The sequence below is a fragment of the Ipomoea nil genome, unplaced genomic scaffold (assembly GCF_001879475.1).
Source record: "Ipomoea nil cultivar Tokyo-kokei standard unplaced genomic scaffold, Asagao_1.1 scaffold2921, whole genome shotgun sequence".
In the NCBI taxonomy this organism is placed as follows: Eukaryota; Viridiplantae; Streptophyta; class Magnoliopsida; order Solanales; family Convolvulaceae; genus Ipomoea; species Ipomoea nil.
The window spans coordinates 543,644-687,822 of NW_017619349.1; the positions used below are offsets into that span (position 1 = coordinate 543,644).

At 33.5% G+C, this 144,179-nt stretch overlaps 11 protein-coding genes across 18 annotated transcripts in view; 5 read left to right on the forward strand and 6 right to left on the reverse strand.

Annotated features, from left to right (window-relative positions):
* Positions 1-4,879: 4,879 nt before the first annotated feature.
* Positions 4,880-6,015, reverse strand: LOC109160787 (metalloendoproteinase 2-MMP-like). Its single transcript, XM_019309030.1, has one exon. It carries the CDS (start codon positions 6,002-6,004, stop codon positions 4,892-4,894), a length of 1,113 nt encoding a protein of 370 aa, XP_019164575.1. The 5' UTR covers positions 6,005-6,015; the 3' UTR covers positions 4,880-4,891.
* A 19,714-nt stretch (positions 6,016-25,729) lies between these two features.
* On the forward strand, positions 25,730-27,774 carry LOC109160785 (two-component response regulator ARR4). Of its 2 annotated transcripts, none has more exons than XM_019309028.1 (5): positions 25,730-25,936; positions 26,039-26,115; positions 26,227-26,304; positions 26,441-26,508; positions 27,386-27,774. In XM_019309028.1, exons 1-5 carry the CDS (start codon positions 25,777-25,779, stop codon positions 27,672-27,674), a joined length of 672 nt encoding a protein of 223 aa, XP_019164573.1. In that variant the 5' UTR covers positions 25,730-25,776; the 3' UTR covers positions 27,675-27,774. The 2 variants fall into 2 exon arrangements, with proteins under 2 accessions (XP_019164573.1, XP_019164574.1); XM_019309029.1 differs by having other exon boundaries at positions 27,389-27,771.
* A 13,770-nt stretch (positions 27,775-41,544) lies between these two features.
* On the forward strand, positions 41,545-44,607 carry LOC109161123 (formin-like protein 4). The gene is made up of 3 exons (XM_019309474.1): positions 41,545-42,850; positions 42,881-43,073; positions 43,172-44,607. Exons 1-3 carry the CDS (start codon positions 41,884-41,886, stop codon positions 44,481-44,483), a joined length of 2,472 nt encoding a protein of 823 aa, XP_019165019.1. The 5' UTR covers positions 41,545-41,883; the 3' UTR covers positions 44,484-44,607.
* LOC109161125 lies at positions 44,524-46,994 on the reverse strand. Its single transcript, XM_019309477.1, has 5 exons — positions 46,810-46,994; positions 45,690-45,850; positions 45,419-45,505; positions 45,112-45,270; positions 44,524-44,913 (listed from the first exon to the last, which is right to left on the reverse strand). Exons 1-5 carry the CDS (start codon positions 46,907-46,909, stop codon positions 44,818-44,820), a joined length of 603 nt encoding a protein of 200 aa, XP_019165022.1. The 5' UTR covers positions 46,910-46,994; the 3' UTR covers positions 44,524-44,817.
* Positions 46,995-48,159: 1,165 nt separating this feature from the next.
* On the forward strand, positions 48,160-49,604 carry LOC109161124 (germin-like protein subfamily 1 member 1). Of its 2 annotated transcripts, XM_019309476.1 has the most exons (3): positions 48,160-48,596; positions 49,160-49,511; positions 49,542-49,604. In XM_019309476.1, the coding sequence occupies exons 1-2, from the start codon at positions 48,250-48,252 to the stop codon at positions 49,476-49,478; spliced, it is 666 nt and encodes a 221-aa protein (XP_019165021.1). In that variant the 5' UTR covers positions 48,160-48,249; the 3' UTR covers positions 49,479-49,511; positions 49,542-49,604. The 2 variants fall into 2 exon arrangements, with proteins under 2 accessions (XP_019165021.1, XP_019165020.1); XM_019309475.1 differs by having other exon boundaries at positions 49,160-49,604.
* A 5,844-nt stretch (positions 49,605-55,448) lies between these two features.
* Positions 55,449-56,882, reverse strand: LOC109161162 (probable galacturonosyltransferase-like 9). Its single transcript, XM_019309515.1, has one exon. The coding sequence runs from the start codon at positions 56,872-56,874 to the stop codon at positions 55,636-55,638; it is 1,239 nt and encodes a 412-aa protein (XP_019165060.1). The 5' UTR covers positions 56,875-56,882; the 3' UTR covers positions 55,449-55,635.
* Positions 56,883-63,551: 6,669 nt separating this feature from the next.
* On the reverse strand, positions 63,552-90,051 carry LOC109161040 (pyruvate dehydrogenase E1 component subunit alpha, mitochondrial). Its single transcript, XM_019309347.1, has 9 exons — positions 90,033-90,051; positions 67,471-68,231; positions 67,046-67,125; positions 66,004-66,081; positions 65,225-65,320; positions 65,063-65,134; positions 64,814-64,867; positions 64,644-64,709; positions 63,552-63,866 (listed from the first exon to the last, which is right to left on the reverse strand). Exons 2-9 carry the CDS (start codon positions 68,150-68,152, stop codon positions 63,822-63,824), a joined length of 1,173 nt encoding a protein of 390 aa, XP_019164892.1. The 5' UTR covers positions 68,153-68,231; positions 90,033-90,051; the 3' UTR covers positions 63,552-63,821.
* LOC109161039 (paired amphipathic helix protein Sin3-like 3) lies at positions 79,236-90,086 on the reverse strand. 2 transcript variants are annotated; one of them, XM_019309346.1, is made up of 23 exons: positions 89,846-90,086; positions 89,459-89,584; positions 88,687-88,842; positions 88,380-88,572; positions 88,199-88,297; positions 87,721-87,873; positions 87,478-87,643; positions 87,060-87,196; positions 86,602-86,677; positions 86,464-86,493; positions 86,030-86,274; positions 85,775-85,929; positions 85,152-85,279; positions 84,816-85,070; positions 82,797-83,414; positions 82,597-82,655; positions 81,922-82,518; positions 81,731-81,831; positions 81,495-81,633; positions 81,257-81,409; positions 80,998-81,161; positions 79,553-79,664; positions 79,236-79,448 (listed from the first exon to the last, which is right to left on the reverse strand). In XM_019309346.1, exons 2-23 carry the CDS (start codon positions 89,527-89,529, stop codon positions 79,299-79,301), a joined length of 3,957 nt encoding a protein of 1,318 aa, XP_019164891.1. In that variant the 5' UTR covers positions 89,530-89,584; positions 89,846-90,086; the 3' UTR covers positions 79,236-79,298. The 2 variants fall into 2 exon arrangements, with proteins under 2 accessions (XP_019164891.1, XP_019164890.1); XM_019309345.1 differs by having other exon boundaries at positions 82,752-83,414.
* A 40,979-nt stretch (positions 90,087-131,065) lies between these two features.
* Positions 131,066-134,701, forward strand: LOC109161026 (microtubule-associated protein SPIRAL2-like). Its single transcript, XM_019309323.1, has 4 exons — positions 131,066-132,072; positions 132,697-132,805; positions 133,257-133,837; positions 133,935-134,701. Exons 1-4 carry the CDS (start codon positions 131,281-131,283, stop codon positions 134,385-134,387), a joined length of 1,935 nt encoding a protein of 644 aa, XP_019164868.1. The 5' UTR covers positions 131,066-131,280; the 3' UTR covers positions 134,388-134,701.
* Positions 134,702-137,707: 3,006 nt separating this feature from the next.
* Positions 137,708-140,139, forward strand: LOC109161028. The gene is made up of 3 exons (XM_019309330.1): positions 137,708-138,036; positions 138,706-138,966; positions 139,871-140,139. The coding sequence occupies exons 1-3, from the start codon at positions 137,836-137,838 to the stop codon at positions 139,985-139,987; spliced, it is 579 nt and encodes a 192-aa protein (XP_019164875.1). The 5' UTR covers positions 137,708-137,835; the 3' UTR covers positions 139,988-140,139.
* Positions 140,140-140,753: 614 nt separating this feature from the next.
* The window catches only part of LOC109161027 (serine/threonine-protein phosphatase PP2A-2 catalytic subunit-like), a 4,874-nt gene continuing 1,448 nt past the window's right edge, over positions 140,754-144,179 (reverse strand). For all 5 annotated transcript variants that reach the window (XM_019309324.1, XM_019309325.1, XM_019309328.1 and 2 more), the window contains exons 3-7: positions 143,614-143,728; positions 141,952-142,060; positions 141,785-141,862; positions 141,168-141,359; positions 140,754-141,070 (exon numbers count right to left, since the gene is read on the reverse strand). In XM_019309324.1, coding sequence (XP_019164869.1) covers positions 140,897-141,070; positions 141,168-141,359; positions 141,785-141,862; positions 141,952-142,060; positions 143,614-143,728 — 668 coding nt within the window. In that variant the 3' untranslated portion in view covers positions 140,754-140,896. The remainder of the gene's footprint in view (positions 141,071-141,167; positions 141,360-141,784; positions 141,863-141,951; positions 142,061-143,613; positions 143,729-144,179) is intronic.

Consider the following 144,179-nt stretch of genomic DNA (forward strand, 5'->3'; position numbering starts at 1 on the left):
AACGGATATACTTTACAAATTCTAATTTTAAATTTTAAAATTAATTTGCAGATCAAATTTTTGTTTGTTATGAATGTTACAAAGATTGATTTTAATATCAGTTTAAATGTCATGTTAATTGCTATTTATCCTCCCCTCCTATATATATCTAGGATGAACATGAGATTTTAACAACACTGAAAATCTACAACTTTCTCTCTCGAAACCCTGCTCATCTTCCTCCTTTTATTCTGTGTTTAAAACTAAGTTCTAGCTAGTTCGTCGGCCTTAGTTGTTTGAGTGTTCAATCACTAAGTTGTAGCTTGTTTTATATTGGAAAACGTAACTGAGGCTACAACGCTCCTAGCACCAAAATGAGGTAGCAAATAAGGTTTTTAAAGATAGCGTAGGTATTACAAGACTCAAGCTTATAAAACTAGTTCTCATTTTCTTCCTTGTGCTTTTTATTTTTTTTTCTGGAATAATATTTTCATAGTATTATTTTCCTAATAGTGAACACCATGCATTAATATTCTCACCTAATAGATCATTAAGTCATCATGATTTACTCTTATACTATTTTGCCGAGTTAAAGTATGGTTTTAAAGTGAATAGTAGTTGAATATATTTCACTTTTTGTAGATAATGCAAGAAGAAGAGAGAGAGCTTGAAGGGGCAAAGTTTACTATATTATTGCATGAACTCTATTTTGTAGTTCTATTTTTCACACAATAGTTTAATTATATTAATATTAAAGTACTATTTTAATTACACTCTAGGTTCATTTGACAATATATGTTATTGTATGATTCTGAATTTTAGTTTCATTTTTCCTACACAATAGTTTCATTATAACAACACTAAAGTATCATTTTAATTATACTATAATTTCATTTGACAATATACGTTGTTGAATGAACTATATTTTTTAGTTTCATTTTCCACACACAATGATTTCATTCTAACAACACTGGAGTATCATTTTAATTCTACTACAGTTTTATTTGACGATCATGGTCCACTTAGCAATCTGGACCATGGTTCACCGTATAACAACTGGCTTGAAGGTGAAAAAGGCCCAAAATAAAGATGATAAATTGGCCATCGTCTAGTATGCATTTCTTTGTCTACAATGATCCAATTGAGATTATTCAAGGGACACTGAAAAACTAACTTATAAGGCCACAACGTTTCTGAGAACACCAAAATATAAATTTGAGTTTAAGAAAGTATAAAATCAAGTCGAAGACGCACCAAAAAATCTGTCGACCCAGTGAAAAAGATATGAGCACAACAGGCAAGAAGAAGACATGAGTAGAGGACAAGGGCCCACATGAATAGCTCAATTGGTCATAGGGATGAAGTTTGGAAAGAATGATCAGGGTCGAGTCTCATCAGCGACAATGTGATAGTAATCTCTCAAAGGTCTAGCCTATATGGTTCAATTGAGTTACCATGATTTATATCTTCTCAAATATTCTGTTGGGTTGGGATGTGAGGGGCCCTTAGGGTTGGAAATTTGACCATTTGGGAAGAATGGGTAGGGGACAAGGGTGAGGAGTTGTGTGTATATATTTTTGTGCTTTAATTACTTGTACCTTATACTTTTTAATGGCTTGTACCTTGGTAGGTTTATAAATACACCTACTCAACTCTTTGTAAAAATCATTGAAATGTTGTAAAAGAATCCTAGGTTGGTTTCTTCTCTTTAAAATTCAAGATTTCAAACAATTTTGTTGGACGGAGGTCGGTAAAGGTCAAGTATAGCACCTGATGATTGGGAATTTGGGGATTTGTTGGGCGGAGGCTGGTAACGAGATTAAAAGGGACATCTCGAAAATTTGTGGTAATATAAAGAAATAAAGTTGCGCATTTATTACTAGTTATAACTTTTGGCGTAAATGATGTTATACTTCTTGAGATGTAATTTATTTATTTTTAATTATTATACCCTTTCAGACTACACAAAGTCGTTGTTTTATGGAAAAGCGTGCAATCGCTATCAGAAAGTGTGTTATGGATGAAGTCAACTTTAATAGACATCTCCCACGAAGAGTCTAACTTAAAACTATGATTACCAAACTAACTATCTGACAAATTTGAAAGGAGGTTGCTCCCTACTACTATAAGTTTTGTAGAGTTTTGGAAGTACATCATTTGCTTGATTCAAATAGTTTGGGAAGAAATATTTTAAAACCTAAATTCAAGTAACAAAGTTGGGTTTTTCAAAAAAAAGTAACAAAGTTGGTTATCACAACGAGACTCGTGAGAATTGCATTAATTATAGACATTTCTGCACTTGTAAGTTGTAACCTAACAATATACAAATGTTGTCCACAATAAACTATTATAAACATGGAATCCAAATGCTTCAATTAGTTATCAAGATTTGTGTTATTCATTCTAATATCAAGTTTTTACTAAAATATGAAACAACTATTCTTTTAAAGACAAAAATAAAATTTGACAAAAATTTATGTGAGAGTGTTTTACAAATTCTTATCGATGACATGGGTCAGATCAAGATGAAAGTGTAATACTTATACTAGAAAATGTAATACTAATTAGAAATAAAGTGTTTGTTACTTATAAGAAAAAGAGTAATATATTTTGGAAAAATGTAATATTTTTATATTTTGATTTAAATGTAGAAAAATGCTCTTTTCCCCTCCTAATTTTTCATACCAAATTTCTCCCATGAGGTGGCTTTCATTCATGGGGTGCCAATAAATTAGCTGACACAACTACTAATTAAAAATTAAATGTAGCTACTAATTAGATGATGCCACCTCAGGAGGGAAAATTTTAAGGAAAATACAGGAGGAATTTGTAGCATTGTTCTAAAAGTAATACATTTTTCCTCAACAGTATTACAATTTACACTTTCGGTTATAAGTAATAAACACTTTATTCTTAATTAGTATTATATTTTTTAGTATAAATATTGCATTTCCATCTTGACTTTGACTCGTTTCATGGATAAGAATCCATGAAACGACCTCATAGGAGAGTCACTCATACAAGAGATAATTCCAGCATTAGTCCTCCGACTATCATGATTTTCCACAATTGGTCCTTGACTTTTAATTTGGACAATTTAGACCCTTGACTATCAAAAAGTTTCCGATATTGGTCCTTCCGTTATCATGTGGTTAAGTGAACGTTAAAATGAAGGCTAAAATTGTCTTTTAACCCCTTAACGTATTTTCCAACAAAAAACACTTCCTTCTTCTCCGGTCAATCTCCGTAGAATCTGTATTTCCGATTCGGTAGCTGATCTCAGTGTTAGCTGTAGCAAACGCCACTACCTATGGTGACAGTGTTGGAGGTGGAGCCGCCGAGCCTGTTGAGGTACGTGATTGGAGTCGTCATCATGATGGCCGGCGTCGTTTTGCCTCTCGGCTACATGATGTTCCGCAACAAGTGTGTGCCTTCCTCTTCTTACTCCAAACAGACGTAGGAACAAGGTTTTGATATAGAGGTGTGCAAGAGGAAACTCAGGGAAGTGTCAAAAGCTTCTTTTTTATGCTTTGATGGGGGGGGGGGGGGGAGGGGGGGGGGGGTAGCAAAAAGGTGGGAGGAGAGCTCTGCTGCATATTATTGTAAATGCATTAAAATCCATTTTGTAGTGTGTTCAATTGATTAGACATTTCAATGGATATGGGTGTTGATTCCTAGAGTTTTAGTTTGGTTCTGTTTTCATGACTGGGGTCACACGATGGCTCTTATTGCTACTGATCAAATAAGAAAGAAAGAAATTATTGATGTTTAACCGTGAAAAAACAAAAACAAAAAAAACATCCATAGCGTATGATTTCTCCCGACCTCACCACCGGGGAAAAGGAAGCGGTTATGACCATGGCGGAAAAGGAGAGAGAAGAAAGGACGCGTGGGTGATGGGTGGATGCGACTGCGAATACGGCGTCAGTGGCGATGTGAAAGAGCCGCCGAGCCCGGTGCCGCCGTCGCCACCCCCGGCGAGGAGAGAGCCCAAGGCGGTGGACGAAGATCTAACATCCATAGCGTATACGCGATTGATGGAGGTCGCTGCTCACCGGAGATGGATGTCGTCGGACCTGCTGCCTTCGCCGGGAAGAGGGCCAACCGTCTTTGCTGTTGACGAGAGAGGGAGGGAGGAGTAAAAACGAAGGTTCAGCAGCCGCCGCCCACCTGCTACGCCGGAGCTTGCCTTCTGTTGACCGATCTCGCCGGAGGAGAAGAAGATGTTGCAGGATCTGCTATCATCTCTGTTTCGCCGGATCCACTTCCATCTCTGTTTTTAAACTACTGTGGTTCTCTGTGATTGCTGGCAAGGAAAGAAAATTTAAGGCTAGGGGGAGAAGAAGCTGAGGGGGAGTGAAGAAAAGTGAGGATGGAGGTGGCGATAGCTTTGGTGGCCATTGATGGGGTTGCCTCTTGCCGCCAAAGAGAGAGAGAGAGATGGTGATGGTGGGTAAAGCCGAGGGAGAGAGAGAGCAGATACAAAGGTTTTTTTTTTTTTTTTTAAACCGTATATGGAGTTTAATAGCGTATATGGAGGAGATACATGATGTATTATACGCAAGGGACATAAAAAGACTTTTTTAACCCTCATTTTAACGTTCATTTAACAACATTATAACAGAAGGACCAATATTGGAAACTTTTTGATAGTCAAGGGTTTAAATTGTTCAAATTAAAAGTCAAGGACTAATTGTGGAAAATCATGATAGTCAGAGGACTAATGCTGGAATTAACTCCTCATACAATTTAGAGGTAAAAACAAATATTGAAATGTAAGATCCCACATCAAAATTTATTTATTTATTTTTAGAATATTGAAATGTAAGAGCGCACATCAAAAGTAAAAGGAATGAAAGTGTGCGACCACTCACGTTTTGTAACAATAAAGTGAAAAATAAATATGAAAAGTTTAAAAAAGAGATATAGCTAATAGTACAATAAGCAATAAAAACTCATGAACCCAATATGCATTAGAAACAATGGCGGAGCCACTTGTGTCCTTCTGGTTACTCGGAGTCAACATCGGCAGTGTACCATTTGGGTTCGGGTTCGACCCGTAAAGGTCTTGGACCCCTTGAATATCATCGTCAGCGAGCTCCACTTTCCGGGTCACCGGCGGCAATGTCGGGTACATGATTGCCCCTTCCAACGACGAGTGACCCAAACCCAATATATGTCCGATTTCATGAACCGCCACCGACTCCAGATCCGTGGCGGATAAAACCGACCCGGCCGAGCTCAAGAAGTCGCCGTCGAGGACCCAATTCTCGTCGCCGTCCATGTGGAGCCGCCCGTTCGGCGGGGAAAACGCGTGGGCCAGCGTCCCCAATGCGCCGTCGAACGGCTCCCCGTCGCCGTGGTCCCCGCGGAAGAACCCGACCCGAATATCCGCGTCCGTGAACGCCGCCGTTTCCGTGAAAGTCAACGGCGTCACCTCCGACCACCGCTCAAACGCCCGAGCAAACACTCCCTTCACCGCGTCGGAGAGCTGATTCTCCGGCAGGAACGCGTAGCTCAGCTCCGTCTTCCCCGGCGGCCACCGCGGCCGGCCCGGAAAGAAGGAGTAATGCGCCGGCACGGCAGTCGAGTTCGCCTTAAACTTGCCGGCGTTCATGGCGGACGAGCCATTAACGATATCCGCATTTCCGCATCTGGGTATGACCAAATGCCGGATCGTCGGCGCGTCGAGCTCGCCGGTGGGTTTAAGGTTGAAGTTGAGCTGATAAGTCTTGACGGCGGACTCGAGCAGATCGTCAAAGTCGTCGGTGAAGTTGGAGCCTAAAGAAGCGTTAATGTAGCCGAAACGCTGGAAATAATTCTTCAGTTTTGATAATCCGGCGACGTTCTGGCCGGTGTGGCTGCCCAGATATTTCTGGAAAACGTCCCAGCCGGCGCTGCCATTTCCGACCAACGTACGAGGAATCGATGAAATGTTTGGAAAGAAATGGGCACTACTTAGATTTAGAGTGCTTGAAAAAGAAAGGAGTAAAGTATAAAATCCAAGAAATATATAAGCTTTCATTTTGGATTTGAGTTTAATTGACTGAATTTGAAGTAAAGCAAGAAGCTTTATAAGTAGCGAGGAAGTTTGAGGTGGAGGAGGGGGTTGACGAGTTGACTTGTGATAAGTATTTTATTTTATTTTTTATCACTCTGGAAAATGGGGGTAAATGAACGAAATTATTTGTGAGCTACCAAATTAGGATAAGGATCTGAAATAGATTCTTTAACTATAAGTCAAAGTGTAATTAGTCTTTAAATTAAAAAAAAAATTAATTAAATATTTTATCTCTTCACTTTTATATAGTTTAGCCATTAATTTCTTAAAGTTGTTCAATTAGCATATTTTGCAAGTGAACTCAATATAATAACAGGTAAAATTAAATTTTAAAAAAATATTTAAAAATAAACTTTAAAAAAAAAAAAAACAAAAACAAAACAGATTGTCGACTTCTCCTCCAAGTAGAAGCCAGCAATCTGGCCTCTGAAGCCAGGTAGGCTTCTTTGTTCGGTTGGACGGTGAAACCGCCATATGTTTTTTTTTTTTTTAATTACTTTATCTGAATTAATTTTTTTAATTTTAATTAATTTTTGAAATAAAAAAAAATATCGGTTACCTAGAAATTTTTTTTAATTTACTTAATTGCATAAAAATGAGAAATTTTAAGTGTCTAATTTTTTAATTTAGGGGCCTAATTGCACTTTGACATATAGTTGAAACGTCTATTTGATCCTTATCCCACACAAATTTGATTTGATTATTGTTAAGTTGAGTTTAATCTCAAGTAGTTCAAGTAATGAATCATGTCAAATTTGAACTTCTTAAAACTCAGCTCAAGTAACTCACGAACTTTTTTAAAAATTCACGAACTTAATTAGAGTTACTAAATCAATAGTGACCAACTTATCTATGGTTATCTCAAATTAAAAATATATATTAAAGCTATAATCCATTTAATAGCATTGACATGATACGGAGTATTATTCTCGCCATTTTTATCAATACCAAGTGTATGTAACATTAAAAGAACTCAATCAAAATATATTATAAAGAAAGGGTAGGGTTGGACTTTGTCAAACAATGATTAATTGATCATAGTGACATGTTACTTACAGTTAATGTGAGTTGCAGAGTTGGACTTTTTTTAAATAAAAAAACAAATTATTGTAATAAACTATGCCTAATTATTATTATTATTATTATTATTATTATTATTATTATTATTATTATTATTATTATTATTATTATTATTATTATTATTATTATTATTATTATTAAAAACGAAGTTATGCAATTTCATTTATTTAAAGTCAATGCAATTTTATATCAACTTGTAGTTTAAAATATAGTTTCATAAAAAATTATTCGAAATTTGAAAAGAATAATTTTAAGAGTTAATACCACAAATGGCCCTCTGACTATTGGAATAGTACTCTTTTTAGTCATCGACTTTTAATTCGACCAAAACACATACCTCAACTTTCATTTTTGACCACAAATAGTTCTCTATTAGTTTCTCTGTTAAGTGAGTGTTAAATTTAAGAGTATTATCGTCAAATCAAAGAAAAAAACATAAAATAGTTAACAACTCCATTTGAGCTACCTTTCTTGATGCTGCAATTCGAAAATGCGGTGGGGATACTGAGAACAAATTCATACAGTTTCTTTGGAGATGATGCAAAGTTCACCGGGAGAGATACCTTTCTTCACGAATTCATGGGCTACATACCCAACAGCCACTCCGCCGAGTATCACGAATTCAACGTTTGAGCACCCAAACGAAGAACCCGACGAACTAGAGCACGGGCAGGACATAGTCGACAAGAAGGAGTAGGAGCATAGTTTTGATGAGAGAATAAAATCTGGTGTGTGTGTTGTGTCTCTTGTTCACAAAAACCTCCTCGTTTTACCCCTTCTTATATAGGGATGAAGAAATGAATAACATTCATTATGGCCATTAAACCAGCCTTGTAACACCTGAAACAGCCCGCCACTAAATGAGATTAAATTCTAAATTTAAAAATTAGAATTAATAGACAATTAATTCCGTAACTGATGAATTTAATCGCATTCGCCCTCTCAAGTCCAATGGCTTTGTGTTGGAAAAATAATACCGAAACAGCAAGGCCAGCCAATTTCCGGACGACCATAGGTGCCGGCGTACACGATTGACCACTCAAAGTTTATATTGATAACAATTGAAAGTTAAACTTTTCATTTTGTCAATTTTTTTGATATGCCTCCTCTGCATAATGGTCATGAGTTAGCTAAGAAACTTCTTGTTTGTTTAAATATTTTGGCGCCAATACTTCGCGACGTGATTTAATTCCGTTGTCTTTTCCATCGCCATTTTGCAACGGAATGTATTTTACAAAAAATAAAATAAAATAAATAAAGATCTTGTGAAAATGAAATTTTTTTTTGGGGGAGGGGGGGGGGGGGGGGGGTGAGGGTGAAAAGGAAGTTGTATATGCTCTTTGAAGCATATAAAGTTGCATCTATGATCGCGGCTACTAATTCAATAGTAACCACTAGTCCATTTTAAAATATGCCATATATATATGAGTCCTCCGAGTATAGTAGTCTTGCCACGTTTAGTCCTAAATTTTGAAATTGACCGCCTATGGTCCTTTGACTTTCAAATTGTTACCATATATGGTCCAAGTTAACCACACATGCCCCTTCAACTTTCAAATTTAATCAGACGTGGTCCTCCTGCAAGCAACAAGATAATAAAATTTTGCCCCACCACGCACGCACCACTCTTAATATGAAACATATCTACAAAATATTACATAATTTTTCCCCACCACACACCACTCTTAAGTCTTAAGAGCATCCGCACTATCACTATTTTGGGGTGGGGTGGAGTGAGGGGGTGGTCAGAGCTAAAAATTGATGGTGGGTTTTTGTAAAAAAAAAAATCTCCTACAATCCTGTAAAATATTTTTCTTTTTGTAAGAGATAGAAAGAAAGAAAAAAAGTTGTGTGGACACACGCCTCACCCAAAGGGTGTGTTTTGAACACGTGCATGCTAGACTGCCTAGACGCATCAGAGTGGTCGTTAACTAAAGATCACACTTATTTGATTTTTATTTTTGAGATGTTGCTAGCAAGGAGGTTCAAAGCTAAAAACTAAGTGTGGGTTTTTGTAAAAAAAAATAATAAATAAATAAAAAATCCTGCAATTATGCACTTCAATTTTTCTTTTAACAACTTTGTAGTCGGTTTAATTTTTAGGCAATTGGTAGATTAATTTTAATTTTATAATTATCAATCGAATAAATATTGATATGTTTATTTTAAAGAATTAATTTTAATTAAAATTACGAATTAAAAATTATAATAAATAATTAAAATAGTTAAAATATAATTTGTGTAAAATGATGGGTCCATACAAAACTTGTAAAAAATTCAAATGGTTAAAAAAAATAATTTTTGAGACTAAGTAAAATAGTAAATGTTTAACCTCATAAAACTAGAGAAAAAAAAAAAAAAACTCATGCTTTTATCTTTAAAAAAAAAAAAAAAAAAAAAAAAAAAAAAAAAAAAAAACTCATGCTTTTGAGGTTACTCTAATAGGAAACATCCGCACAATATTACATACGTAATGTACTAATGTGGGAGGTCATAGAGTCAACCATGACAGCCTATACATAAGAATTTCATTTTATTTTCTGAAATAAAATATTTTAAAGAATATTCTATTCTAGAATATAGAATGAAACATATTAGATAATTGATCTGAAGAGTCAACCATGACAGCGTATACTTCTCCAAGATTCTCATTCATCGAACTTTCCCAGGCGGCGGCGGCAACGCCTCCATGCGCTCTATATAAACCCCATTTCACCTATCCATCCACCCATCTTCCTACGTTAATTTAACCCATATATATCAGATTAAACCAGCAACTAACGATGATGTCGTCGTCTTCGTTCTCCGGCCGCCGGCGGGCAGAAACATGGGATCCGGAAACTCTTAGCAGCGAGCAGGCGAGCGGAGACAGCGGTGGGTTTACCTCAAAGTTGTCGAGCAAGATGAGCGAACAGTTGGAGACGATTAAGGTTGCGGCTTCGGCGGGGTTTCGACGGATTAAGGAGAGCGAGAAGTTGGACAAGATTATGGTGCTAAGTTCCAAAGGCGTGGAGAAAGTGAAGGATGGGGCGTGGTCTGGGTTTCAGTGGATAAAGGACAAGTGCCGCAAGACTGCTCAAAATTCACGAGTAGTCATTGTATGATACAACAAAATAATATATAGGATGTAATATATATAGGATTGATGAGTTTTGGCTTCAATCATATCTATACAATTATTTTATTGACAATTATAATCAATCTTGATTATATTATCCTGCATGTGTAAACTTAGAATTACCTATTTAAATACGCAAATTCAACATTCAATTATCTATACATGAACAATTCCAATATAATCTTGCACTCATATACTTTAAAGTACTTATTTAAAAATAAAATATTAGACATTATCCTAATCGTGTAATGCGCGTAAAAAAATTAGTTTTAATAATAAGGGTCAAATAGGTTGTGCAACTAAAGTGGGAAATTATTGTAAAGAGGTTCTTTTTTTTTTTTTTTGGGAGCAAAAGGAGGGTAAAAACCCGGGGTTAGCTACTACATGTTACCAAGAGCACGCTAAGCGCTTCCACGGTGAACTCTAGCTCCAACCATGTCTTCCCAAAGTAGCGATCGTACCGCCACCGGCGGAGAAACGAGGATCGTCGTGCCCAACGCATGGGCAAGCGCAGAGGCCGCAAGTTCGTCAGCGACCCGGTTCTGCTCCCTTACTATGTGCCTGAACTGCACGTCCTCAAATCTACCTCTTTCCCGTATGCAGGCCAGCAGAACATTTCACCTTTTACCCATACCATGTGAGCTCAAACTGAGGGCCTGAACAATGCTAGCAAAGTCGCTTTCCACGATTAGCTGCTGCACCCCGAGGTTTGCCGCCAATCGGAGCCCCTGAAGGACTGCCCACGCCTCAGCTTCCTCCGCAGAACACGACCCAATGTGGTGATGAAAGCCATGAACCCATCGCCCCTGGCTGTCTCGGATAACGCCTCCACACCGCGCTCGCTTCGCCGCCCCCTTGCAGCAGCCGTCCACGTTCAGCTTGAGCCATCCCGCACAAGGCTTCTCCCATGCTGACGCGTCAGCCGTAGCAGTGCCATGTCTCGCCGTGGGTGCCCAACGCTTCTGAAAGGCAGCCTTCACTTCCGCACATTGATCACGGATCCAATGGCAACGGTGGGCGTAGCTTGTTACCTGCCCTTCGAACACCCGTGCGTTGCGCCATCTCCAGCACCACCACAAAGAAATCCCGAAAATCTCCCGCCACCCCTCCGGGAAGCCCAGTCGGGTTCCGGCCTTCAGGTTGACTGCGAGCCACCGTGCCGAATCCAGACCTTTGAGCCGCTGCACTGTTGCCAGTGAGAGCAGCGACTCCCACATTCCCTCCACCGCTGGACAGTCCCTGAAGATGTGAAGTAGCGTCTCCGGAGTACCTGCACAACAAGAACACGAATTATCACTTGTGAAATGTCTCTTAACCCTTTCAACGTTAGTCATCACTTTCTCGTGCTTCACAAGCTAGAGAAAGGCCACCATTTTGCTGGGGATCCGAATTTTCCAAATAGCTTTCCAGTCCGTGTCTAACACCCCATCATGCTCCGCCTCCAAGATCTCATAAGCCGAGCTAATCGTGAAGTTCCCGCTTAAATCCTTGCTCCAGCCCCAAGTATCGTCTGCATCCTCCTCCTCTAGAACAATATGGCCATTAACCCTGGCTTTCCAGGCCTCAGGTAGTGCATCACCGAGTAGCTCCCATTTCCACCCACGCCCTTGCTCCCAGTAATCCGCCACCGTCGCATACAGCTCCGGCAGCGGGAGCGGGGCGCTAATATGTTCAAACAGCTTGTGATCCGTCGCCCAGCTATCCATCCAGAACTGAGTGTGCCTCCCGTTGCGAACGACCCTAGTCAATCCCCGTTCCAGCACATGAGTCGCGCTGGTAATTCCTCTCCACACATTCGACGCACGGCCTCCAGCTGCCCCACCTTGCAATCCACTTCGCCCAGAATACTTGTGTTGCAAAGCTTACACCCAGATGGTGTCGGGCTCGGTCTTCATGCGCCAGCCTAGCTTTGCCATAAAAGCCAGGTTAACGTTGCGGAGATTGCGAATTCCCAAACCTCCCCTCTGTTTGTCGCGCGTCACTGTCTCCCACTTGACCAGACTTGTGACCCGGTTGGCGCCGTCGCCACCCCATAGGAAGTTTCGTATGAGCTTTTCTAGCTTGTCACAAATCCCTCGCGGCATCCATACCGTCTGCATTGTGAAAGTAGGCATCGCGCTAAGCACTGCCTTGGCCATTGTGATGCGTCCGGCGAGAGTCAAAGTCTTGGCCTTCCACCCTTCTAGCCTAGCTGTTACTCTCTCAATTAGGCAGGCGTACAGCCCTTGTGTTACACGGCCATGTATCGAAGGCACACCGAGGTATCGGCCCAAATCCGTGGTTCTGGTGATGCGCAGCGCACCGGAGATTTCCTCAGCCACGGCCTCAGGAGTATTCTTTGAAAAAAAGACCTGAGATTTGCTGAAGCTAACTCTTTGGCCCGAAGCCCCACAGAACATATCCAAACATCGCATAATAACGTTGACCTGGTCCATGTTCGTCTCGGAGAACAACACCATATCGTCTGCAAAGCAAAGATGTGAAATAATCGGCCCCGAAGAGCCCAACCGGATCCCTTTCCAAGCCTTGTTTGCCACTTCGCCGGTAATGATCTGGCATAGACATTCAATGCAAAGTACGAACAAAGCTGGAGACATTGCGTCCCCTTGGCGTACTCCTCTTCCCGGCTTGAACTGCTCGGTGCAGGTCCCGTTCCATGCTATGGACATTGTAGGCGTGCGGACGCACTCCATAATCGCCCGCACCCAACCTGGTTCGAAACCTGCATCGAAAAGGGTGTCGTTAATAAAGTCCCAGTTAAGGCGATCATAAGCTTTTTCCAAGTCAACTTTGATGGCCATAAGGCCATTCCGCCCTTTATTGATGCGCATGGAGTGCAACACCTCTTGAAACAGAATCACATTGTCTGTGATTTGCCGGCCTGGTACGAAGGAGCTTTGGAAATGACCGATTAAACCTGGTAAAATGAGCTTAAGACGGTTAGTAATAGTCTTAGTGATCACTTTGTACGAAACATTACACAGGCTTATAGGCCTGAACTGCTTGATTGTTTCCGGCATTTGAACCTTCGGTATCAGCACAATTTGAGTATCATTCACTTTGTCGGGGAGCCTGCCCGTTTCCAGAGCTGTAGCCACCAGATCGTACACATCATCTCCCACCGTGTCCCACATCTTTTGGTAGAAGGCTGCATGAAGCCCATCCGGGCCTGGTGCTTTCAATGGGCTCATATCGAAAACAGCAGCTTTCACCTCATCTTTGTCAACCTTCCTATTGAAAATCTGCCAATCCGTAGCCCGAAGCCTCGGGAAGGACCCTCGCGGTGTCTCTTCAGCACCCCCGGTTGGTTCCTTTGTAAACAAATTCAAATAAAAGTCCTTGACATGTCGTAGGAGGGCTTCCTCTTCAAAGATCCAGCACCCGGCCGGCTTCATCTCTAAGGCCCCTGATCTTGTTACGTGCTCGGCGAATCATAGTAGCAGCGTGGTAAAACTTGGTGTTTCTGTCTCCCGACACTATCCACTCTTCTCGCGACCGCTGGAACCACATCAGCTCTTCTTGGTAGAGCACTTCTTCCAAATCCCCTTTTAGCTTCTTCTCAAGCTTCAGAAGACCTCTGTGAAAGGAGCTTGCCAAAACCCGTTGGATCCCTGCAATATGGCGCATCAGAATGTTCTTTCTGGTCGTGATGCTCCCGAATACCTCTTTATTCCAGATCCAAAGGTCCACCTGAACTTTGTCGATGTTGGCTTGTATGCCCAGCCCTGGGCTCCAGGCCCGCTTCACCACTTCTTCGAAATCAGGGTCGGTTAGCCAAGCGGCCTGCAGCTTAAACTGACTACTATTACCTCCCCCTCTTCTCTCAAACATGTGCAGCAGGAGAGGTGAGTGATCGGAGGAGATACGCGGCAAGTGTTGCACGAAGGCTTCCGTAAAACGCTGTCTCCACTCCACACTGCATAAGGCCCTGTCCAGCCTTGCCCCTTTGGCCGTTGAAGAGTCAACACCCCGGGCCCAAGTTAAACGCGGCCCACTGAATCCTAAATCAACCAAGCTTTCATTGTTTATCCAATCCACGAAGGCTTCCGTAAAACGCTGTCTCCACTCCACACTGCATAAGGCCCTGTCCAGCCTTGCCCCTTTGGCCGTTGAAGAGTCAACGCCCCGGGCCCAAGTTAAACGTGGCCCACTGAATCCTAAATCAACCAAGCCTTCATTGTTTATCCAATCCACGAAGAGGTTCTTAATACTCTGGTAAACAATCTGAATACCAGAGGAGAACTCTCATTCACGGAAAACTGCCTGATCAGGGGTAATGGGCCAAATTTGACTTTGATTTCCTCAGAGAGATGAGAATGGGGTGCCAAGTGTTCGAGGAGATTGATGGTTTGTTTTGTTAGCTGGGACTTTGCCTTTTCCTTTCCCAAAAAAAAAAAAAAAAAAAAAAAAAAAAAAATTATAGGCTAAAGTGCGATTAGTCCCTTAAATTAAAAAAAAAAATTCAATTAGACACTTCATCTCTTCACTGTTATGCAATTTAGCAAATAATTTCTTAAAGTTGTGCAATTAACTTATTTTGCAGGTAAACTCAAGGTAATAACATATCAAATTGATTTTTTTTAAAAATAATTTAAAATAAACTTAAATATATATATATATATATATATATATATATACCAAGTGGCTTGTAGTCCACTGGTATCGGATTGCTCCCCTAAGTGGGAGGTGTAAGGTTCAAACCTCAATTCAAGGCAATAGTGTGTATATGTAGAGTATCCCCTTTCTTATAATTAAATATATATATATATATATATATATATATATATTGATGGCTTCTCCGTCCAACTGAACCGAGGTGCCAAACATATTTTTTTAATTACTTTATTTGAATTAAGAATATATATATATCAGATTAACCCCATATATATATCAGATTAAACCAGCAACTAACGATGATGTCGTCGTCATCGTCGTTCTCCGGCCGCCGGCGGGCAGAAACATGGGATCCAGAAACTCTTAGCAGCGAGCAGGCGAGCGGAGACAGCGGTGGGTTTACCTCAAAGCTGTCGAGCAAGATGAGCCAACAGTTGGAGACGATTAAGGTTGCGGCTTCTACCGGGTTTCGACGGATTAAGGAGAGCGAGAAGTTGGATAAGATTATGGTGTTAAGTTCCAAAGGCGTGGAGAAGGTGAAGGATGGGGCGAGTTCTGGGTTTCAGTGGATAAAGGACACGTGCCGCAAGACTGCTCACAATTCAGATGTAATATTTATTGGATTGATTGATGTGTTCTGCATAGGGATATCAATTTAGCCTAAATCTGATGGGCCAACTCGAAAAAAATCGAAACCCACAGAGCTATGGTCAATCGTTATACGTTGGATCGGTGTCCAGCATGCTTGCTGGACACGGTTAAACAGTGCCGTTAGGCACTGTTATCTTTTCTTTATTTTTATTTTTATTTATTTTTTTTTTTTTAATTTCAGACCACTTCGTTATAGGAGTATATGTTCATAATTTTATTACTATATTATTAATAACTGTACATTCATAACTCCATAACTGTATGTTCATAACTCTATAACTGTACATTCATAACTCCATAACTGTACATTCATAACTCCATAACTGTACATTCATAACTCTATAATTGTACATTCATAATTTTCGAAGCTCTATGTTCACAATTTTAGAGCTCTATGTTCATAATTTTATCACTATATGTTCATAATTGTAAATTCATAATGTTAGAGCTCTTTGTTCATAATTCGATCAATAACTGTACATTCATAATTCCATAACTGTAGATTCATAATCTCATAACTGTAGATTCATAACTCCATAACTGTAGATTCATAACTCCATAACTGTACATTCATAGTCTTCGAAGCTCTATATTCACAATTTTAAAGCTCCATGGTCATAATTTTATCACTATATATGTTCATAATTGTAAGTTCATAATGTTAGAGCTCTGTGTTCATAATTTCATAATTGCATAACTGTACATTCATAACGGCATAACTGTACATTCATAATCCAAAAAAAAATAACGTCGTTAATGCCGTTAACGGCAAAACGCGCGCGATTTTTTTTTTTTTTTTTTATAACTAAATGACGCGTTTTTTTTTTTTGAAAAACGACGTCGTTTTGGGCCCGTGTCCACAATTCACTGTGGACACGGGTCCAGGGCATAATTTCCGAACGGGCTAGCCCGATAAAACACATTAGCCCGACGAGCCCGAAACCGATTAGCCCGATGCCCGATAGGGCTAGCCCGACAACCCAAACTATTGAAAACTATTCTTTATTATAGAAGTGATGTGAGACCTAACATATATTGAATAATTATTATATTTCAAAATAAATAAATAAATAAATAAATATTATATATATATATATATATATATATATATATATATATATATATATATATATATATATATATATATATATATATATATATATATATATATATATATATAAAAATTAAAATTAAAATTTTTAGTTTTTTAAAATTTAAATCAATATTAATCTAATATTTTGACTAAAAATTGATGAGGACGGAATTCTTCGTCCCTGCCAAATTCTGCGCGGGAACGTAGATAGGGACTATTTTTAATTTTTTGTTGAGGACGGAGATGGGGAGTATACTTCCCGCCCCGCTCCGTTGTCATCCATACTCTAAATATGGGTACTCACTTTTAGTTTCTAATTTTAGTTCAGATGGTTCAACCCTCCCGATTAGCCCAACAACCCGAAGTTTAGGGTTAGGGCCAAACCGAACCCGAGAATAAAATATTAATAAACCGATTTGCCCGACAACCCGACAGGGTTAGCCCGAAACCGAGTGGGCTGGCCCGATTGATATCCCTAGACTTCTGCATTTAAAGTGCATGTTTTAATTTGTTATGTATGGATATTGAATTAATTAATTAATTTTGGTATTTATATGTTATGCTGCGCTTTGTGTTATGACATTTTTTATTTTTGTGACAATAAGTTTATTTGTGTTTAGGGTTTAATACTCCGTAGTTATTAGCAACAAGTTTAATTAAGAATATTTTGCCAAAAACTGGTGTTCAAATGACACTTTTGTGGCTCTCTTCTCTGTTCTCCAACTCCAAATGGTATAGAATATATACTATCTGAGGATCCCCGGTAATAGGGTATTAACTCTTTGTTATCCTACTGGTGGAGAAAGTATAGAACATATACTATCATGTGCTAGAGAACACGAGCTCTATTAGTAGTTTAGTAGTGCAAAAGTTATTCCGTATTTAATAGAAAGTTTAAAAGAAATTTTATTAAGAGTTACTCCGTATTTAATATTTGGGAAGTGAAAAGAGAGACAAAATCTCCGGTGGCCGGAATCCGTCATCGGTGGCCGGATTTCGTCGCCGGAATTAAAATGACCGGTAAAAACAGGTCATTTATCAGTTTTTGGGCTTCATTGACCAAATTTAGCATGTTTGAGTGTTTAATTGACCTTTTATAAAGTTTAGGGGGCTAATTGATCTTTAGGGTAATATTTAGGGGTCTATTTGACCATTTTCTCAAAATATTATTGTTCAAGTATAATAAAAATCTTATGAAATAATGTAAGCATAATAAAATAAAAATAATTATTATAATAATAATAATAATAATAATATAAAAACCATATAAATTTTCTCCCAAAACTTAGCGGCATTTATATAATATCCTAATTTTTTAATTTAATTAATTATCAAAATATTGAAATTATATATTATATATTATTCATTTATGTGTAGACATACTTATTACTGTATATAAAGTAAATTAGGTAAATATATTCTTCAAATATAAATTAAGTATCTATATATAATTTTTTGGTAAGAAAATGTAAAATGGTAACTCTAATTTTAATTGGTAATTGGTAATATAATAAAAACCATAAATGTTACCCTTAATCATATCTAAACACCTATATATACATCACATTCTCTTCAATACAAACAGTACCAAGTTACAAAGAACCTAAGGGAATATTCTCTGCAACTGCATAGCAATGGTGTAGAGAACAGGGACTTCAAGAAGAGGAGGAACAAGACCCATATTCTCTGCGTATCCAGAAGAGCTGTTGCACTACGCCTACACATTTTGGTAAATCTCTGTATCCTTTTTCAACTCTTTTTTTTTTTAATAAAGAATAGAAAATCATATATACCATTGGTGAAATTTAAAATCTATCTACATATATTATATAAACTATGATTATATTGATCATATATATCATCTTCTTCATCATCAATTTGGACGAGTTTGCTCAACCCATTTAAAGGTATTTCTCTAATACCTTATCTCAATCCCTTAAAAGTTGTTTATTATTGGACTCTGGGCAGGATTAAATAATGCACTATTCATAGTGATAGAAAAAAAACTGACCATCTGATTATTAGTAGACTCTGAGCAACTAGATCTGCAGGTCATTTGCATGAGAGGGGACATCATTGAATGAGTTTGGACTATTAATATTTTTTTTTCCTGATGTGACGGTCCTTCCAGCACCAATAGGAGTAACACAAGGATTTGGAGCCATGGCAATGTGTTGAGGATCATGAGTAGTGCTCCTTGACAAAAGCCTAAAGCAACAGCATATGAATATGATAGAGATTTAATTATTTTAATTTTTATTTGATAAAGATTATTCTCTAACCAAACAATTAGTAATATTTAAGATTTATTGAAACAACCTTCATATTTTTGGTCAAATGAGTACACATGATGGAATATATGTTCATTGCACGGAATCTTAATATTCATTGAGTTTCCAAATCGTATATTGCATAAGAATTATTTTACCATAATATGAATTGTAACCAATTTAATAAATCTAAATATTAACAAGTATGTATGGTAATTTTATGTATGTTAATATTATTTCATATGGACGTAGTATCATAATATGATTTATAACCAATTTAAGAAATCTATATTGATAACCAGTTCAAGTATGTATGGTAATTGTATGCATGGTATTAAAAATAATAATTACGTATGGTATTATGTATAGTAATATTAGGTATGATATTTATTATGTAATGTGTAGTATTAATTAGGTTGTACATTTATTCTTTTCATATTCTCATATGGACGTAAATCCATAATATGGTATATAACCAATAACCAATGTGGTGTGTATATATATATGTATATATATATATAAAATTTTTCACTCCTTATTATAAAATAATAATTCAATAAAAGTTTTATATAAGTAAATAATCTGTAATATTTATCTTAAGTATAATTTGTCAAATTAATCAATTTTAATTTGATAATGATTATTTTCTAACCAAACAATTGGTAATATTTACGATTTATTGAACCAATTCATATATATTTTTTTCCATCCAGACTAATTTTAATGGTCAAATTAATAATAAATTTTATTAGTTATTAATTAGCATAATATTAATTTATTATGCATAATAATTGTATAAAAATAAATTACCGTTCAAATGAGTACACAAGATAATATACATGTTCATTGCACGGAATCTTAATATTAATTGAGTTGTCAAATCGTATATTGCATAAGAATTATTCTTACCTTACTATATACAATTACAAATTTATTCCGAAATTCTGAAAATTAAATAAGTTATAAATCTAATTTTAAATATGTATTTCCTGTTTTTTCATTTTTAATTTATACAACTAATTTATTAATTTATATACACAATTTTTTGCTGCTTTTAATAAAATAATTCACTACATTTTTTTTTCAGTAAGTAATTCCTCTAAGCAAATAATCCGTAATATTCTCTGATATACTTTACACAATTTAATCATTTTTTATTTTTATAATTTCTAATTTATTAAATAATATATATATATATATATATATATATATATAATTTAATATAGATATAATTAGATAAAGCTTATTTTGTGACCAAACAATTAGTAATATTTATGATTTATTGAACCAATTCGTAAATGATTCAATCTATACTATAATTAAAAACAAAATCCTATTTACTTGATTTCCCACCCAAACAATAGTAAATAGTAAAGGTAAATTAAAAAAAAAAAAGAATGGAAAAAAAGAACATAAATATTTCACAATAATATTCTACACCATCTGTTAAAAATGGAATGGAAATTAGGTAAACTGAAAAAATAACTGAATATTAATAATTAACTCAAAATTAAAAATGGAAAAAGGAACATGAATTAGGTTAATTGAAAAAGGAAATAAATATTTATAATTGACTAAAAATAAAAAATGATCTATAATTGACTAAAATGGAAAAGGAAAATGGTCAAATTATTACATTTTAATTTTTTACAATAATATTACACAATATAGTACATCAAATCATAATTATGTCATAAATCTTTCACAATTTTAAAAATGGAACAGAAATATTTCAATAATAATATTTTACATCATCAAGTAAACGTAAATTTAAAATGAAAAGGAAATATTTAAATAATAATATTCTACATCATCAGTAATAAAGGCATATTCTAATCAATAATAAAGTTAAATTAAAAATGCAATGAAAATTAAAAATGAAAGGGAAATATTTTAATAATAATATTCTACATCATCAATTAAAAATGGAACGAAAATTGGGTAAAATATCACTACATCTGATATTCTAATTGGCTAATTGACCAATTGACTGAAAATAAAAAAAGAATAATTTGCTGAAAATGAATATGATATTACTAATTAACTGAAAATATAAAATGAAATGAAATATTAATAGTTGACTGCAAATAAAAAATGATCTATAATTAACTAATATGAAAAAAATAAATGGTTAGGTCATTGCATTTTAATTAAAAATTGATGGAAACTAAAATTTGACAGAAATATTTCAACAATAATATTCTACATCATAGATAATAAAGGCATATTTTAAACAATAATAAAAAATTAAAAATGCAACGGAAATATTTCAATAATAATATTATACATAATCAATTAAAACTCGAACGAAAATTATGTAAAAATATCATTGCATATGATATTCTAATTGACTAATTGATTAAAAATAAAAAAGAATAATTGGCTGAAAATGAATATGATATTACAAACTGACTTAAAATATAAAAAAATTCCTAATTGACTAATATTCTACCATTATATATTTTCACTCGAGTCACCCATCATGATGGACTGAAGGTGTTAGCTATAGACGATGATGGACAAGATTGTGTTGCTACTACCAATGTCGAAAGATGTTTCAATAATGTGTACATACAATCGTTGACATTTTTTTTAAATGACAAATTTGCTATATATCTAGACAAAAAATATATATATCTTCCATACAAATGAATTAAGATAGTAATTCTTTCCTATAACTGAGTTGCTTGAGAATGAGCACATTTGACTAATTTATATAAAAAAAAATACTAAACAATGATAAATAAAATCTCCAAAATTACAGCACCGCATGCGTACATCTACACATTAGCTATTAATTTGAGCAATCATTTGCTCAAATTTAAGCAATGATAACATCAAAACACATAAATAATCCAAACCATATGTTCAATTGCACTATATAATATTTGATGTTATAATTTAAATAATTATATATTGATCCAAATATTCTTAATATATTACAACAAATCCATTCTGTGCATCGAACGAGTGAAAATACTATTATTCTAATAATTTTTCTTTCCTTCTTTCGTGTAATTACTATGCTAATGTATTTAAATATTGAAAGAGAATTCTATTAAAAGGATCCTTAACTCACTAAAATTCTATATTATTCTTAAAAACAAAACCCCCATTTCTTACTTACCCGCCCAAACAAAAAAAAAAAAATTACCAATTAATAATACTAATAATAATTAGTAAAAAAGTTAGTAGTAAAATAGAAAAAAAGATCCTTAATTCACAAAAAATAGAAAAGGAAACGGGATTCACTAATTAATTAAAACTAACAATAATCAGTAAAAAAAGATCCTTAATTCACTAAAAATAAAAATATAAACGGAATTTACTGATTATGACTAATAATAATTGGTAAAATAGGAAAATAAAAAATGAGTCTTAATTCAATAAAAATGAAAAAAGAAACGTAAGGATGTGAAAAAAAAAAGGTCATAATAAAGATAACAGTAAAAAAAAAAAAGAAAATTCTACCAAAAATTAGAATAATAAAAAAAGTTTCTTAATTCACGAGAAATAGAAAAGGAAATGAAATTCACTGATTAATTAATAGTAATAATAATCAGTCAGAAAATTAGCAGTAAAATATGAAGAAAAAAAAAGATCATTACTTCACTAAAAATGGAAAAATAAACGAAATTTACTGATTAATACTAATAATAATCAGTAAAATTGAAAATAAAAAATGATTCTTAATTCAATGAAAATGAAAGATTTTTTTTTTTTTTAAAAGGGGTCATAATAAAAATAACAGTAAAAACAATCCTACAAAAAAATTGAAAAAAAAAAAGATTCATAATTTACGAAAAATAGAAAATGAAATGGAATTAACTGAATAATTAATACTAATAATAATCAGTAAAATTAAAAGTTAGCATTAAAATAGAAAAATATAAAAGGATCCTTAATTCACTAAAAATAGAAAAAGAAACGAAAGTCACTAATTAATACTAATAATACTCAGTTAAATAGGAAAATATAAAAAAATTCTCAATCTATACCATTATTAAAAAGAAAATCCTTCTTCCTTACTTTCACACCCAAACAATAGAAAAAGAAAAAAAAATCTATAATATAATTAAAAACAAAATTCTATTTACTTGATTTATCGCCCAAACAATAGTAAATAGTAAAGGTAAATTAAAAAAAAAAAAGATGAAAAAAAAAGAACAAAAATATTTCACAATAATATTCTATATTATCAATTAAAAATGGAATGGAAATTAGGTAAATAAATAAGTATCTATTCAAACATATTTTCTCAACCAACACCTTCACTAAGGCTCAATCTCATGACTTCCCACATAAGAAAGGTCACTACATGCCATCTGAGCACAAGGTGCTTGGCAACAAACATTAGGTTAATTGAAAAAGGAAATAAATATTAACAATTGTTTGAAAATAAGAAAATATTCATAATTGACTAAAACAGAAAAAAAATGGTCATATCATTGCATTTTAATTTTTCACAATAATATTACACAGTATAATACATCAAATCACAAGTATGTCATAAATTTTACACAATTTTAAACAATAGAATGGAAATATTTCAATAATAATATTCTACACTATCAAGTAAAGGTAAATTAAAAATGAAAAGGAAATACTTCAATAATAATATTCTACATCATCAATACTAAAGACATATTTTAAACAATAGTAAAGGTAAATTAAAAATGTAGCGAAAATTAAAAATGAAATGGAAATATTTCAATAATAATATTCTAAATCATCAATTAAAAATGAAACGAAAATTTGGTAAAAATATCATTGCATTTGATATTTTAGTTCGCTAATTGATTAATTGACTAAAAATAAAAGAGAAGTAATTGGATGAAAATAAATATGATATTACTAATGGATTGAAAATTTAAAAGGAAATGAATATTAATAATTGACTGCAAATAAAAAACTATTCATAATTGACTAATATGAAAAAAATAAATGGTTAGATCATTGCATTTTAATTAAAATGGAAGGGAAACTAAAATTGAACGCCAATATTTCAATAATAATATTCTACATCATAAATAGTAAGTGCATATTTTAAACAATAGTAAAGGTAAATTACAAATGGAACAGAAATATTTCAATAATAATATTATACATCCTCAATTAAAAATGGAACACAAATTAGGTAAAAATATCACTCCATGTAATATTCTAATTGACTAAAAATACAAAAGAATAATTGATTGAAAATGAATATGATATTACTAATTTATTTAAAATATAAAAGGATCGCTAATTGACTAATATTATACCATTATATATTTTCACCGAGTCACCCATCTTGATCAATTGAAGGTGTTAGCTCTAGACGATCATGGACAAGATTGTGTTGCTACTACCAATGTCGTCTACAAAGATGTTTCAACAATGTCTAAATAAAATCGTTGATATTATATTTTTTAAATGACAAAATTGTTATATGTATAGACAAAAAAAATATCCTCCATACAAATGAATTAAGATAACAATTCATTCATATAACTGAGTTGCTAGAGAACAAACACATTTGTATAATTTATAAAAAAATACTAAACAATGATAAAAAAAAAAAAAATCTCCAAAGTTATAACACTACATGCATACATCTACACATTAGCTATTAATTTGAGCAATTATTTGCTTAAATTCATACAATGATAATATAAAAACACATAAATGATCCAACCCGTATATTCAATTGAACTATATAATATTTGATGTTCTAATTTAAATAATTATATATCGATCGAAATATTCTTAATATATTACAACAAATCTATTCCGTGCATCGCACGGGCGCAAATACTAGTATTTAAAGAAAAAGAATATAATTTTGTGATGATAAAATTTCATAATTTCAAAAAGTACACTGATATTTTCATTTTCTGAGTACACTGATATTTTCATTAAATATTCTATTGTTTCATTTGTTCTCATACGTTTTGTATGGTTATAACGAAATTTCATCCAAGATATTTGAAATTCAAATTCTATAATATTTAATTTGTGCGTTTAAAAGTTACATATATAAATCGATTTAAAAAACTATTACGGAGTATACAAAGTTTAAAAATAAGCAATTAATTAATAAAAATTTATTTGATTAATAAATGATTAGTTAAATGAGACAAAGGTAGTGTTAATTAGATCATGCAAGATTTATGATAAAAAAATTACACTAACTACCCTGAAACCGTGTAGCTCTTGACAAGCATCTTGTTATATATCCATTGATCAATTTCATTATAAATGAGCAAGATGAAATTGCATGAAAAAAAAATAAAAATCTATATAGTGTCACAAATGTATATCTATCATTACAAAATCATTTTCAATTATTCATAAAAAAAAATATTGTGTAAAAGTAGATGGACATATAATTATAAAAATAAAGAGATTTTTTTTTTGAGAATAAAACAAAGAGATTTATTTATTTGTTATAATTCATATCTCTACGCTATATATATCTGGAATAACATGTTATAAATATTTTGTCACTCAATTATACGGTGAATAATACAAAATGTTATTGAATTGGTTATGTCTGTTTATTTTGATAATTAAGTTATATAATTCATGACCATATTATTATATAATATTCTAGTACTTTTAAAATTATTACATAATATATTTATTTTATAATTCATATAATTAATAAATGTGTAATGGGGGAGTAGCTTTCCAAAAATGCCCTTGAATGTACAAATTCAGAAATCAGAAGAGAAAGAGACGGCCTAGCCTTGTATATGTGCGCGAGGAAAGATGGCAACGTGCGTCGTATAGGAAATAGCACAGCATATCATATAGGAAATCACAGAGATTCAGTTTCGATTTTGTTCTTGCGATATATGAGCTTCAAATCACCATAATCTTTTGCTTTTTTCCCCGGAAAGCTTGCGGATTCAGCTCTGTGGGAGAGATGGCGAGGAACGGGGTGTTTTCACGGTGGCGGAGGGCTGAGGGACCCGCCGGATTGTCGCTGCCATCAGAATCTCACGACGTTCATGTCCTTGCCGTCGACGATAGCCTCGTCGACAGGAAAGTAATCGAGAAATTGCTCAAAATTACATCCTGTAAAGGTTTGCCGCGCTCTGGAATTTCGCCCTGAAAATTCGCAACTGCTCTGTTAGTTTCCATATTTTACTGAGATTGTAAGAAAAAAAAATATTTGTTTGTTGCAGTGACAGCAGTGGATAGTGGGAGTAGAGCTCTGCAATTCTTAGGATTGGACAAGGAAGAGAGTTCTGTTGGGTTTGATGTAAGTGAATTCCATAAATTTGTTGATTTTCTCTCTTTCATAATGTAGAATATTTATCGGTTTGGTTTCAGCAAAATTTGATTGATGATTGTTTTGTGGATGTGAATTTAGGGTTTGAAGGTGGATATGATAATCACAGATTATTGCATGCCTGGAATGACTGGCTATGAATTGCTCAAAAAGATTAAGGTCCCTTTTTCTGTACTATATTTTTATTTGTTTCTATTTCGGCTTGTAAGAAATGATTATAAAAAACTGAAGTTTAACTGGAAAAGTATTTGTGTTCATTTATTTTATTTTTTACTTAGTTTGTTTGTATGAACAGGGATCATCTTTTAGGGAAATTCCTGTTGTCATAATGTCATCTGAGAATGTTTTGGCAAGAATTGACAGGTATTTTTTAATGTACTAGTGTTGATTTCTTCAATGCTGCTTTGTTGTTGTTTCCATTTTGAGATTGCCATGAATTTACAGCTGAATATTGGACTTAACTTCATTCAAGAACACGAAAACCTCTTGTTAATCATTCGAGATGGTTTGACTGTTTAACATTACTGTTTAAATCCTCCACAGGGTGTGAATGTTCTTGTTTGAGTTTAATTTGGAACTATGCATATTTGCTTTTCTTGCAAAACTAGTTTGTTTCTTAAAAGGAAAATAAAACGAATAAATGCATGAAAATTGTAGATCCTATCATTCCCCTTCTTTCTTAGTGAAATTTTGTTAGGAAAAAGGAGGTAAAGAGACGCAGAGAACTCCGATTGGGATTGCCATTTGTTAACAATAAATTGTTTGGTTGATTGACTTTAGCGAAACAGTTTGTTAATCGGTCGTCTTAGATGACTTAAATCAATAAACTGATTGCCACTTGTTCACTAGTTTAATACATTTAACATACTATAATAGTGCATTGGAGGTCATGCAATAGAATATCATATCCAGAGCATTCCAATGTTGTTTATATCCATAAAGAATCACCATTTTGTATAAAAATTTAGTTCTATTGTGGATTTGTGGTAAACATAGAAGGAAATGCACATGATTTTGGGATCCCTCGATTCACCTACTTGAACTGTAAATATGTACTTTACTAAACAGATAAAAAAACAGAGTACTTTTCTGCTTAAATAGTTTATTTTCCAGAGTTGATTTTCCCCATGCCAATTTACAGAAAGGAAAAAAAAATGTTCTGATAGTTTTCTATAAACACATTGCACTTAAACGAACCGTTTTCTAAGTAAAATCTTCTGTTGCCTTTATGTGATAATAGCAGGTGTCTGGAAGAGGGGGCGGAAGATTTTTTGTTGAAGCCAGTGAAACTGTCGGATGTAAAACGATTGAAGAGTCACATGTTTGGCGAGGACAAGGATCCACGAGAAGACAGCGGGATAAACAAGAGAAAGTTACAAGAAATGTCGGAGGATTCGTCACCTCCCTTGCCTTCACCATCACCATTGCTGTCTCCAAATCCGTCAACCGATCTTTCATCATCATCATCCTCCACTTCATCATCACCTTCCTCACCTGAACTACTTGAATCTCCTAAGACAGAGGAATGAAACAAGAATACTAGGTACTATAACATTAGTTCTTTCTTTTCTTTCTTCTCAATGTGTTATACAACAGAAAAGCCAATTTCCCCCTCCTATCCTATGTGTGGTTTTTGTTGGCTTGTAATTTTTTTTTTAAACTTATTATTATTGATTTTCAAATGGTGGCATTCTTAATTACCTAGTCATTTTGTGTGATAACTGATAACACAATCTTGAAATTGCATTAGTACATTATGACAGATTTGTGGTATAAAATAAAATGAGAAAAGGAGTAATAGATATATTGTGGGTGAGAGAAATGAAAATGTGGGATTTAGAATGATTTGATTCTGATAAGATGTTATAATGTAGTCAATTCTTGTCTGGTAAAAGGAATATTAGATTCGGATTTGAGTTGGACATGTTTGATATGTTCCCTTTATACAAGTGTATGGGGGACCCCTTTCCATCTATACCTCTTCCTCTCTGCACACTTTGTCTCACAATATCTGCTAACCCATACAATATATATAATCCATAACTTCCCCCGTTAATTTCAATATTGTCTCCTCCGCTGTCTTATTTAATTAAGAGTTAATTTCTTTTCAAAAAAAAAAAAAAGAAAAAAGAGTTAATTTAACGAAGTTCTCTTGTTTTTTGTGGCAATTTTAAATTTAGTCTCATATTATCATTTTTGTCATTTAATATCCCAACCTATAATATTTTTATCATTTTTGTCATTTAATACCCCAACCTATAATATTTTTATCATTTTTGTCATTTAATACCCCAACCTATAATATTTTGGACACTTTTGATCCATTTCGACAATTTTTTCAGTGAAATTTTATTTTAAGAAAGAGTACTTTCCTATGACAAAAAAGAGACTTCTTTCTCTATTTTTTTTCTTTGTTTTTTTGATTGCTCTACAACTGTAGTAGATGATTCACAGAATTATGGACTAAAACAATTGCAGTTAGACTGAAGCTCACTGGGTGGCGACATCCTGAGCTTTCAAACTAGGTTGCAAAATGATTCTCCCGCACTTGGAGGTCCTCACGTACTTGGTATTGCCATTGGTGAAGGACGATTTGGAGCCGGGTTGAAGGAGATGAAAACAAGTGCCGGGTGAAGGAGATCCACGGTCGAAGGGACGAAAATGTTCTTATCTAAAATAGGATTTCAATGGAAAAGTCACCGAAAGGATCAAAAGTATTTAAAATATGATAGTTTAGGGTGTTAAATGACAAAAATAATAGTTTGAAATTAAATTTGAAATTGTCACCCCCATATAGGTGTTGCGAAAAGCCTACACTTTTTCATTCACCCCCATATGCTACACTTATACATGTGTAGCATGTGTAGCGAAAACACTTGTATAAGTGTAGTTGGTATGTTCCTTTTGCATGATTTCTTGTTGTATTAAAGTATATATATGTTTAATATTCACTACAAATATAAGTTAATAATACACATAAAATGTTATATGCGCTCACAAATTGTACTAAAAACCTGCTCTCACTACGTGTACAATAATAGAAATACAATGGAGAGATATGATTAATAAGGCAATAGATATTTTATTAAATTAATATATGAATCTGTAATACTTTTTTTTTTTGAAAATATATGAATCTGTAATACAATCCAAGTAGAATAACAAATTAAAGGAGCTTAGGAGGCTCTATAATAATGGATGGTATGGGAAGTGCACTAAGTTTAAGAAATCAGATCCCTTTGCTAATCTAGAGAGGTATCTATTTATGGTGTCAAAATAGGGATACATGTTGGGTTCTTTGCTGATGGGTATAAATTCTGATGCAACAGTGCAACATTGACAACTTAAGTCAATCACGATACGTGTTAATCTCGAAAGTCATATTCTTAGTAATAGACCTAGTGGTGGTAGAATTGACCATTTTATTGTCTTTTCCCGATCTTTTTGATTGGTTCCATGCCTTGAAGGTGGGATTCAATTTAGGTCTAGTTAGCCTCTTGACCTGATCATTAATATGCCTATCATATTACCTCACCACAAGTAAATATAAATAAATGAGTGTAAAATTATATTTGACTGCAAATTTTTTATACATGCAATAAATTCGTACTGTGAATCTCATTCAATTCATTATGATATTTTTTTTTAATTCATTATGATATAATAACTACTTAATGTTAAATCTTAAAATATGTAAACCTTAAAAAGTTCATCTAATTTGTAACAAAGGTTTTTAAGAGAATATCATTAAAGTAGTTTTGATCAAGTAGTATTATACAATGGAGACAAACTAGTAACATAACCTTTCTTAGCTTCATGGTTTTCTCACATTCTTAAGCTATCCTTTTCCCACTACAAATCCCAATTTTATTGAAGCATCTATTTACACTTAGAGCATCAACACCAAAGGTTAATAAGGGGTTAATGTCAAATGAATAAATTTAGATGGAGATATTAAAAGATGTGGAGTGGAGTTATTTGAAGGAAGAATCCTCCTGCAAATGTAAAAATAATGTCAGACGAAAAAAAAAAAAAAAAAAAAAAAAAAAACAGGCTATGCGCGTGCACGCGCCCGTGTACGGGTCAGGCACACTGACAGCACGCTTGACGCTTCAGTTTTTTTTTTTTTTTTTTTTCCTCCCACTTCCTCTTTCCTAATCACTCTTACATTATCCCCCAATTCTCCCCAAATGATGCGGATGTTCTTATACCAATTATAAGCACAAGAAATCGTACTTTTTATTCTTTTGAAACATCATTCTACTATTCAAATGTAGCAAATCTTATATTGACAGCAGCCAATGAACATGGGTCGTCAATGTGTGAGACTATGTGATTTCATATTGACAAATGACTAAAATGAGAGAAAAGTACAATTCACACTTGGTTATTGGTAGCGATAAAGAGTAACAATGACATAACTGGGGACCATTTATTTATTAATTTTTTTTTTTTTTTTTTTTGCTGGTGGAATAGTATGATTGTTGAATAGCAAATTCCTTTCTCACATCACTGTTTTTGCCTGGTTGGATCTGCTTTGCTTCATATTCCTATTATATATCTAATTGTTAGGGCTTGAACCAAGGGATGTCAATTAAGCCAACTCATTAGTTTTACGTGGCTGTTGAGCTTATCTATTTGGGTTAAATAAAATTTTTTTGTTGGGTTGAATTGGCCCTAACCCAAAACTGCCGGTTGTCAGGCCACACACACACACACACACACACACACACACACATATATATATATATATGTATATATGTATGTATGTGTGTATGTATGTATGTGTGCGCGCGCGCAACAAAAGTTGCCAACATTGATCAATCAGGCCCTCCTTTGGCCTGCCGCCCGTTCGTTTCTTAGCTTTGATATCACTTGTTAGGATAAATTATTTACTACTACGTATACATCCAAAATTATAACTAGTACGAAGACGTAACTTTATTTCCTTATATCGCCACATACATTTTTAAGAGACAAGATGCTGGACTTAGTCGTGCAGGTCTCCCTCAAACAATTTTTCTAGCCACTTGTGCTGGACTTCGGCTTTCAATAACTCCCCCCAACAATATATTTTCTGAGTTCACATCTAGTTGGATAATTGCCATCTCAGAAGCAGTGTGTAGATAGTGAAGTCCTCGTGTAGATAGATGCAATGCATATTTCAAGTCTCTATCTCCAGTTCAGCTTACAAACATATATGAGTTGTATAAATAAATAATTCTTTAAACTTCCATTCTCTATGTACTAATAATATATATTATGATCGTCTCCTTCATTTCATCACACTACCCATTCAATGATGAATGATACCAAATGGCGATGCCTAAAATTGTTACTTTTCAAATTCATAAAAATAATATTGTAAGTTTATTAAAATGATACAAATTGATTCATCATAACTTAAATATATTATTCCAGATTTCTCTTTGTATAACTAAAATCATTGTATAAAAATATTTTTAAAAATATATTGTTGATATCTTTTAAATAACATCCATATTAATACGTTGGATACGTCTAATTCCTGTATGTACGTGTCGGTTCATATTTCCTTTGACCGAAATGTATGGATTCGCTCAGATAGGTCTCGGGTAGTTGGATGAAATAAAAAGTCACTCTTTCAATAATAAATGTGTTAGACGTCGGCTGAGCTGGTTGAGTTCAGTCTCTGGTTTCGTGAGTGTATTTTGAAAATGAATTTTATCTTTCATTCATTCAACATTTTAGACATATAAATATATAAAATTAATCAAAATGTCTAAAAAAAAAATTCAAATTTATCCCGACTCGATTATATGATAACTACTTGTTTATAAGCAAAATTTTCTAAATGTTCATAATCACAATATTCAACATATTTAAATTAAATGCTTAATAATTGTCCACACTTCATTATTCCTCCATAGTCTTCCCAATGAATTTCAATGTGAAAACTGAACTAGTACTCCATTTATGCAGTCGCCCGCACCTACCTCCTATTAAACACCATTTATACAGAGTAAAAGTGAGTAATGTTACCTCCGGGGCTTAACATAGTAATTTGTCGCCTGACTTAATGTCACCATTGAAAGTAACAGAGAATGATGGAAGGTGCAGATTAGATCCCCGCCTTGTGCGCCTATGGAGACTAGATCGAGTCTGACCGATGAGTTGATTGCGCGACTACGGATTTACCTCTGCAGTGGCTCTAGGGCAGAATCTTGTGGACTTAGATTAGTCTGGCAAAACTGATATCATTTATATATATATATATATATATATATATATATATATATATATATATATATATATATATATATATATATATATTTGTTTTTTTTTAAAAAAAAAAAAAGAAAGAAAGTGAGTGATGTTATATTTACTTCCACCTTTGATCTGCAATTATTATTTAAGAGTATGTATTAAGTAAACTTTATTATTGTGTAATAATCTATAAACTATAAACAAAAATAAATAAATTGTATTAGGAAAATATTCAATGACTCAACTGAAAAAGTATAAACAAAAATTTAACTTATCTCTTGCAGATAAGAGTATCATAATTTAACTTATAATCTTGCGGATGGACATTGAATTTTGAGGCAGTTAGGTACGTCTGAAGACTGAAGGGTCACATCTTATTAAAAATCGCTTACATCAAATATCATTGAGTTGGTTTTTGTCATAGCCTTAATAATTCAACCATAAAGTTATGGGGTTGTTTGAAATATTAAATGTCATTCCCATTTTTACGTTTCAATCAAATCATTACCTATAGTTTGAAGATTTTTTTTAATACTTAGGTGCTCTAATTTAGTTCAACTAATCAATTCTAAGCTCACAAGATTAGCTCCTAAAGCAATGCAGAAGTAAATCGTAAGTCACACAATTAGTTAATTGGTCAGACTATAATCTGATCATGAGCACAAATGGATTCAATCCACACACCTTCAATCGTGACTTAAGTAAGATGAGGAACCACTATGTTGAGTCTCGGGAGACAATTTGAACATTTTTGTTGTGCCCTATATATACAAGTAATTATCTTATCTTTCTTCCCCTCGTTTAATTGGCAAGTTATTTTCTCATTAAGTGTGAAACATAAAATTAGTCATTCTGGGCAATGATGATGACAATATAAAAGAGACTCCTCTAAACTATGACATGCAGTTCAGCCTGATGGAGATATCTATGGAAAGAAGAATGGAAATAAATACATCGTTAGTGTGCAAGACCTCTCAACAAGTGTCGGTCTTGGATACATTTGACCAGATCATTAACAATATCAAAGAAGTTTTAAGTTCATCCAATGAATTTAGCTTCAAATTTGTAACACAGTCTGCGAAACAAGTTTTCTGTAGTAGGAAAGTTGTTTCTATGTCTGACTTTAAAGAATGTTTGTTTATTCCATTGATCTTCATTGTAAACGTTTCAACCTATGATTAATGAATTGGCTTCTTTATTTTCAATAAAAAAAAATGATATAAAAGAACTAATATAATTTCATCAAATACAAAGTACAATAATTTGTTGTTGTTGTTGTTGTTGTTGTTGTTGTTGTTGACAATGTATATTTTTTATTTCATTTTTGTTATTTTTTCTTTTAAAATTTTAAATTTTTTCTTATTTGATATTTATTTAATCAACAATATTTGACTCGCACATTTAATTTAAAAAATCAACAATTTCATACGCTATTATTAAAATTTCCGTGTTTCAGTTTTAGGTCGGCCCGCGATAGAATCGGTTTACTGACCTATTGTTAAGACTAGCTAGCTCATAATGGAATGTTCTTTTAGTTTGAATTATTTTCTCCTCACCCCACAAGTATTAGATTATTTTCATATTTAGTCTAAACATTACTTTCATTATATTTGAATATTTAATATATACTTTTAATTCTTTTGTCATGTTAAGTTTTTTTTTTTTTTTTTTTTTTTTTTTTTCAATCAAATCTTCTATATGAAATAATTAGAATGTATTATACTTTTACGCAAGTGTTGATGTGTTCAAGCAAGTATGGTTATAAAATGAAAATGTGATCAATTTTGTATGTTTCCTACTAAAGATTTGGTTAGAAAAATTAGAAGGTGGGCCGCACGGACTTAGCACAATGGTTCAATAGACATTATTTGAGAGAAGAGACTAATGTTCCAACCTCGACGGCAGTAGTGTGGGGATTATGTCCAAAGTGGGCACGCAGATCTCTTGTGCGCACCGCATTTGGTCCTGTTTGCTGAGCCATTGAGCCACCGTGATTTACATCCTCCCAAATGCTCTGTCGGGTCGGGGTGTGGGAGCCTTGGGGTTGGGGATTCAACCCTTTGGGAGAAGAAGAATAATTAAATGTGTTCAAACAATGAAAAGTATGCACTAAATGCTTTGAAAGGGGTAGTTGAGTGGGTTTAGCATGACTTTCATATTTAAAGGTCGCGGGTTTGATTCTTACTAACATCCTCTTAGTCGAGTCCGGCCACAATTGGCAACTCAGAATATATTTATGATAAGAGCGAGGTTTACTGGGTACATTGAGCATCAAATGCAAAAGTTAACATAACAATCTTAATATTAAATAGAAACATAAAAGAAGAAAATAGGAATTCATTGACCATATGGATGCTGACATGTTAGAAACAAGATTTCATCTAAAGGGAAAGCATGACCGAAAAAGAAGACTATGATGCATATTGCATATATATCAATTTGTGATTTGTAGTTGTGGTCATGTGGACTTTGTAGTACTCAAAAATCAAAATAAAGCAATTAAGTTTCTAGACCCATAATTTGGGTCTTAACCAAAAGAGAGAGTAGGTAGGAAACTTTTTACAGTATTAAATAACATGGAGATAAAAGAGTTGAGATCATTGTTATATTTTGGACCATATATATGATCTACATTACAATATGAATCATAATATATATGTTTATTTTTAATTTATTGAAGGTTCATTTTACTATATTAAAGATTCACTTTTAATAAGTTCATTATAATTTAATATAGGTTCATTTTTAGCATATTATTTAAAAATGAACATGTATTACACTAAAAATAAAATTAAAATATATATTAAAAATGAATCTATATCACTGGCCTACCTTACAATATAAATCATGGTCCACAATATAATTTGTCTAGTCGAGAAAGAGTTGAAACAGAAGAATTTGAAAAGTGTTTTGTGAGTAAAAATTAATAACATAATTTTTTATTTTTTATTTTGTGAAAATTGATAATTTTTTTTTCCTTTGACCAAATTTCGAAATGGGCACTATTTTTTTCTTTTTCTTTTCAAAAAAAAAAAAATTGAAGGCAAGAATTAATGTGAAATAACGGGGCGTTTGGTTGGAAGAAAGGAATTAGGGGAGAAATGAATTGTAATTCGGTGGGAAAAGAATAAGGTCATAATAAAGTAGAAATTTGAATTACGTTGTTTGGTAGTGAGAAATACAATTATTGGAATTGAGAAGGAAATAAGTTGTATAAAGACTAAAATACCCTTGTGTAATAATAATAATAGTAATAACAACCAAGAATAGTAATGTCATTTCATATGTTTTTCCTTTCTCAAATTCATTGAATTGCAATTCATGGGGTACCCCCATGAATTGCAATTAAACAAAAAGAGGGAATTGTAATTTTGTGGAATTGCAATTCCCTCCAACCAAACAGTGTAATTGAGGCATCTACTGAATTGCAATTCAACTACAACTAAATTACAGTAAATCAAATGCCCTGTAAGTGTGAAACTGTCATCATAGTTTTTTTTTTAGTACAAAAAGTCAATATCGCCTTCGCTGAGGGGTTAAACTCATAATTTCCCATATAAAAGAGTAACTTAGTGCTGTTAGACCACAAAATCATTATTAAGAACTGCGTATATTTTTAACTAATCTTAATTGTGACTTTAATTTTAAATTTCTCCTATTTCGTCATGTTATGTTACGAATCCATAAGACTGATACTAGAAAAAAACATGTTTTCTAACCAGTAACCACCTAGTTCCAACCTAACTCCGATCCCTCCTTCAATAAAAACATACCATTTCATTTTTCTTGACAAACCAAAAAATTGATGGAAAATGATTTTGAAGATGTTGGGCTAATGCTATTGGTGATCAATTTGTCATAACTTTACTCTTCATTAGTTTCATCTATCTAGGCTTCCGTTTTAGTTCTTTGAAAAGCTTGTTAACCATAACAGACCGTCTCACGGAGTTTTATCTGTGAAACGGGTCAGATTAGGTCGAGTCAATATGAAAATGTAACACTTATACTGAAAAATATAATACTAATTAGGAATAGAATGTTTATTATTGTAGGCAAGTGTTTGTTTTTTTTTTTTTTTTTTTTTTTTTTTGAATGCTACTAGCTCTATTACATTGTAGTATCTGTTCATATACTTTCTCAACCTACTGAAACACAAAGAGCTAATAATGCCTCCATTGTTATTTATTTATAAGTGAAAATGTAATATTTTTAAATCAAAATGTAAAATTATTACATTTTTCTTCAAAAGTATATATTATACTTTCTCATAAAAACAATAAACATTTTATTACTTATTAGTATTACATTTTTCAATATATATAAGTATTACATTTTATATGATCCGACCCGCCTCACGAACAAGGATCTGTGAGACAGTCTCATATTTTTTTTTTTCCTTAAGCTAAATATAATTCACTCCCAACAATCTCATCTAGCAACTAATCTAAACTTGGTAGGCCTAGGGGGTATGGATCCATAGGGCAAGCTCTATTACGGTTAGTATAATCCATGCACATTTTTCACATTGCTAGTTTGATGTTATGGTCATATTAGGATTATTAGCTACCTGCTTTGAACATATTTTGTTCACATAATAAATTTTAGAAGAATATGAATCTTATTCCATAGAAAATGAAATGGATAAAGAAAAGAATAATAATTCTATTTTATTGTTTGATTTGTAGAAAGGATAAATTTTAAGAATTATATTTTAGTGTTTGGTTGTTTTAAAGAATAGAAATGAAATAGACATTCAAAAGATATTAACACTCTCTATAGTGAATGATATACACACACAAAACATAAGCCCACTTACATACATATATACATACACACATTAGGGCATGGTTCTGGTGCAGCAGCCACCCCTGCCAGGTGGGCTTAAAAAGTGTGAACACATCGACACTTTCAATCTTGAGAAATCAAAAGCTAAGATCTTAACATTATAAACTTTCAAATTTGCATATATTATACAATAAACTCCGCCGTTCTTCAAAATTTTCAATAATTATAAAATTAACCTCATTTTTATTTTTCTAAAACCGTCAACCATTGATGAACACTGATGGACGGTTGAGATCAATCTTTACTTTTTACAAGAGGACCATGTTCTCATTTTATTTTGCCCGTTTATGAACAACTGAGATTCACTTTTTAGTTTTTACAGGAGAACCATGTCCTCGTTTGATCCTACCCCTATATATAGAGTCCTCATGTAAAAATAAACTATTGACTATATTACAAGGTAGTATATGTTCGATCCTGTGACATTCCCTCAAGGAGACCCACAGAGGTGTCATCTGAGCACAAGGTGTTTGGCATAAAAGTGATCTACTTATTTAATAGAATTGTAACGAATTTTTTTACTATTTGATTTCTCATATAATACAAATAATATATAAACAAAATAAAAATTACAAAGACATTAAATGTAAATAATATTAACAATTAAAGACAATTTAATTGGACTCAATAATAATAAATTATAAATTGGGTTTTTTTGTTGAGTATGTATTATCGATTCTATTACAGTGTAGTATATCTGTTCTATATACTTTCTCTATCAATTGTAGGATTTGTAGCTCAAAGAGTCAATACCCCACAACCAAAGTTCTATTATGTGACCTTCCCTCAACGAGAGTTACACATGTGTCAATTGAACACGAGTTGCTTGGCTTATAAATTGGGTTCCTTATAAGCAATTCTATTTTATTAATAGGTAAGTAGCTTATTTTAAAAATTGAAAAATCACCAAATAAAATTTTCTCTAATTTAATTAGAGCCCAAAATATCATCCAAATTATCGGTTTGCCACATGTAATATGATTTTACATTAATATATAAAATAAGTCTCCTTTTCAACAACTTCATCAATGGCAAGTAGTCCTTAGCTTAGATCCTTAGAGAGTGTATTTGTTAAAAATTCTAAGTCTAATCATTTTAGGTGAACCACTTCCTTCTATGTTGCCCAGTCCTTTTTTGCCACCCACAAATTATAAAAAAAAAAAAAAAAAAAAAAAAGTATAATAATAATAATAATATTATTATTATTATTAATTACAACATTCACTTCCACCCACTAATTGCCAAGTCTAATCATTTGAGATTATGTAACAAATTAATGTTTGATATTTGTCATTTTCATTTCTTATTATTATTATTTTTTTATACGCACAACAACAATAATACTAGTACAAGCTTTACCCTTTCAACTTATGGCCAAATAAGGCGCATGCATAAAAACAACATTTAATAATTACATCATGATAGTTACCACCCCCTTTTTTTAACTCTCAAAACGGCAATCTTAATCCCCAAGCACACCGATGGATTAGTATAATTACCTTAAAGAAAAAGGGCATTATTCTTTTTTTTTTTTTTAATACTACTGACTCTATTATATTGTAGTATTGTTCAAACATACTTTCTCAATATGATAAAATACAAAGAGTCAACAACGCCACAATATACTTTCTCAATATGATAAAATACAAAGAGTCAACAACGCCACAATATACTTTCTCAATATGATAAAATACAAAGAGTCAACAACGCTTCCACTGAGACTCAATCTCATGACATTTCACATGAGAGAGATCACTACATGTCATCTGAGCACAGGTGCTTGGCGCATTTTTCATTCTTTAATTATATTGAAAATCGCATTTTTCATCAATCAATTATATTTGTTACGTTGTCATTTTTCATCCTTTAATTGTCTGTAAATTGACTTTTTCATCCACTAATTCTAATTTAATTGAGTTTTTTTTTAATTAAAAAAAAATCACTTTACACAAAATTAATGGAAAAAAAAAAAGGAGAAAGGTTACTATATAAACAACCGAGGGACAAAATGTGATGACAATATAATTGAATAACAAAATTTATTATTTTCATATAATTCAGAGATTAAAGTGTAATTTCTCTTACCTTAATACAAATTAAAATTGTTTGCTTTATTCAAAATAATTGAGATAATACCTTTTTTTTTCCTTTTGATTATAGCGATGATTTTTTTCTCCGGTATTAACTATCAATTTGATCATTTTTATCTCTCGATATAAAAAAAAAAAAATTAATTGAATCCCATTTATATGCCTAAAATACTCACTTTCACCAAACTTCGTCTTTCATATGAAATTATTTTACAAATTTTAAACTGAATTTAGTTAATTTGAAAAGTCAGTGGATCAAAAGTGGTCAAATGAATAATTCTTACTTGTTAATAAATTTATAACCACAAAGAAAAACTCAACTTACCTCAAACAAGAACTCATGTTCAAATCTTGCAAATGAACGAATAGACATTAGGTGAACTCGTTGTCTTGTAAAATTCAACTATAATTTAATTCTAAATTGGCCAAAAATTTAATACAACTATCAATTATCAAAATTTATTTAGCAATGTACCAAAACATTCTAGATTATGTGTTGCTTGCATCAAAAGTGAATGTGTGGGGTGTGGAAACAACAACCAAAAGCAAAATTATTATGTATGTTGCCAATCCAAATTAAACAAAGTCAGACAAACTTAATTATCTGGAAATTTCTCTACTTCAATTCTTCCATAATCATACAAGTTCTTGTGTGAATAGAGATTGAGTAAACATTGTTTGCACGGGTTCAGCTCACTGATTTAGTAAATAGTTTAGGAGAAGAGACTAAAATTCGAACTTCGGCAACGGCAGTGTAGAGATTATGCTTAAAGTGCGCAAATTCTTTGTGTGCACCGGCATTTGACCCTGTCTGCTGAGCCATTGAGTCGTCGTGATTCACATCCTCCCAAATGTTCTGTTGGGACGAGATGTGTGGGCCCTTGGGATTGGGGATTCAACCTTTTTGGAAAAAGAGATAGAGAAAACATTAGGCTTCTTCCAGAAGAAATGGTATGCAATTAATTAGGAATTATAATATAATTGAATTTAATTACAATATTTAAGAAAAATTTGGTGGATCATTCTGACTTTGTCGATTTCCTGTAACGTATATGAATCATATCCGACTTGTAATTAGTTAATGCCCAAATAAAAATTTAGATTATAGTAATTAAGCACTTAGGTACAGCGTAACATTTGCTAGCTAGTTGCTAATTAAATTATAGAAAGAGAGACCCTTTCCACACTCTTTGACATTTGCAGGGGCATAGATAGTGTCAGTCCGGCAAATTGGACAAACACTATCTACCACCAACCCCTGACCTGGCCGGATTTAATAGACAAATGCACCCCTAATCTTAACTACAAATTATAATTTCATCATATTTCGGATTTTACCAATAATATATATATATATATATATATATATATATATATATATATATATATATATTCCAATGGTGTATAGTTGTGTATATTATTTAACATAATTTTGATGATAGAGAATATTGATATTTGGAATTCTACTATACGCATTTTCATTTTACTTATTACTGGCTAATAGTACTAAAAATTTATTATTGGCGCTGTTTGGTAAAACTTATAGCTTATTTTATGCAATAAATAAGCTATAGAGGGTGTTTGGCAAATGGTTGATAGCTGATCGAATTAGATGATAGCTAATAGCTGATTGTGTTAGTTGGTTTGACCAACTGATTGTATTAGCTGGTTATAAAAAAATGTTTGGTAAATTAGCTGATTACTATTAGCTATACCAACAATCTCTTTTACCAAACACTAATTTTAGCTGATTGACCAAGTCAATCAGCTAAAATTGGTCAAATCAGCTGAAAAATGGTTGATAAGCTGATAACCAAACACCCCCATAAGCTTTGTTCGGTCAATTTATCTGTTACTTTTGACTTGTTTAACCACTATTAACTGTTTAGCTTGGTTAAATAGTCAATATAAGTGTTTTATTAATTAACTTTTTATATCAGTTTATTGCTTAAAAATACTAAAATTCAAACAGCTGCTCAAAGTAGTTTCTTCGATCGGCTTTTTTAGAAAGTCATTGTGCATGTAATCAGATATTAGCTAATTACCAAATATCTTTCTACAATCAACTAATGTTATCAACTAGTCAAACGCAGTAACCCAATCAGCAAACTGTTATTTACCGAACACCCCCAATATATCTAACTATTAGCTTAAACAGAACACATCTTTCAATTCCCGTGACTAGAATATTGGAATATTCCTCCCTAAAATGCCCTCAATAGTTTCTTAGTATTTGATACAAAGAATGTGTAATGCAATACTGAAAACAAAGGGGTTGACTTGGTGCAGCTGCTAAATAACCCGGGTCAAAGTCAAAGGAATTTGTTAGAAAGGTGTTGGTATGGGGGTGTTTTTGTAATTTGACGTGGGGCGGAGCATAAGAGAGAATGTCAGAGTTCAGAAAGAATCAACAATTTCTCCTCCCATTTGAAACTGTCAGCCAACAAACCAAACCCCCTAAAAAAAAACTAAGTCCAAAACCAAAATAACAAAAACCCATTCCAACAATGCCCATAACATCATCTTCTTCACCTTCTAACTCTCAAAGCTTCCATCCATGGCTGCCAAATTCTCTTCATCAATGAATCTCCATTCCCTCTTCTCCTTTCTCATCATTCTCTCTGCAATTCCTCTCTGTTTCTCTCAGCCACAAAACATCCAGACTTTCTACCCCTTCGCCCTGCCTAAGCTCCGGCCGCCGCCGATTCGAACTACCCCGGTTCAACCGCCGTCGCCTCCGCCGTTACTTCCGCCGTCTCCGTCGCCTCCGCCGCCGCCGCCATTGTTGTCTCCACAGCCATCGTCGACGAAGAAGGCGGTTGGGACTGCGATCGGAGCTACTGCGGCAGGGGTGCTAGTTCTGTCGGGGATTTTCTTCGTCATTTTCGTTAGGTATTGGCGGAGTAGGAGGGAGAGAGGCGGTGAAACTGCTGCGACTAATCCTTATGCTGATCCTTACCCTAATAGTAGGGATGGAGGTCGTCGAGACGAGTTTTCGAGGTTTGGAGGGAATGTGAAGGGGGTGATTGTTGATGAGGAAGGGCTGGATGTGCTGTACTGGAGGAAACTGGAGAGTGGAGAAGCGAAAGAGAGCTTCAAACGACAGGTTTTCAACAATGGCGAGAAAGTGGAAGAGAAAAGGATGGTTAGGAGAGAGAGTAGCAAGAGGAAAGGTAGTGGAACGCCGATTCATGAAATTCCTCTGCTTAGAGGCAGGTCTTCAACCTCTCAGGATCCTGCTTGGAATATCCCGCCTACTTCTGCTGCAATGGAGAAACAACACTCTCTAATCCAACGAGAATCGCGTTCTCCGCCTTTGCCTCCTTCTCCTCCTCCTCCTCCTCCACCGCCATTGCCTCTTCAGGCAATTTCAAGTTCTCCACCTCCACCTCCTCCTCCGCCGCCGCCGCCGCCAGTAGCTCCACCATTGTCTGTTCAGGCGATTCCTAGTGCTGCTCCGCCTCCACCGCCGCCGCCTCCGCTTCTGGCGGTTGAAAAGAAGAGTGCTCCGCCGCCTCCACCGCCTCCACGGCCTAATCCTGGTGGCTTGGCAGCGCCGTTTAAAAGTCAAAAGCCGCCTCCGCCGCTACCACCTAAAGGAATCCCAGGTGATAAGCCCTCATCAGAACAAGGCACTTCCGGAAACGGAAAGGAACAGGTGAAATTGAAGCCTCTGCATTGGGATAAAGTGAATGCTAATACTGATCATTCCATGGTTTGGAAGAAAATCGAGGGCGGTTCTTTTAAGTAAGAATTCTAATTCTTCAATCTCTCTTCATTTTCCTCCCATAGTGAATTGATGAAATATATGAATGGATTCTTACCCTTTTTGATTTGCAATTCAGGTTTGATGGAGATCTTATGGAAGCCCTATTTGGATATGTTGCTGTAAAAGGGAAATCACCTCAAAGAGACAGAAGTTCCCCAGAACAAAAAGGGGAGATAGTAGCAGCAGGGCCAACCCCTCAGATCTTCATTCTTGACACCAGGAAATCACAGAACATAGCAATTGTGCTCAAGTCTCTTGGAGTTCCCCGGAGAGAGATTATGGATGCACTCAATGAGGGACAAGGCTTAAGTGCAGAAACTCTGGAGAAGCTCTGCAGAGTTGCCCCAACTAGTGAGGAAGAATCAGACATCCTTAACTTTGCAGGAGACCCAACAAGGCTAGCGGATGCCGAATCCTTCCTCTTCTACATCCTAAAAGCCATCCCATCCGCCTTCACTCGTTTCAACGCCATGCTTTTCAGATCAAACTATGGCTCAGAGATCCTCCAACTGAATGAGTCTTTACAGACCCTGGAACTGGCTAGCAATGAGCTTAGAGGCCAAAGACTCTTCATGAAACTACTGGAGGCCATTCTGAAAGCTGGGAACAGAATGAATGCAGGGACCTCAAGAGGAGATGCTCAAGCGTTTAACCTTACCGCTCTCAGAAAGCTCTCTGATGTGAAGAGTATTGACGGAAAGACGACATTGCTCCACTTCGTTGTCCAAGAAGTAATCAGGGCAGAGGGGAGACGTTGTGTGCTCAGTCGTAATCACAGTTTAAGCAGAAGCAGTAGCCAAACCAGCAGCATTGCAAACTCAGATTATGACAAAGAGAAAGAATACATTATGCTTGGATTACCCATTGTTGGTGGCCTGAGTTCCGAGTTCTCCAACGTGAAAAAGGCTGCTGCAATAGATTACGACGCTCTTTCTAAAACAATTTTGACGCTATCATCTCAAGTATCTGAAATCAGGAAACTCGTGGCGCAATGTGGCGCTGCTGGAGGAGGATTCGCAACAGAGATGACAAATTTTCTGGACAGTGCTGAAGGAGAGATAAAGGGAGCAAGAGAGCAACAAATAGGAGTGATGGAGCTTGTGAAGAGTACAACAGATTACTTCCAAGTAGGAGCTTCAAACAATAAAACATGGCAGCCACTTCAACTGTTCATGATCATCAGTGATTTTCTGGGAATGGTCGATCGGGTGTGCGTTGAAATTGCCAGAAACCTGCAGAAAAAGAATCCCGAATGGCCTGGTGCAGGATCATCATCATCAACAACGGAATCACCTGCTGCAAGAACTGTCAGATTCCCCAAATTGCCGGCTAATTTCTTGTCAGAACAGTCAAAGAGCAACCCCATTGATTCTAATGAAGGTTCATAACTGTGTAATTGTGTAAATAGATAGGAGGGTTAGAATTTGGAGCCCACAAACATTTGTTATGTAAACATTAACCATTGCATTTATTACATTCTTTCTAAATTCTAAAACATTTTCATGATTCTACTGAATCCTATTCTATTTCTAAACATGATCTTCTTATCTTGTAAGTTGCTAATAAATTTGTACAACATATAGCCTCCCAACTGAAGAGGAATCTTTTCATTTCCAGTATACAGTATACTTCGCCATCTATCAGCGACTTTCAGCAAGGCATTTGTTTCACCAACTTTTCGAGAAGATTACGTAATGATGAAAATGGCAAAAACAGTGTCCACTAGACTTGATCGCCCTTAGCTAGACTTTGCTTCTCTTCCTCAACCTGTTCAAGCAATACTTGTAGCTCCGCTTCTGTTAAGCTTTCCAGTCGTTTCTGCAAATTGCGGGAAATACAAAGTTCAAACATGCTTCCATTTAAGTAGAAAATTTATTCTACTTATTTGAAATGACCATACCTCCATGATAATGCATATGGGCTAAACCACACTAAAAGACTGAATCCAATTAATTAGCTAGTTTAACCTATGACCTTATAAACTCATATATTCTCTCTTATTTAAAATGAACAGACCTCCATGACTTTGCTCTCATAGTCCCTTAATTGTTGAGCATAGGTCATTTCCTTATTCGAAACCCTGAAGATGTATGTTGAAATCCATCCAACTGTTAGGCCCAAGACCAGGACCAGCTGAACTACATTTCCAGCTTGTAAAGAATCAACACCGAGGAACTGCATAATAAGTTGTAGTATAAGTTTAAGTTTTCTCAAGTACTTAAAAACTGTTCCCGAAAGAGATCTTGAAGAAAAGAAGTACTTATAGAGTTGAAAGAAACACGTAAAAAGAAACTCTCTATGTGAAAACAATATTTCGCAGTACCTCCAGTCCACCCTTTAGGCCATACCCGGCAGCCGTGACTCCAAGTCCAATTAATAGAACATCCTTTCTGGTATATCCAAACGGTGTCTGCATTATGATCACATCACGGACATAACTAAGAACACATTGAGAGTTCGTAAAGAAATAAGTCGAAGAAAAGCTTCAAAAGGCATTATGAGTTGCGATTATAGTTTCACATACAAAGATAGATGCAATTTCTTACGAAGTTCTAGCAGCATTATCCCAAGCACACAAGAAAAAGCAAACTTGCCTTATCTTTGTTGGAGGATTCATCTTTACTCCCACTTGAATCTAAACTACATCTTGGAGGAAAGAGTGTTTTTGATTTATTGGAAGCTGAGTAGGATCCACTTTTAAAAACTGTGGAAGTGCCAGCTCTAAGAAGTCCGGGGGAGCGAGAGCGACCATTTTCTGTATGTAGATCACAGAAAAGAGTAAACCGCCTTGTCTTGATCAAAACCATTACAAGAGTAATATTCAACCACAGCCCCATTTGAATGTGCAAGGATTGGTAAACAAATACATACAAGGTTGCAAAAGATTAAAACAAGGGATGAAATGGAAAAGTAGCAACGCCATTCCATTGGTGTATCCGTGTATGATAGAATTCACTAACAAATATAACTCGAGAGTTGTGACAATAGCAAAAACATAAAGTCGTATCACTTTCATATGATCAAGAAGATCATTGGAGGGGGCAACCCTAGCCAAGTTGGTCGGGCTATTAATTTGGTAACAACAAAACTACAAGTTCTACTCCCCAGCGAGAGCAGCCTATTGGCCTTCTTGATTTGAACCGATCAATTATAGGCAACCTATGTTGGTTAACCTACTTGTAGTCCTCTGCCGGCTAGGGTAACAAGGCAGGGTTTACCCAGTACACATCCTCGGGTAAGAAGATCATTGGATAAATCAATTGAAGACCTATAAATTCCAATATAAAACAAAAGAAATGCTCATAAATCATAGAAAATTCTTTCAAATATCAGTCCTTTCTACCTTATCCAAAAGCATCATTACCTTCCAAGAACTAGCAATTATCTTTCAAATAGTAGTGCTAAAACACCATTAACTTCCAAAAAGTAACAATGAAGTATATAAATTAGCAATGAGTTCCAACTCCCTCAGATTCATCTCATTTTACAGTTACACCCTATGAAGAAGAAAAACAAAATCAAATAAAAAGGACAACGGAACATATATAGTAATTGTGAAACTGAAACAGTACCCAGAAAAGCATCAAAGAAAAAAAAAAATCAATTTTCTCACTTCTCAGATATGAATTCTGAAACTCTAAATGTCAATTAAAATCTGAAATACAGAGAAAAAAGGAAAACGAAATTGAAACTGAGTTGAAAGAAACCACTGACCTGGTTTCATCAATGGAAAAAGGGGTAAACCCATGAGGGAAACCACTCTGGTTGTGCATATAAGGCTGCTATAGGCGGGTGCATATGTTGTGGAAGCCATTTCCGCAAGCTTTCTTCTCTTCAGGTATAGTATTGAAAAACAAATAACAGCTTATAGCCCCGCGGGGAAAGCCTTGAGTGGCTGAAAGCCGTTATCCAGTAGAAATATCTCCTGGCTGTGCTAAAATGGGTCGGGTCGCTTCTTAACCCTCCAAGTTTTGTTTTTGTTTTTGTTTTTTTTTTTAGTAAGCTTTTTTTAGTGTTCACTGGGTAGACGTCATAGAGCTACAAACTATCTGATAAAAGAAAATAATACTATTGAATCATAATACTAACAAAATGAGGCAAAAGAAATAAGATCATTATCTCATGAATCATGATCTATACAATTGTGTAGACTTTGTAATCCGCTACAGATCATTATTTTAGTTCTTTGTTTTTCATTTTCTATTTTTAAAAATTTATAAGTAACTATATTTTATGTTTTTTTTTTTCAAGTGTTCATTTCCCCATAAGTGAAAGCATTTTTATTTTTTAAATTTTTTTTTTGATAAATTCCATGATGGATCTCACTAGGCTAAAATAGAGTTTAGACTACCAATTTTTACTCTTTCATTTTTATTTCATGACATGACAATCATTGATAAATTATTTTCATTATGTGGGTCTCAAGGAAAATGTCTACATCAAAAGTTTAAGAACAACATCAATTGTTTAATTTTTTGCTCGGTTTTTTCAAGCCAAGTAAGAAAGAGAGATGAGAGAGGGAGAGGAGATCAAGAGAAGAGGAAAAAAAAAAAAAAACTGGCACGTGCGCAACTGGGCGCTACATGTGCGCAGACGCGCCACATATTGCACATCTTTTTGTCAAAATTTTCTCTAGTTGCGAGTCTCACAAAAAATTGTATTTGCTGGAATAAAATCTATCCCCCATTAGAGCAAGCTCATCCATGTGCATACAATTTTGTTGGTTTTTCTAAGTCCATGTAAGAGAGAGTAGGGAAGAGATAAGAGGAAAAGGTGAAAAAAAAAAAATTTATGACAAAAAAGTAATAATTGCAAACATTATAAAATAATTGTTTCAAGATAAACACGTAGTTTATTACTACTTTAAAAAAATGCACAAAGAGAAAGGAGTTGCAGAGCTCTCAAGAATCAATATCAGACAAACATTATTGATGGGTTTTGCTTCCATTTTTGTCTTGTAATGCTCTTAAGCTACTCAATCTCTCTCCCAAAGTGGACACAAATTTCCATACTTTTCACCTACTCCACACCCCCTATATATCCACTGTCCTTTAATTCCTTCATCAACATTCATCTCCTAATTAAAAACCCAAAAATTTCATTTTCTTTTCTTGCATTATATTACCCCACAAGATAAGATCAGATTAGAGCAAAATGAGAATCAAACCCTTTCTGTTGAAAGCCATTATTGTATGCCTGAGTTTTGTTGTGGAGCTAGTAAAATCTGACCCAGATCCACTCCAAGACTATTGTGTGGCAGACACAAAAAACACCAAAAACTTGTTTCTTAATGGGGTGGCATGCATCAACCCAGATTTGGCTGTGGCTTCAAACTTTGCCACTTCAGCTCTGGCAAAACCTGGCAACACCAAGAACACATTCGGCTTCAACGTTACGGCCACCAATGTCGCAGTCTTGCCTGGCGTCAACACTCAAGGATTAACGTTGGCTCGTGTGGACTTGGCGCCCGGCGGCCTCGTTCCGCCGCATACGCATCCCAGGTCAGTTTTGATTTATTTTGTTTTTTATGAAGAGGAAAGTGGCGCTAGGCGCCCCTATACCGTGGTGATTTCCCCTTCTAAGTGTCGGCCTAGCATCTAACTTGGTCGACTCAATCGCTTAGTGCCTAACTCGGTCGAATTAACCCGTCTATTTCAATCGAATTTAACTGGTTGGTTCGACTTTACTAATTTTTTTCTATATATATATATATAGTATGACATATTGACATATATACACTCACACACATGTATTGTTTTTTTTTAGTTAACCGTCTAGGTGCTGCTCTACCGATTATTGTCTAGCGTCTACTGTAACCATGTCTACAATTGACGAGTAGTTATGCTGTGTGCAAAAACAACGTCGTTTTATTAAAAACGCGCATCTCCCCTAAAAAAAAATTCAGATTCGATTCCCAGCAACAACATATGAACCTGAATTAACAGGGTCAAACCAAAAAGACCAAATAACAGTTCTCGCTCAGAGTTAAACTTATAACATTATAGTTATCAAGTGAATTAGCATGTCAGTATTTTTGGGAATGTAAATAAAATAAAAAATGCAGGGCATCGGAGGTGACGATCGTGCTTAAGGGCGCAGTGTTGGTGGGGTTTGTGGACACTTCAAATCGGCTATTTACGCAGCAATTGAGGGCCGGAGATAGTTTCGTGTTCCCCAAGGCTTTAATCCATTTCCTTTTCAATATGGACACCATGAAGCCGGCGTTGGCCGTGTCGGGGCTGAGCAGCCAGAACCCCGGCGCCCAGCTCACTTCTCTCGCCACCTTCGCCACCAAACCGGCGGTGCCGGATGAAGTCCTCAAGAAGGCGTTTCAGATCAACGGCATAGATGTCGCCAAGATCAGAAAGAATCTTGGAGGATGATATATACATATACATATATATGATGAATATCATCATTAATTACAGGTGCAAGAATAGTATCACAAGAATGTCGTTTATTATTGTTAAGAATAAAAGTGATATGATGGCCATGTTATTATAACTTTTTTAAGGCCAATAAAACGTTAATATATTAATTAATGAATAAGAGTTAATACCATTTAAGGTCCTCCGAGTATAATGGTTTTGCTAGGTTTAGTCCTAAACTTTCAAATTGACCATCTGTGGTCATTTGACTTTCAAATTTAACCATTCGTGGTCCAAGTTAACCACCCATGGTCCTTCAAATTTCAAAATTTAACCAGTGGTGGTCCTCTTGAAAGGGCCATGGTTGGTTAAAATTTAATAGTTGAAGGACCATAGGTGGTTAACTTGGACCACGAATGGTTAAATTTGAAACTCGAAGAACCACATATGGTCAATTTGAAAATTTATGACTAAACGTGACAAAACCACTATACTCAGAAGACCTCAAATGGTATTAACCCTAATAAATAAGGTGTAAAATACATTCAGGTGGAGCGGAGTCTCAAAACATAAAAACCGACTGGATGTAAATTAATTTTACCAAAACATGTGCAGATTGATTCGCAAACCTTTTAATGGGACTAATGGAGCACGACTCAATAGAATTAATTAATTCACTACACTTGCTAAACACGATACCCAAGTACGACCGAGACATGGGCCCCGTTTGGTAAAAAAATTGGCCTGTAAGTCAATTTTGGCTTATTTGACCACTATTAATTGTTTGATTTAGTTAAAATATCAATATAAATGTTTGGTTAATTAATTTTTTGCAACTCCAAAAGGTTAAAATTCAAAAAGCTACTCCAAGTAACTTTTTCAATTAACTTTTTGAGAAAATGAATTATACCAAATAATTATCAACTAACAGCTAATTTACCAAACACTTTTTTACAATAAACTAATGTTATCAATTATTTATACCCTCTAATTAACACAATCAGCTAACAGTTAACAACAATTTTATCAAACAAGGCCATGGTATTTCCCGTCGAGGCTTGAACCACAATTCGAGAGTCCATCTCAACTTGCACATTATGTAAACCATTATTTTCTTATCTAAAAGAGAGCCTCCCTGCACGTCATTGCTTCGACCAGCTGTGGTTCGGGGCTAACTTAGTACCCCTCTTTTTATTTCAAAATTCATTTGCATTATATTTTTCTCTCATAAAATTATTGGTGAGAAGAGATTATGTTCCTATATTTGAGTGGATAAAAATAGGTTTAAAGTTTTGGACGATTTTTAACTGATTTTAATTAATTATTATGAGTTTACCGAGAAGATACAAATAAATTTAAAATATAAATTAGCTTGTTACTAAGATGAAGCATATTAATTTCATAAACTTCATACACTAGGTTCATTATTAGTAGGGGTGTGAAGAGCAGATTACATTGGGTTGGGCTTCCCTCCTATGTGGTGAATAGCTCATGTTTGGACCAAGCCAATTTTTATCCACTATATTTTTGTTGAGCCCTTATTATTATTATATTATTTATATAATATGGAGTAACATTTTGGGGAATGTAGTTAAAGTTGGAGTAGCAATGTTTGGGCAGAAGATGAAGAGAAGCCATTTTACTTTCACACTCATCTATTGTTGGTGGCATGTGAAGAGGTGGAATTAGTTAGGAATTAATTCCCTTTGGCTCTTCCCATTCAACAATGAAGCTATATAAGGGGCAAACTTTCATTGTTTCCTCACCCTACTTCTACATCCATTCCAATTCCATTTGTTTTTTGGCAGAAGCATTAGGCAAAAAAAAAAAGAAAAATTCTATTTTCTTTCTTTTTCTTTTTCACGGCTGTATGCAGCAGTTGAAGGAGCAACATCTATTTCTTCTTCATTTTGTGCTACTTTGTCGTGGATTTGCCTAGTTTTTTGGTGGCACGGCGACGGAGTGTTCGGCGGGTTTTGTCGTACGTCTGATGGATTTGTCGTGAGGTTTGTCGAAACTTTTGGAGTACTTTCTTCATCAAATATTTTGTAGAGGTCAGTTGTTTGTTTCAGGCATCGTTTTGGGTAATCTCGTAATATTTGTATTCTATTCACATTGCTCATGGTGGTTGAATATTTTAAGTACGAGTTGGTATCTCTTTTTTAGTCCTGTGAACGTGATAGATTGTATTTGGCCTAGAGTTGTTGTATTGTGATGAATTTTTAGGGTGCTTGGCTCGGGTGGTAGCCAGCAACTTTGTACCCAAGATTTGTTATAGTGGAATTGTTGTTGGTGGTGATCCGTGGTTTTTCCCCGTGGTTTTGGGGTTTTTCACGCAAATTTTGTGTCCCTTGCGTTGTTATTTATTTTGGGCTATTGTGTTATCTCGTATTTGTGGACCGTGTCGGGGTCTGTGATTTTCATTGTCACAGGAAGTGGGATTTTTCCCCAACAGATTAATGCATAAGCCACTTTGGACCAGAGTATTGATAAGTCTCTGCTCAAAATTTGAGGCGATTATATCCTTTGTTTCAACACTCTAAAAAAATACAAATCTTGAGAGATGATTCTGGTAGCTAATTTTTACATTCTTATCCTTAAATTTAGTACCTATTAAATAAATATTTAACAGAATAATCAATTAAATACGGGATAAAATCAATAGTCAAGAGATTAATTATGGTCAAATTGAAAATTGATAATAGAAATGGGTAAATGGCCAAAAATAAATAAATAAATAAATCCAAAGTTAGAGAATTGAAAGGTAGAAGAAAAAAGAAAGAAAGAAAGAAAGCTGGTGGGACAAGAAGGAACCCAACTTAATTGAATGCAAACTCTATTGTTGTATTTTATTTTATGTTTTTCCAAGACTTGCAAACTTTTCTAAGCCTCACAACGAAGAAGTTTGGTAGGGAAAAGGAAGAGAAGATTCTAAAAAAAACAAAATTATTTCAATGTTTTAATTATAATGTATTTTATTTTTAGTGTCTGACATTTTTAAACATTAAACTTTAATTTTCCTCTAAGATATTCAAAATATCATCACGTATGTATAGTTTGGTCAATTTAATGAATTTTTCACAAAGTGATAATAATATTATAGAAATTTCAAATATTTTGAACTAAAAATTAAACTAAATACTTTTACGGAGTATAATATAATTGAAATATTAAATCATAGCTAGGGTTGCAAGGCATAGATAGAAATGGTACTAACTACAACTTGTCTATAATAATATACTCGATTCTGCAATGTTAATTATCTACAATGTATTTATCAAACTTTGTCCATGCATTCTAATAATTATGGAAATGTTATGCCATTCACTATTGAAAATTATGAAATTTCCGACCACCTAAAAGTGATCTTAAATCAATTTGAAAATAAAAAGTGGTTGGAAATAGCAACAAAAGTTTTTCCGGATATCAAAAGTAGTCGGAACAAGGCTTTTAACTTGATTTAAGATCACTCTCAGGTGGTCAGAAATTCCATAATTTCCAGTAGTGATTTTATTTTTATTTAATTTTCACGAAGCCAATTAATTAATTAATTAAGGTTCATGCATTTGTATGGGATTGGCAAAATGTTGAATGGTCTGCCTGCTTTATTGGTGCCTATATCTTAAGACTTAAGGTTGGTGGCTGCAGACGTTTCACATTATAATATACCTTTTAGAAAGTAATAATACTTTATCTTTTATTTTTTATATTTTGATGATTTTATTTGCTGACAGCCTTTGGGTTATTACATGTTAATCTTCAAAATAATAATAAAAATAATGTTACAAAAAGTATAAACCACAAAAGCAAATCTGGAGGTTTATTGGAACGTGATTATTTTATATCATTTAGGTCAACATTCAATAAAATTATATATATCTACCGGGTTTGCGGTTTGCCCCTGATATAACACAATACGTGGTCTATTACATATATTCACAAATTTTATTTTCTGATGTGGCAAATTCTGATATTTTTTTATGTGGGTTCATGTAAAAGTGTCTACATCAATATTTTAAGTCTGAGAGTAAAAGTTAGGAGTAGAGAATGAGAGTAAATATAATATTTTCCATTTTTAAATTTGTGATAGAATTTGTTATAACTCAATATATTTTACCATTAACTTTGAGAGTTCACGATGATATCGAAGGTAAAGAATTCAATATATGCTAATATTCAAGTGCATTTACCTGTTTCCATGAGTTTTATGAAATCTTTCGTACGTATACACAAGTCAGACAATCTAGTTTATGTACATTTATGGAAGGGTCTCACCGGAAGAGATGGTCTCATTTTATTATTATTATTATTATTATTATTATTATTATTATTATTATTATTATTATTCCCCAAATAATAGCAGAGCATCTAGAAAGTTTGAAGGGTGAGTTGTGCAAGGCAAGCATATATTTCCAGCATATCCCCTGCTGAAGGAAGCCTCTCAAATCACTGAAAGCAACCATGCAACTAATTCATCAAATGAACTTTGAGTGATTCTTTGATGGGTAAAAACCCCGTGGACTCGATAATACAAGATAAAAGGTCAAAATTTTGTACGTAATAAAACATCATAAATCTATGATTTTAGGTATGAAACTGAATATTCACACAAAGAGGAAATTCTATAATGTTACATATAATCGAAATATAATAACATACTCCATACTAGTTTATAACATTTAACTAAACAAACATTTTGTTCGTATGACACTATAGAGTAGGGTTCTAATGAGAACACTTGTTTAGATGAGAACGTGAGAACAAATCGTGTGCATCCATCTAATATTTTTTAATGGTCTAAATTAGATTAAGTGTGTGCAAACGCAAATTAAATGTGTACAAACACTTCTAGACCATTAAAAAATATTAGATGGATGCACACGATAAATAAAATGTATATAAATATCACTAAATGTTTATGTAGTAATCGATTAAATTAATCCGGGTAATTCAAATTAACAAAACCCGATAATTAAAAGAAAATAATAAAAGATAATGACAAAGACAAAGGTAATGATATTGATCAATAGTTATTGTGTAGACCGTGGACCAGTTCACTGTTCAAAACCGATGTCGCTTCGCATGATTTTTTTTTTTCATGCAACCCACTGCAACATACATTGATAGGGTGTGAATCCAATGGGCCTAGAGCCCGAGAAGGAAAAGAGAAGATGGGACGAAGATTGGGCCCATGGAGACTGGTCCCAGCAAAGGAAGGAAGGAAATAAGCGGCATGTGCCATGAAGAAGCCCAGAGGAGGGCACGGCCGAGTTTAGGGAGTCGGCGCAAGTAGTCGGTCGACGCGGACAGAGGTCGGTCCAACAGCTAGCCGTTGTCATTAAAGGACCGCCTTTAATGCCCGGTCAACCAGGCCGTTAGGAAGGCCTTGTAACAGCAGCCTAACGGCCCTTAACCTTAATAGACCATTCAATGTATGTATTCAAATTAGTAAGAGATGTCGCGTATAAATAAACCCCTTAAACAATGTAAACACAAGCTCTTTCCGGTAGAAAGTCGCCAGAAAGTACAAGTAGAAATACACCATTCTAGCAGTTATCTCTTGTGTTTAGCAGCTTTATTCTTACGGTGAATCCACCAATTACGGTTGTGTTGGACCTCCTTAAACCCAAAAACCTAAAACCAACATACATATTTATAATTTATAATGTACATAATTCTACCTTATAAAATACAATATCTTACCTTAGAAGTTCCATTACTTTAAAATATAATATATATTATTCGAACACATAATGTACATTATTATAAAATACATTATTCTAACTCATAATGTATATTATTCAAACTCATAAAATTCAGATAATTATGAATAATTTAATGCAAAATTAATAACCAAAAATGTTGTAATGGAACCTAACCTCATGAGTTCATATAAAATACAGCCTGAAAAGAGTAATTCTACCTCTCACTTCATATTTTACAACTCAAATGAGTTGTTAGCTAGAGGATAAATATAGTAAAAAAAAAAAAACAAATGAAATTGTATTGTATATATGAATTTTGATTTTTGACCCCAACAAAATAAATTTACTAAACTACAATCCTCCTATATTTCTATCTATTTTCCTGCAAATCAATCTGTACAACCATATCAAAGAATCATATATAAAATATAAATCACCCTGTAAAAAAAAATAAAAAATAAATAAAATCAAATGAAATAATTGGAGTAAACAAACGGATGGGTACTGCTAGCTAAAGCATGTTGTTGTTGTTGATGATGATGGTATAGCTTAACGTTGGTCCGTCGATACAGATCGTACGGGCCCCACAGATAATCCAACGGACACGGTTTCTTCTCATCCAGCCTCGTCCATGGCTTCCCTTTCCCGCTCCAATGCAGCAGGCTCACCGGACCGGCGTGGAGGCTCCGGCAAGAGCCTTTAACGTTGTCGCCGCCGAGACCGTGCTGGTTCCACCGGTGATCGATCGGCTCGATGTTCCCGCCGAAAACCAGTAAAAATGGCGGCAGAGAACCCAGCTCGTATACGCGTCTCTTCTTCTGGATCTCCATCCACGTCTCTATCTTGTCCCTGTAATTCCCCCGTCGCCATTCCCGGAGGTCCATCACCATCACGCCGGTGTTGAAGTAGCAGGGCTTCCGGGACCCGAATACCCGCGGGAGAATCGGGTCGGACCAGAAGTCTTCGGTGAAGTATTTGGTGAAATTCGCGTGGCAGTATTCCGGGGCCCCGATGACCCGGGAGGGGGATAGCCGGACGTTCCAGAGCTTCTGGATATCGTCGACGAGGATGACGTCGGAGTCCAAATAGATGACCCGGGTCACGCACGGGTCGAGCAGGTCGCCCAGATAGTTCCGGGCGTAATTCAACGGGTTCTCCAGGGCGACCCGGATCGAAGACGAGATTAGCTTAGCGACGATATCTTCTCTAAAGATATATACCTTGAAGTTTAATGAAGGGAAAATGGATTGGACGAGTCGGGTCAGGACCCGGGGATTGGCCGGGTCGAACTCGGCGGCCAAGAAATGGAAGAAGACGCTCTCCGGGCACGACGCGTGGCGGAGGACGGAGTGCACCGCCGCCATTGAGCCGCGCAGGTACTCGGAGTCCAGGGTCATCGCCACGTGGACCAACGACGGTGAACAATACGACACCGTTTCTCCCCCCTTCTTCACCGGACACGCCTCCCCGTTCCGGTACGCCGGCGCTTCGGCAAACCCAAACCCGACGGATCCCACCGGAAGAATCCGAATCCCAACACAACCCAACGGCGACAAACCAATAATCAAGATCAAAACTAACTCAACCCAAGAACTCTTCATTCTTGGACTTCGGGTTTTGTCCAAGAATCTCTCTCTCTCTCTCTCTCTGCTTTTCAATCTCTCACTATATATATACGTATTTAAAAAAATAGTTATATACAGCATTCTGGTGTAGTAGTAGAAGGTGGAGAAGAAGAAGAGAGATAGTTCTGGAGAAGGAAATGTCAAACACATCTTGAACACGCACTTTGTTGGGAATGGAAAATGCGAAAATAATCATTAAAAAAAAAAAAAAAAAAACGCGGTTTTCAGGAATATTATTGCTGTCAATGATATGCGAAACTTCTACTATTGCGTTTTGGATTCTTGGTTTAGATGAGTTATAAACCCACAGAATCCCTACCCTTGTTAGATAAATACTACTTTTAATTAATTCGTGTCATTAACTTTATGCATAAGGAATTTATCTCTATACTTTTGTCAAATTAGAGAGCGTAATCTCTGATCTATGACCTCAAGGCCAAAACTCTAACATCTCATTTTATGAGTTGCTAATGTGTTGTTAAACTCGTACTGATAGTTCAATTGATTTTGAAATAGCAGATTATGGGTCAGGGCACTAGATTGAGCCGTGACAACTTTGCAGTGTAACAATTTCATGCTTTTGTTAGGTGTCTCCTTATGGGCATCAAACACTGGTTAGTTAATAAGAGATTTCATTTTTTTTTTGGATAAAGACTGTAATATGTTAAAATATATGTGAGTGTGCGAACACAAAAGTGTATCATGTAAAACTACAAAGTATATTTTATGATACGTAAAAGTACATTAAAAAATGTATAGATTCTAAAAATATATCACACAAAGCTACACATACTTTTGTGTACACTTTTAATTTTATATTGTACATGTTCTCCCTCGATTTATCTCCTATGTAAATATATGTGTAAAGTTTTGTATAAGAAGTATTTTCTCATTGCTCGAGTTATTATTACTGAAATAGTGATAATTTTGATGTTGAAATTTTTATTAATTAATTATTATGGTTATAAGTTGTACAGAGAGAAATTAATACATAATTTAGTATTTTGATTTATACATATCATCACGTGTCATAATGGGTCAAAAACTTTGTTACATGTGTCGATTTGTTCAATTATGACTACATGATATGGCCGCATTTGACTGTAATGTTCTTACGTTAAGGTAGGCTAAATTTTTATTTATATTTTTTTGAATGCTACCAATTTATTAAATTATAGTATCTGTTCAAACATATTTTCTCAATCTAATAAAGCACAATAACGTGAGACTCGATCTCATGACCTCCAACATTGGAGAGGTCACTACATGCCATCTGAGCACAAGGTGTTTGGCTAAGGTAGACTAAATTAATTTATTACAAACATAAATTAATTTTATTATTTATTATTTAAGGCGTGTTTGGTTCATGGGTTTACACAATAGAAATGGTCGAATAGGAATAAAAATCATAGTTAGAGTGTGTTTGGTTCATGAGTTTACACAATAAAAATGGTCGAATAAGAATCAAAATCATAGTTAATGTTTGGTTGACAACCTTTTAAAATACAACTATAAATTTTGATTACCCCTTCAATTAAAAATTTCATTCCATAATTAAAAAAAAAAAAAAAAGTATCATTCCATCTTATTGACAATCTAACTTTTAAGTTTGAATTAGTACTTTTAGGGGTCGTTTGGTTCACGGAATGTCGATTACCTTAGGGAATGTTAGATTGCTGGGAATGTTAGATTGCTGGGAATGTTAGATTACTGGAAATGTTAGATTACTGTGTTTGGTTAAAATTGGGGTATGTAATTTAATCATGTTTGGTTTAGGGTTATCTTTTATCCACACACTATAATATCCTTAACACATTTTCATATATTTTAATAAATTTAAAAATTAATATAAATAAATAAGATAACGGCATCATATATAATTATATGATTTTAAAATATTAACTAAAATCTTGAACTTGAGAAACAAAATTATTTTATATGCTAACCTAACATAATAAAAATAAAAAATATATAATTACAAAAATAATTATATATATATATATGTATATATATATATATATATATATATATATATATATATATATATATATATATATATATATATATATATATATATATATATGTATGTGTGTGTGTGTGTGTGTGTATAATAAATTAACATAACCAAGGTTATCTTACATAACCTTAGAAATTGAAGGGAATCACATTTCCTTCAAAATCCTATGTGGAGGGAATGTGACATTCCATGGGAATGTTAGATTCTCTGAGATAATATGAACCAAACAGAGGAATGTGAGTTTTGGAATGTCACATTCCCTTGGTTATGTTATATAACCTGAACCAAACGCCCCCTTAGATTTTTGTTTTGATTTTTTTTTTGTTTATATCGATGCTTTAGATGTCATTATATTATGATCAACTGCCTTGATTTTTTTTTATTTTCGTATTTTTAAAATATTTATTCCCATTATATATGGTCATACACAACCAAACATCAATATTAATAATCATTCAAATTCCACCTTACCACCAAACATGCAAAACACATTCACCAAAATTCATTACCATTACCAAATATTTGATTCTCATTCCAATTCCAATTCTCATGTGCGAACCAAACAACCATAAAAACATAACATCATATGATTTTTTCAAAAAGATGTTTTCATTATATGTAAGAAGGGTAAAATACAATAATAAGTTGATATTATTGAACTACAAAATTTTGGGGAAAAGAGTATAAATAAATGAACACATTTAAGCAATATAATATATTATTATCCCGCATGGACAGCTTAACTGGTCATAGAGGTGAAAGTTGGAAAGAATGATCAAGAATCGAGTCTCACCAACGACAGTGTAGGAGCACTCAAAGTGAGGGGTCTAACCTCTGTGGTTCATGTTTAGTTAAGTTACCATAATTTACATCTTCTCAGATGCTCTGTCAGGCTAGGTTGGGGTTCAACATTTTAGAAAGAATATATAGTAGTAATAATTTGGACCAAATTTTAGGTAATAGTGAGGGGAATACCAATCTTAATAATAGAGGCAACGCATATTCATTGCTTTCCACTAAGGTGATGCTAGCCAGAAAAAGAGACAGTGCCAGCTAAGTCCATACCTCCTAGCACCCTACACTTATTAACAAATAAAGTCTGTGGAAATAGCTGAATTTGTTCCATCAATCACTTTAAAAATAAATAAGAATAACATTATATATTTATAATATATAATTTAATACATTTTTATTTGTAGTTATAAATTTATTAATATAATTCTAAAAAATTAAAAGAATGAAACAAAATTGCCAATGTGACCAGATCACATTACCCAATTTTGCACATGGGAGCATGATGCTCCCTTTAAAGGGGAGCCTCATGTTCCGACTTTCAACTTAAGAGTGGCTTTGAGACGTATCCTCATGTTTCCTAACATGGGGCGATAATCGATCTCCTTTGATAAGTTAAAGTTTTAACTTGTCTTAATTATTAATTTTAAGAAAAATAATAATGGTACCCAGGTTGGATTTCCATTTGAAAGGTTGTAAGTTCGAGTCTCAGTGGAGGCGAACAGATACTACAATGTAATAGAACCAGTAGCATTCAAAAAAAAAATATCAGTTTTAGTTTATTAATTAATTATACGTATATTGTAAATGTATGTAGATTCAGTTTAGGAATTATTATCCATATAATTTTTTTCTTTTAATTATGTAATTGTGTATAAGGTGACAATTTTAATCAATTACTTATAGATTTTGTTAATATTAATAATTTATTTTAAAATTTCAAATTATCAAAACGCATTTTGGTTATTTAGTAATTTTTTTTTAAAATTCATGGATCTTTATCTTCATACACACGCACGCACGCACGCGCGTGCGCACACACACACACAGAGAATTATGTTCAAATATAGTTGGTGCGCCCAAGTGCGGTTGTGCGATTAAATATGAGCCATTGATCTTGCTTAAATCAACGTCCAGGAGTACCAAAATTTAAAAAAAAAAAAAAAAAAAAAACAAAAAACAAAAAAAAAAAACAAACACGGTGACAATTTGGTAATTTTTGCATCTAAGTCAAATTTAAGGTGCGTGATTTTTGTGTTTAAGGTGCGTGAGATTTGTAGTTAAGGTGCGTGGGTTTTGTGTTTAAGGTGTGTAGGTTGTGTGCTTAATGTGAGTAGTTGTTGAAACTTAATATGTGTGGATTTTCTGCTTAATGTGAGTATTTGTTGAAACTTAAGGTGCGTGATTTTCCTTCTTAAGGTGCGTGATTTGTATGCTTAAGGTGCGTCAGTTGTGTGAAACTTAAGGTGAGCCATTTTAAAATCTTAGGTGCGTGATTTGTGTTCTTAAGGTGCTTTATTGTGTGTTTAAAGTTCATGGTTTGTGTACTTAAAGATGAATGGTTTGTATTCTTAAGGTGCTTTGTTTGTGTAATTAAAGTGCGTGATTTATGTACTTAAGATGCTTCATTTTAATGCTTAAGGTGCGTCAACCGCACGGGAAGCCTATTACTGTTACCGCTAAATAAAATTCTAAATTGCACAAAATAATAATCAGATTTCACTTGTTTTAACATACACCAAAACAACCAAAAACATTCCTATGTTGAACAAAATAACAACCTAAATTGCTAATGGTTTAATAAGCACCAAAACAACATCAAAATGATAGCTTGAGTTTCATGTTTAAAAAAATAAAAAAAATACTCATAATTATTTACAAAGTAGTATTTGTTTTATACTTTCTTAATCATTCTCAGTCTAAAAAATCTAAGCCCTTACCACCGAGATTTGATTTGTAAACACACATTTATAATGGTAACAGATGTGTCATCACACTATATAGTAGTAGACCTTGAATTACATGATTTACACGGCATAAAAACAAGTTTGTATCTAAATATATTTAAACCACCATACCCTTTTCATATTAAAAAATTACACTATACCACTAGGAATTCATTTTTCATTTTATTATTTTAGCACATTCAAGCCTACCAACTAGTTTTAATTTCATGCATTAGCCATTTTTCCATGCATACCAATTCTCCAAGCTAGATAATTATATGCTTTTTTCCAATTACTTGCTTAATCTAAAGACCAATAAAGATAATCATCTCATCTATACAATTTTAATTAAATCTAAAACAAACGTCACTATACCGTGCAGAATAGAATACATCTCCACCGATATACAATAATACACACAAATACTGTTTAATTAAATATCGTATCGAATTTACGGGTTACGTTGAAAATGAGCAGAAGCCTACAGAAGAGGGGTTGATGAATTATGTGAGGTGTCCCAATTTTCCAAGAGGATGATTAGGTGGAACATACCCTATTTGAACTTGTGTACAAAGTACAAACCTACACTAGTTATCAATTAAGTTAAACAACCGATATGAATGTTTAGTTAATTAGATTTTTGTAACAGCTTATTGCTCAAAAACACTAAAAAATTCAAAAAACTATTCAAAAGAGCCATTTCGATCAGTTTTTTTTATAAAAGTCATTTTGTATATAATCAACTATCAGCTAACAGTTAACTAGTCAAACCCACTAACTCAATTAACTAACAGCTACTTACCAAACACATCCATACATGTGTTACAACTTTCAATAGAATTAAGTTATGAAAACCATGCAATAAACAAAGAATATCATACACAAGAATATAGAATAAACACCAAAGATTTTATAATGATTCAACAATTGTTTAATAAACCATAATGTTATAATACAAAGTGTGGCATAGCTGACACTTGTAGAGTACACTCAAAAACAACCTTTCTTTGAGATTCACTTTAAATTTACACACCTGAGTCTATTATCATCACAAAAATCAAATCCAATGGAAATAATAAGCTAAAGTGAAACCAAAAGAACAAATGTACCAATTGGATGACAAGATACCTCATCGCTCTTATTTGGATCTTATTCGTTTCGTGTTAAATATAACTTAAATATTCGTAATTATCTTTGTATAAAAGAGAACAAACAAACAAATAAAACAAAAAAAAACAAAAACAAAAATAACACTTTATAGCGTAACAAACAACTAATATCAGTTTACACAAAAAAGTGTCCTACCATCACATGTAGTCTAGTCTGAAATCAACAAATATTGTACAAAAACATTTTTCACTAACTTATTAGCTTAAATTCTTTCAAAAAAATTATTAACATTTTAAGGTTATATTAGACCAAAGTTCTCAACCACTTCAATTTCACTATTTTTCCCAATCCCCTTCTCTCAAAAAGTTGAATCCTCAACCCCAAGAGCCCCCCACATCCCAGCCCGACAAAGTATTTGGAAGGATGTAAATCACAATGAATCAATAGCTCAACAAACATGGCTAAATGTCGATGCGCACAAGGTATCTGCCCACTTTGAGGCATAATCCTCACACTGTCATTACCGAGATTCGAACCTTAGTCTCTTCTCCCAAATACTGTCTACTTAACCAGTGAGCTAAACCCGTGAGAGCTATTTTTCCCAATCCCACCTCAACACCAAACCATCTCCAAACAAGTCAATAACTAAAACACCTAGACTTCATCCAATTTCAAAGAAAACTACACATAAAACATTAGTTTTGATGGGACCACAAAACTACCCAGCCACCAAACACTTGTGGAGAACACAGTTCCACCACCATCACACAGGAAAAATGGAAAATGAGGATTAATAGAGTAACAAAATCTGCCCCAAAAAAATACCAGGGAAATAATAACACCATGAGAAAAGGCAAAGAAATCACCTGCAAAATCAAGAATCAGGCAAAAAGGAGAGAAACAATGCCAAAAGGTTTAAAAATATCAACTTTGAACCACAGCTCTTGTAGGAGCAATAAGCTCTCACTGCAAAAATCTTCAACCTAGTATTACTCAATGCAGAGCTTCTGCATGTGTATTCAAATTCATTATTTAATCACTCAAAAAATTGCACTATCAAACCTCTTGAAGAAATCATAGAAACTGAACGTTTAAGTATGTTGGTTATTTTCTACATCTCTTGTGTATATTGATAGAGACCAACTGTTGTCAAACACTTCGGCTCATGGAAGAATTGCTCTCAATTCCTTCCTGTCTGCTCCAAAAGCCTGTTCATAATACGAACAAATTAGCTTTAATGGATATAACTAATGAAATGTCCAGCCATTCAAGATAAAATGTTAAAGTTAATTTTTTACAATAATCCAAATTTTTGAGCACAATATACATAAAATAGTAAATTAGTCTCACTATTAACATAAACTTTTAGTTAAAACAGAACATATCTTTCAATTTGATATCATAACATATCAAATAATAAATGTGCAATCTCACTATTAGTTTAACCTTTTAATTAAAAACAAAACACATCCTTCAATTTTTAATATATTATGTACAACTAAAACACCGCCATTTTTTTTAGTACTACAATCTAACATATACATAGTATCTGTTCAACATGATAATATGCAAATATTGGTCACCCTTTTTTTATAACAACACCTGCTCACCAAACTTCAATTGAATTGTTTCTGAAGGGCAACTAGTTATCAATTTCTTACAACAGGTTGTGGAATCATCATGCACATAACCATTTGGATTCTTCCACATGTCACTAATGTAATGCATGTGGATGTGAAAAAAGGTTTTATCATCATTATTCAAACACGAGTGTTGAGTTTGACGCAACTCTGGCCAATTTATAGTATATTTGAAGGTGACATACTCACACTACCGCATTCGCTATGTCATAATTCCTTGCCAAAAAAAAAGGTTGGTCACTAGGTTGGGAAGAGAGTTGAGCAGAGTCAAGTGTATAATGCCTAGGAACCATTTAACAATTGTAACGAGCAATTAAGGGGGCATAAAATCATATTCATGTGTACCTCAGTTCCAAGCCCTTTCACATATACATTTGAAAAGAGTTCAGAAGGGTCAGGCATGGGGCACTCCTGTAAAGATAAAAAAAAAAGCATTTAGTGTGGTTATGCTAAACTGGCAGTCTTCAACAAAACCAATTTAATTGCTACTGTGCAGTGTGTCCCATGTGCCTCACCTTTGCCTTTGTTATGGCTTCATCTACCTCTTTCCTCACCTCCTTCTCGATATCCTGGTTAAGAAGATCAAAAGGAGATGTGAGTTAAACCATGCATCACCACAAACTGTGGTAACAATACCTTTCAAAGCATACCACTATCAAAAGCAAAATAACCAGAAGATCATAATCCAGTCGTTGAAAAGTATATCAAAACAATTTGTAAAAATATCTTCCGAGGGTTTAAGTTTAATCAATTATCGTCTTTACCTTCAGCTCTTTCTCAGTGGATATATCATGACTTAATATTAGCTTTCTGACTCTTTCAATTGGATCACGCTCCTGAAAAGTAGAAAGCATGTTCAAATAAATATGAATGAAGCCAGTATTTATGAGAAGAAATGTTCGAGTAAGTCTCAAGAGTATGTTTACCTGTCTCACTCCACTGATCTCATCACGTGTGCGATAAGTGCTTCCAGGATCAGACATGGAGTGGCCATGGTACCTATAGGTGTCCATTTCAAGAATCTGAACAAAATCATGGATGTGCATTAAAATGTGTAAATTCAAAAAGCAATGTAAAAAATAAAATAAAAATTAAAAAATTAAAAAGACAATAAATTGTCAGCAAAATGCATCAATAAATGACGTCCAAGCAGCAGTCCAAATCATATCATATTCCACACGCTAAATCTTCTTTCGGAATCCCCATTTCATTCTATGGTATATTCGTATATATAACCTTACTACTAGCTCACAGGGATCACAAATTCACATCCAATCTAATTGCATAAAGTAATATTTCTTTCATTAAAAAAAAAAAAAAAAAAAAACTTACACTCTAAGTGTTGCTTTATCTACCTGAAAAAAGATGTTCATGGTTGCAAATGCCAAATTCAAGATTACTTTTCCTAAAACAAAAGCTACAGAATTCAGAATTCATCATTTATATGGCAGTAAGTATGTGGCCATAGCTGCAATAAAAGACTAATAACAAAGCAAAATTTGCTCATGTTGAAAGACCAGTTACAAATTGTTTCCGCATCATCTTACCCTATTATCCAAGGCATGGCATTTTACTATCAAGGAAACATTACCATACACATGGTTATAATAACTACATGCTTTGCAGTCTGTAAATACATTGCACAGGAGTACTACTCATCAAATCAATGAAAAAGACTTCATGAATAGGGACAATAAAAACTCACAATTGGTCCATTCTTCAGAGCATGGTCCTTGGCGAATTTGCATGCCTGTTTCACAGCGAGGACATCCATACCATCCACCTGTTATAGGAAGCACTCATTAGATAAATCAAAGGACACTTTGGCAATGGTGTTTGGTTCAAACATGGGAATTAGAATTGCAATCAGATTCAAAAATTAAGGAACTAGAATGAGTCAAGTAAAAGTAGTCTATCTGCTTGGTAATAAAACTTAGATATGTAAAACCCCAGAATCAAAATCAAAATATAAAATTTAAAAACCAGGAAAAAAGAACAATTTAATCCGCCTTCTTTGCCAAATCTTTGGCATAGAAGAACCTTTATTCTATGCCAAATGAGTTGGAAAGTCATGAAAGAGACTTATATCTCTTCCTTGTTCCTGGGCTTTAATGAGTAGGAAAGTTATGGATTTAGCAAATACTCTTAACAGATTAATAGAAACAAGAAATTTCATGGGTAAATACCTGTAAATAAACTTCTCACTAAAGCACCTAAATCAGCATTATCACACATTCACAATCTCAATGCATGCTAAATGAATGTATCTAAACATTTTTCTTCAGAACACCGTTTTTATAGGAAGAAAAAGCATGGAATTGTTGGAGCACTTGCTCATATGATTACTCATGCAATAAAAACTCTTACATGAGTACCCAAAAGTACAGTGTAGCTCCACAAAGCTATACAATCTCATATTTTATGGTGATTTAATTAAGATTAATATAACTCCCACTGGAAACAATCTCTCTTTGAAAACAGATGTAAAGGTCTAACTACTTAATAAATGGATTTATAACTATTCAAAATCGCATTACTCCAATTTTTTTTGTCCAATGGCAGAACTTCAAATCCATCCAATAAAGGTCTGACTACTTAAATAAATGGATTTATAACTATTCAAATCGCAGAATCCAATTTTTTTGGTCCAAAGCTGGCAGAACTTCAAATCTAGCTACATTATGAAACTCCATATATAAACTTAGCAAATTAAATAAGGGAAAGGAACAAACTTTATTCATAAATACCTTAAGACCGGGGACATAATCTCCTCTCTTATAATAGGCAGGACTTTTTGCTGCCCTCCATTCTGCAGTCCCCATTCCATCTGCATTAAAAAAAGCAATCAAGCATTTGGCAAGTTGCTCCATATAAATAAACTACCCACATAGTAACCTTGTTCCTTATATTTAATCTATACTTCACAATTTTACTTTTCTGAGAATAATTTTCTAAATTATACCGGAAATGGATTATTAAGTGATCCCATTAAACAGAACCATCAATTCTTTCAATTCCTGAACATTAACCAAGTTCCAGTATACCATTAAAAACAGTATAATATTCAATCTTAATATAATTTACTAGTAATCAACAGAGGGAGAGATAGAGAGACCAAAATAAAAACCCTAGAGACTGCATAATTTGTGATGAAAAAGCATCCATTTCTTACAGTGATTGTTCTCGCAAACCAGAATAGCAGGCAAATCCCAAAGCGCCGCCATGTTTAAAGCTTCAAAAAGCTGGCCCTGGTTAGCGGCGCCATCTCCGTACAAGGCAAAAGTGACATAATCCTCTTTGGAGTATTTCTGAGCAAAGGCCAAGCCAATACCTAGAGGAACCTGAGCCCCAACTATCCCATGTCCCCCGTAGAATCCACTATCCTTCTTGTAAAAGTGCATCGAGCCTCCTTTCCCCTTAGAGCACCCGCCTTTTCTCCCCATGAGCTCCGCGAACGCCTCGAACAGCGTTCCCCCGCGGGCGAGGTAGATGCAGTGGTCTCGGTAGGCCGTGATGATGCAGTCCTTCTTGGTAATCGCGGATTCCATGCCGACGCAGACGGCCTCCTGGCCGTCGTACAGGTGGCAGAAGCCGCGGATGAGTTTGGCCTTGTAGAGCGAGTCGGAGGCGATCTCCATTCGCCGCATCAGCGCCATATCTCTGAAGAACCCCATCAGCTCCTTGGGGCTGGTCTCGACGGAGCGCGAAGGAGGATCGATCCTGTGGGCGCTGAAGGGGAGGTTTGTCTCCACTGTGATGGCGGCGGAGGAGTCCACTGAGAGATGGCGGATGTACGACGACGCCGCCGACAGCGGCTTCAGGAGAATACCACTTCGACTCGCCGACAAAGCCATTTCTGGTCGGAATATTGGATTCCGGCGAGTTTCAGATCTAAGAGGACTGAATCTGCGTCCAAGTTTACGGGTTTGGTTCAATAGTGAGAGAGAGTCGGCTAAGTGTTATCCAACCAATTTCTCTATTTAAGACTAATTATTACTGTATTTATTATATTATATCCCTTTTTTGCTTAAATTTTTCTAATTTGGAGGTCAACCAAATATTTTTTATTTTTTAAAAATAAAAAAATAAAATTTTAATTCATATGAACGCCCGTTAGCACACACTCTCGGACTGGTATACGCAATACACATCAAATTTGTATTTATATTTTATTTTTAGAACCTAACGAAAAACCTCGTATTTTTTGATATTATGATAATAGTTTACGGGTGTCACTTTTAGTAACTTTTGTTGACTAAAAGTAATGTCAAATATAACACATAATTAAAATTTGATATTATTCAATAATTAAAGAACCAAAAGTATATGAACAGATACTACAATGTAATAGAGCTAGTAGCATTCAAAAAAAAAAAAAAAAACCAAAAGTATAATTCCCTTTTAAAAAGTTAATATAATAATTAAATATTAAATATAAAAAATAATATAACAACGTATGTAATTAATATAGGAAATACTCCGTATAATTTTAGTTAAACAAATGTAATATGATTATCTTATAAGTTGATACTCAATTTGATCCCTCAATTATTGACATTTGTTAATTTATATAGTCAACTTTAAATGCTTCTTATTTTGGTGCTTGATTATTGAATTTATACCTTATTTAATTTTCCGTTGGGAAATTTTTTGACTTATGTTAAATTCAAAGGTATTACGGTTATTTTCGTAGTTAGAAGACCAAAATAAATAGTTTTTAAAGTCCATGCATGAACCAAATTGGGTTAGGTTGGTTTACTTTGTAGTAGTGATCCTTTATTGGCTAGGGATTTAGGATTTCAATGTATAATTTATTCTGTGTACTCTCGATTACGAGTTTTACGAGTTTCCCTCATCACTCAAATTGATTAGTACAATTAATCAATTTTGTTTAAAGTATTAATATGTATAAAAAACATAACTACCCTTATACAAAATATATAATAATAATAATAATACATAATTTTTTTCCAACAAAATACTGAAAACAATCCAATGATAGTAGCAATGTTCCTAAAATATAAATATGAATAATGATTAATTGTCAACAAGAAATCTTTTGATCCATTGTAATCTTCGGTTAGGATCAAGATTGAGAGGCTTGAGGAAGGAAAGATCAATTTTCTGAGAGGCAGGGAAGGGTCGTGATAATGCCATTCCATCCCCACCATCAGATTGGGGAAAGAAACAGAGGCAAAATTCGAAAGAGGGGCAACGGCCATACCTGTTTGATTAGTCGCAAATGGCATGAGAGGCTTGAGGATGTTGATGGACAATTTTAATATAGTCATTGCAAGTGCACAAATGTGTGCTTAGCAAGGATCGATTCCACAACAATGCAATTTAATTACTTAAAAAAGAGTGGACAGAGAAAATAAAATTTGAATTACAGTGAAATTAAAACAAATAGAACAACTTAAAAGAATATAATAATCAAAAAGTAAAGGAAATAGAATTGGCGATTAGAATGGATGAATTAAATTAAATTAGTAATTCTCCATTCACCGCCCAGGAAGATTTTGAAACAAAAATTGCCAAGTTTCTGGAAAAGTGATGTCGAAGGACAACACTGCTGGAGTGGAGATTTCACAGCTGCCACCGCCGAAGAATTGTTACCGACCGGAGAAACCGCCGTAATAGTTTGGTATTGCCGTCTGAGAACTGCCGCGAACCACCGGAAATCTCCGGAATTGGTCCGGAGTAATTGATATCTTCTCCCTTTGAATGTCTTCCTTTTTATATTGTTCCAACACCAACAACGTTTTCCTCAAGCTCCGCACTACTCCATGGCCGACTAACGCTCTGCACGTCAAAGCTATGGCCGAAGAAAGTGGTTCTGCGAGATCTCTTTTTTCGCGTAGTTATTGTTGACTGGGATGACCATTTGAGCTTAATGGGCTGATCAAATAATACTAACTTGGGAATTAAAAGATACAAAATTCTAAAAGTAATACGGAGTAAAATAAGAGTCCAAACTTATTAACTTAACAAAACTTTACTTATTAATAATATTAGTTTTTTACGCGCATTGCGCGATTGGGATAATGCCCAATGCTTTTTTTTTTTTTAAATAAATACTTTAAAGTATATTAAGGCAGGATTATATTGAAATTGTTCATGTATAGATAATTGAAGGTTGAATTTGCGTATTTAAATAGGTAATTCTTCTCCCAAAGGTTGAGTTCCCAACCCCAAGGACCCCCCACACTCCGACCCGACAGAGCATTGTGGGAAGTTGATTTAGGTTGAGTCCCCAACCCCAAGGCCCCCCCACACTCCGACCCGACAGAGCATTGTGGGAAGTTGTAAATCACGGTGACTCAATGGTTCAGCAGACAGGGCCAAATGCTGATACGCACAAGGAATCTGCCCACTTTAGACATAATTCCCGCACTGCCGCCGCCGAGGTTCAAACCTTGGTCTCTTCTCCCAAATACTACCCACTAAACCATTGAGCTAAGCCCGTGCGGGTTAAATAGGTAATTCCAAGTTTACAAATGTAAGACAATATAGTCAAGATTGATTATAATTGTCAATAAAATAATTGTATAGGTATGGTTGAAACCAAATACGGGACATAAGGGAGAACAAATAAAAATTAGGGCATAAAATATTAAATATATACTAATATTGTTTGAGGAGATTCCAACATTAGGATTTGTGGTTAAGTTCTATTAAGACTTTAATATTAGAATTAGATTAATGGTGTAGTTATAATTCTATATTAGACTTTAATATTAGAATTAGACTAACGGTGAATTAACAGAAAAGTTAAATGGATAATCATATAATTAAGGATAAATTAGAAAATCTTAAAAGAAAAAAATTAAAACCTGAACAATATGAATCATTCATTTGATTTAATAATTTGGCGGTCATTTTTTCTACCCAATGTTAATAATTAAATAAATTCGCTTGTCAAATCCGCTAGTATAATCCGCTAACGCTAACCGCTTACTGCTGATTGTCAAACAAGGACATTGCGAGGTAGTTCTCACTTCAATTTGTTGTGTGATTTGAATACTCTCTTTGTCACAAAATCTCTCAAGTAGTTAATATGGTTGGCTTTATTAATTATATTTTTTTTAATTTTTTCATGGTATTAATAAAATACTTGGTAAATAAATATATAGCATTATTTTGTATTATAACTTTGATATTTAATTAGAAAAATAGTGCACAAAAAAGATAATAGATAATGTAGTGAATATAATCAATTGATGAATTTTAATGTAAAAATTTTTACATTTGAGAAAAATAAAGACAATATAACTAATGAAAATATTTCTTTTAATTAATTTATTGATAGTTAATAATAATTTTTTTCACTGAATAAAGACATTGTAAGGACAATGTTGCGAATATAATCAATTAATAAATTTGAATATAAAGAATTTTTATATTGAAGAAAAATAAAGACAATATAACTAATAAAATTATTTCTCTTATTTAATTTATTGATAATAAATAATTTTTTTTTTTGAATAAAGGCATTGTGGACACATAATTCTAAATTAAAGAAATGCATATATATTATTTTTTGTTATAACTACTAAATTATTATTTATATAATTTAATAAGAGTAAAATAGAGTACTAATTATGCCAACTTTGATTGGGATGAGGTTCGAACCTAAGACTTTTTTTTATTGAAATCAATGAGTAAGTTAACGGTGAACTAACGGCAATTCTTAAAATTTTAACGGAATTAGTAACGATGTATGGGTATTTTAGGAAATTTTAGTGTAAAATTTAAATCTGATCAATCTTTTAATCAATCTGAACCATTCATTTGATTAAAATCTGTGACCGCCATTTTTTTTACCCATTATAGGCCTAACTCTCTTGGGCTCTTATTAGTACAGTAGATGTTAGGAATATAGCGGAATAATGCGGAAGCGAATAATCGAAAATTGAGAATTATAGAAGTTAAATAGTAAGGAAAATATAATAAATGACAAATAAATATAACATAAAATGGAAAATATGAAATATATATATTAATCTCTACAAAGAGAGATAAAAGGAAAATATATATATATATATATATATATATATATATATATATATATATATATATATATATGCTCTACGTGTGGGACAAAGAAAGAAAGGAGAAAGAATTCTTAATTGAGGTGCATTTACAAAGCAAAATACTAATGCTATTTATACACTCAAATGAGGAGATAAAAACGGCATGTTAATTGTGGAGAGTCAAATGCGGAGACAGACATGCAATGTGGAATGCAACGTGGAGGAGATGAAGGAAAATGTCTCCATGAATTTTAGCCACAAATTATTGTCTTAACAATCTCCACCTTGGATCAAATTCACTGTGAAAATTAACAATCGAAACAGCCGATTAAACTCAAGCACTGCTTGAACTTAGTGATATGTAGAGGCTTGGTGAGCATATCTGCTGGATTCTCCAATGTATGAATCTTCTGAACGACTATATCTCCCGCAGCTACAACATCTCGAATAAAATGATATCTGACATCAATGTGTTTGGTTTTGGCATGATAGGTATCATTCTTGGTGAGATGGATAGCACTTTGACTATCAGAGAACACAATAGTGTGACCTTGTGAAACACCAAGTTCCATAACCAAACCCCGTAGCCAAGTAGCTTCTTTGACACCTTCTGTTGTTGCAATATATTCCGCCTCAGTCGTAGATAACGCAGCAATAGACTGAAGCGTAGCTTTCCAACTGATAGCACAATTACAAAGAGTGAAAATATAACTGGAAAGCGACCGACGTCTGTCAAGATCACCACCATAATCAGAATCTACAAAGCCCACAATATCAGTAGATGTAGAAGAATTTCGATCAAAAACCAAGCCCAAAGACGAAGTACCCTTTAGGTACCGTAGAATCCATTTAACGGCGTTCCAATGTTCCTTACCAGGGTTATGCATGTAACGACTCACAACACTTACAGCATGAGCCAAATCAGGTCTAGTGCATACCATAGCATACATAAGACTTCCAACAGCACTAGAGTAAGGAACTTTTGACATATAAGCCACATCAACATCAGACTTAGGGCATGAACCAGAGGATACCTTAAAATGTGCACCAAGTGGAGTAGACACAGGTTTACAATTGGACATATTGAATCGATCAAGAACCTTCTCAACATACTTTTTTCTGGGATAGATAAAGTTTACCCGCTTGACGATCCCTGTGTATCTCCATGCCAAGAATCTTCTTTGCTGCACCGAGGTCTTTCATCTCAAACTCATTGCTTAGTTGAGACTTCAAGTCATCAACCAGAGACATATCAGGGGAAGCAATGAGCATATCATCAACATAAAGAAGCAAATAGACAAAAGACCCTTTAGAAAATTCTTTAAAATAGACACAACTATCATACTGGCTTCTTGAGAATCCTTGCCCCAACATACACGCATCAAACCGCTTATACCATTGCCTTGGAGCTTGCTTTAACCCATAAATAGATTTTTGTAGACGGCAGACACAATGTTCCTTCCCAGGAACTTCAAATCCCTCAGGTTGGTACATGTAAAGTTCTTCATCAAGCTCTCCATGTAGGAAAGCAGTCTTTACATCAAGTTGCTCCAACTCCAAATCAAAAAGAGCAACAAAAGCAAGTAGAACACGTATAGAAGTATGACGAACAACTGGAGAAAAGATCTCGTTAAAGTCAATACCTTCACGTTGATCAAAACCTCGAACAACTAACCGTGCCTTCCACCGTGCTTTCTCAACCCCAGGAATGCCTTCTTTCTTTTTGTAAATCCACTTACAGCTCAATGGGTGTTTACCTTTCGGCAAATCTACCAGCTCCCAAGTCTCATTCTTATGGAGACTTTCCATCTCTTCTTGCATAGCAACCAACCACTTGGACGAGTTGGCACAGGAAATAGCCTCAGAATAGCAGGATGGATCACCATCAACCTCCTGTGCAACTGAAAGAGCATAGGCAACAAGTGGGTTTCATCGTCACTAGCGTACCTAGCAGGTTTTTTAATTGTCCTCCTAGGCCGATCTTGGGCAATAGAGTACTCTCGCTGTGGCTCGACGAGAGGCGCGGTACTTGTAGATGCATCATCTTTAGTATTACCATTAGTGGTAGTAATACTATCATTTGGCCTGAACTCAAACTCCACCTTATCACCAGTACTCTGCGTCTCACCTGTACTGGAATCTTTTCCAGAAGAAAGTAGTGCATTTTCGTCAAAAGTGATATCTCGACTCAAAATGATTTTCTGAGAATCAGGAGACCATAGACGATACCCTTTTGACTCAGAGGCATAACCAAGGAAAATGCATTTGACAGCTCTCGGGTTTAATTTACCCGTACTGGAATGAGCATAAGCAGGACATCCAAAAACTCTTAAGATAGAGTAGTCAATAGGATTACCTGACCAAACTTCCTCTGGAATTTTGAAATCAAGGGATGAATGTGGAGATCTATTCACCAAATAGCAAGCAGTAGAAACGGCCTCGGCCCAAAAATCACGCCGTTTCCATAACCCAGCATTAGAGAGCATACAACGAGCTCTTTCCAATAGTGTCCTGTTTAGACGTTCGGCAACACCATTTTGCTGGGGTTTACCAGGCAAGGTCTTGTGCCTGGCGATTCCATTTGCCGCACAGAAGTCATTGAAATCTGACTCACAGAATTCCAAGCCATTGTCTGTCCTGAGCTTCTTGACCTTTTTCCCTGTCTGAGTCTCAACAAGTATTTTCCACTTTTTGAAAATAGGAAAAGCCTGATTTTTGTGTTTCAAGAAATAGACCCAAACCTTACGGGAAAAGTCATCAATAATAGACATGAAATATCTACAGCCTCCCATAGACTGGAATTTCGTCGGTCCCCATAAATCGGAATGTATATATTCCAATACATCTTTGGTACGGTGTGTAGCAGTAGAGAAACTAACCCTCTTTTGTTTCCCAAAAACACAATGCTCACAAAATTGTAATTTACCCGTACCTGAATCACCAAGGAGACCTTTCTTGCTCAGGAGATGCATGCCTTTCTCACTCATATGCCCCAGACGCATATGCCATAATTGAGTGAGATCCGCATCAGACATCGATGAGGATACCGCTACTGAACCTGTCACAGTACTGCCATGCAACACGTACAAGCTTCCAGAACGAGAAGCTTTCATGAGAAAAAGAGAGCCTTTTATGACTTTCAGAACTCCACCTTCAGCTATGTACTTGCACCCCAGAGATTCCAAGGTGCCCAAGGATATCAGATTGCGTTTCAAATCAGGAATATACCGAACATTGGTAAGAGTCCTGACAACATTATCATGAGTTTTAATCTGAACACTTCCAATTCCACTAACCTTGCATTGGGTATCATTACCCATCAAGACAACTCCACCATCAACTGGTTCCAGAGAGACGAACCAGTCATTGTGAGGACACATGTGGAACGTACAACCAGAGTCCAAAATCCACTCAGTCTTGCTCCGTTTGTCACCGGAGCTAACAGATAACATAACATCGCCTTCTGAATCACTTTCAACAACACTAGCTTCAGCAGACTTCTTTTCTCTCTCTTGCTTGTTTTTCAACTTGAAGCATTCAGTCACATCGTGACCCTGCTTCTTGCAGTACTTACAGGATTTGTTGGACTTACGTCCTTTGGACTTGGATCTAGATTTTTTATTGCTACTCTCTGTTTCAAGTGAACGACCCCTTACAGTCAAGCCTTCACCTTTGTCCTCAGACTTAATTTCAGAGTCAAACTTTTCTTTGGACAATAGGTTTGACTTAACATTGTCAAAAGTAAGGGTATCACTACTATTACCATACAGCATAATTTCTTTGAAATGCTTGTACGATTTAGGGAGAGAGACAAGCAATAAAACAGCACGATCCTCATCTTCAATTACGACATCAATATTTTCCAAGTCCAATAAAATAGAATTAAATTCATCCAAGTGAGATTTAATCGAAGTACCTTCCGTCATACGGATTGTGTACAGACGCTCCTTCAGGCGTAGCTTGTTCGCCAGAGACTTGGCCATATAAAGCGACTCCAGCTCGGACCATAAATCTGACGTAGTCTTCTCACTTACCACTTCACGTAGAACCTCTTTAGACAGGCACAATTGAATGGTTGAACGTGCCTTGTCATCCAAATCTTCCCAATCTTCATCTGTCATTGCAGCCGGTTTCTTCTTCTTCCCAGCTAGCGCTTTCTTCAAACCGTTCTGGGTTAGAACGACTTCCATCTGAACCTTCCAGATAGAGAAGCTAATTTTCCCGTCGAACTTCTCGATATCGAACTTAGTGACAGTCGACATCTTTGAAAATAATTCTCAAATAAACTTGGCTCTGATACCACTTGTTAGGAATATAGCGGAATAATGCGGAAGCGAAGAATCGAAAATTGAGAATTATAGAAGTTAAATAGTAAGGAAAATATAATAAATGACAAATAAATATAACATAAAATGGAAAATATGAAATATATATATTAATCTCTACAAAGAGAGATAAAAGGAAAATATATATATATATATATATGCTCTACGTGTGGGACAAAGAAAGAAAGGAGAAAGAATTCTTAATTGAGGTGCATTTACAAAGCAAAATACTAATGCTATTTATACACTCAAATGAAGAGATAAAAACGGCATGTTAATTGTGGAGAGTCAAATGCGGAGACAGACATGCAATGTGGAATGCAACGTGGAGGAGATGAAGGAAAATGTCTCCATGAATTTTAGCCACAAATTATTGTCTTAACAGTAGATAGTAGATAAGAGAAAATATAAAATTAACTAAATATTATCTTATTAATTCTAACGAAGTTTATTAAAAATAATATAATAAATAATGTTCATCAACGGACGACCTCCAGCCTCTAATGGTAGAATCGAAGGAGGAGCAGAATAGCTTATGCGACGCAAAATGTCCAAGTAGCGTCGGACGATTTGTTCAGCCATCTCAGGTGGGGCCCACCTCTACCGAGCCGCCGCCATTTATTAATTTGTATAAAAAAAATTAAGAAGAATACCTTCGTTTGAAGCTTCAATTTGATGCAAATAGCGAAAGAGATGCGAAGACAAAGAGGAAGAGATAGTGTAAAAGGTTTAGGTTAAACAAAATGATAAAATAAAAAGGTTATTACTAAGGACTCGGGAATAGATTAATACTAAGGGGTCTAAGTAATAGCTATTTTCCCTCTAGGGGGAATGTGCCATTCTCCGAAACATTAGTTCCTGAGAATAGAAAATTTTACCAAACAAAGAAATAAGCCTATTACTGAAAATGCGAATACTATATTATTCAAGGCTTATTCCGTGAACCAAATGTGCCATCATATATTTAATATTTAATATAAAAGGCATGCTTTATGAGGTTGTTATTTTGAAAGTATTGAGTGGTGGACATTAACGAAAGTGGGAGCTAGGCTCGAATCCTAGACCCCCCACATAAGGAAACAACCGGATACTAGTAGACCACAAGGTTCTTGGTAAATACGGAGTGTTTTGTTAGATAGGTAGTAGGTAATACGGACTATTATATTATTTTGTTTGGTTTAAATTATTCAAAATTAAAGATAATGAAAGATTATTGTCATGCTGGATTTAAGATAATAGTTAAAATCGGAAATGTAAATTAAATTAAAAGTCCAAAAATATGTGACACCGAGGCATATCCCTGAATACATATTCAAATGAAGAAAACAAGAAACCCAAGACTGACAATTTAAAATGAGAAATTTGAAATCAATCATTAGTCCAGATAAAACAACAATTCAAAGAGTCTCGATAAAACAAAATTAAGGTAATATTTGAGGTTACGGGTGAACGGTGGTTTGGTTTGCATGATATCTAAATTTTATTTCGGACCTAAATTTTATTTCAAAAAGGATATTCAAAATTTTTGGATGATTTGATATCCGATATTCGAACTAAATTTAATTCAAATATATTTAATTCGGATGAAATTGTTTCGGATTAATTTGAATATAACCAAATTTTTATTTTTATCAATTTTAATTTTTTTAATGATTTTATTATTTTATATTTATATTTTTCATATGCTATCAAATTAAAAATAAGACAATACAAATAATTAGTTAAGAGACTTTTGAAAATTAACATATTATTATTAGTTATGAAATACATTTGAAACTACCTATATAATTTATATATTATATATTATTATATTTATAATAAAATTTCGATTAATTCGAATTAACTAATTTAGGGCCAATTACGGATAAACTGTTAACACACGATATCTGAACTAAATTTGTATTCGAATATATCAAAATTTAAAATATTGAAAAAATATTACACAAGTTCAAGACTAGTTCTCATTTGATCTGATTCTATATTTGAACAAAAATTTTAGCAAAGTGCACATATATTGCACACATAATGCACACGAGCACACATATTGCACACATAATGCACACGAGCACACATATTGCACACGAGCACACATATTGCACACATAATGCACACGAGCACACGAGCACACATATTGCACACATATTGCACACATAATGCACACGAGCACACATAATGCACACGAGCACACATATTGCACACATAATGCACACGAGCACACATATTGCACACGTATTGCACACGTGCACACATATTGCACACGTGCACACATATTGCACACATTTTATATATATTATATTATAAAATAGTCATAATCAAGTTATAAGTACAGCAAAGTGCACAATAAACACCTAATTGTAAAAAGGAAATTCATGTATTTAACCAGTTATGGTAATTTAAAGTACAGCAAAAAGGGCTATAAGTTATGAGAAAATTGTACTACACATTTGCTGTTATCTGAACCTATATATCATTCTTATTAGAATGATGAAACTACCAAGTTAACCAAAAATAAAAAATAAAAAAAGAAATTATTAAATAACTAAGAAAACATATAATATAAGTCAGAAGTCATGTTACACTTCAGTCTCTATGCTATACCACCTTAACACCTTGCTGTCAATAAAAAGAAAAACTCACATTTGTCAACTGAAAAGTAATCTACGGAAGCGCTGTGCTCGATGGGACCCGTTGAAAGAATTGGAGCTGTTGTTGAACGAGACACTCGGGTGCAGTGTTCTCCTCCGTTTATTCATCCTGAACATCGAGTCTTCGGTGTCCAGAACATACGAGACCTTGGGCATTTGAATTATTAAGCCAAATTAGCGAGAAAGGCGATAATTTAGTTTTTCATTATTGACACACTATGTAGAGATAGAGAGCTTTGCGATCAATTTACCTTCAGTGACTTGCAAGCTATCTTGCATTCCAGACCGTTCAGAACTTTGAGTCCCGCTATTGCCTCGAGTGTAGCGGAGGTCTCATCCTGGGATGGATATTTTTGTTTATTTCTGCAGATGTAAGCAAGTGTTAGTATAAGATAATAATGCTTTGTAAATTCGAAAAGAGTTCATTGAAAATTTAGTCCTCTTAACTATCACTCGTTTTCAATTTTAGCCATCGACTTTTAAAGCTACCAAATTTAGTCCTCAAATATTGAATCGCTTCCAGTTTAGCTTTTCTCTATGTGAACTGTTAACATTGAGGGTAAAATTGAAAAGCATACCATTGCATCAATAGTTTCTCACACGCAGGAAACAAAGCCCTAATATCAGTGTTGAACTAGCGCCACGCCGCCTAGGCACCCGATTTTTTTTAGGGAGTTATTCGCCAAGACGACGTCGTTTTGGCGAATAACCTTTAAAAAAAATAATAAAGAAAGAAAATCGGGGTTCTGGCTACCAAATTCACTCATTTCCAATTTAAATCCACCGTATATTGGGCTTTGTTGCAAAAATCGCACCTAGGCAGCGCCCGGCCGCGTCGAGGAACGCCGGAATCAGCCTCCTCTGCGGCTGGCGGTCTAGGCGGCTGCCTAGGTGCCCAATTTTTTTTTAGGGAGTTATTGGCCAAAACGACGTTTTTTGGCGAATAACCTTAAAAAAAAAAATAATAATAAAGAAAGAAAATCGGGGTTCTGGCTACCAAATTCACTCATTTCCAATTTTAATCCACCGTATATTGGGCTCTGTTGCAAAAATCGCGCATAGACAGCGCCCGGTCGCGTCGAGGAACGCCGGAATCAGCCTCCTCTGTGGCTGGCAGTCTATGCGGTTGCCTAGGCACCCGATTTTTTTAGGGAGTTATTCGCCGAAACGACGTCGTTTTGGCGAATAACCTTTAAAAAAAAATAAAGAAAATCGGGGTTCTGGCTACCAAATTCACTCATTTCCAATTTTAATCCACCGTATATTGGGCTCTGTTGCAAAAATCGCGCCTAGGCAGCGCCCGGCCGCGTCGAGGAACGCCGGGATCAGCCTCCTCTGCGGCTGGCGGTCTAGGCGGCTGCCTAGGCGCCCGATTTTTTTTAGGGAGTTATTCGCCAAAACGACGTCGTTTTGGCGAATAACCTTTAAAAAAAAATAAAGAAAGAAAATCAGGGTTCTGCCGGCTAGGCAGCCACCTAAACCGCCAGCCGCGGAGGAGGCTGATTCCGGCGTTCCTCGACGCGGCCGGGAGCGGCCTAGGCGCGATTTTTGCAACAGAGCCCAATATACGGTGGATTAAAATTGGAAATGAGTGAATTTGGTAGCTTTAAAAATCAAGGACTAAAATTGGAAATGAGTGATGGCCATAAGACTAAATCCAGAATCAACTCTTTCAAGAAATATCTTCATCACATACCTCTTCAAGAACACCCCAGGGATTCCCTTTTGCTCGGGAGCACACAAGAGTAGATCGTTGCTCAAATAAGCAGCAAAGTTCGGGTCCATAACAACGCCAGTTGCTTCAGGCTTATCATACCCGTAATCCATGAGCTGGATGGACAACTGCGCCGGCGATGACGACTGCACCACAATTACGTCATTAAAAATCGGGAACGAAATCCATTTTCCTTTTATAGTTCAGATGTTAAGCAAGAGTGAAAGCAACGGAAACTTACACATTGTATCCTATAAATGTTCTCATCATGAAGAAAAACGCGCACGTTTTCATGATAAACGACATCGAAAGACACGCCAGACTTTCTCGACTTCTCATACATATATAACTGAAGAAGTTTGTTCTCCATCTCATCAGTCGCAATTGTTTGGAGCTACATATAATAAAACGACAGAAGTTTAAGGAAAGCTTTAAATGTAATTTAAGGAAAATACGAGATCAAGAGATCAAGCATTCACCTGCTTGACCAACTTATATATCAGCTTATCTAATGTGAAGAGAAGATAGGACTGGGCTCCAATAATCGCTCGGCAGTCGTCCTCAAACTTTGCATTGTCAGAGGAACCATCGAGCAGATTGCGAAGTGCAGTCATAAATCTGCAAAGAAGGGTGTCACGAATCACGATTATAAACAGTCGATATAAAAGAAAAATAATAATGATGATAAACAAAAAGCTATATATATCTCACCGACCTAGCATATATATCAGTGGGGTTTGCATCGTTTGAGGCTCTCCATCTGTTCTCAACCGACGAAGAATGCAACTTCGCCTTGTGCATTCTCTCATACAATGTCTGTTAAATTAGAGAGGGATCGGGGTTAATAATTTTTGGCTTTTGCAATACCATCATTAGGACATCTCGAGCGATCTAAAATCTTGTTACCTGGTGAAGTCTGAAGAGCACATAGAAGGAATCATTTCCGTAAAAGATTCTCAGGCCATCCTTATCATGCAATGGCGGGGGAACTAGCATGGTGAGAGGCTTAGCGGTCTGTATACCACGGACCGACAATGGCAACGGAACGCCATCTCCTTCGGTATCATGAACATCATCCATTCCTTCGACTTCCCCTTCACTCTCGGCCTTGTTTTCATTCTCGTCATGGTCCCCGTCTTCATCAGGTTCATCATGAGAGCCTTCTCCATCGGCAGACTCGCTTCCCGAAACGTCCCCGTGTTCGGACGCATTTCCAGTGTCCTCCGACGTCCTTTGAGCGCTCTCATCGCCTTCATCATCTGCATCGGCATCATTTCCAGTTTCTTCTCTATCTCCAGTTTGGAACTGTTTGTTAGCGGTTGTATCCTTTGTAGTATTTGCCGTCTCGACTTCAGACTCGTTACTTGCTCCGAAATTGTCCTCGAAATCATCATTCGGAGATAATTCGCCCTCCTCTCTCTCGATTTTTAATTTTTCTACAGAATGTTCGTGAGATTTTTTAGCTTCATTGCCATCTTGCACTGCTTTCGTGAAGCTAACCTCCTGTTGCACGAGCAAGGACAAAGAATTTAGAACAAGACACGGTGAAAGAGGATGAACACTACGACAAATCTACAATACCTTTCCACTATCAACAGCCAAATCACTTGTTCTGGAAGGGACTGCAGTGACACAAAGCCCTATCAACACGAAAAGAAGTATTTGAATAAAAGAAAAAAGATGAACAAGAAACGGCCAAGCAATATTGACAAAGAAAAACTGGAAAATGGGATTACTGGTCAAACTAGGAAGATTTGGCAAAGCAGAAGTATTTTCTCTACCAATTCGCCCAGTGGTTTCCTTCCCAGAAATGGCACTTAAATGGGCTAACTGCTCAGCCAAAGTTGCATCAATCATGTTGGCACCGCTTGGGCGGCTTGGTGACTTGCCAAGGTTACCTGCAGAACTATTTAGACCATGAGAACCATTATCTTTGACTAAATCACCATTATCAGCCAAGCAAGCTCGGGATGAACTTGAGTTTTCAGGTAGAGGTTCTTCAACGCGATTTTTGGAAGTGTTTGATTGTCTGGAAGTAATCGCTGTGCTAGGACTCCCTTCTGTTTCTCCAACAGCAAAAGCGATACTTTCAACAACTTGATCGCATTCCTTTTCAATGTATTCTCCATCCTCGGCGCCTTGAGGACGACTTGGAACTCCAAACATTGGTTCCAGAAAAGTAGTCCAAACCTTCATAACTTTATCAACCTGTTCAGCAGTGCAAAATTCTTCGCAAGAAAACTTTATGAGCTGATAAAGGTCCTCATGGATGTCGGGATCAGGAAACGCGAATTCCAAATGAGGAATTACTGGCTGTCTATTCCCAGTAGCCATGGAAAGAAGCACATCGTCCTCTTTGCACTTCGTTTCACTGATTTCTTTGACTTCGGCCAATAATGCTGGACAGAAAGAGAAAGGAGTAATCTGTGAGGTAAGCACATGTTTCATATCAACTGAATAAAATGAACCTTTTTTAGTAAAATAAGCAATCACAAGATCAAAGAATTCTCCAAAAGTTTAGAGTAAGATAACAAATTACATGTATCGGAAAATAAATGAAATCTAAGCCTGCATCTGAGAGAAAATGAAATTAGCCACTGACTGAATTTTTAATAATCATCAATATACTAAGCAAGTTCTCATACGTGCTTTGATCTGCCATTTTCAGCCTAAATCAACCACACACAGCTAAAAGGAAACGTTTTACCTTCAAATAAAATTTCTAATTCACAAAGGAAAAAAATAATGACATTTCAGGAAGTATTTGAGGATATTCCATAAAAGGCACTCCAAAATAACAGATCTATATACTGAGCTAAAATAGAAATGTAGATATATTTGAGGAAATAATCTAGAGTGTAGAGTAAAAGAGAGAAGGCACAGATCCAAGATTGAAGATACCAGGGAATAGATCACACCAATGCCGAGTATCTAATGAAGATTAGTGGCAAGAAGCAAGAATTTGGTTGATCAATGGCATTTTGGTGAAGTCACTGCTGGCAGTGACTGGACGACACGAATATGTGATGAAAGAGACAGAAGGGGTAGATGAGGAAAGGGCAGTTGTGCATATAGAATTATTTCTAGTGACGGTAAAGAGATATAAGCCCATCGTTTATTTGGTCAGACGTTCTACTTGGGAATTTATTTACGGCCTACTAGACCTCAGAAGCCCATTGTTTTCATACTAACACTATAAAATGGGCTTAAAAGAATGACCTTTCAAAGATGTATTGAATGATGAGAAAAGAAATTAAGATAGAGTATAATTGTTGATCCTTTGCGGTAAGGGTGAAAATGAAAAAGTTTAAGTCCTAAACTAGTTTACAAGAGAAAATAAAAAAGGAAAGATGACAATAAAGCAGAAGTAAAGACTAAAGAGAAATAAGAGACATGTTAGACAGCCCAACCATCACCAAGTAACTCACTATTAAACTAAGGAGTTATTACTTCAAGTTCTTCAACTAATTTCTAGATTCCGAACCTAAAAATAGCTACTAATAAAACGTATTAATATCCTAAACAAAATAGGAAATTCCCAAATTACTGAAAGATCTTCCAATTTAAGTATTCAAAATGAATCATAAAAACAATTCAAACCCGCAATACATTAAAAATAAGTCAAATGCAATCCGGAAATAGCAACTATGATGTTCAAGTACTCAACGTTCACTGATGTCACGTGTATCTATTAGATACTACACCTTCGAAAAAACTTCAAGGTGAACTAGAGGGAGCATTGTGAAATTGTACATCATTATGTCCTATGCCGGTGATAGGGAAAAATTGTTCTGCATTACCTTTAGTACTCAAGCTCTTTGTGTCCTGCTGCTTGAAATAAAAGCTACGATGATCCAGCGATTTATGATAGTTTTTAACGTAAATTTCGGCCCAGACTTTATTAAAGTCATAACGACACCTTGCCCACTCCTCTTGTTTCTGTTTCAATCGTGTTAGAATTACTGGCAGAGCAAGAGGTGCATTCTTCCTCAACACATCCATAACATCAAGCCCATGATCACCGTACAGGCGTTCAATACATCTTAGGTTTAGAGCTACACAAAAATGACACGAGTATTAAATGTCATAGAATACATCATATAAATTGAATAATTATCCACATGTCAGCTTGCTACCGGTGAGATAGTCTTCAACTCGAACGGGACTGTCGCTATTTATTGTATTATCATTGATCCTGTCAAGCAATTCTTCAACACGTCTCGTAGTAACATTCACGGATTCCAAAAGCATATCCAGCTCAAACCTGGCATCACAAAAGTAAAAACTTTTTATCACATCATCCAAAAATCAAAGCAAGTTAAATATCATACACACAGAGTTGGTGGTAATTTGATATACTCAAAGTAACTTTAGGTCAATCAATCATCAGTTTGGGTGCTCTTTTCTATCCTTAATCATACGTCAAAGAGTCCAATTGAATCAAACTTTCAAATAGAAACATGCACACTCATAAGTCATAAAACACATGGAAAAGAAGGAACAATTCATCTTATATATGAGGATAATGATACAGATTCCTCCATCTGATTAATCATTACTGGCGTAATATTAATTTGTCAGCATTTTTTGAAGTCCTTAAAAATGACATAAAAAAATATAGCATTCATTCATCCTTTCACATGATAGAAGTTTATCTGGAAAAACAAAGGTCAAAGAAAAGGTCGCACTTCATTTTATTACATATTAGGTGACAAACTCACTAATGTTGCATGACCATCATGATCAAGGAATATCCAACCTGTCATCTTCACATCGAAACAAGCTCTCTTCGTATTGGTTTTTCCGCATATGTTTGAAAGAGTAATCTTCACTCCCAGAAGTTACAGATACCCAACGATCATTCAATACCTCTTTTCCTATCTCTGTTCTCTGGCTTGCTATTGGATTTGGATACTGAATTAAGAAAAGAACAAATTAAAAACCAAAGCAAACATAAAGGCTTCATAAAATAGGTACCTTGGACTATCAAAATCTTTAAAAGACAGGTGCTTACATTCTTTGGGAGAAGTCGATAACTGGGAGTGCAGCGTTCACAGTTAGAGAGGTCGAGTTCATGTATAGGTTTTGCAATATACTTATCCTTGCTTGAAAACATCTTCTGCCCATGTAATTCTTTAAGTCTATCCCTTTCTCTGGTATCACGATCTTGATTTCTCTCTTCACACTCACAATCCCGGTCTCTATCCCTGTCTTCTGACTTCACCAATCTGGGAACTTTCCCATCATTCCATAGGGATCCTGGGAATTTAAATTAATATTTAGATCCAATCTACAAAATAGTGCAATACCAAGCAGCAAAAATTGGTTAAACAACATATTCATTTCTTATATGTGACTGCTATCTATACTAAGGTCAGAATAGCAATCACAATGCTGGAGAGGAAATTAGAATCCTAAAAACTATGTGAAAAGAACAAGCTTACATACTTTTATTCAGAGTAGCAGTAAGGTAACCATCTGCATGAATGCACCAAAACAGTTTAGTATAGTGTGCAGGAAAAAAACTCAAAAGGATAGTGAACAGCCTTTGAGGATAAATAATACAATTAAGATTACTATTACCACCTATATTATCACAACGGGTTATAAATTCATTGAAACCTCCCATAAGGTCTGGATGTCCTCCAAGCAAGGCACTGACCTGAAACAATCAGAACCCGTCCATAAACCATATCGCTTTCCCCAATGAGGCAATGAGAATATGCAATCATCCTAAAAAGAACATCACAAAGTTGGAAATTCACAAGTAACAACTACCATTTAACTACATAGGACAACAAATTTAACCAAAATGGAATTTTGGAAATTACTATCCTAAGAACCATTCAAGTATTTTGGACCTAGTGTTGGCAGTATATTCTGCTGTATTTTTCAACTGCTAACATGGATGGGTTTTTAAATAAAAGCTTAATACAATCTTATATTCTTACCCATATGAAGATAACAATAATATGAACAAGAGCTAGATTGAGATCTCATGATTGAGTAACTAGCAAAACACTGAAAAGCAATAAGGATAATACCAGGGATACCAACTGTTCTTTTGTGATTGTTTCTCCAGAATATGTGTGAAGACACTTCAAAAGTTGCTGGTAATCATCAGAGTTCTGCAATCTTTCCTTAATATTATCAAAGAACATTAAATCTTGATCGAGCACACCTGCCCACACAAAAAGCCAAATTAGTATAGTCATTGTGGTAGACAAAGTGGTGGTAAAATCAACAGATGTTCTAAATAGTGTTTAACTAGTATAGAGAAGATATATCAATAAAATAGATAGGACCTGGAAATTTATACAAATAAAGTTATATACATTTACATAATGTATGACATATTGTTAATTGGTTATAAAGGCCTAAGTAAATGATCAAAGCACTTCTCAAAGATCATTTAATTCTTAATTCAATAAAAGTTTGAATCAGGCAACGCCAACGTCGAACCTTCCCCACCTTGGTTAAAATGACCAGCAGCGGAATCTTCTCTAAAGGCAGACTTCTTGTCCAACTCCTTTTCATCAAAATCCCTTTCTCTTCTTTCCCGTCTGCACTGTTCTGGGTCAGACCGATCCAGACCATGGCCATGGTCTGCATGCAAAGCATTGGCCCTCTGGAACCAGTAAACTAAAATAAAATCATTGCCCACAAAAAAAGTTCAAATGTAATAAATCATCAGTAAGAATATACCTTTTCAGCAGGCCTTCCCGTGATCATAGGAGCTATTTTATCATCACGACGCAAGATATGAGTTCTATTGACTGAAGCTGTTGCTGATGTATCCGGTAAAAAATTGGCGAACTCCACAAGCAAGTCAGTGTGTTCATGAAGAAGAGAAGAAACCTATCACAATTTTAAAAACAAATTATAATTAAAATAAAAAAAAAAAAAAAAAAGGAAGAAAAAATAATATCAATCAATATTAAATTAATAATAATATTAATAAACAGAAGTATCAGAGCAATTGAGCATTTAATCAACATATTGAAATGGATTAGTATATACATACAAATATATATACAGACATATATATATATATATATATATATATATATATATATATATATATATATATATATATATATATATATATATATATATATATATATATATGCATATACATACATGTATGTGTGTGTGTGACAATAAGCAAATGGAAATAATGTACCTCTTGGTAAACCTCTGAGATTGATTTGTTTTCCTTTCTATACATATTCAGAATGTCAAGGAAACATTTATATACAGAATCATCACCTTGAAATCTAGTCTGTGAAGGAAAAAAAATCCATCAACTGAAAATCCCAACAGCTAAAATACATAGAAAAAATTTAAGTAGAGTACATCCTCACCTTTATCTTGTTTACAAAACATATTGCTTCTTCAAATTCAACAGGTTTTTTGATTGGAGGTGGTTGTAGTTCATCATCAGATTGAAGGGTGATCTCATATCCCTTTGGCAAAAAGGTATTAAATCCCAAAATTAGGTTTTGATGCCCTTTAAACAGATCCTTCACCCTTGCTATGACACCAGATGTGTCAACTCTGTTAACATTGACAAACATTACAAGAAGATGAATCAACAATGTAGTTTCACTGGGTAGAGGAAACAGAAATAAGAGAACAAAAAAGAAGTAGAAAACATGAGAAAGAATAAACCTTTGAGCCTTGAAATCTTTCATAACTTCAAGAAACTCATCATATTTGTCTCTTTTGTCTCGAAAGATGTCCTTCACATTCTTGAGATATGCAAGGGCATCACTTGTTGTTAGCTTCTGCATGCCGTTTCCACTCATCATCTGCTGTTGCACAGGCCTTCAAGGCATAAAGCAAAACAAATTAAAAAATTTTTTTTAAAAAAAACATGAACACATTCTAAATAATTAAATTACATATAAGTCATAAGAAGCATCACTTATTAAATAAGATCAATACCTATACATTAGCTCAACTTGGGAAAAATGAGATAACCACAAAAAATCTATGTTGGCAAAAATATCAGAAAAAACTCAACTAGTGCTACTCTAAAGAAGATGAAATACTGACTTTCAAAAATATCAGAACAGTAAGGCTCTACAAATATAACAGATTAAAAAAAAAAAAACAGTAAAAATATTCAAAGGTTTCAACTTTCATAGAGTAAAGTACTTTTATGTGCTGGCAAATGAATTATACAAGATCTCCCTTAGTAAAACAATTTGATGGTCCACCAAAAAAAAAAAAAAAAAAAAAAAAAAAAGACAACTTTCAGGGGAAAAAAAAAAAAAAAAAAAAAAACTGATATCAATGGTAAAAGAAAATTATTTCTAAATATTTAGCCATGATAAACTCAAAGTTCAGCAAAAAAATTCAAAATTTTCTCTTTAACAAATTAACTTTAACACTGAGTACACATAAAGAGCGGAGGGAAGAAGGGAGGGATAAGACTTACAGTTCAGCACGAGAGGAGTTAGTAGGGCGTTTAACAGGGCTCATGTACAGTTCATCTCCAGACCTCTTCATCCTTCTCCGTTAATTAACTCCGTTACTCCTCACAAAATCATGCTTTTATTTCACTCTAATAAAAACACTCGAATTAACAGCATAATCAAAATCCTGAGAGCAAAGAAATCCAGCAAAAAAAATTTTAAAAAATCACACACTCACTCATTCATCCAAAATTAGCAACAGAGATCTAACACACCGCACAAACACGTAATCAACACTAACAATAATCTCTACTCAGATCATTAAAATCGAAAATTTTACTAAAAAATCACGCCAACTCCAATCTCAAGCAAGCCGCTAAAAATGGTGCAAACAGCGGTGAGAAATTTACCGAGAGAGATCTTCCAATGCACCGAGAAGCTTCGAATTCTGGAGCGAAGGAACACACACAGAGCTTCGAACTTCGAAAACAGTATCTGTACGTAAAGAATTTTCGTTTTATTCAATTTTTTTTTATTAATTTGCTTTCACGTATATGTATGGTGAGCTCTTCTGTGTGGAGCAGACAGAAAGAGAAAGGAGAGAGAGAGGAGAGAGAGAGAGATTGTATGTATACATGTATGTATCGCCTTAGCTGTATGTATCTATGTGAGGGGAAATCGCTATAGACAGCACTGCCGAGGAAGAGAGGAAGGAGGTGGAAGTCTTTTGCTTACGTTACTTAACCGGGAACCGGATATAGACAGTGAGCCCGTGTCTACGTGTCGGTGGCTTGGGGTTCATTTGTAATGTTAGTGAGAAATGAAGGGCCGAATTGGAAATAGACGACTCTGGGGATTTGGGATTTTGGTTGTAAATTTGTAATGTTGGTGAAAACCAAGGACTGAATTGAAAAAAAGTAGATAATTGTGGAAATTTGTTTGTGATTAGGGTAATTGGATTGAAGAAATTAAGGGATTTTATGAATAATTATTCTTTTCGAATTCCAACATTTTTCTATGATACTTTATTTGGGGAAGGCATACATTAATACTCATTATTAGCATATTGAATGAATAAATGCGGCAACGTAATCGAGTTGGTTGAATTGGATGTATAATTGATTTAAGGTACGTTTATAAATTCGAAAAATAATTTTTGGAAATCAGTATTTGTAATGTTAGTGAGAAATGAAGGGCTGAATTGGAAATAGATGACTCTGGAGATTTGGGATTTTGGTTGTAAATTTGTAATGTTGGTGAAAAACGAAGGACTGAATTTAAAAAAAGTAGACAATTGTGGTAATTTGTTTGTGATTAGGGTAATTGAATTGAACAAATTAATAAGGGATTATATGAATAATTACTCTTTTCGAATTCAACATTATTCTATGGTACTTTATTTCGGGAAGCCATGCATTAATACTCATTATTAGCATATTGAATGAATAAATGCCGCAACGCAATCGAGTTGGTTGAATTGGATGTATAATTGATTTGAGGGGAAAATTGTAATTTATGCCCCTCAATAATATCAATTATCAGTGTTTAATTATTAGTAGTATAGATGTTGTCCTTCAATTTTTAAAATGGTACATATATTGTCCCTCCCGTACCTTACGAGAGGGGTAATATATTTACCGTTTTGAAAATTGATGGGCAACATTTACATTACGGGAGGACACTATATGTATCATTTTGAAAATTGAGGGGCAACATTCACACCACTAATAATTCAGGGGTGATATTGATAATTGACATATTATGGAGGGGAATAAATTACAATTTTCCTTTGATTCGAGGTATGCTTATAAATTCAAAAAATGATTTTTGAAAATTATTTTTTGATTTTCCGTGTTTGGCTAAATAGTAAAAAAATAGAAATCAATGAAAAATAGGGGGTGTAGTCAATGAAAAATATAGGGGATTTTCTGAAAAATGATTTTCCCTCCCGTTTGCAGCATACCAACAGTGGAGCAGCCAATCACTCGTCGTTGCCGCCACCACTACCACTACCACCACCACCATCCACTCGTCACCGTCACCACCACCATCATTGTATATTTAAATAATTAAAATTAAAAATAATGTGCACATTTTCCATAAAATGAACCAAACACACCAAGACAATTTTCTAGAATGCAACAAAACACGGGAAAGAAAAATATATTTTAAAAAAATGACTCATTTTTCAAAAAATAAAAAATATATATTTTGCAAAAGTTATTTTCCTGTTTTCCAAACACACCCTTAGTAACTACAATATTTCAAGTTTGATTTCACATGTGTGCAAATTATTAGTCTTACTGATTTGAACCGATTAATTAATAGCAACCTAGGGTCACAAGGCAGATTATTTCACCCAACAACTACCGACTCTCCTATAAGTGAAAAATTAATGAAATCAAATATTTATTGTTATGAAATTGGATGGAGCAAATATGTATTCGAATAAATCCTCTCAACAACCTCTTAATTAGTCCAAACTAAATAAAATTACTTGATTTTGTAATAAAAATGAAAGGAAAAAATTATATATATATATATATATATATATATATATATATTGGTTCAAATGCAGACAGTGTTTCTCATGCTATCGCTGTGAATTCACCATCATGTATGCATAAATGCACCACATAATGTTCGAAAATGCATCACAGTGAAATGCATCGATGCACAACACATCACCATACCTAATGGTGCATTTCCGAACACTTTGTGATGCATTTATGCGTACTTAATGGTGAGTAACCGGGAAGTGTTTTGCTTGCGTTACTCGACCGGGAACCGGATATAGACAGTGATCCCGTGTCTACGTGTCGATGGCTTAGGGTTCATTTGTAATTTTAGTGAGAAATGAAGGGCCGAATTGGAAATACAAGACTCTAGGGATTTGGGATTTTGGTTGTTCATTTGTAATGTTGGTGAAAAACGAAGGATTGAATTGAAAATAGGTAGACAATTGTGGTAATTTGTTTGTGATTAGGGTAATTGAATTGAACAAATTAATAAGGGATTTTATGAATAATTATTCTTTTCGAATTCAGCATTCTTCTATGTTACTTTATTTGGGGAAGCCATACATTAATACTCATTATTAGCATATTGAATGAATAAATGCGGCAACTTAATCGAGATGGTTGAATTTGATGTATAATTGATTTAAGTTGCATTTGTAAATTTGAAAAATGATTTTTGTAAATTACTTTTTAAATTTTCAATATTTGGTTAAAAGAAAAAATGGCAATTAATGAAAAGTAAGGGTCTGGTCAATGAAAAATAGAGAGAATTTTTTGTAAAATTAAATGACTTCCCCATCTTGCAGCAATGGAGCAGGCAATCACCAGTCGCCATCATAATCACCACTATCACCATTGTATATTTTAAATAATTAAAATTAAAAATAATATGCTCATTTTCTAGAAATACAACCAAACAAGGAAAACATTTTTTAGAAAATGACTCATTTTCAGAAGTCATTTTCCTGTTTTCCAAGCACAACCTTAGTAACTAACTATAAAATTTCAAGTTTGATTTCACATGAGTAAAAATTATTAGTCTTATTGATTTGAGCCGATTAACTAATAGCAACTTAAGGTCACAAGGTAGATTATTTCACCCAACAACTACCGACTCTCCTATAAATAAAAATATATTGAAAAATTAAAGATTAATGAAATCGAATATTTATTGTTATGAAATTGGATGGAGCAAATATGTATTCGAATAAATCCTCTCAAAACCCTCTTAATTAGTCAAATTAAATAAAATTACTTGATTTTATAGCTTTAGGTGTCTAAATTTAAAAGACAAAATGTTCAACGGCTTAAATTTCACCCAATTTTTCATTTGGGAGAAGTTTTACACGTGAACCATCCCCGATAGGTTAATTGCAATTAGTATCTTGTGAAACTTTTTTGTTAAATTTGTTGTCAATAGGGCATTATTCCTCTAGTTATGGTGTTCGGCTTCTTTTATTTTTATTTTTATTTTTTTTTCACTCTAGAGTCTCAATTCTTATTCTAGAATGTTTGAAATTATCCTCACAAGTAATATGACGAAATTTGGTAAAATTATCACAAAATAAAATATTTCAGACATTTTAGATTAAATGTAGGACATTAAGACTATGTGGTCTAATGGTACTCGGGTTGGACTTTTATTTGGAAGGTTACGAGTTCAAGCCTCAGTGGAAGCGCATTATTGGTTCTTTGTGTTTTAGTAGGTTGAGAAAGTATATGAACAGATACTATAATGTAATTGGGCCAGTAACATTCAAAAAAAAAAAAATTAAATGTAGGACATTTAAAAGACAAAATGTAAAATTTTTTATAAAAATAAATTGTTATTGGGTTATAAAAAATTATAAAGTCAAACATCATAGATAAAATGTTATTATTAAAAAAATAGAATAATAAATTCCTTTAAATAACTACGAGCGAGAGCGGATCGTTATGTTGTGCATCCATATGCACTATGCATGGTGCATACGGATGCAAAAACGACATCGTTTTATTAAAAACGCGCATCCCACTTAAAAAAAAAATCAGTTTCGATTCTCCTCAACATCATTATGTTGTTCATTCATTCTGGAATTTTAGTTCATAGATTCTGGAATTTTAGTTCATTGATTATGAATATTTAGACGTGAATTGAAACTGATTTTTTTTCATTAATGCTGGATATTTAGTTTATTCATTACGGATATTTAGTTCTTTCAATATTGATTTTTAGTTCATTCATTCTGGAATTTTAGTTCATAGATTTTGGAATTTTAGTTCATAGATTATGGATATATAGTTCAAATAATGCACAATATAATATTATTGTTGAAAATCAAAACTGAATTTTTTAAAGTAAAATGCACATTTGTAATAAAATGACATCGTTTTTGCATCCGTATGCACCATGCATGGTACATACAGATGCACAGCATAATTTGCCAGCGAGAGCAGTCTGATACAAATGGGATATTATTGGATTAGGTCTTGGGCCATGAACAACTATTTTGTTGGGCTTAGTGAAAAGTGATGTTCACTGTAAAATTACATACTATCCATTAAACCGAAACCATACTATGAAACCGTGCAGTCGTTATATCGACCTGCACCGCGATAAAAATCGGTGCCGTTTCTTTTAAGTAAAGAAACGATCCGTCGTTACCCCTAACAGAGTCTGTATGTTTGGTGTATTAAATACTAACTGACACTACAATATATCTAAATCGATATTGTCTCACATATTATTTTATATTATCATTTATCAAATGAAACTGCAGTTATATCAAAATGATACTGTAGATGTGGTGAAATGAAACTGCAGTGTGTATAAAATAAAAACTGAATAAGATTTCACATATTTGAGTGTATATTGTACAATGAAGCTGTAATTATATCAAAATGATCATGTAGTTGTGTTTTAATAAAATTATAGTGTATATAAAATAAAATTAAATAACATTTTCACATATTTGAGTCTATAAATATCGAATGAAACTGTAGTTGTGTTGAACTGAAACTGCAGTGTATACAAAATGAAATTGAATAACAGAGTTACTTTTTGCGGAAGGTTGCGAATGACGGAAACTAATGCAATTTCTTTTCATTTAACAAAACGACGTCGTTTTGATGCGCGGTGCATGATATAATTTGCCAAAACTGTGTGCATCATGCAAGGTGCACACGAAATTGGATCCATAATTTCTATACTATAGATTCGTAATTTATATACTTTAGATTCATAAAATCTATACAGAAATTATAGATTCATAAAATCTATAGTTAAGAAATTATAAATCGGTAGTATAAAACTTATGAATCTATAGTATAGAAATTAGAAATAAGGGTCAAATATGCCACTCAACTGCGCACCAAATTGCAATTAGGCCATTGAACTAAAACAAAATGCAATTGAATCATTAAACAACACAAAAATATGCAATTTAGCCCAAAATGACTTGTTTACATGATGTAACAAGTTACCGATTTTAAAATTAATTTTTTTAAAATAATTTTTAATATTAAAAAAAAAAAAAACTGAAACTGCTGGCCGGAGACGAACCATGACTGACATGAAGACAAAGACCTTCGTCTCTATAACCATGGAGACGAGATCCCTTCGTCTCCCTGGCCATAGAGATGAAGGTCTCTTCGTCTCCATGGCCATGGAGACGAAGAGTCCGGCCATGGAGACCTTCGTCTCCATGGCCAGGGAGACGAAGGGACCTCGTCTCAATGGCTGGAGACAAACCGTCTCCAGCCATGGAGACGAAGCCGGCCGGCAGTTTTTGTTTTTTAAATATTTTAATTATTTATTTATTAAAAATTATTTTAAAATCAGTAACTTGCAGCATCAGGTAAACAAGTCATTTTGAGCTAAATTGTATATTTTTGTATTGTTCAATAGCTCAATTGCATTCTTTTTTAGTTCAATGGCCTAATTGCAATTTGGTGTGCAGTTGAGTGACCTATTTGACCCTTATTCCTAAAAATTATGAATTTATAGTATAAAAATTTCTATAGTATAGGAATTATAGATCTATAGTATAAAAATTGTGGATCCATTTCCATGTGCACCTTGCATGGTGCACACGGTTGCACAACATAATTTGTCTTGTAATTTGCCTTGTATTTTATGGATTCAAATGGTTGATACAACAGAGTGTGTGTGTGTATATATATATATATATATATATATATATATATATATATATATATATATATAATTAAGGAACCTAAATTGTAAAGATATGACATGACTCTTTAATCTAAATAGAGATAATTTCTTTATTTTTTTTTATAAACCAAAAGTTTTCTACATCATAGAACAAAAATATATGAAACATGACTTAAAGTCAAACATTGGTTACAGCCATTGATAAGACTCAAACTCTAACATTGATTACAGCCACAGCCCACAAATGTTATTGACAAGACTCAAACTCTAGTGTGCTAACAGAATGGACCAGGTGATGTTTAGTGAGCCAAGAAATCTTTTGAAGAGAGGGAAACATGTTTATTTATATTGTTGAAGGACTCACGAAGGGTTGACAAACGGACGGTATATCAGGCAGTCTTCATTCTTAGCAGCTTTAGTTAAGAAAACAATAGTTAGACTTTAAGGTGATTCGACAAAACAATGGTTAGACTTTAGGGTGATTCGTGGCCGGACAAACTTGATGATACTTTGTAGGCATATCGGACCCCTCATAATGCTTCTATTGGTACCATTTCATGCATTTGGTCTATAAAAAATATTACCACCTTCAATGTGAAAATTCAACATAAAATATTTAATTTATCTTATAGTTTTTTTGGTAATTTCTATTGGTTATTAAACAAAATGAAATTATCTAATAAACGTTATTATGAGTAGTATTATTATATTTCCAAAAAAAAAAAAAAAAGAGTAGTATTATTATGTGATTGTTATTAACTTTTGATATTATTTCCTATTAGTAGTTTTTTATATACTCTAAAAAAAAATTAAAGAATATTCGCATGCACTAATGCATATATAATAAGTGATTGATACAATATAATATTTTAGACAAAGTATTGGGACTAAAATCTAAATAAAAACAACAACATATATAACTTCTAATTAAATTAAACATATTTAACATGTATATATATACTTTCAAACTTATTAGTGAACAAGTAAGATTTGTTTGATAAAATATAATAGATTTAGATTTGTAAAATATTTTATGAGCGAAAATCTTCTAAAATATTTTTTTACTGAAAGAAATTCTCCATGATTGATAACACATAAAATACGCATACTTAGTCACATACTTATTATTTAAATCTATTTTCCTAATTATTTTTGCATTAAAATGATTTGGTTTATTACATTTTAAATGATTAGTTGTCTAAGATTTATTATTTGAATGATTTTAATACTTTAGAAAACATTTTTAGGTCATCTCGAAATGAAAGAATAATTCAAGGTTGACGATCAAGTAAAGTTGGGGATGGAAGAATAATTCAAGGTTGATGATCAAATGTGGACATGTCTTTCTGTGCGACCGTGTAGATTACACCATTAGGTATGCATTAATGCACAAATGCACCACAAAATACATCACAACCCCGAAACGGGCGGTCATACACCATTAGATATGCATAAATAATGCACCATAACGTGTTCAAAAATGCACCAGGGTGAAATGCACAAATGCACCACACCTTGGTGCATTTATAAAGTACTAATAGAATTCCTTGCATATTCTATTCCCTATCAAATAGGATTTCTATTTTCCTTAAAATTCATTGTTAAGTACAATTTTTGTGAAAATTGTATTGTAAATCAGGTTCACCATGCATATTATGGAGGTGATTGCTTGTTTTTCTCCCCTTTGGTCAACGTTAACCTTTGCAATTCATTAACCGTATGTCCATAAACTTATATCTGTAAGTACATAATATGTTAACTATAAATGCATCATATCAAGTAATTCTAATATTGTTTTAAATTCATAATATGTGAATTGTAAATAAATACATTCAAAGATAAAAGGTCATAAATTTAATATTTGATATACAATCATGATTATTGTATAGTTTTAAGAGATTTTTGGTTGAAAACCAATAAGTTTTTATTGTAGAATTAAAGTATTGATTTTATAAATTTGTAGTTAACCGTGCAAAAAAAAATAAAATGGAAGAAAAAAAAAGAATGTCATGCTAATTTAAACACACAAAAAACATAATTTTAAATTAATTAACTTCCACCATACATCGCAATATAACCCTAAGGGGGCGTTTGGTTCACGGAATCTTGGATTACCCCAGGTAATAAGATTACCTCCAGGAAGGTAATGTGAGATGTTGGGAATGTAAGATTACCTTGTGTGTTTGGTTTGGATAGTGTAATATAATATTACCTTGTTTGGTTCAAGGTTATATTTTTAGGTTATATGGATCAATTTACAATAATGTCCTCAATAATATATATATATATATATATATATATATATATATATATATATATATATATATATATATATATATATATATATATATATATATGTATGTATGTATGTATGTATGTATATATATATGTATGAATGTATATCGATGCTTAAATATTAAAAAAATTAAATATATAAATATACACATATATATTTGATTATATAAACATATATTAATTTCATTATTATTATTATTGTTATTATTATTATTATTATTATTATTATTATTATTATTATTATTATTATTAGTTAACAAGGGCAAAGTTGGAATAATTCAAGGTAATCTAAGATTACCTAAAAAATTGGGGGTAATCACATTACCTTAAAACATTACCGCCACATCAGCTTTCAGGTAATATAACATTACCAGATAATCTTATAACTTGAACCAAATAAGGTAATATAACATTACCAGACTTAGATTACCTAGGTAATCCAAGATTCCGTGAACCAAACGCCCCCTAATTTAAACACAAAAAACATGATCAGCAATATAACGATGGCAATTTTTGATATGGTATCTTATTTCAGTTCTGGGTTCTCTGGACGGCCCATAATCACATTGCCACAAGCCCTATTCTGCAATCATTATTTCATGGACAAGGTCCACAGTACACTGTGGACTCTGGTCTAATACACAGAATTTATTTTCATGTCAAATTATGTAGTGGAACTGTGTCCACCTTTCAAGGTAGACACGGTACTAAAATTGTTCATAATTGTGAACATAGAGTTCTATAATTATGAACATAGAGTTATATAATTGTGAATATAGAGATTCAATAATTGTGAATATGATGTTAAAAAATTATAAACATAAAGTTCAATAATTATGAATATGAAGTTAAAATACCAAAGTTCGAATCCAACATCTCCCACATAAGAGAACAACATGATACCAGTGGACCACAAGGTCCTTGGTTCTGTACGGAGTATTTGATACGGAGTACATATACTAAAACAGTTCCCATATTGAGAAAGGAACTGAGCAACTATTACGAATATTTTTTTGAAGAGGCAATTATTATGAATATATGATCCATAAATGATAATTTTTTTTATTTTTATTTTTTGGGTAAAACAAGAAGGAAAAGAAATTAAAATTAATTACATGTATTCAGATAATGTAAGTACCAGGACTATGTGGTCTAATGGTACTCGGATTGGACTTCCATTTGGAAGATTATGAGTTCAAGCCTCAGTGGAGGCGTTATTGGTTCTTTGTGTTTCAGTAAATTGAGAAAGTATATGCACAGATATTACAATGTAATAGAGCCAGTAGCTTTCAAAAAAAAAAAATAATGTAAGTAGGCATGATTACTTGTTTGATTTTAATTGGTCTACTGTTGTAATAACCGGAACCCATCCATAAGATTTCAGTTCTTAAAATCATGTAAAAATAAAGACTAATGTTATGCCAATGATCTTGTGATCTAGTTGCATGAAGTGATTCTCTCAAATGAAAGGTCATGAATTTGAGTTCTAGTGAGATGATACGGTATTAACTTTTTGTACTTTAGTATATTGAGAAGTTCTAGTGAGGTGATACGGTATTAACTTTTTGTACTTTAGTATATTGAGAAAACAGCTATGAACAGATACTCAAAAAAAAAAAAAAAAAAACAAAACAAAAACAAAAACAAAAAAAAAACCAGTGTTACCTTTCAATTTGGGATTTTAAATGATTCAATTTTTTTATTTTTTATTTTTTGAAACCAAAAGATCTTAAACTTTCATTATCATGGGATAAAGTCCTTACAATAAAAGAAGGTGGAACATCACGCCAAACAACACGTTCAAGCACAAAAACAGATTCCCTTGCTAAAGAGTGGGCAACCTGATTCGCTGAGCGTTTAACAAAACAGAAATGCAAATCCTCTATGAGTGCTGCAATATCTTTTACATCATCGATAATTAAATCAAAATAAGACACCCCCCCCCCCCCCTACCTCCCCTCTCAACGCATAAACCACCACCTTTGCATCCATCTCCACATCCACCGCCATCATCCGCGTCTCCTTCAGCCAACTCAGCGCCTCCCGAACCCCCACAGCCTTCGCCAATCAGGCATCCCCGCCCACCACTGCGGGACGATCGTCGCTGCCTTAAAGTTCCCTTCGCAGTCCCGCAAAACCCACCCAAAGCCAGCAACTCCACTGTTTTGATCAAAAGAGGCATCAACATTAAGCTTATACCTCCCAAACTCGGCTTCTGCCACCTTTGGACAATACTTCCCACCACCCCATCTCCATGATTCCCGTCCGGCCTCCTCATTCACCCTACTCCACCCCAGCCAAAAATTCTAGGCTAGATTCAACACCTTATCCACAAATAATTCAAAATTTTAAAACAGTGTTGTAAAAATTTCATAATTTCATAATTATTACCAACTTCAAACGTGGGCACTTGCTAATATTTTAAGATACATCTTACTTGAGTGTACTTTTACCAATCATGGGTACATTGTTACATATTAGCGTATGCACCATAAAGTTTTGCTAGTGCACATATAGAACTTTGCAATAATTATAAAATTAGCACTACATTTTTCCTTAATTTTGAATTGTGGGTACCAAGAGACTTGTTCTCACTTAAACCTCCACACACAAACACACACAGGAGAAGGTTTAGCTGTTCATGTGAGAACATGTTTCCAAGTAAAAAATGTGAATTAATCTAATTCATCCATTTAGGTCAATCAACAATCGAGGGTTACTGAAAAATAAGGAAAAAAAGTACTGGATTAATTTTATAAATATTGCAAAAAAGTACTGGATTAGTTTTATAAAAATAAGTACTGTGTGTGTATGTGTGCATTTTTTTAATGTTTTTACTAAAACTCACATCCATTAATGAACTCTAATGGACAACTAAGATTAGGGGTGAACACGGAGCAGATTGGAGCATATTTAGGGTGAATCCGTATCCAATATGCTAAAGGTGAGTTTGAAAAATTTCATCCACAGCGGTCTTCCCTAGGGATGCAAATCCAATTCAATCCAATCCACTAATGATGGATTAGGTGCGTATAAAATGACGAATTTTAAGTTTTAAAAAATAAAATAAATTATAATACAAGATTTCAAGCTTTTAAAAATTAAAATTACAAATTTTCAAGTCCTCCCAAAAAATAAATTTTTAAAAAATACAAATAATTAATTCAAATTACAAAACTTCATTCATTTTCAATTCTTCATTCATGGTAAACATAATGTTTATTATGTTCATGATTGTGACGATGTGAAGAACAAGACTTGAAGAGTGAAGAAGGTGAAAAACCAGAAATGATAATTGAGAAAGATAGACGTAAAACTCTGGCCAAGTGTAAAAAAATTAAAAATAAATTATAATTTTATATTTGGGTTGCACTCACCGTATGATTCTTAACCGTGGCTAATGACCAAGTCAGGCATACTATGCAATTGGACTTGGTGTTCAAAGGTTGCGGCAGATGCGGGGAAGGAGATTGTTGAGCGTCGGCCGGGTTGACTGAGTTCAGCCCCTCCTCGATTCGAGACGTGGCGTTGTGGCTTACAATTGAAGGATGTGGTTAAATGATTAATCTTACATACTTATCACCAATTAGTTTTAAGTAGGATATGACAATCAGATAGCGTGCTTGATTTACAACATTTTATCTTTTCAAGTGCATAGTTTCTCTTTGCGTGCATATTTTTTATTAGCTCATCAAAAGAATATTTACGATGTATAACTTTAAATTTTGAAATGTAAAACTCTGAAAATACATGTGTATAACTTTAAACATTATGGCGCACAACTTCAAACTTTCAGGTGCATATATAACTTTGATTGATCTTTGAAATTGTTAATTCCAATTAGTAAGTCTGATTATGGTTTTTGGTTGTCCTTGATATGATTCTGATTCGTGCAAGTGGTCGAGGATGGCTATGAGTGCTCACTTAGTCACTTCAAATACTAAAGCCAGCGGAAAAGCCCAAGGTTAACATTACTAATACTTAATCAAATTTGCAATCGCAAGAAGTGTTTTTTTTTTTTTTCTTCTTATTTTTTTAAAAAATTTCTAGCTTAGATCAGTGACTTAGATTTCACGTAAAAAGTAAGAATTAATATGATTCATCAATTTAGGTAGATTAACGGTTGAGAATGGTTGAAAAATAAGGAAAAAAGTAGGGTTATTTCCTATAAATAGAGATTTAGGATTCTTGTAGTATGTTATCATTTAGATTCAAATAAGATTTTTTTTTCCTTTTCTTTTGGTAATTGAAGAGTCATCTTCATTTATTACTTCAACTTTGAAATTACAAGATGTGCTTTAACTAGCCTACATGCTTCTTTTAAAAAAAAAGTTTTGGCAGGATTCGAATCATGCACCCAATGAAGGTTATGACTACTAACAAAGCAAAACTTATGTAGTGTTTGGTAACATAGTTAGCTTATCAGTCAATTTTGATTTATTTGACAATTAATAGCTGTTTGACTTGGTTAAACAATCAATATGCGTGTTTGATTAATTAGATTTTTGTAACAACTTATTATTTCAAAATGCTAAAATTCAAAAAGCTGCTCTCAATTTTTTGAGAAAGTCATTCTACATGTAATCAGCTAACAGCTAGCAACTAATTTACAAAACACTTTTCTACTATCAGTTAATATTATCAACTCGTCAAACTCACTAACCAAATAAGCTAACAGCTATTTACCAAACATTATACCACCATAAACTTATTTTAAATTGGTTGACCAGTTAAATCCTCAATACCTCGGGATTACTTTATCATATTTTTTGTAGTGGACGAGTTTATTTGTCAATATCACCAATTTTCTTTGTTCACACTTCTTTTGTCCCAAAAAATGTAAGCATTTAATACTTTTTAACCGGTGCTATTAGCTATGCTTATAATTGCAATTTGTGACCTTGTAAGATGACATGGCACCTTATTTATTTATTTATTTATTATTTTTTTTTTTTGAAAAAACTATCAATAGCTTGCAAGTCAAACAAAATTCAAGCTTCACCCAGCCAAATGTAACAGACTGTGTCTAATTATTTTTTAATTAGATTTATTTATTTATTTATTTATTTATCATTATTATTATTATTATTATTATTATTATTATTATTATTATTATTATTATTATTATTATTATTATTATTATTATTTTAGGGATGATTTGAAATTTTTGAAATATAGAGAAAATAGTGAGTAAATTGTAAGTATAATAAAATGGCAATAGACACATTTTTTTAAAGTATAGTAGGAAAGTATTGCAAAGATATATATATATATAAATAAAGCCTTATGATACTCATAAACATAGTTTTTTTTTTTTTTTCAAATTAAATGGTTAATAGTGTTATAGTGATGACAACCATGTAAGGAATCCCAGCCGGGCCAGCCCCAACTTTCTCTCCTATCCCCACATTTCTAAATTTTGTCCCCATCCCCATGGGGTGGAGAATCAAGTTTCATGCATGATATTCAAGGACAATTGTCATCCCTAAATAGAAATAGTTCCTCAACTTATTCTAGACAAATGTTAGGCTTCAATTCTAGGATTTGTTCATAACTACTATCTTAACTTACTGAAGCACAAAGATGGTTAATACTGTCTCCACTGAGGCTCGAACTCACAATCTTTCATATGGGAGAGCAACTTGGTATCACTAGACCACAAAATTATTGAATTCTAATCATGTTATAGTACATTTTAAGATTGAAGATCGAAGAAAAGGAATGCAGGAAAAAGCGAATTGAAAACAAATAAAAAGATAATCAAACCCAATTTAGATGCATGGGAACTTATATATATAGTTTTATTCATATTTGTAACAATATGAGCTAACTGTTGGGTAATAAGGTTGAAAAGTCCCAAAAATAATAATCCTACGGAAAGATTATTATTATATAGGAAAACAGAAAAAATCTGGGAAGGAAAAGGTGGAGAAATCTGGGTAAGGGTTAGCATGAGTTTGAACACAAAGTTCTTTTCATTAAAACCTTATTTGCTACCTCCCACAAGTGCTAGGAGCGTTGTAACCTAGGTTTCCCAGGATAAAACGTGCTACGATTCTTTGTTTAAGCACCTAAACAAAGAACCCGGCAAACAAAGCAAAGCAAGGAACACGGTTGGCTAAAGAAGAGAGTAGAATCAGAGTTTTGAGAAGCTAAAACTTACTGGAATTCCTTTGGTTTTGTACTGTGTAAAATGCTTTTGCCCTACCTCTCTTTATATAGGGCTGATGGAAGGGATAACATTCAACATGACCGTTAATTGGTATTAAAACCAATTGTGTAACACCTGTAACAGCCACCAATTGGTATTAAAACCAATTGTGTAACACCTGTAACAGCCACCACTAACTAGGATTAAACTCAGTTTTAAAATTGGAATTAAAACAGTATTAATTCCATAACAGATGAATTTAATTTGTACAACATGCTGAACTTTCGGGTTTCAAACTATTGGGTGCACTTGTTCAGGACATGAGAGTACAACCAGCCCGAGAGTTGTGCTAGTGACTTAGCCCCCAGGTGTCGGCGCACACGAGATCAAGATCGGGCTTGAATAAACTTTTTCGATCTCATTTCTAGTTGGAACTAGTTGGAATTTGATTTGCACCCTCCTGCGCGAGAGAACTTCTATGCTATACAATTCTACAAGTTTCAAAAGAGCTCTTGTATATAAGGGGGGCAAATTCACTTTCCAAACCAATGTGGGACAAAGCTCACTTTTTCCCTTCATTTCCCAACTCAAATGGGTCTACTTTGAGAATCAATATCTCATTCACCCATTATCCGTTTTGAGCGTACAATATATCAATCTCTTCGTCTTACTACGAAGAATCCGAATCCACTTTGACCCGACCTAAATCGAAAGTGGACTCCACTGATAATTGTACCACAAAATAGCCACTTAATATGTCATTTTATGCCATTTTAAGCTATTTTTTTCAACACTAACATGGGAAAATGATGAGAGTTGTGACAATGGAGGGGACACACAATATGTTGAAGCCATTGGAAATATATATGATTTAGAGGCCTCATCAAAACACTGCAAAGACGATAAGGTTTACAAAAAAAGGACAGATCGATCACAAGTGTTCATTGAATTGAAGAAAAAAAAATGTAGAGAGAGATAGAGCCATGTGACAAGGGGAATGTCTTTTGTAGCTTTGCTTCAATTGTCTTGGCTTATCGCCGACCCAGGTTGAAGAACATCATGTGAAAGTGTCGACAACCGAGAAAAACATGTGCCAAAGGATTATTCATTTTTTTAAAAAATTTCAGTTTTATCAGACTAATCTTAAGTGCAATCAGACTACAGGTCAGATCCTAGTTTTCATATGCCTATAAGAGATCCAATTCAGACCTTTTACCATCTTTGGACCTTTTTTCCGCTTCCAGGGTAGGATTTGAAGCCCCACAGTTCCACACTGTCGCCTCCCGTCATAACTTTTAAGTCAGGCAAGAACAACTACCCAAGATTATTCTTCTCCGAAAAGGTTGAATCTGTAACCCCAAAGGTTTTCACACTCCGGTTCGACAGAGTATTTTGGAGAATGTAATCACGGTGACTCAAAGACTTAGCAGACATGACCAAATGCCAGTGCGCACAAAGGATCTACCCACTTTGAGTATAATCACCTCATTATTACCGCCAAAGTTCTGACATTTATCTCTTCTCCCAAATACTGTCTACTGAACTATCTACCAGGATTATTCTTTTTCTACTACTACGTTGCTCTTTTTGCATTGGTTTGGTCTATTTTCTTCTGTACTTTCCATGTGCTTTCGACACCTAATTTATCTTCTGCCAAATGTATGTATGTCCATGCTAATTAATGTCCCAATCTTTCACCCGCTTTGAACAGGTCTCTCATTTGAAAATCCGACAATTGCGACATATTATGATTTTTTTTTTTTTTGAGTACTATTTACTCTAGACATATTATGAAATTTATGATCAAATTAAAGCACATGAAAAGGGACAATCATGTTTTTAGTCTTTAAGTTATGATTGAATATTGATTTTTATCTTTATTTGCTTTGCTTGTGCTTATATGATCTGTAAATTTCAAACGAAGTTGTATTTTTTTTTTGTGTTTTTTATTTTCTTTACAAAAAGTATTAAAAGACGATGATAAAAAGAGTAATACTAAACTTATTCTAAAATAAGAAAAGAGTAATACTAAACTTATTTTAATTTTTCACTTTCACTATTGTGGGATTGTGGTATAGTAGCACGAATTGAAGTGGCTCTTTCAAATAGTTAGCCTCTTACATTGTAACAGTAGTACTAAAAATACTTGTGCATTTGATTTCTCCCCTTCAAGTTAGCTAATTGCTTATACAAACACGGCTAGAAATTATGGAATTTCTGACCACCTGAAAGTGATCTTAAATCCAGTCGAAAGCAAAAAATGGTCGGAAATAGCAACAAAGTTTTTTCCGAATACTAAAAGTGGTTGGAACATGACTTTCGACTTGATTTAAGATAACTCCCAGGTGGTCGGAAATTTCATAATTTCCAGTAGTGAAATTAGCTCATTTCGTTCAATTCCACTTGAAGAAAAATTCTTACTCCGCCTTTGCATATGAAGAGAGTTTTATTTCATAACGTGGGAGTATAATACATATGTATTTTATTTTTTATTTTACAAATTTTACTGTTAGAATCACACGTTTACCACTACGCCAAAAGTTATATATAGCTCAAAGCAAAAGTTCAGTGAAAGTGCAACTTTATTTCCTTATATACTGACACCACATTTTCGAGAGTCGGGATGCTAGACTTAGTCTTCTATTAACCTCCGCCAAACAATCTCTTTAACTATCAATTGCTAGACTTGCTTTTTCACCGGCCTCAACCTAAAATAACATTTTTGTTATTATTATTTTTTTTCATCAAAGGACAAAGGTATTGGATGAGCTAGGCTGTCTTTAAGTCAACAGACATTTAGTTGATGATAGAAGGGCAACATCAATACCTAGAATCCACCAAGCTAGCTAGCTAATTCTTGGATTCGGTTTACCCATCGTAATCATGAGTAATGAGCAAGTATCATTTTTCCTTTTTTCTTTTTCACGGAAGAAATTAAATTAGGTTTGGTGTGATAAACATGGATTTAACAACCAATTGCTCACATTCTCCATTTTTCTAAAGAATTGCAGGAAAAAAATAACATCAATATTGATTCTTCAACTAAATCCACCAAGCTAGCTAGTTAGACTATTATAATCGAGTTGGGGTGAGCGCTAACACACAACCCAAACTGTAACAGGCACCTTTAAACCCGTATCATATTCAGATTAATTTTCACACCGGCCCGACCTAATTAAGGGACAAAGTATTGGTCAGATTGATTTTCTATACGATAAGGTGTTCGAACTCCCGACATCTCTTAAGGAATAAGAGTGCACGGTCACTCACGTAAATCAAGCTGGTTTGCTAGCACACGATTAGTTATATAAAGAACACTAAAGAAATAATTGTCACATTTAGTCGTTTGTCATAATTTTATCTAATTAACTTTATTTTTTTAGATTTTTTTTTTTAAATTTGTCAATTTTAATCTTCTATTCCTACACACAAAACGCTCATAAATGATATAATAAAGGATATAATATAGAATGTAACAACTATTTTTTTAATTAAAAATTATCAAATTATTGATTATTATATTATTTATGCGCATTTTCTAACAAAAAGAAAAAATTAATATTGTAAAATACAACATTTTCTTACAAATTAACATTAATTTAATAAAAGTTGAAATAGTGGTCCAAATGTGACACTCCATTCAATTGGATAAAATCATCAAAGTCGGTGACATATATAATTAAACACAAAAAGACATTTAGGACTAAATTGATATAACTCACTATAGTCGAGAACTAAATTAACTGTTAACTCTTAAATTAAATGTTAAAATGACTAAATGTGACAATGTCATAATGATCATGAAAAAGTGAAATTATATTAAAACTAAACAAATGCTCAGTTGCCAAAGTTGTTTTTTTTTTTTTTTTTTTTTATGGAAATTAATTATTTTGAGTTAAGTCAAGATTTAGACCATGTTTAGTAACATAATTAATTTATCAATCAATTTTGACTTATTTGATCACTATTTGCTGTTTAACTTGGTTAAACAGCTAATATAAGTTTTTGATTAATAAATTTGTATGTAACAGTTTATTGCTTCAAAATATTAAAATTTAAAAAGGTACTCTAAGTAGTTTTTTGATCAATTTTTTTTAAATAAATCATTTTGCATGTAATCAGTTATCAACTAACAGTCAATTTACCAAACATCTTTCTACAATCAGCTAATACAATCAACTAGTCAAATTTATTAATCTAATCGGTTAATAGTTATTTAAAAAAAATACATTTTTAATGTTTTTGTAAATACAATGACATGGATAGACATGCATGTATACACGGTGAGGGTGACATGCACAAATTGAGAAAGGATGTATATTCGGTGAATGTGCAGTACATAGAAATGTTCTAACAAAAAAGACAAAAATAAATGTGTGTATGACCATTTGGTCTAAAAAAGAGGATTGACCTTTCAAATTCAGTAGGACTGCTTTTGTGTGATATTTTTTTGGTCCCATTTATTTAAGAGAGTATATTTTAAATCTATTATTTATTTTGATCCATTTATACCGTACTTATTGTTTATTATTAATGATGCACTAAAATTTGTATTTAAAGTGGCCATTCATAATAAGCTTCGATAATTTGTATTTAAAGTGCCATCCATTTATAACCAGCTTCGTTGATATGAGTGATCATGCATTCTTATTTCTTAAGAGAAGTCGGGTTCAAATATCATCTTGTATAAAAAAATTAATATGATCAATCCTTTGTCCCTTAATTGGGTTGGTCCGGTGCAAATAGGAATTAGTCAAAGTATCGTATAAATAAATCAATATGACAATCGTTTTGTCCTTTAATTGGGCTGACCCAAGTAAACAAGAATTAGTTTGAGTATGGTTCGATCTTAAAGATGTCTCCTATAGTTAAAGTCTGTTTAGGATGGCAAATTATGCTGTGTAACTGTATTCACATTGCAAGGTGGACACGTTTCCAAAACTGTTCATAATTATGAATATATAGTTCAAAATTTATGAACATATAGTTCTATAATTATAAATATATAGTTGTGAACATAATTATGAACATATAGTTCTATAATTATGAAGATAGAGATTTAATAATTGTGAATATGAAGTTCAAAAATTATGAATATATAGTTTTATAATTATGAACATATAGTTTAGTAATTATGAACATAGAGTTCTGTAATTGTGAATATAGAGTTCAATAATTATGAACATGGAGTTCAAAAATTATGAATATATAGCTTTACAATTATGAACATATAGTTCAGTAATTATGAACATAGAACTACGTCCACCTTCCACAGCATAACTATTGATTCAGGATGCCTTGGGCAATTTTTTATAATTATGAACATATAGTTCAATAATTATGAACATAGAACCGTGTCCACCATCCACAGCATAACTATTGATTCAGGATCCCTTGGACAAATTATTGTGTAGACCATGGTCCACACAGCTGTGTGGACTATAAAAAAATACATTTTAATGTACTAAAAGTACACAATTTGTGTACTGAATGTACATTATTTGATAGTATACATAAAATACGGTACTTTAAGTATTCAAATATGTACTTTAAAAAAATGTACTTTACATACAAAAATAATGTATTTTTAATATATTAAACATGTACTTTTTATGTATAATTCACACAGCTGTGTAGACCATAGTTCATGTAATAATGATTGTCATGTGGTCTAACAAAAAGATAATAATTGTAATATTCATTAGTATAGTAATACTATAAGAAATTGGATATGTGTTGTTATCCAACCATAAATTCGAATCAAGCACCCACAAATTATTATTAGCGTTTGGTTCTATATCTAATCTTATCATTGTTTCTTGTTTTATTAATTTTCTTTTGCTGTAATTTTTTTAATAATGACAGTTGGAATAAATTAGGGGTATGTCACATGTTTGGTAACATGATCATATCATTAGTCAATAATGTCATGTGTTATCTATAATTTCTGAATTTTGCCAACCAGGAAGAGAATATCTGCAAAATTTTATGAAGAAATTTTTAAAACAAGACTTATTGAAGTAAAAAAAAAAAAAAAAAAAAAAAAAAAACTCTTGATATAAGTATATTAATATTCAATTTCATTATTTAAAATGAGATTATGCTAGAATCATTTGGGAATCAAGCCTTACATAAGAATTACAAATCAATTCTAGGGAAAAAATGTAATGACATTTTTTATAAATGTTTTAAACTTAAAGTATATAGCACAATATATGTGTGTGCGCGCGTATACCGGGAAAGGATCATATAAGAGCACACCTCCTAGAAAAAAATTAAGAATCAATTTCAGACTTATGTTTGAAAAAAATTGAACAGATTAGATCAATTTTTTTTTTTTTAAAATATGGTGACATTTTTATAATTATTGTCAACTTTACCATGCAACTTTTAACAATATGCAATGCATTTCTCTGGATTTTTAAAAAAAAAATGCACATTATATTGTTAAAAAGTGCACGGTAAAATATTAAAACATACATTCTATAGTATTTAAAAATTGCACTTTGCAAAATGTGAAAGTGCACTGCACTTAACGTTTGATTTTAGAGTTCATGGCAGAACTTTCTAGTTTTATTTGGGTTAGGGGTTCATGTTTTGCTTCACAGGGTTTAACATTTATGATTTAGGTTTAAAATTTAATTTTTCAGATAATATTTTAAAAGTTATCCAGAAATGCACTGTCTATTGTTAAAAGGTGTACAATATACAGTACAAGAAATTTTACATTTAGTGACCAATTTTTAAAATTGCCACATATTGTCACTATATCCTCCGTCATTATTGTAATAGTGACGACTTTTGAAAAGTTGTCACAATTACTCAAGACTTTTGTGACAAGGTTTACTTACACTAAAAGTATTATTTGAGTGATAACAATATAGGTCACAATAAATTTACATTATCTGTGACCAAATATGTTATTACAAAAAAACAAAAAAAAAAAGATTTAGTGACAACAAAAATCGTTGAAATTAATCATTTTCTTGTGACATCACTTTAGTCACAATAAGTATACTTATTTGTGAGAATTATTGTTGACTCAAAAATGATTATCAGTAGCCAAAAAAGTGGTAACAAATAATTACTTTGTTGTGACAACAATCATGATAACAAATATTGTATTTATTTGTGACAAAAGAAGTTGACTATGAAGCAGTCATTAGTGTTAAATTAAGTCATAACAACAATTACCAAGATTATGTGATCTAATGGTACCCGGGTTAGACTTCCATTTGGATGGTTATGAGTTCGAGCCTCCAGTAGCATCCAGAAAGAAAGAAAAAAAAAAGTCATAACAACAATTTGGTTTCTTGTATCATTATCTTTAAAAATAGTGGCAACATATTTGTCACTAAAATACTGAAACTTAGTGACAAAATTTGAGTCACTAAAATAGGTGGGAAGAGTGATATTATTGTCAATCTCATATTTGTCACTAAAATACTGAAACTTAGTGACAAAATTTGAGTCACTAAAATAGGTGGGAAGAGTGATATTATTGTCAATCTTGATGTTTTTATAAGTGACCATTACTTTGTCACAATTTTTTTTTTCCAAATAATACTAGTCGAATGCACACAATATAAAGTTATTTATATCAAAATATTTTCACTATTAAATGTTTTAATTTAATTATTATCTAAAATGAAATAATTCATTCAACAAATTTTACTAGTAAAATTTAAATATATATATAAAAAGACCTTATTGTCTAACAAATATATGTTAGAAATACAACACAATCCAAATAAAAACTTTTTAAAATAAATTTTCTTGATTATTCTTCACATAAGGCACTTGATGGAGATGCATCAGATTTATTAATTCAGAATGTATTGTGAGACTGGAATCCTGTTATCAATTTCTTAACCATGCAGTAAATAAAAGATATAATGCTTGAATGCAAGAAGACATCAGATTGTTAAAGCGGTTGAATACGTGAGGCACAAGTCAAGATCAAGATCAATTTACTAAGCATAACTAAGTACAATGACATAGACGTTTATACAATAAGATCACTTCCCCGTATAATGAGATGCATGTCATAATCATATAATTATTGGAGATTTTAATAATAATAGTGATTAATGTTTCAAATGCACTACTGTAAAAGTTTAAATAATATTTAAGATGTCGTGGTGTATGTTATAAATATTATTTAATTTTCAATTTGGTATGAATTTGTTTAATATTTTTTTTTTTGGAAATAAGAATTGAAAATTAAACTTTGCAGAAGATTTTGAGAAGAGAGAAGAATCTCATGGATTAATTTTGTAAAAAAATTGAAATCGCAAAGTAGGAACTGAATAAAGGGAGGTGTAAGTTTAATAGCAAATTTAATAACCAAGGACAATGGATTATTATTTGCCTATAGACATGTTAATTTTCAGTATTAATTTAGATAAAGTTTTTTTTTTTTTTAAAAAAAAAACTAAGGATTTTCTTAGCTCTAATTTTTCCATGAAGGATATGGGAGAGCTATAAGTTATTCTTTGAATAAGAATAATGAAAATACAGAAAGGTGTAAGTTTGACACAATATCATTATATTGAGAAAATGTTAAAACTATTTAATCATTTTAACTGTGCTCTAGTCTCTACTCACATGATGACATGAACCATTCATTAAAGTTGGTAAGTTGGTAAATAATGAAGGTAATCATGTTTCTCAATTGTCCTTCTATTCTTGAACCTCCGTAAACTATCCTGTGCCTCGTACCTTTTGGATCCTTGACTTTCCCGAGTTTGAATTTCTAAGAGATTGACTTTCCTGAGGCTACTTTCTGAATTGAACTACTATATGGTATATATATATTCACTTTCTGGGTAGTATAGTTCGTTCATAAGTGTAACCTTTTGGATGTTACAACGAAAAAAATCTTAAGCCTATAAAGTTTGAAACAAATTTGGGAAACTAACTTTCTAACTTGTTTGGTATCGTCAAAATCTGAAATACAATGTTCCTAACAAGGTCTGGCCCGCTTAACCCGTGTAACCCACAGTTAACTTGTTTAGCCTGCATTAGTAAAGTATATTTAAATATATTTTATAGGCACAAGTGTCAAATAGGCTTATCTATTACTGCGAAGTGCTCAATTTTCACCACGAACTAAATTAAGTGTCAAATAAGTCCATTTACGAGTTAAATTTGTTAAATTGACTTTTTTTACAGGTTAATAACAGGTTACCTATTTAATTATTAAAATAAATAAATAAATAAAATAAAATAATTAAAAAAAAAATACAGCCACCGGCTGTCCGCGCCGGACAGCCGGTGGCTGTATTCTTATATATATATATATATATATATATATATATATATATATATATATATATATATATATATATATATATAATTTTTAAATTATTTTTTTAATAATTGAATTGGTAACTTGCAAAAAAAAATCAATTACTTGTAAAAAAAGTTAATTGAACAAATTTAGTAAGTAAATGTGGTTAATTAGCCTTTAATTTAGTTCATGGTCAAAATTGAGCACTTGACAATAATACATGGGCCGGCCTATTTGACACTTCTCCCTATTTTATAATTTAATTGATTTAGTGTTTAAAAATTTTATTTATTAGAGAAATTGAACTCCTAACCTCTTAATCTTATTACCCTTATTACAACCAACTAATCTATAATACTTCTTGGTAAAGCAACCTAAGAACTTTAAAGTATCTTTTTAAATCTCAGAAGTTAAATCTTATTAGACCTCGTTGCTGGTTATGGGGATATTTTGAACTTATATATAAGAAAGTGATCACAACATGAAGATCTTGATCCTTGGTTACCTTCATCATCTCCATACACCATATTTTTCAAACAGACCCATCAAGATAAGATAATAACTTTAGAGTGAGACAGTGAGTCTCTAATGACTGTTTAAATTTGTTATTCGACACTATTAGTTTTACTAGAAATGACCCAACATAAAGTAAACTCAAAAATTAATTCTGGAATATAGAATAGAATTGAAAATAAAGGGACATAGGAATTTTACATAGAAATAAAACATAAAGGTAAAAGGTACATGCTTTTTTAGACAATGCCAAACCGAATCCTCAATAAATTGGAGTGTTTGTATATGCACATTATAATGCAGTTTGGATTATGAATATTTTAGTGGAGTGTTTACGATAAGAATAGAAATTGTCCGCACGGGCTTAACTTACCGATTCAGTAAGTATTATTTGGGAGAAGAGATTAAAGTTCGAACATTGTTAATGGTAACGTAGGGATTATGTCCAAAGTAGGCAAATTCCCTGTGGGCATCGACATTTAATATATACTGTTTGCTAAGCTATTGAGTCACTGTGATTTACATCCTCCCAATGCTTTGTCGGGCTGGTAGGATGATGAAGAGTATTATTGATTGCTAATGGTGTGATTTGTGGGATGATGGGCATTAATCATGGAGGATTTAATGGATTTAGATTGCCTCTAATGCTAGTATGATTTATGCTCTTTAATTATAGGGTAATGACATTTAAAAAAAAAAAAGAAAAAAAAAAGAGGGAGAGACAAGTATAATAGTTATATGTCAATGTTAGAAAATTAATTCAAAACTTTCGACCACCATAAAATAGTCAAAAATTTATGATTTTCGAATATGATATTTTCAACCATTTTTCCAAGCACTTTTTGGTATTTGAAAAATATTTCGTCACAACTACTAACTATTCGTTGAAAGTGGCATATAAGTGATATAACATTAATGGGTCAGGTTACTATGCGGACAATGCTTCATGTGCGGTCACGCACCATTAGATATGCATAAATGCATCATAAAGTGTTCGAAAATGCACCATTAGGTGTGATGCATTTTTTTGGTGTATTAAGCATTTTGTATGTGGTGCATTTATGCATTTCATTATGGTGCGTTTTTGAACACTATATGGTGCCTTTATACACTTAATAGTGCAATCTGCACCAACCACACAGGAAACACTGTCCTCATTTGAACTTCTAACATTAATTTGATGATACAACCATACTATTAATTCTACCCCCCTAGCTATATGATAATAACAATTCATAGGTAATATGCCAAAACGAAATGTTCCTATCACACCTTAAAGTTTCACATGCATTCAATCCCATATCAATTGTCGCCATCTTTTTTTTTCCCTCTCTATAAAGCGATATGTATTTTTTGCATTACATCTCTTTTCCTCATCTCAAACCTTTCGTTTCTTTATCCTTTTTTTTTTTTTTTTTGTCCTTCGCTTTTCTCTCTTTTTTTTTTTTTTTTTTTTTTTTTTTTTTTTTTTTTCACAATATAATAATCCTATATATAATAAAACCATATGGTCTTGTGAAAATTAAATGGTGATAATCAACATTTAATTTTCACAAGACCATAATAATATTGTTAATTATAATAACAATAACAATAATAATAATAATTGCAATAATAATAATGATAATAATTTCCACTGACAGTTTTTAATATATATATATATATATATATATATATATATATATATATATATATATATATATATATATATATATATATATATATATATATATATATATATATATATATATATTTATATTTCAATTTCTACTGGCAAATTATTGTGTGAACGATGGTCCACATAATTGTATGGATCATGAATATCAAATACATTTTTAATATATTAAAAATATATTATTTTTATATTGAAAGTACCTTACATACATATATAATGTACCCTTAGTATATTTAAAATATACTTTTTATTGCAGGCAACCCCAAAGTTCATAAGTTTGAAATTAATATATGGCATAGCTAGGCGGCCTAATATTTAAGATTGTTGATGTGCATATTGAGGACTATGGAGACAAAGATGCGTTATTCGTGGATTTATCGGATACTATCTAACAACACTCTCCGACTTAATTGACGTGAAGTAGGCTTAGTAACATTAAGATTATATTCTCGAATTATCAGTTCTCATCTTTTATTGATTACACACTTAATTCGATAGTATTTAGAAGAAAAAAACCAATGTTCGAACTATGATTGTGATTTTGGTCTTTAATGGTCAATTGTATGTTGCTATATCTAGAGTTAGAAATCTCAAAGGTCTAAAAATTTTGATCCGTGGTGACTCTAAAATTGTAATTCAATTACTATTGTAGTTTACTAAATTCTTTAAAATTTGTAATATTAAATACTATGTACTAAATTTTTAATATAGTTTAAGATTTGTAGTAATCACCCACCTTAAATATTATTTTAATTGTAAATATATTTATGTTCATAATTTTATCATAGGAATTCACACATAATAATTATTAAATAACAAAAATTTTATATATGAATAAACCTCATATAGGGTATATTTTTATAACATATTTTCCGTGCATCGCATGGGACAAATACTAGTTAAATACAATATTTCAACAAAATTTTTGATATAATTAATAGACCTTATTATATGTTCACCCGCCTACACATACAAATTTTTGTTAAATTATAAATATTTTATGCTTCTTTTTATTTTGAAAATTTTATATACAACATCAAAGAATTTTCCTCAAATACATTAAATTTTCTTCAAATCTATATCTTTTTTTTTCTTTATTAATTGCTATTGTTGTAGCATTAATGGTTCACGGGGCCATGTCTTCTTTTCACCCAAAAGTTAAACAGTTGAGCAGCGCTCTCTATGGAATCGGGAATGGTCTACTATATACGCATTGTGAACACGGTTTAATATATTATGTAATTCACATATTATGTATATATAGTTAACATATTATTTACTTTTAGTAAGTACATACTATTATTAATATATTAATTGAATGTATGTATAATATATTAACTATAGATACATAATCTGGACCATGATTTATTGTGTATGATGAATCCTGATCCACCATATAATTTGTGCATTCTATCAGTGTAGGTTGAGGACTCGAGGCGTAATAAATATAAGTACATCGGACCGTCTTAGCATTTTTGAGTGATATTTATATTTTAGAGAAAATAACGATTTTAATTTAGTTCATCAATTATGCCTAAATTGTAGACCCAGTCCATAAATTATTGCTGTATACAACTTTTACCTTTTAATTATATTGAAAGTGGTTGTATACAACAAATTTAAAATTTCATCTGATCTATACAACAAATCAATATGTTTTCTTTTTTCATTTCTTAAAAAATACAAATAAAAAAATCTCTCATTAACAAACATAGAGGAAATACAAGGTTAAAGTGAGACCCTGATCAAGGATTTCGGTCTTAATTATTAAAGTAATTATGTATAAATAAAGATAAAAATAATCAACAAATAAGAAAATATCAATGAGATGTCATTAAATAAATACAATAAATAAATATTAATTTCTTATATTAAATGAGTTGGATTCATATGCACAGTTGTGGATTAAATTGATATAAAAGGCCCTTAAACAATCGCAAGTACATAACATGTTTTTATTAGCTTGATGACAATTGGAAAACCTCCAAGAATTTAGCTACATAATTATTACCATTTAATAATATTGAAGGAGAAATTGAATATTTTAACAAATGATCATCTCTAATAATTTGGTGAATCAAAATAAATTTTCAATGCTTATAAGCATGGTGCAGTAAGCGCTAGGCGCTAGTCGAGCGCTCAGGCAGCGCTTAGGCGAAATCTATGCGGGCGCCAAAAAAATAGTGGCAAGCTTGCAGTTTGACAATTTTAATGAGGCAATTTTGAACATTCAATCAAATAACACATCCAAATAAATTAAATAATGATAATTCATAAATCATAACATCAAAACAATATTAAAAAATAAAAATACTCAAGTATGAAATACTGAAATACTTCAATCATCCAAAGAATCAAATTATCAAACTAGTCTATGGACGGCTGGACCAGACGACTTCGGATGAAATTGACCGACTCGGTCGATTTTGACCGATTTCGCCGCCTAGTAGGCCGTTTAGGCGCCTGCCCAATTTTTGGGCGCCTTATAGTGAAAGCGGAACGACCTAGGGGAACCTAGCGCCTAGGTCGATTTTTACAACAGTGCTTATAAGTAATGAATTAAAAGAGCCACTTTCAATATAATTAAAGGGGAAAAGTTGTATAGAGCAATAATTTATCGACCAAATTGAATCTACAATTTAAGCATAATTGATGTACTAAAACCGTCATTTTTCCTATATTTTATTTTGAATATTTAAACATTTTAAAGGTACTTTTAAAATTCAATATTTGAACCAATAATTAATAATTTAATTTGGTTTAGATGAAACTATGTGATTTTTTGGGGAGTTAGTTTGGATATATTAAAAAAAAAATGGTGGACTGTTATTTATTCATTTTAAACTTTTTAAAAATATTTATTTCGTTATTTGAACATTAAAAAAAATGGTAGACTGTTATTTATTCATTTTAAACTTTTTAAAATATTTATTTCGTTATTTGAACATTAAAAAAAATGATTGTTGTAAAATATAATCCAATACGAAAATCTAAAACTATACTGACATCAATTCGAATACTAAAATACTCCGTACTAAACTACTAATTAATATTCTCTGACATGGCATTGCTGTAATTCTTTATTATATTTTGGATTGTTTATTAATCGGTAATGAAGTCTACCAATTTATAAATAGTGAATGAAAATAAAAGTATTATTATATTTAAGAAAAATTTGTAATTTATGTGTCTCCATAATATGTCAATTATCAATGTCACTCTTGAATTATTAGTAGTGTAAATGTTTCCCATCAATTTTCAAACTGATACATATATTGCCCCTCCTGAAACTGATCATGGTCCTTCAACTTTCAAAATGATCATCGACTTTCAATGTTACCATTTGTGATCTAATAAATTAATCATCTGTGGTCTTTCAACTATCAAATTTTAACCACAATGTCAATTATCAATGTCCCTCTTAAATTATTAGTAGTGTAAATGTTGCTTCTCAATTTTCAAAACGGTACATATATTGTCCTTCTAAAACCGCTCATGGTCCTTCAACTTTCAAAATTTAAACAGCAGTGATCCTCTTGGAAGGATCATGTGTAGTTAAAATTTGATAGTTGAAGGATCACGGATGATTAACTTGGACCAAAGATAGTAACAATTAAAAGTCGATGGTCAAATATTGAAAGTTTAGGATTAAATGTGGCAAAACACGATGAATTATGGTATTAACTCGCATTAATAATAAGTATAATTTGTTGGTAAACGGCCGAGTTCTTGTAACGTTAAAACCCATGATATAGTATGCAATATATCCAACGTTGTTTTGCTGATGAAAACACGATGAATTATGGCATCTGGTTCAATGAACATACTTACCTGTGGCAAAGAAGCAACGCCACGTGATTGGAGAGCATATATAAGAAGTTGTGCCTCCCCATATCCCCCTCACATGCAAGCACTGCTAAGTACACTCCAATACCTATATGTAGGTACTGGCTTATATATATATCATGATTGTATATAATAATGGCAATGATATGAAGATGGCATAAGTAGGCTTCCTGCTTTTACTATAAATTTTTTTTTTCTATTCATTTCCCTGCAAAAGACGATGCTAGGTGCTTCCATGGCCAAAAAAGAAATCAACTTTTGTCAGGTTAGCAACGTGATTTTCTCCGATCTAACGTGGCTGATGAAATGAAATTCACCCACTTACGTTATTAAGATTTAAGAGTATCCATTTTTGGAGATGCAATACTTATGTGAAGGAGAGAGAAGAATTCAGACTGTTGCTGGGAGATCTGTTTTTTTTAGGTCAGTAGTGGGCCCCACGAAAATGCAATTGCTGTTGCTGAAGTCGCGTGAAGCGAATTGAAGGTGCCCAGTCAGGCGCGTGCACTCCACGTGCTCAGTCAGCGCGTAATTTCCTTTGTTTTTTTTCTTTTCCTTTTTTATCCATTTTATCTCTCTCATGTTCTTTTTCTTAGTCATACCTACAAAAACTCCTCAAAATCTACAACTATTGGAGATATTTTAACGCTAGCTATAAGCTCTAGTTTGGAACCAATACTCGAACGACCACTTATGGCTTCCTAGATCTAATATTAAAACCTGAGGAGTGTGGTTGAGTGGAAGGGACTCATCCATCCTTACCAAAGGTCAAGCTAAGGGTTCGATCCTTGGTTTTGGGTATGGAACAACCTTAAATCTCCAGTCTAGCTGTCCCATCCAAAAAATATGCCTAATATTCAGTAAGGAGATTAATCACTGGATCCAACGGTGGAAACCGGAGTACACCCAAAATATCTAATATTAGACATAGGTTTTGCATAGATGTTGTGAGTCTCCCTAGCTAATTAGGATTAATTGCTATGATAATCTTGTTCTTTAAGCTGTATTTAGTTAAAGTTACCTAACATTATTTAAACAACAATGTTACATAATCATATTTAGTTCAAGTTATATGATTATTATAATCAAGTTCAAATGAGCACTAGTAGTCTCGTGAGGACGTGTAAACTAATTTCATACATGCATCTAACATGTTCAAAGGTTTAAAATTAAGTTAATATAAGAAGAAAAAAAATATTGTAGCATTTTTAATTTGTAATTACGACGGTGAATTTGAAAATGCTTGATAGTGCATCTACGGGTAACTAATAGTGCACACACATGAGTACACTATTATAGATAATGCTAGTTATCCGTGAATGCACTATCAACTGTTTCAAAATGTACCTTTGTGAACTTGTAATTATAAAAATGTCATCATTTTTTTTCTCTTATTTCATCCTTTGATCATCCTAGATGGACGGATAAAATTAGTATGTGCACACACACAAAAATCGTTTTTATTTATTTATTTACTTGTTTGTACGGAAGACATTTGAGTAAATAATTATTCGGTGTAACCTAATATATATCCTCAATTGAACATTACTTTTAGTGTTATATTTCCACAATTTCAACCAAACACACAAAGTAATCTTACATTCTTACAATTTATTACTTCTTAGAAAATAATCTTATTCCCCAATGTAATCTTACATTCTGTGAACTAGTGCCACTAAATTAAAGTTAAAGTTACGTAGTAATGTTATTTGGTTTATAGTTTTTTTTTGTTAGTATTGTTTTTACACTTTATGGTATTATACTAATTTTGAAACAGTTTCAGACGATAACGAGTAGAAAACTTATATTTACACAATTCTAAAAAAAATACTCATACATTTACAGGCATACATGCATGCATTTAAGTGACAATCATATCCACAATATAATCATCAAAATTAAGTACATACACATGTATGAGGGATGGTAACCCTAACTAACTTAATTGGACAATTGATAGATTGTCTCGTAAATCAAACTACCATACATACACATATATTGAAATCTTACACAATCAAGTACTAGCTAGTACTGTAAATCTGTAATATAAAAATAAATAAATAAATAAAAACCTTAGGCCATCCACACTTGTGGATATTGTGGGGAGAATTCAGAATTAAATCTTCCCTTCATGAGATAATAGCTAGTGTGGACATGAGATAATTGAAAAATAATCTCCCTGCAAATGTAGGGAGATTGTCAGAAAAAAAAAAAAAAAAAAAAAAAAAAAAAAAAAAGAGAGAAGAAGAAGCAAGGCTGTGCGCGTTCGCGCACAGCCTTGGGCAAAAGCCGGGCGCGTGCACTGCACGCGCCCGGAGGCGCGTCAGGCGCGCCGTGACGCGTCTGACTACTTTCTTTTTTTTTTTAATTTTTTTTTTTGTTTTGTTTTTTGTTTTTTTTTTTTCTCTCCTCTCCCACACTCTCTTTCCTAATCACTCTTACATTATCTCCCCATTCTTCCCAACCAATGTGGATGCTCTTATCTTCTTTCCTCCAACAACTCTAATTGTGGCACAAATTACTTATAAAACAAAAAATGAGCACTTTATATTCTTATTCTTTATCACTTTGTCGGATTTTTTGTCCGAATCTGATCTTTTTCACTTCACTTATTTGTTGTCCTCATTCCACTAGGGTTCAATAAAGTTAGTTGCCAAGGGAAAATGGTAGGAAAACTTTCAAAATCAGAAACATCAAGGCCAGAAAATAGCACATATATACTCTATAATTGTGAATGTAAGTTTTTAGGAAATTGCTAGTTTTGTTGCCATTTCATGTGCCTTATTTTCTTTTTCACTATTTCTCATTTAAATGTTAGCTTAATTAAGTCTATGAATACTATATATGAAAGCCCTGTGCAATCATGTGAGTTTACCTAGCTAGCCTCATGTGTGTATGAATATATGTATGTATGCATGCAAGCAAATGATGCAAGTATTTAGATACATACGTGTGTAGAATGGTAAATCTCATTTATTTTCATACTAAAATAGGGAAAAAAAATCAAAACAAGTAAAAGAAGTTTGGGCATAGCGACACCAATAACATCAGCTAAAAGAAAACTTGTAATGCCTTCTCAGGTAGAAATGACAACGGGATAGGGTGGGCGGAGAATGGGGTCCCCGTCCCCGTCCCCATCCCCAAATTCAATCCCCATTCCTCGTTCCTACCGTATCCGATCCCCTTTCGGGGATGGGGAATTACCCCTCATCCCCATCCCCGTGAAATTTTTTGGAGGACAAGAATTCTCTGTCACGATTTTTGGGTAGTGTGAAAGAATAAATATAATTTTAATTATATAATTAATTTGTAAAGAGATATATTTAAACGTCCTTATCAATTTTGAAGAATAAAACTAATATGCTGTTTGACCTTAATATGAAAGTTATATACACATAAAGTAGTTTGAAGAATCGAGGAATTGGGATCGGGGACGGGAGTTGAGGTTTGGGGCGGAGATGTCGTCCCCATCCCTACTGTATTAGGATTGGATTGAATTGTCATCTTTACTCTAGAAATCGCTTATAACTGTGAAAATAAAGTTATAACTGATTATCAGGTAAAACCATCCAATCACATGGAGATCATTTTGCATATCATTAAGTGGCAATGGAATAATTTCAAATAATTAGGGGCCGTTAATTTTATATGCTACAAACTGAGTTGGCCATGACCAAACCTATAATACATCCACTTGTTTAAGCTAAGAAAAAAGTACACAAATCCAAATACTCCAATCATGAGACAAACAGATTGGAATTCTGTTCTTCAGGAAGTGGAAGAACGCATTTATATAATTATTTTCTTGTCCGATATGAGAAGTTAAATAATTAAATCACTTATATATTGTGAAGTTAGGCTGGCCATCAAAATGAAACCACTAAATATAATTTAAATATTATTATAACCTTATATCTGGACTCCTATAATATAGGATATATGTTTTTATTTTTTAATTCGAGTCTTCATACTTAAATAAAAAAGTATTTCGTATGCACAAAAGTAATGAACTTGAACTTCAAATCTCAGACACATTAAACACAAGACTCACGCACATTAATCAATCACATAAAACACTCAACCACACTGGAACCTTTCACTATAATATATATATATATATATATATATATATATATATATATATATATATATATTTCATTTGACAGAGTGTAAACAAGTGAGGCAGTGATGACGAATATTCGTTTTGGTGAGATGAGCTTTATCCAAGAAACAAGATTTCTTGCTTCAACAGATGAATCTTTGATATGCAATGAATAGGGGCCGGGATTAAAAGCAAGCATAGATCCGTGCAGTGGGGAAACAAAAGTCAAGAATCTTCAGGTGAACCAAATCAAACAGTACAATGAAATATCTAAGTTGATGTGATTTTATGACGTTTCACAGATTATATTCTACACATTTAATTTTCTTTTTCTCAATTTTTAACAAAGAAGTTGGTGTCAAAGACCTTGTAGTTGAGCGATATAATTGTGACTCTCGCATGGACAGCTCAACTGGTCACAGAGGTGAAACTTTGAAAGAATGATCAGGGATCGAGTCTCACTAGCGGTGGGAGCAACCTCTCAAAGTGAGGGGGTTCCATGTGCGCAGTGAACACAGATCTAGCCTCTGCGGTTCATGTTCAGTTGAGTTACCATGATTTACATCTTATGTCCTATATCGTAAGTCACAACGTCACGTCTCGAATCGAGTAGGGACTGAATCCAGCCAACTCGGTCGACCACTCGACCCACAACAATAGTTACTTAAAACTATTTTAAATCAAACAAAATATGTTGAGATTGTAAATCATCTTAAAATTCAATATATCTATTCATGTACAAGACCCACTCACCAAACGTTGAACATTGGAATGAAGTCGTCCCCAATAAAACATAAACCGACAAATATGCAAATGTAAGATAAAAAGCCCCAAAGAGCTCAAAACAAAACAATTGTGAATCCTTAAAGTCAATTCTTCCATAGTTGCTTAGTATTTGTTTTGATGTCTACATATTAATAGTTTTTTTCTGATTTCTGGCAAAAAGAAAAAAAGGGTGAGACGATTGACCCTTTACCCAAAAAAAGGAAAAAATAAAAATAAATATCTGTCTCTCTTTGTGTTGTTGTAATGTTGTTGTTGTTCTTTTTTTTTTTTTTTGGGTGAGAACAAAATTTTGGTGGTAGCATATTGCATTATATATATATATATTTTTTGAATGTTACTAGCTCTATTACATTGTAGTATCTGTTCATATACTTTCTCAACCTACTGAAACACAAAGAGCCAATAACGCCTCCACTGAGGCTTGAACTCACAACCTTCCAAATGAAAGTCCAACCCGGATACCATTAGACCACATAGTCCGTGTCCCGGCATTATATATGATTTATAGATTGTTAAAACATTTTGAAGTTAATTTGATTTTCTTTTGATAGGTCAGAAGGTTAAAAGTGATTAAATGAATACTCAATGATCAAAAATGAAAATGTCACTATAGTAAATTTTAAAAAAATATAATTATTTATTTATTCTAAACTATGCCACTTTTTTAGTCTCATGTCAAAATTAAAAGTGACAACTTTTCAATAGAGCAATATTATGTTCCTCTCCTAATCTTCATTTTCTTACGCGACAATATTTATCTAGTTTCTTTTATATTTGATTAATAAATATATTTCTTTTTCAATATTGGATAGGGTTGGCCAATTCATGATACCAAATGAAAAAAAAAAAAATATTATTGACATAAATGTTAGGAGATGGAGATTAAGAGGAAGATCAAGATGAGAAACTAATATTATTCTTTCTAATAATTGTGATCAAATCTAGTCGTTTTTGAACCGAAGATTATAAGTGAAAAATACAATAATTGATTAATCTAAAATGAAATTTAAGCGTGGTAAAATTAATAATTACAAATAACTACTTAATATAAACTATTGCAACATTTTTCACAAATCACACTAATTAATTATTTAATAAAATCTTGTATAAAAAGAATTCTTTGTGTATTGCTACTTGCTAGAATAAGGTGGGATATATTAGATGCTTCCTTAGACTTTGAAAATTTCTGAAGCAACCGACTCACGGTAGTTGAATCACAATCACATGGTCTACAGAACACAAATAGAGTGCATATTAATTTCTTGCAATAAATGTTACGGAGTATAGTTTATTCTTTTTCTTCTCCCAAATACTTTATTCTTTTTTTCTGAATGAGGAGAAAAATGTACCGTTACTATTTAAGAGTGTGCACCGTAAAAATTATGTTCCTATGTAATAGCATGTTTTGTTTATTCTGTCCGCATGAGAGTTCAATTAGTTAATCACTGGGATGAAGTTTGAGAATAATGATCCGAGATCGAGTCTCGCTAGAGGCTCCTTGTACACAGTAAACAAGGGATTAATTAGTTTCTGTGTTCAGCTGAGTTATCATAATTTATATTCTCCAAGATGCTCTGTCGGGTCGGAGCCGAAATGTTCTTGGGGTTGGGGATTCAACCCTTTGGATCAACAATGTTTTTGTGTATTCTTTGTTAATTAAATGAACTTAAGATAAATGTTACTCAAATATTAAAATGTGTCGCTTAATGTTTTGTCTATCAATTTAATTTCAACAAATTTTAATTTTTAGTATTGTTCATTTAATTTTTAAAATGCAAATGATATAAATTAGGCATTGCTTATCGAGAAATGTTAACAACACTCCTGAATATTTTTTACAATGCATTATATATTCTCACACCATACACCAAGGTTCAATTCTGTGACCACCATTCGTAAAGGTTACCGATGTGTCGTCATACTACATAGTAGTTGACAGAGAATTTAGTATTTAATGTTAGTTTTCATAATTAATAATTTGAACCACTTATAAATTCAACATGAGCAATTTCTGGTTTTCATCATCGACTATTATAGCATTATCACATATAGTCATATTTTTTTAATTTTGCCAATTACATCCTTAATTTTAATTTGCTAGCTAAAATTAGTTTTCAGTTTAAATTTTTGATATTCCTCTGTTCAATAAAGATGACTAACATATAATTTTATTATTCAACCCTATTTCTCAAATACGTAATTTCTCCCCCTATCATTTAAACTCTTTTAATTAAATGATGAAATTACATGTTAATCATCTTTATTAAATTCAGAATGACAAAATTTTAAAGAACTAACTGTGGCAATAAAACAAAAGTTAAGAATTTAATGTGGCAAAATAAAAATAGTACGGAGTAGGATTAAATGTGGCAATATAGAATAATTGAGAACTAAATATAGAATTTTCTTTAAATTCAACTATCCATGATAAGTTTTATTTAGATATCAAAATTCAAGAGGAAATTGCAATTGAATTGTATAATATTTTATTTAAATATCAAAATTCAAGAGATAAATTAAATTTAGTGTATTTTATTGTCAGATTAACAGTTCAAGTCCACCCGACTAATCCATATTCATTGTCTTTCATTCTAGGAGGCATTCTCAAGTTATCCTGGAATTCTCTCCCACAAAAAAAAATATCATTTGTCACTTGAGCTACCCTATTAAGTTAATTTAATAACTTAATATATTTTATTAAATGATTTGCATATGTGTCGCAATTCTTTATAGTCACTAGCTAATTACATGTAATTGAGTAACTGCACTACAAAATACAAATTCTTCAAATAGAACCACATGATCAATTATTTTGTAAATGAATTTAACTCATGTAACATTTTATTCATGGAAAAGTGAGAGAACCTTTATATTAAAGAGAAAATATAATAATATTTTTGTTATATATGTATGTAAAAGAACATACTCTCACGTAAAAATTATGATTGATCTGATTCATTTATTTGTGTAGAGCAACGATTAAAATTGTTACAAAGTAAAGCGAAAAAGAGTCAAATTAGTTGTTTAAATATTACAAAATTGAAAATTTGTAATTTTAATTTTATAAAATTAATCCCGTGATTAATCTTATTTTTTACAAGATAATCATGTGTATATATATATATATATATATATATATATATATATATATATATATATATATATATAGAGAGAGAGAGAGAGAGAGAGAGAGAGAGAGAGAGTATGGAAAGTAATGGCTAGAAACGAGAAAAGACTAGTAGTTTTTCAATATAGAGAGTGCATACGGGATTGGGTGGTAAGTTCAAGAAAGAGACTTTATGCTACACAATTCAATCTGCTAAAAAAGGTGAATTGTATATATATTAAATGCAAACGTGGGATAAATGTTACTTAAAAATTTTCTTAACTCAAATTATTACATTTTAATAATTATTTCTCATTTACTCATTATCTATTTTAAACGTATAATATATTAAATTCATCATTTCAATTAAGAGAACTCAAATTTACTTTGACTTAATCCAGATTAAAAGTAGACCCTACTCAAAATTATACCATAAAGGAGCCAATTTAAATACTAATCTTTAGCTAATTTTGTCAACAAATATAACATGCATCCTGGCCAAAATACAATTTTACACCAAACATATAATTAATTCCATTTTTGGTCATAGATTTATAAGTGACAGTTCATTTTTAATTTTTTTTTTTTTTAGTATTATAACATCCACATTTAGTCCTAGTGTTATTGTGGCACAACCATTTTTGGTCTTCCATCAACAAAATCGTTGAAATTTTGTTAAATATATACAAAAGCATTTCGATCATTTTTATACAAAGTGAGTTGAGCCCGCTATATTTTTATGTACTCCCTCCGTCCCATTTTATGTGTCGGTTCGGTTAACGAGACTTGACTGAAGGCATTTTTAATTCAATTTTTTATAATATTAAGTTTAGTATTAGTATACAAAATTTATATATTTAGAAACTATATTAAAAGTACAATTAAACACAAAATATCAAATTTAAAAATAAGTAAAAATACTAAAGAAAATAAAAAAGAAGAAAGAGTTGGTTTGACACTTTGACCAATGAATAGTAAGTAGGACAGATAAAATGAGACAAAGGGAGTATTTTTTTTTAAAAAAATCCTTAATTGAAGACCGAAATAAATTTGTATTTAACGACATTTAAACTGTTTTGTTAATAGATGACTAAAAATAATCAAGCCACAATAATATTAGAACTAAATGTGAATGTTCGGATAAAAAAAGACTAAATATGGACAACCACCTATAAATCTAATAACGAAAATTGAATTATTTTCCAAACATACTAGTCAAATGGTCAATTCGTACTATTGATATAGTGTGTACACGTAAGTGTTTTTTGTTGACCAACCAAAATATACGGAGTACAAGTACAACAAAGTAAAAGTACATTTTACCGATTAATTAATAATGCAATGTTGAAAAATCAATCTAGCCAACACTTTATCTCTTAATTGACTTAGTTCATTGAGAATAAAGATTAATTTAAGTATGGTACAAACTTAAAGGTGTCTCATACAATTGGGTCTGCTCAGAACATTTCGTGGTCTAACCCAAAAAAATTAATAATGCAATATCCCCTTCATTAAGAACCAAAGCATTACTGTTACCATACTCACCTCTCTTAAGTAGTTAATTAAGTATGCTCTTAGTTATCTACATATACACTTTTAAGTTTTTCTCAATGCACAACACAAGTGTATAATATTTATGAAAATGTCAGTGTATTTTTCCTATATTTTCAACCTTATTCATCAAATTATTCTAGTTAAGCGTATAAGATCATTCCACGTTTATATATATATATATATATATATATATATATATATATATATATATATATATATATATTCGAATTCATATGAAAGTTATTACTCAGGTGAGAAGTTGTGATCTAATTCGGACTGTCTATTAAATAATATTTGATGGCTAAGATTTGATGTTTTTTAAACCCTTTTTTCCTTAATTTAAGTCCGGGGGTGGAGGGGGGTATGAGATGGATTCTGAAATCTAGTCAACTTTCCAATAATTTCCACTAGAAATACAATGATCAAAATTATAGACCTAAAGCATTGAAAATTTAGACATGAAAACATTACTAAATACTCTATATTAATATAATTGCCCTTTTTTTTTTGAAATAATATAATTGCCCTTTTAGTAAGTACATTACTAAATACTCTATATTTAATTCAATATAATGAAAACATTAATGTTCGAACCAAGCTAAACTCAACGAATTTTATACAATGTAATAATATTTCATCATCAATTAATATTTATTGGATAAATGCAATAAAAAAAATCTAAAAATTATTACCCCATAAAACGTAAAAATGTAAAATTACTTGAAGGTGTGCATTGTGTAAATCATGCTTTGTGACTATAGTTGGCAAAAGTTCACAAGGAGGTAAACCAGTTTAGGTGGCTCATAACTGACAACTCAAATAAAAAAAGTTAACAAGTCGTCCAGTTTAAACTGCTCATAGCTGATTAACTCAAATCAAGAAGGTCAATATATACTCTCTTGTGAACAAAAATAATGTTATTTTCTTTTACCACCATCACTGTACCCGGGGCATATGGCGCATTGGCAAAGGGCAAACCAGTAAATGGCGATGCCCCTATAATGTCACGGATTTAATTCGATTCCTAACTATTGTGTCACATATACCGTAATTTACTTCCTCCACAAGGTTCCAGGGTAGGTTCGTTCGTGATGCGGCATCACCCAAAAAAAACTTCATTTTCTAATCTCTGTTTAAAAAATATAGAACTTTGTATCTAATTGTAACCTGATAGTGATTATTAATTAATAATTGTAGTGGTGGAGTGTAACATGGTTTTACTAAAAATAAATAAATAAATAAAAGAATGGAAGCATCATTTTCCATAATAAAAGAATTCATTGACCATATACTAATACAACATCTACATGATATTAAATATTTATTTTTGCTAGAATTTAGTTCAATGGTTCAAGTGTCACCCTGAAAATTTTGTTTCATCAGAATAAAGTTAATTCAACGATTCACAATTTATTTTTTACCACTAACTATTTATCTCCTTTAACACTTTTGAGTAGTGATTTTGAAGTTTAAAATTAGTCTAGTCTAAATTGAAAACGTGATATATAAATATAAATATCCAAATGCTCTGTGGAGTCGGGGTGTGGACCCTTAGGGTTGGGGTTAAACTTTTTGGAAGAATAAATAAATATAAATAAATAAGAAGATATTAAATATTTGTTTGTTAATGACTCAAAATTCACCTTCCTACAACTCCTAAATTTAATGCCCCCACTCACTCATCCTCAAGACCTTGCCACGTTCCTTCCCTCTCTCTCTCTCCCCTTCCACAAGGGAACAGTTCGATGCCCCTCCGCCACCATCTCCGGCGGCTCCACCTCCCTCCACCACCGCCACCTAGGTAGTATCATACGCAAGAAAGCAAGCGTATTGACGACGTTGAACATAAAATGGCGCTGTCTAGACAATTGAGTGTTGATTTCAAGAACCGGGTGATCACATGCCTGAACCGGCTGTCGGACCGGGATACCCTCGCGGCGGCCACGACTGAGCTCGAGGCCATTGCGCGGGGCCTGCCGAATGACGGATTTGCCCCTTTCCTCACCTGCCTCTCCGCCACCGATTCTTCTGATAAGTCCCCTGTTCGCCGCCATTCCGTCCGCCTCATTGGGGTTCTCTCCGCCGCTCACGGCGACGCTCTGTCTCCTCATCTCTCCAAGATGCTCTCCGCCGTCCTCCGCCGCCTCCGCGACCCGGACTCCGCCGTCCGCGCCGCCTGCGTCGAGGCCGTTTCGTCCATTGCCGCGCAGATCACTAAGCCCCCGTTCTCCTCCATCGTGAAGCCCTTCGTCGACTCCATTTTCCACGAGCAGGACCACAACTCCCAGATCGGCGCCTCGCTTTGCCTCGCCGCCGCGATTGAAGCCACGCCGGACCCCGACCCGGCGGAGCTGAGAAAGCTGCTTCCGAAGCTCTACAAACTGGTGAAGAATGACTGCTTCAAAGCGAAGCCATCGCTGCTGTCTCTAATTGGCAGCATCGTGAGTGTTGGCGGTGCCGCCAATAGAACCGTGCTGAACGGCTTAGTCTCCACTCTAGTTGAATTCCTAAGCAGCGAAGATTGGGCGGCGAGGAAGGCGGCGGCCGAGACCCTGGGGAGATTGGCGGTGGCGGAGAGAGATTTACTCGCTGAATTCAAGCCCTCTTGCATAGCCTCTTTAGATACCAGAAGATTCGACAAGGTATTCATTTATTATCTACTTATCTAATTCCCCCAATTATTATCACTTCATAGTAATTTAAATTGTTCAAATTCTTCCAAGCCTAGGTTTTGATCAATCAATCAATCCATAGAACAACCAATCTGGCCACCACTTTGCCCCTTAATTGGGCCAGTTCGGTGCGAACGGAGATTAGTCTTTGAGTATGGTACTGAAGGTGCCTCCTATAATTAGGGTGCCCCTTAATTGGGCCCGCTCGGTGTGAACGAAGATTAGTCTTGAGTATGGTACGGGCTTAAAGGTGCCTCCTATAGGTAGGGCCTGCTCAGGACACTCGTTGGTTGACAAAAAAAAAAATCAATCCATAGAACATTAATGACATAAACATGGGTGAATGTTTGAGCCACTCGCGATTTACCTCTTCGAGCGACTCTTGGGGCATAGGATTAGTCTAGACTAGCGGAAGCTGGAAAACCTAATGTATCAAAAATTAAAAAAAAAAACATAGGTGAATGTTTGGTCGACTCGGGATTTACCTCCTCCAGCAACACTTGAGGGCTTAGGATTAGTCTAGCATAAGCTGGAAAACTTAGTATATCAAAAATTTGAAAACATGGGTGAATAAGATATGTGTGAATGGTACAGGTGAAGGCTGTGAGGGAGACAATGAACCGAGCATTGGATTGGTGGAAGGAGGTTCCGGCAACTTCAGATGAAGTTTCGCCTCAGCTACAAGCCAAGTCGTCGCCAAAAGGTAAAAGGAAATGCAGACATATCTTTTCCAATCTGTGTTGATATTGAATTTGTGGAAGATGGTACAGACCACTTGGAATGCGATGTTTAGATAAAGTAATTTTTTTATTTTTTTAATTTATAAAAGTAAGGTAGTTTGCTAGGACAAAGTGACTCTTGGTGCAAGACAGTTGGATATGTTGAATGTATTGTCCTACATGACTCGTTTTTGCTTTCTTGATTTCTTGATACTGTGAGTGATCTTTTACTGTGGTTCACTCTCTAGTGCTAATTATTGGTCATTTTCAACTGTTACTAATATAGTCTATAATGATCATAGATGAACGAGCATCCTAGGAAGAAAATAATTCTGGCATATTCTTTATAATTCTAGTTCGAACTTTGGGTTCTTATTATAGAATGTATTTGAATGTCGAAAGGACGACAAGTTCTTATGGCTTGTGTGTGTCCAGATTATTGCAGTGGTGCATCTTCCCCAACTCCATCGAAAAGCCCCAGTGATGCTGGCTCCGAGACTCCACAGCCGAAGCGTTCTTTCTCCAGGAGCAAGTCTCTCGCATCCACTAGCTCATACTCGTCTACCATCACCACACAAAAGAATAGTCCTACTAAGAAGTTTGTCCGTGCGAAGTCAAATGGAAGATCCTCCGAATCGAGTGTCACGAAGTCCTCTAAAGTGGATACTCGAAGATCCTCTGAATTGAAAACAGAAGTCCCAGAAAAGCAGACTTCTTCGTTAGAGTTGGCATGTGATGATAATGAGAGTCGAGATCTCAATGTTTCTGATTCAACAGAGAGTAAGAGTTGCAAGGATATGGGTTCTGGTGAAAAACAATTCAAGTTTGGTAATTCGAGATTTGGAGCCCGTATTGTCCCTGTTTATGAAACAGAAACTTGCAGTTTGAGCGTACGTGATGCAAATGCCGTGAAAGATGCCATTGAAAGTAAGGAAGAGTACGAGGATATGTTTTTGATATATAAACAGCTTCGACAGATTGAGAGTCAACAGTCCAGCTTAATGGACCTTCTTGAGGTTTGTCTATTTGCTGTTTTTCACATTATATCTTTCATTTAGTGGTTGATGCTAATGTAATGAGAACCATATGCTGAGAAGATGCTTTTTATTTCAGAGATTCATCGGAAGTTCCCAGAATGGGATGAACTCGTTAGAGGAACGCGTGAATGGACTGGAGAGGGTATTGGATGAAATGCAGCAGTGTTTGGGGTTCTCCGGCAGAAGGATTCCGACCACTGATTATACGGGAAGTACATGTTTTATGCTACCTCGGGCAGAGTTTTTGAGTCCTAAGTTCTGGAGAAAACAAGAAGGACAAAGCTACAACACGAGTTTTTCGCTCTCGAGTAGAAGTCAGCCAGAGAACACCATGCACATGATGCCAGGTGAAGATGACATTGCACAAACACTAATCGAAAATAGTTCCAGAAATCGCCATCCGAGTATGCATGGCACCGGGGAAACATTAGAGTCATCTTCAACGAGGAAATGGGAGAGCGCCCGAGGTTGCCTTGCTGGTAGGCTAAACGGGGCGGCACTTGCAAATTGCATAAAACAGGAGACCTGAGCATGGGGGTTAAAATTATGGTCAGCCTTATCTATATATGTTGTTGTACATGTTCCTACGTTTCATCACGAATCGATGCATAGTTAGTTTACTGCAGAATACTCCCATTTCTTTCTTTCATGTTTATTACTTGATCCAGTAGCCTTCTTCTTTTAAGTCTAATGCAGAAAACGTATGTATGAAGTTCTTTCATGATTCTGCCAATTCTTTCCACTTTACTCGGTGATCATGTGAAGATGCCATTCAAATACTACTCAAGATTTATCACTTTGGGTTCTTAAACAGTTAAATAATAAATGCTACTTTTTGGTCTCTGGTAGGCCAATTTAATTTTTGTTGTTCTCAAAAGTTAGAATTCTCAACTCCAACGTCGCTGGTGAGACTTGATCCCAGATTATTATTTTTAAACTTCACTCTTGTGACCAATTGAGCTGCCATGCAGGTTCATACGCCCATTTTTACGTCCATATTTTAATATATCATATGGTAGTCAAGAAAGTTATTCTAGTGTAGACTTTGATGAGAGTTTGAGCTAAAAAAGTTTTGGTCCACAGGAGTTTGACCCGCATGGGCAGCTCAACTGGTCATAGAGGTGAAATGTTGGAAGAATGACCAGGGATTGAGGCTCGACCAGGGATTAAGTCTCACCAGCGATAGTGAGGAGACTCCTTGTACACAGTAAGCCAATGTCTAACCTTTTGGAAGAAAATCAATAAATCCAATCTATGGGTTGTTAGATTTTTCTTTTCCCCTGAAGCTCACACTAGGAAAGTTAAAACTTAAAATTAACCAAATGCTTAAAATAATATTTTTCAAATAACACCAAACATGTATACTAATTTTCTTAACACTGTTATTTCCTATACATTTCGTACTTTCCTAAAAATTTAGTTGATGAAAAAACACCGGTGTCTAATGGCATGTTTGGTAGGTTGGACTTGAAATTACACCCTAATTCTTTGGTAATTGAAATTACATTTGCTTGGTTGGAGGAAATTGCAATTTCTTCTTTATGTGGAATTGAAGTTCATACCACTCTCTCTCCCCCCTCCACCCTCATCAATACATTCCAATTTTGCGTAGAAAGGAAAGGAAAAAAAAATCACTTATTATTGTCATTGTTTTCTTAACTTATTTGGTGTCATCAAAATCTATCCAACACACTTGTTCCTAACAATTTCAAATTCGTCTACCTATTTTGTCATTGTTTTCTGATTTCGGGTTGGGCGAAAATTTCGGATGGGTCGAGTTATGCACATCCCTTATGATAGTGGCAAATGAAGCAAGAGGAAAAATAGGGTATTTAGTTTTAGATTTTGTCATGTTGATCTTGGTTCTTTAAAATAAAATCACATACCAACTCTATTAAGTTATTGAAAGAGCTTGTGATCTAATGGCACTTGAGTTAGACTCCTATATGGAAAATTGTGAGTTCGAATTTTAGTGGAGGAAATAATTTAGAAGCTGGTAAATGAGAAGAATCCTTTATATAATAAAGCTATATGGTTTGGGAAACAATTAATGCCACAACATCTTTTATTATAAAAAAAAGCACAATATTTAAAAAATAAAATAGCTATATATTATATAATCATATAAAAAATATATACTTTTGAAAAATAAAATAGCTATATATTATATAATCATATAAAAAATGTGTTTAATTAGAGTTTAAATTTACACATACAAAATTTGAAATTTGCTTTCCAAATGTAATTATCTTAGTTTTTTTTTTGAAAGTTAATTATCTTAGTTATTATGTGTATTGTGAAAATTATAATATAGATGAAATACAATTAAGAATAAATCAATGTAATTATATAAATTATCTCTATAAGTTTATTTGAATATGCACATAATTAGAGATTATATTAACCATACAAAATTATAATTTTAATTTTAATTGTAATTTTGTATTCTATAAAAATAATAAACACTTGACCAATGGAAGCTCAAAAATATTATTATATTATATAATTTAAAATATTTTAGTTTTTCTATTTTTATTTATATTTATAATAACATAATTTTTTTCCGTGCATCGCGCGCGGGTGAATTACTAGTTTAATTTAGTAGCCCAATTGTAGTATCCCAACTAGTTCAATCGTGTATTTTACCATTTTTTTTTTCTTTTTGATCATTTTCTTCTTCAAATTTTTCCTTCTATATTGGGAAAATATTGTACATTTAGATAACTTGTAACCATATCCATCATTGTCATGTCACTATAGACAAGTAGACAACCATTGTTAACTTTTCCTGGAAGAAGTTTTACCTTCCTTCCATCTTCTTCTTCCAAATTTGGAAGAAAGCGAAATTTTTTCTTTAAGACTTGAAAGAAGGTGAAGTTGTATTGTCTTCTTCTAAGCAACAATGATTCTTCCCAAAAGAAGGCGAAAGTGAAGGTAGCACACTACCGTTACCTCCTTTTAGAGATGAAAATGAAACTCGTCTAGTATATCTATAATGTAACCCATTTGCCCTCTTTTCTTAAGAGACATAGGGTTGAAAATGAAAAATTAATGTTAGTATACAAACAATGATAATGTTTTTAACTTCATGGAGAATTCGAGAAGTTTACTGCACCTTGTCTACTATATATTGACTTTCACGGATGGGGTCTTCATAGAAGAGGAAGCTTTGTTGTTGTTATTGTTGTTGTTGTTTTATTAGAAATGTAATACATCACGTCACTTTAAAAACACATGTAAACCACGTTAACATGCCAATTTAACTTTAAAATGTAATCAACAAGTAGTAATTGGTAATCTAAAGGTAACATGTAAAATGGTACATAACAATTATTACATTTTTTTTTACAAGTTTGAAGTTTTAATTGTAGTTTAAAGTTTTAATTGCATAATTCATATAATTTGAACGCTTATTTCACCCTTATAATTTTACTAGTCATTTATATGCGCGATGCGTAAAAACATATGCTCAATATTTATATTTTTTAAAAATAACTAACAAATCCCTACTAATTAAAATCCTCAAATAATTTATTTATTATAATAATCCAATCTATAATGTCTACAAATATTATTATCATTAAAGAATATAAGAAAATATATGGTGGATGCATGTGCATGGTAACAATAATGGAAAAGATAACGGAAGTTATAACGGTAGGTGATTTTTGTTCAAAAAATTATATAGTACAACTCTAAAAGCACAATGTACAAAATGATTAGCATTAAAAACATGGACATAAATGAGGGATATAACTTTGATTGAGATTTTTAGATTGTTTAAAAAAAAATTGTAAGTAGGGGGTGAAAAGTGGAATTATAGAAACCCTTGATGCAAATTGGAATAAACAAAAATAGTGGGGGATACATTTAGACGAAGTTCCCGGAGATCTGAGAAAGGATCCATTCACCATCCCCGCTACCGGCAGACAGAAGTGACAGTCGCGGTAGACGTTCGTCGGAGAAAAGCAAATCACATGAAGTTTTCCGGCACGTCGGCGATTCTTCTCTATTTTATTGTTATCTCCGTATTTTCAGCTCCCTCTCTCGTGGAAAGCTCTGGAGGAGGAGATGCGCGCCGAATGATGATGAGCTTCAAGGAGACCCCTAATGGAGGAAACGTCACCTTCGACTGCTCTCCTTCTGGTCCCTGCGTTCCCTGTGCCTACTCCGAAAAGGTCTCTCTCTCTCTCTCTCTGGCATTTTTGTTTAAATTACTAGTTTTATTTTCAGTTTGATAATTGAATTTCATATACTGGTGGATAATTGATTTTTGAGTGCAACGGTTTCAATTTCGAGTATGTTGTTAGTTTCTGTTAATTGATCTGAGTAGTTTGCTTAATTGTATAATGATCATCTGACTGGTATGCATTGAACTCTGGTTTGAACTGGATACTGGAAAAGTTTATGCGTTTGGAAACTGGAGTTTGCCGAAGCTTATGCTTATGAAATTTCATGTATTTGTTGGTTTCTTTAAAGGAGAAGGTTTTTTTTTTTTTTTTTTTTTTTTTTTTTTTTTTTTTTTTTTTTGAGAACTTAAAGGAGAAGTTGTTTCCTGGTATAAGATTGAAAGCAATTTTAATGTCTTTTTGGAATATTTTTTTTATAATAAGGTCAGCCATGTCTTGCTCAAGTATGTGATATTTATAAACAAAACAAGCTACTATAATAATTTCGGGCAGTAATCCAATATATATAAAAAAGATCAATCTTTCACCATTGAATGGCTGAACCAAACCTCAGTGCAATACATTAATTAAATGCTGTTTTCCTTGGTGAGGTTTGGGGACCGGGAAATTTGTGTCTTTTGACGGTGTGTACTAGCACTCCCCTTTTGTTTCCTGTAGAGTGATGAAAAGTATCGATGTAGCGAAACCGGATATCGCATTCCTTTCAAATGTGAAGAAATTAAAGACGGTTCTAAGGACGCAAAGAGCAAGAAAATGCAAAAGAGTCGATCTACATTAGAAACTCACAGTTATACAATAAGGGAAAGAAGTTTGTTGGAAGATTCATCCACTTCCGATAGTGGTTTGCAGGCTTACATAACTTACAGGAGCTGTATTACACCAGTTAGTGAAGAGAGGGTGTCAGTACTTGGTTTTGAGGTATGTACATACATTTGCTACACCTCTTAAAAGAGTAATTATTTACAGGGGCATGTACTAAAATTTGGTTGTACTCATCCCTACCATCATCCAAAGATATGATGCCTTAGGGGTAACCTCAGCCAAGATGGCTAAGGATACGAACTTGTAAGCACAAGGTCACGAGTTCGAATCCCAGCATTCTTGGTTTGAGCCGGTCATTGTGGTCCTTTGCCAACTAGGGTCACAAGGCGGGGTTTATCCAGTGCACACCCTCAGGTAGTGGTTGCAGGTTTCCCTCGTCACTCCAAAAGATATGATGCCTATATCCTGTATATGTGTAGACATAGGAATGCAATTTGGGTTAACTGTGGAAATTGTTTATACAGAATATTCTAATCTAAGATTGCTTTTCCTTTTTCTTACAAGTCTAACTCATTACCTGAGTAGAAAATAAGGAATGCATAGGAATATATTTCCTGCCATAGTTTTCACTCTGTTATCAGTATGATTGAATAGTGCAAGCATCTCATGTGCAATTTGTGGCTTTGAAGAACTATATGCTAGGGTTTACTCTAGTTTTGCAGTCCATACCTTTGAAGCTAATCAGAGCCGAGAGTTCACTAATTCTCACACTTCCCAAGCTTTGTTCTTTAAAATGATAGGCTGCTAGCTATACTCTCAGGACAAGATTATGAATTTGAAGTCTTTTATTGCACACCATATGCTATGATTTACTTTCGTAAATTCCACTTGCACTTGGTTCAAGGCTATAAGACTAGACTATATGCAATCAATAAATATTCTGTTCATCGCATATCTCATTCTTGCAACTTCTACGTGTGGTGTTGGATTTATTCAAATTGCCAATTTGTTACATGGATATATCTACTTCATTCTGATCATGCTTCAAACCATTTCTCAGGGAATAATGATGGGCTTGCTGATGATTAGTGGTTCGGCTATATATTACAAAAGAAAGCGAGCCAATGCAGTTCCTGGTGGTGCACCTGTAAGGGTTCCTAACAGTTCTCGATTTTGAATCAAACGTCTTCATTGATTTAAGGTTAGGAATTCTTTAGCTCATGGAATGGTTTGAACTTGTAAAGAAGGTTGTCTTAGTGATGTTGTAATTTTGATACTTATGAACCACAAACAGAAGCCTCTTTTCTGAATGTATCAAATTTCATTCAATTACACTTTTTAAAGAGGCTGCGAATACAATTCTTTCAACCGCTACGGGTACTGTTACAGTGTTACCTGGTCCCAAGATAAATAAAATAGGACAGAGAGTAACGATTAAAAAAGATTGTAATTAATTATATTTAATTGTAATTAGATTGGTGTATTTATCAATGAATTTAGGATAGAAAAGTGAATCACACAACACCTATGAACAACTAATATATGCAGTTGACTAGTTTGAAAATTATAACAATCTAACAACTCGTAGTCTTAAGTGAAAAAAGTGAAAACAATATACTCTACAGCCTAAGCGTTAGGCACCCCGTATACCCGACTAGCACCTTCTGTAACATTGTACTCAACGTAGCAGACACCAGAAAACATTTTGGAAGCTAAATAAAACCCCAAAAATATAAATAAATAATTTTTGAAGAAAAAAAAAAGTGGAAAAGCAAAATTGGTGAATATATTTCGCCCCTCTTTCAATCTTGACTTGTAAGTTCTTGAATATCCAACCCTTATCCCCCGCCAAAGTAATAAATAAATAAATAAACCAAAAAAAAAAAAAAAACAAACAAACAAACAAAAAAAAAAAAAAAACAAAAAGCAAAACAACAGCCAGCAAGAACAACAACAACAAAGAGTTTATATGGGTGGGTATGAATTAACAGAACAAAAGGAAAACTTGTAAATAGCTCTAGCTCTACAAGTTGGCATTAACACTGAAAACTACAAACAATGACACGGCAAGCACTAACAAAGATAATCACAAAAAATAATCTGGAGTCTTCCTTGTAGTGTCCGGCTCAATCTGCCGAGGAGCAGGATCAAACTGAAGGAAATTTTGTTCCATGTTTTCCCCGACTTCTAGAATGGCAGCCATGTTGCCACACCGGTAACAATAGTTTGGAGCGCTGAATACCGTCACCACATTCTTATCCTGCACCCAAGTATTAAAAATGGCATAAAACGAACAATTAGCTGAAAGGAAAGATACCCTCCAAGTTATGTTCTGCAAAAGGGGTAGGTACACGAACCTGACACCAGTTATAGCCCTCCATAACAAGCTGATGAGCTCTTGAAATGAGTGTGAGCCCATTGGTGTGGTTGAACTGAGAAGCTATATCTTGTCCGAAGGTGTAGCCAGCTCCTCTGGGAGATATTCCCCAGCCACACCGATCATCCGGGTCTGACCATAACAGATCGCACATTGGACCTTCATGGGGGACCTATAAAACCCTCAAAATGAACTGAGTGAATTACAGAAAACACCAACTTGGGTGGAACTTGAAAACATAACAAAACATACCTAAAACCAATAAAGCATAGGAACAACTACTAGTGAATAGGCCTTTATAGATGAATATACTAATCAATAGCCCTGGCTGAATGGATCTTCTAATGCAGAGGCTTCATATATTTCAAGAGCAGAAAAGTGAATCACACAACACCTATGAACAATTTTCATTTAACACATAATCATAAAGCATATATAGAGTTGAACCCCAGACAAACCCTTGCTGATACTACTGTACAGCTTTGGATGAGCAAAAATAGGCAGAGTCACTGAAGTAGACTGTTGAGAGAGAGAAGCCATTTGCTAAAACAGTTTTAAAAAAATATACATCACAAGCTTTACGCCTACAAGTTGTACCTCTTGTATACGATCCAGAGCTCGGATATTATCAAGGGTATCCAGAGATGGTGAAAGTCCTCCATGCAAACAGAATATCTACAATTTCACAAAAGTTGAGTGAGGACAGTGCTGTCATGAGATTATATGGATGAAATATTTGTACATTGTACAGTAACATTCCAAACCTGACTCTCAATAAGTGCTGTCAGAGGTAGATAATCGAAGAGATCAGTGAAAAACTTCCAAACGTTTGCATTTCCGTACTTCCTCAAGCATTCATCATAGAAACCATAACTGGCAAGAAATGAGATACATGAATTATTTTTCAACTGAATCCAAAAAGAAAAACTGCAGTATTCCACAAATAAGAAACAAAAATTTAACCATAAGGGGGAAGACAACTCCCTGAAACGGCTGAAAGTTATCGAGATGTAGGTATCTAGAACTGGTCACATCAATAGAGTTTTGAATATGTAAATCTAAATGTTTTGAAGCAAAGGGTCAGAAACAATGTGAAATGCTCTCGCATCACGCCGCCTAGTTAAGGGAAGACAAATGCAGCCTTACACTTCTTTTCTCAGAGCTGAAAATAGGCCTGCATGGCACTACTTCATTACATAACGATCAAAGGGTATTAGCCCAATGGTCTATCGAAGGTTGAAGCATCCATTGCATCATAATATTTATGTTATAAACTAAGGTTGAGCTAGGGTCACTCAGTTGGGCTATAATGCACATGGGCCAAACCAAATTAAAAGATTGAATCCAACCAATTAGTTAGTCTAACCCATGTTCTTATAAACCGATATATTTTCTCTTATTTTTTCAATGTGGGACTTAATAATTTACAACTGAATTTATTCACTTTTTTCCTTCAACTATATTAGCATTCCCAACCAGTGTTTGACTTCATAAAACATTCCACTTTTGGTCCTTCGACTTTAAATACTATTCCACTTTAGTCCAAAATTTGAAAAGTCTTCACTTTGTGAAAATTTTGCCAAACTTCATCCTATTGCACGTAAGAGCACTTAATTATCCCTATTCCCGATCAGCATAGTACTACTTGAGTAAGAGTGAAGCAACATAAGTATGTTTAAATTGAATGCCTACATAAGGTTTCACATCTTCTGTTCAAGGAAAGAGAATAACAATGAGATTTTGGGAGTTCAAGTGGTATTTTTCTATATTATTATATAGGAAGGTCACTGAAGGTTGAGGCAGCTTAGTTGGTGGTAAGCATGTTGTTGTCTTTAGAGATTTGGGATTTTGGGGGTTAAAACTTGCTAATTGTGTCTCTTGTTATACTTAATGTATATTTCACTTTGTAAATTTTTTCTTTTTTTACATTAATTGTGTGATGTGATTTATAACGTGTTATGTGTGGTAATAATTATTTAAATTGATTAATTAATTAAGGAAAGAGAATAAAAATGAGATATTCTGGAAATAATTTGGTAGAATAGGTGGAATATCTATAAATGTTCAAATTGATTTGGTGGAAACAGTAACTCAAACTCATTTACAATCTATCTATCCAAGATCATGGTTATGAAATCCACTTCCATAAAGGATGCAATCAATCTATAACATAATGACATTATTAACTATGTAAAAACTGGAATATGAAAGTAGCATACTTAATTATGGAAATACCAAAATAAGACACAAGTAATCAAGACCCTTAAAACTCAAGATAAGAAAAAACAAATAATAGACATAACAACCAATCCAATAATGTTTCCAATCATCTCACTATATCTAGAACATGTATTTCACTCAGGACTAACATTCTGTTATTTATTATAAAATAGTGTTAAGCACTATTCAGCCAATAAAAGACTTACACTTGGGTGATTTGCCGGCTTTCATGATTTCCCCTAAGAATTGTAATCCTATCTCTGTAGCGTACTTTCAGAGCAACTAAAAGGGTAACAGTCTCCACTGAATAGTACCCACGGTCTGCAGTTAACAAACAAATATTATTAATAGGATGCTAGATATATAACAACGTTCAAACAAAGAACTCAAAAGTAAACACAGTTAGCCAATCATAGACACAGTGTTATAAGTACTCAAACAGCCAAACTTGTCCAAGATTTTATAGAGTACACAAACTTTCAAAAGATAAGGGTAGGTTCTGCAAAACTAATATCAATATGAGTCTATGAGATGATTTGAGCTTTTGTTCATGGATATTTCAGACACAAGAAAAAAAGAAAAACTCATTCCAAGGGCTCCTTCTTGAGTAAGCACCTAGAGTAGAGTAGACTAAACGTATCAATGTGCGTAAGTGAAATACATGGATACATCCTGAATCTAATACAAAAAAAAAAAAAAAAAAAGTTGTTAACACCTTTTTGTCAACAATCTCAACGATTCTTTGACTAGACTCTGTGGCATGAAAAACATT

Excerpts from the sequence above, each read along its gene's own strand:
- LOC109160787 (XM_019309030.1), bottom strand. The coding sequence starts at position 6,004 with ATGAAAGCTTATATATTTCTTGGATTTTATACTTTACTCCTTTCTTTT.
- LOC109160785 (XM_019309028.1), top strand. The coding sequence starts at position 25,777 with ATGGCGAGGAACGGGGTGTTTTCACGGTGGCGGAGGGCTGAGGGACCC. Across the intron at positions 26,116-26,226 it reads AGAGTTCTGTTGGGTTTGAT|GGTTTGAAGGTGGATATGAT; the intron begins GTAAGTGAATTC and ends ATGTGAATTTAG. Across the intron at positions 26,509-27,385 it reads GTTTTGGCAAGAATTGACAG|CAGGTGTCTGGAAGAGGGGG; the intron begins GTATTTTTTAAT and ends ATGTGATAATAG.
- LOC109161123 (XM_019309474.1), top strand. The coding sequence starts at position 41,884 with ATGGCTGCCAAATTCTCTTCATCAATGAATCTCCATTCCCTCTTCTCC. Across the intron at positions 42,851-42,880 it reads TGCTCCGCCGCCTCCACCGC|CGCCGTTTAAAAGTCAAAAG; the intron begins CTCCACGGCCTA and ends GTGGCTTGGCAG. Across the intron at positions 43,074-43,171 it reads ATCGAGGGCGGTTCTTTTAA|GTTTGATGGAGATCTTATGG; the intron begins GTAAGAATTCTA and ends TTTGCAATTCAG.
- LOC109161125 (XM_019309477.1), bottom strand. The coding sequence starts at position 46,909 with ATGGCTTCCACAACATATGCACCCGCCTATAGCAGCCTTATATGCACA. Across the intron at positions 45,851-46,809 it reads TTTTCCATTGATGAAACCAG|AAAATGGTCGCTCTCGCTCC; the intron begins GTCAGTGGTTTC and ends ATCTACATACAG. Across the intron at positions 45,506-45,689 it reads AATCCTCCAACAAAGATAAG|ACACCGTTTGGATATACCAG; the intron begins GCAAGTTTGCTT and ends ATCATAATGCAG.
- LOC109161124 (XM_019309475.1), top strand. The coding sequence starts at position 48,250 with ATGAGAATCAAACCCTTTCTGTTGAAAGCCATTATTGTATGCCTGAGT. Across the intron at positions 48,597-49,159 it reads CCGCCGCATACGCATCCCAG|GGCATCGGAGGTGACGATCG; the intron begins GTCAGTTTTGAT and ends TAAAAAATGCAG.
- LOC109161162 (XM_019309515.1), bottom strand. The coding sequence starts at position 56,874 with ATGCTGTATATAACTATTTTTTTAAATACGTATATATATAGTGAGAGA.
- LOC109161040 (XM_019309347.1), bottom strand. The coding sequence starts at position 68,152 with ATGGCTTTGTCGGCGAGTCGAAGTGGTATTCTCCTGAAGCCGCTGTCG. Across the intron at positions 65,135-65,224 it reads AGATCAGTGGAGTGAGACAG|GAGCGTGATCCAATTGAAAG; the intron begins GTAAACATACTC and ends TCTACTTTTCAG. Across the intron at positions 64,710-64,813 it reads AAGCCATAACAAAGGCAAAG|GAGTGCCCCATGCCTGACCC; the intron begins GTGAGGCACATG and ends TTATCTTTACAG.
- LOC109161039 (XM_019309345.1), bottom strand. The coding sequence starts at position 89,529 with ATGAAGAGGTCTGGAGATGAACTGTACATGAGCCCTGTTAAACGCCCT. Across the intron at positions 81,634-81,730 it reads CCCACTGATATATATGCTAG|ATTTATGACTGCACTTCGCA; the intron begins GTCGGTGAGATA and ends CCTTCTTTGCAG. Across the intron at positions 81,162-81,256 it reads ACATTTATAGGATACAATGT|TCGTCATCGCCGGCGCAGTT; the intron begins GTAAGTTTCCGT and ends ATTGTGGTGCAG.
- LOC109161026 (XM_019309323.1), top strand. The coding sequence starts at position 131,281 with ATGGCGCTGTCTAGACAATTGAGTGTTGATTTCAAGAACCGGGTGATC. Across the intron at positions 132,073-132,696 it reads ATACCAGAAGATTCGACAAG|GTGAAGGCTGTGAGGGAGAC; the intron begins GTATTCATTTAT and ends TGAATGGTACAG. Across the intron at positions 132,806-133,256 it reads AGCCAAGTCGTCGCCAAAAG|ATTATTGCAGTGGTGCATCT; the intron begins GTAAAAGGAAAT and ends GTGTGTGTCCAG.
- LOC109161028 (XM_019309330.1), top strand. The coding sequence starts at position 137,836 with ATGAAGTTTTCCGGCACGTCGGCGATTCTTCTCTATTTTATTGTTATC. Across the intron at positions 138,037-138,705 it reads CCTGTGCCTACTCCGAAAAG|AGTGATGAAAAGTATCGATG; the intron begins GTCTCTCTCTCT and ends TGTTTCCTGTAG. Across the intron at positions 138,967-139,870 it reads TGTCAGTACTTGGTTTTGAG|GGAATAATGATGGGCTTGCT; the intron begins GTATGTACATAC and ends ACCATTTCTCAG.